This window comes from Neoarius graeffei, chromosome 2, assembly GCF_027579695.1.
Source record: "Neoarius graeffei isolate fNeoGra1 chromosome 2, fNeoGra1.pri, whole genome shotgun sequence".
NCBI lineage: Eukaryota > Metazoa > Chordata > Actinopteri > Siluriformes > Ariidae > Neoarius > Neoarius graeffei.
In genome coordinates this window covers 60,077,525-60,221,703 of record NC_083570.1, presented here as the reverse complement: position 1 = coordinate 60,221,703, position 144,179 = coordinate 60,077,525, and the positions used below count along the sequence as shown (strand labels likewise).

General features: G+C 44.8%; 1 protein-coding gene across 1 annotated transcript; it reads right to left on the bottom strand.

Moving 5' to 3' along the window:
• Positions 1-51,770: 51,770 nt before the first annotated feature.
• Positions 51,771-137,152, bottom strand: LOC132869688 (sodium- and chloride-dependent GABA transporter 2-like; the record flags this gene model as incomplete). Its single annotated transcript, XM_060902994.1, has 14 exons — positions 51,771-51,935; positions 52,039-52,209; positions 52,443-52,543; positions 56,956-57,058; positions 61,370-61,507; positions 61,943-62,055; positions 62,754-62,878; positions 78,411-78,514; positions 80,137-80,271; positions 80,477-80,609; positions 100,779-100,866; positions 101,009-101,149; positions 135,039-135,173; positions 136,942-137,152. Coding segments are annotated over 14 exons (1,863 nt in total), but the record flags the coding sequence as incomplete, so codon positions are not given.
• Positions 137,153-144,179: the final 7,027 nt, after the last annotated feature.

Sequence of the window (144,179 nt, the reverse complement as noted above, 5' to 3'; positions counted from 1 at the left end):
TGATCCGTGATACATTTAGGATAATGTTGGCAGGCACGTCTTCTAGTTTATGGCTTCTTAGTTTTATCCTTGAATGAAGCAAAATATTTGATACCCTACATCAGCGTAAGCAAATGACAATCTGTAGCCTACTTGTCTGGCTAAGTTAGCTTTCCCTCAGTGTTTGCTTTGAGAAACAAGCTTTCACAAGCAAATACATGACTGATATCATGCCGACTTTATGATTACATTTATGATTATCATGAATGTGTACTCTATGATGTGTACTCTATGAGCGCTCTGGAGCGAGTCACTTCCAAGATGGCCGCGCAGACCGCATGGTTACTATTTTTAGCATCATGTCGGCGCACTCTATAGCTCTACGTACCTTTATCTTATGTCATTTCTCAACACATGTTCTGACAGTTGGACTGTCTTTGGAGGAGTCGCCTTGTCCCAGGCGACTGCTGGATCCGGCATAGCTACTAGTAGACCCCTCCGGAATACTGTAGGCACTGCTGATGGTAGCAGCACACGTTTGTGCTGAACTGAACACCCAAGAGATTCTTTTAAGCTGGGAAGGGTGTCAAAACAATCCAAATCGAAGTGTTCAGAGCACAGGACGGATGTTGGTGAGGGCTCCCACTTGTCACGAGTGCGCCTGACTTGCTTCACCCACTTTGCATGCAGCTCGGGATCTCTGGGAAACTTGAATAAACTTACCCCATCCTTGTGGGTTTTGGAGCAAAAGCCGGCAACACAACGCAAAGGCATAATAACTATATATATATATATATATATATATATATATATATATATATATATATATATATATATATATATATATATATAATAATGTATAATAATAATACTAATAATGATAAACTGAACACCTCTCGCATCAACAACAAACTGGTAAGTTAGGAGGAAGATTCTTTCGCTGACGTCATATAGCCCCTCCTCCTCTTTCGTCTCCTGGGTGCTGCAGCCCCGTCAAATTTGCCCAAATAGCCGCGTTTTTTATCATAACTTGTAAAATAGGCGCCTTCGTGAATTAATATATGGATCATCAGGAATTACTTTTTATGTTATAAAACATCGCCAAAGATGTCAAAAACGTATCATCAGCCCTTTAAATAAGCAGCCTTCCCATTTACCCAGCTTCTGCGCATGCCACTGACAATACAGGGAAAGAAGTTTAATTTCCTGGTAGATTCAGGAGTTACCCATTCAGTCATTAAACAGGGAGAATTGCATTTACCATTTGAACTAAGTTCTCCATCAATTTGCACAATTGGGGCAACAGGCCATTCAGTCATAAAAATAAAGTTCTTAAAACATGTCATGTCAGGATGAAGATGGACAGGAGGTGGAGCACTCATTCCTGATCTCCTCTTCCTGCCCAGTTAATTTACTAGGGCGAGATTTAATGTGCAAGTTTGGCTTGGTTCTTAGGGTACTTTCACACCAACAGCAGTTGGTGCACACTAAACAGTCCATTCGAACCAAAAGCTCTTAGTTCGGTTCATTTTCATTGGTGTGAAAGCATCAGTCGCACTCGGGTGTGCACTAAATCAAGCGGACCGAGACCTCCAAAAAGGGGTGGTCTCGGTCCGCTTGATTCCGCACCAAATGTCAACCTCTGGTGTGGTCCCTCTGATGAGAATGTGAACCTGGACCAACTCAGGTCTAAATACGCATAATACGCACATTTTTTTCATTGAAAAGTGGGGTGTGTCTACACTGGATATAATGTACCGTAAAAGGCTGCCCACACTAAGAATAGTAACTATTTTAATAACTATATAAAGATAATGATGTGAGCATCTACACAATGTGATCATTATAACGTCCTGTAAACAGCGGCATCAGGCACACGTGCGTGCTCCAGCTCTGTCAGCATTCTGTCAGTGGGAAATTCATATTGCCCTGTATTAACCTACAGCATAACAGATTCTACAGTAAAAGCCAGCTGGCTTGTCAGGCTAACAGACTATAGCCTACCTTGTGGGTCTTTGGAAAGGTGCTTGTCTCATCATCAGCAGGACAGCATTGGTGAAAATAGCATGTCTCCTTTGCCTGAAATGACGTGCTATATGCCTTCAGCGAATCCAGTATATCCGAAGATTGTTCTCCAGCTGCAGCCGTGACTCATTCCGGAACTGGATATTTTGCCAGAAATGGGTAATCTTGACGATATAAAAAGCAAGGACCAGCGCAAGAAACAGTGTGTGAACGTGTCGCTCCATTGTGAAAGTCCAAATTGGCACTTATTTCCACCGGAAGATGACGAAACGTCATTCAGACCAATTTGGTTTATTTGCATGTGTGAACGCGGACCACACGCAGTCTGTATGCTACAATGTAACAATTTTACTGCCTGGTGTGGACCAAATAATTGAACTAGCAGTGTGAAAGCGCCCTTACATCATCCCCAGAGGGCATTACAGTGACAAATACCACTTTGGTGTGTGTATTACATGAACAAAAGCTCCCTGTTTATGTATGAGTGGAAGCTCTGTCCAGACACTTTAGCTAATGTAACTCAATACCTCGTGCAGCAAGTACATGACAGAGTTGTAGCACATGATGTTGACTATATGGAGCATACGGACCTTCACTGCATGGCCCACGTGCATGATGGAAAGGATGCTGCACATGATAGTGTATGGTTTATAGACACCTGCGAGTGGAGCTGGGCGATAAATCGATTTTATCGATTAATTCGAATTTACAGTTAAGGACGATGTGTTTTTATGAAAATCGGTTTTCTCTCAGTTTTAACATTTGCCACCGATGCTCCCCTCTGCGCATGTGCAGAACGGATCGGGCACTGACACCATAGACATATAAACATAGACGCCGCCTTCTGCGTAGAATCATACGTCATCCTCACCGCCATATTGGATGTGGCAAAGTGGAGATTCTTCAACCGTCTCTGGTATAGAGAACGTGCACGTGACATCATGAGGTCACGTGATATTTGTTTATCTGCCATCTTGGACGGCAAGGCCGCGCATAGAACTTAGACGAACCCGTTCTAATTACCAAGTGTGTGGGAGTAGATCTTTCGAGAATGGTTATATCTTGTTCAGCATTTGGTTGTACCAATAGACAGGGCCAAAAGGAGGGCCTGTCATTTTATAGATTTCCCGCAGACGAGGAGAGACGCACAAAATGGGTGTCCGCTGTGCGAAGAGAAAACTGGTACCCCAGTTCTACCAGCCGAATTTGTAGTGAACACTTCATATCAGGTAGGTGTAATCTTCTAATTCAATACTCCTAGTACATCTGTTAAGTTGATTTTCGGATTGAATGATAACTGCATACTTAGAAACTAGACAGAACAGTGTTTGTGGCCATCAGTCCGCTTGATCTCTAACGTTTAAAATGGCTATGCCTAACCCTACTACCCTGGCCTAGTCTATGACAATGTTTTATCTTTTTGGCTCATATATGCCTTTGAAAGGCCAATCCATAGTAGGGATGGTGAAAACTAAAAAAAATCTTGACCGACCACCGAGCCTCATTAGCTGGTTAAAGTCGGTTAACCTATGAGTTTAAACAGGGATGCAAACGGCGGATGCCGCCTTTTTCACGGCTGAATCATGCAGATCTGATTTTTTTTTTGGGGGGGGCGTTGGAGTGTCTGAATAATTTCATCAGAGTAAATTCTGTATTAAAATTACTAAATAAGCAAATGCTGTTACAGTCCATGAAACAGGAAGTATGAGAAGAAAACAGTAAATCAGAAAGCTGCACACGTTTTCGTGGAAGCTGCGCAAATGTGTGCAGCTTTCTGATTTACTGTTTTCTTCTCATACTTTAGAGTTTAGATTTTGAACATTCCTACGATAAAACGTCCTGCATAGTCTCTTTATGATAAACGTCTTAATGCCACTTACCCGTGAGGTTATCAAGTAGACCTTCTTCAGAACCTTCCAGAGGTATAGTTGGGATACCCATCCTGCAACAAAATATTTATAAGCTTCCAGGCTCTTGTAAGCTTTGAGGGCTTTGCCAGTGTAACACGATTCACGATTAACAAGAAAATTGTAAATGTCGTGGTAGGCCAGATCGGGCAAATCGCCGGCACAGCAGCTCCGAATTTCCCTGAACAAGGATTGCGGCAAGTTGTACGGCTCTGCAATCCCCAACCTGGAACACTTTTCCACGTAACGCTGCCTCACGTCACCTTCAAGATGCTGAACAAACTTAGACAAGTAATCGCGCGATGTAGATGGGGTATTTTCTGAGTTTTCTTGGGGATTACTCCCTGGATCCATTACGCTCATGCAAGGTAAACAATCCTGATGCCGTCCAATATGGCGGAGTACACACATGCGGGTCACGTGACTGCACATCCTCTATAGTGTCTAGACAGTAGCCGAGAATAAAGATGCCTCATTCATGTGCTGTGTTTAACTGTACCAACAGGTTTACCATCCAAACGAGATCACATGGGATTACCTTTCACAGGTGAGACTGGAAAAATACTTTTCATTGTATTTGGTCATTATAACGTAATTTTACGAATAGATTTTTCTGACTTTGTGGCTAATATGAAGTCTCGCGCATAATAGCCGCTCGGTGAAACCTGTCTCCAAAAAACGAAGTATTTCCTTCGTAACTACGCTGATTGTTGTTAGTTGCTTAGCTAACTTTTCACATACTATGTAGGTTTCCCAAAAAGAAAGACATGAAAAAGCAGTGGGAGACAGCTGTGCGACGGGAAGGGTTTTCTGCTACTCCATCATCCATGCTCTGCAGTGAACACTTCAGAACGGAGGATTTTGACAGAACAGGTCAGACAGTCAGGATCAGAGAGGGAGCTGTTCCTTCAGTCTTCAGTTTCCCAGCTCATCTCCACCGGGTAGGTGTATAGTTATAAGCAGTGAGAATTAGATAATACAGTGCCACACTATGATGAACGTTTTTGAATGTACAGTATGATGAATGTTTTTAACCTTTTTGAATGTGAAGGAATCAGTGATGTATTTTGTTTTGGTATGACGTTAGAACCTGGCCAAACTCAGTTTATTCATTCAGCTCACTTTATTCAACGAGAGTAGGTCTGTGTGGTCACTCAATAAATAAAACAGTAAATTTTTATTTTCATTCACTGTTTCCAGTTTTCCCACTATTTCCATCATTTATCATATTCAGTCTTGTAGGTTGGTTATTTTGGCCTCAGGTTTTGGTAGCTTGCTATGGTATGCTGACTGATTAGCTTACCTGAGCTATCTATCGCATATCTGTCGCTAGTTTGCAGTGTACAGGGTATTTCACACACTATTTATAACCATCACATTAAAAGTTATATATTTTCCCAAATATATGTGTGTGTGTCTTAATGGGTGAATAAAAGGCATTGAGTTAAATATTATTGTAGAAAGGGGCTTTATGAAGTTCAGTCCATTTACTTGCATTGGTTTACGGGGAAGATTTGCCACATCCAATATGGCGGACACTCTGACGTATCCCAGCAACGGGGCCACCAGCTCAATGCGGCGTCTATGTTTATATGTCTATGACTGACACTATAGCCCTCCTCCCACACGCTTGCCATAGACACACACAAACAGCATGACAGTGACTGGGGGAAAGCCACAACTTGTGCCCAAGAAAGGAGTAACTTCCTCCGTGATGTGGAACTGGTTCGGTTTTGCGGCGTCGGACGCAGACCAAACAAGTCCTCGTTGTAAGGCGTGTTTGAAAATGGTTGCTTCCAAAGGAAGCAGCACGCCGAATTTATTCCAACCCCTTAAACAGAAGCCTGCAGTGGAGCAGGAGAAGTGCTGCTCCCAGCGGAATGAACACAGCCGCAGCACGAGCACACCATCCACAGTATTGCCTCGGTCACAACCGGCCGTACGTGCTCCTACAGCCAGTCTACGTGCAAAAAACGCAAGAAACGCACGGAGGGCGCGCGTGTGACGTGCTGATTTTCGAGCCGTAGACTGGCCGCAGACCAGCCGCAGAGGTTCTTTGTCATGTCAAACAAACTCTACGGGCGCTTACGTTTTTTTCAGGTTGCAAGACAAACTTGCGGCCAACGTGCGTCTTTCTCCACGAACAAAAAAAAAAACGCAGCGATTTGGGTAAACGGCAAAAATCGCAAGGCCAAAAAATCGTACGTCCGGTTGTGACCTAGGCTTAAAGCAAGCAACCGTCCCGGACACATTTTCGAACTGTGTGCCAATAAGAACGGGGCATGGTGGAAGGCAATCACAGATGCTATCGCGATGTTTATTGCAAAAGACATGGTGCCCATACATACGGTGGAAAAGTCTGGATTTTTCCCCCTATTTTGTCAGTTTTATTGAAAAGGACACAATTTTATTTATTATTATTTATTTTTTTCACGGTCCAAATCCTGCGCTCTGACTGGCTGGTGAGCAGGTCTGTATCCTACGTTACGGACCCCGGTTACGGACCTCTGGTGAGTCGCTCGTTCACAACAACAAACATTTATCTTTTTTTTTTTACAAGATTTATTTATAAGATTATCAAAAAATCTTATACATTTTTGCCAGCATTTCTCAGGAGAATAGCGTTAATTTTACAGCATGGATAGTGATAACGACAGTGTTCACAGCGAAAGCGAGTTTTACTACCCTGAGGAAGAAGAAATAAAAGAAAACATTTCAGGAGAAAGCTAAAAACCTGTAATTTGCTAATGCCGAGCAAAAACATGGCTGAATCCTGAATGACTCCTATTTGTATAAATAGGGGACTACATAGGCAGCAAAATGTAGTTTTTTTTCCTGCCATGGAAGTGCACTTGTATACCAAGGGGAAAGCCATTTGCATTACAGCCGTGAATGAGGATTCAAAATGGCAGCTTGGCTCGGTTTTCCCTTTTGGGCGCTCTCGTTTTCTGTTAGAATTTGGTAAAGAAAAAAAATATTATTTACCAGCTTAAGGTCGGTCTGTATGGTGAAATACTGTGACCTCGGCCTTGAATACTGACCTCGGCCCAGAGGGCCTCGCTCAGTACTTTCAAGACCTCGGTCACGGTATTTCACCATACGGACCTCCCAGCTGGTAAATAATATTTTTTTTTTGAGGGGGCTTTTTTTTTTTAAAGTTTGAGGGTGCATTGTGTCAGTGCCAGTTTGAAACGAAGCTATGTTGGAGAAAGCTTTCTAAAAGTTACTGTATGTTCTCACTGTTTACAATGGCATGGTCTGCCATCTCATCTACAAGCTTGTTTTTTGGCTTCTTTTTGGTTTCTGGTTGCACTTTAACCCCAAAAGGGAAATTTAAGTGAAAACAAAATAAAGGTAAAACTTATTTTGAACCATTTCTTTGTCATCTGTAGTTTGATTTTTAGTAGGGGGAAAAATCAATTAAAATCGAAAATCGGATTTTTTGTGAAAAAAATCAAAGATTCTTTTTTTTTTAGGCCATATCACCCAGCTCTACCTGCGAGCGAGAATGTATTCGCCTTCAAGATTTATACTGGTCAAAAGAATATTGTGTGTGTTCTGTTGAATTACAGCGCTGCGCAGACATTTGTGCCTGGATTCAATCAGAGGGCACAACCAAATTCCCTAGGTGCTGCCAAAAGGAGCTGTTTGATGTCCCATCATCCACACCCCACATTTCTTTAGCCAAACCAAAGACAGTCCCATGGAAGGAGGTGGGACGTTGGCTTCGAGGGTGTGTGTGAGTAAGAAAGCCTCTGATTGGGTTAGTACAACGGATCTATCTGTATTTTATAATCCAGAAAAGGATGTCTTTATACAATCTCTCTCGATGCTAGTACATGTACAGCGCAGCATAGAGCTCTCCACGTGCTTAGTGGGTTTTTTTGCAAGCAGTTCAGGAAACATCTCCCAAGCCCAAGTCCATCCTAGGCTGGTAGAGATTCCACCAGAGCTCTGGGCCACAGGTAAACATGATGTGGGTTTAATAAAGCATGCTGAACCGGTTGTGATAACTCCCAAGTCAGATTTTAGACCTAGACAGACACAGTACCCACTAAAGCCAGAAGCCATAGAAGGCATTAGGCCTGCCTTTGAGTCTCTGTTGCAGGCAGGAGTAATTGTTCCTTGCCCGGACTCACCAGTGCGCACTCCTATATTTCCTGTAAAGAAAGTCAGAAAACCTCCCCAACCTGATGAGTGGTGTTTTGTACAAGACTTACAAGCAGTGAACGTAGCTGTCAGCCAGCGTGCACCAGATGTTCTGAACCCCTACACTATTCTAGGTCAAGTGCTACCTGATAGCAGATGGTTTTCAGTAGTGGACATAGCAAACACATTCTTCAGCATTCCAGTACACAAAGACAGTCAGTACTGGTTTGCATTTACATTTGATGGCAAACCTTACACCTTCACACGTTTGTGCCAAGGGTATTGTGAGTCACCCACCATTTATAAGCAAATGCGCCAACAGAGCCTGGACTCATTTGTATTCACTCCAGGCTCTGCCCTCCTGCAGTCTCCATGCTTCTGCGAGAACAGAAAACTTCACACTTGTCAACATAATGGTGGCTAAGATATAACACGGTGCTGCTTGGCATGCCGAACATAACAGTAAAATGTTGTGTTGTCCTTAATCCCGCTACTTTGCTCCCTACAGAGGAGGACAGTGAACCACATGACTGCGTGGCACTTACTAACCAATTATGTTCCCCTAGGTTGGACCTCAAGGATGAACCAGTTATGAATCCAGACATGATTCTGGATGTGGATGGGTCAACATCATGACACTCAGAAACAGGTAAAAATCAAGTGGGCTATGCTGTCGTTTCAGACAAAGAATTAATCACAGCGGGAGCATTACCTAGTCATTTGTCAGCTCAAGCGGCAGAGCTATATCCCTTGATAGAAGCATGTAAACATGCAACAGGTAAATCAGCCACTATCTACACAGACAGCAGATATGTCTTTGGTGTAGGACATGACTTTGGTACAATCTGGAAACATAGAAATTTCCTTACCAGCTCAGGCACATAAATAGCCCACCACAAGCTTGTTTCTGACCTGCTGGATGCTGTCCTACTCCCATCTGCTCTAGCTATATGCAAGTGTGATGCACATACTAACAAATCCGATCCAGTAATCACAAGCTGACACAGTGGCAAAACAGGCAGCCACAAGGACCCCAACTTCATTAATGCTTTCAGGAGAGGAAAAGGCTGTGTGGTGGAAAGAAGGGTGTAGTATTAAAGATGGGGTCTGGGCAAGCCCAGACGGTCGACCTTGTCTCCCCAAATACATGTTTCCATATTATGCTAAGCTGACACATGGGAAAGACCATGTGTCAAAAGGGGGAATGATAGCAGCAGTAACAAAGCATTGGTTCACTGAAGGATTCTCGAATTACTCTCAATTTTTGTCAAAAATGTCTTGTATGTGTGCAACACAATGTAGGAAGAGGGCTAAAATTAGAGCAGGCTGTATACCCAACCCCAAATAGCCCCTTTGACCATCTACAAATGGACTTCATTGAACTCTCACCTAGTGAGGGGAAAAGGTATCGCTTGGTGATGGTTGATATGTTCTCCAAATGGATAGAAGTTCTCTCATCTCATCTCATTATCTCTAGCCACTTTATCCTGTTCTACAGGGTTGCAGGCAAGCTGGAGCCTATCCCAGCTGACTATGGACGAAAGGCGGGGTACACCCTAGACAAGTCGCCAGGTCATCACAGGGCTGACACATAGACACAGACAACCATTCACACTCACATTCACACCTACGCTCAATTTAGAGTCACCAGTTAACCTAACCTGCATGTCTTTGGACTGTGGGGGAAACCGGAGCACCAGGAGGAAACCCACATGGAGAACATGCAAACTCCGCACAGAAAGGCCCTTGCCGGCCATGGGGCTCGAACCCAGACCTTCTTGCTGTGAGGCGACAGCGCTAACCATGACACCACTGTGCCGCCCCTGGATAGAAGTTTTCCCTACAGCAAAACAGAACTAGGACGCAGTGGCCAAGGCCCTCCTACGAGATATAATTCCCCGATGGGGCATTCCAAGGAAGATTTCCAGTGATAATGGCATGCCATTTATAAGCCAGGCATTAAAACAATTGGGTAACTATCTGGGAATAGACTTAAGACAACATTGTGCATACCACCCTGCTAGTGGAGGAGCAGTAGAAAGGGAGAATGGGACACTGAATAATAAACTGAGCAAATGCTGTGCTGAAACAGGATGAGGGTGGACAAAGGTCCTACCTATAGTATTAATGCAGGTGAGAATGAGAGAAAGACCAAAGCATGGTTTGAGCCCCTTTGAGATATTGTTTGGAAGACCCCCAAACACAGGGATAGGTCCCATTACACCAAGATACCCTGACATGACCTTATGTGATGATGTGATGTTGAATTACTGTGCAACCCTCTCTTCTGCTCTGAATAATATTCACAAACAGGTGAGATCAGCCTTACCAGTCCCAGCGCTGGGACCACTGCATGACCTGAAACCTGGTGACTGGGTGGTGATAAAGGGCTTCAGAAGGACGAAATGGAACAAGCTCAGGTGGACGGGACCATTCCAAGTGCTGCTCACCACACAGTCAGCTGTAAAGGTGGACAACAAAGCCACGTGGGTACATGCCAGACACTGCAGAAGAGTACCTGAACCAATGGACAAGCAGCACAAGGAGGCCCTTGTACAGGAAGGAGATTAAGACAGCATTCAAGAAGCCCTCAGGGGGCCTCGTCGCAGCGTGAGTGGACACTCTGCTATCAAGAGGCCCTTAGGGGGACCAACGAACATGAGCAATGACACATTGACACACAGCCACATGACAGACTGTGCATTCTAACACATTCTTCATTAAGTACCTACCGTAATTGTGAACCTCATATATGGTATAAGTAGTATTTGGTAGTTTGTCCAGTGACAGAGACTAATACACATATTATGGGAGCAGTGTCTGACACCACAGGTACTCCAGGTGGCAGACTTCTCAGCTGGAAAAATAAGATAGAAAGAGATCAAACTGTTAACTGGGTTCATGACATATTGACTGATAATACCAATCACATGGTGGTAGCTGAAAGAATACATTCTGACTACACATACACTAGTGTACGATACCTAGCTGATTTAGGTGATGGGACTAAGTGCCTTAGGCATAGAGACTCCTATAGAAAACACCCAACACCACGTAGTTTGTTAACTGACTATTGTCACAGACTGGACAGTAACTAGCAGGTGAACTCTGTATGAGAGTATTATAGATTTAATTTTGTGTTATCATTTACATGATAAAAGGGGGAATTATAAATTTTAGTCTCATACTGTTCTGTAATTTTCCTCTTTTCTGATCGTTGCCTCTTCAAGGACTAACCACAGAGCATTCTGCACCGAAACATGTTTATCATGCTCCTTACGTGCATGGCAGATGTGCGTAGCAGATGTGCATACAAGACAGTGATTAGACAAGATCCAATCAGCTTTAGAGCTGATTACACTCCTGGCGCGTGATCAGGGCATGTAATTGCAATGATGTAATGCAATAGATGTAATATCTCATTTTTATCTAGGAAAGAGTATATATAGATTTGAGAACAAAGGGACCATATGAAGGGTGTACTGAACCCTCATCACTTGTCCGTTTCTGCAGTAAACGTTCTTTCTCTTGCAAAAGGATGAACTGATGTTGGGGTTTGTAATTTTTCCACGACAGTCCATTATTTTTTTGGGAGTGTGCAATATGAATTCGCAGGTGGCCAATTCTTAAACATTGCACCTTTTAATTAAAAAACAGTACTATTTTGAATTTAATTAGTATTTGATATGGAAAACTAATTAATTTACATGAACATGAAAAACTTTGCACAGACGGTAAACTGAGCTTACGGACCCTGGATTTGTAAGGCAGCAACTTCATCTCATCTCATTATCTCTGGCCGCTTTATCCTGTTCTACAGGATATCTGGAGCCTATCCCAGCTGACTACGGGCAAAAGGCAGGGTACACCCTGGACAAGTCGCCAGGTCATCACAGGGCTGACACATAGACAACCATTCACACTCACACCTACGGTCAATTTAGAGTCACCAGTTAACCTAACCTGCATGTCTTTGGACTGTGGGGGAAACCAGAGCACCAGGAGGAAACCCACGTGGACACGGGGAGAACATGCAAACTCCGCACAGAAAGGCCCTTGCTGGCCACGGGGCTCGAACCCAGACTTTCTTGCTGTGAGGCGACAGCGCTAACCACTACACCACCGTGCCAAGGCAGCAACTTATTTAAAAAAAAAAAAAAGATAGATAAATAACTGTTTTATTCCAATAGCCATGTGCATATCTCATCTCATTATCTCTAGCCGCTTTATCCTGTTCTACAGGGTCGCAGGCAAGCTGGAGCCTATCCCAGCTGACTACAGGCAAAAGGCGGGGTACACCCTGGACGAGTCGCCAGGTCCTCACAGGGCTGACACATAGACACAGACAACCATTCACACTCACTTTCACACCTATGGTCAATTTAGAGTCACCAATTAGCCTAACCTGCATGTCTTTGGACTGTGGGGGAAACCGGAGCACCCGGAGGAAACCCACACGGACATGGGGAGAACATGCAAACTCCGCACAGAAAGGCCCTTGCCGGCCACGGGGCTCGAACCCAGACTTTATTGCTGTGAGGCGACAGCACTAACCACTACACCACCGTGCCAAGGCAGCAACCTATTTAAAAAATTACAGTGGTGCTTGAAAGTTTATGAACCCTTTAGAATTTTCTATATTTCTGCATAAATATGACCTAAAACATCATCGGATTTTCACACAAGTCCTAAAGGTAGATAAAGAGAACCCAGTTAAACAAATGAGACAAAAATATTATACTTGGTCATTTATTTATTGAGGAAAATGATCCAATATTACATATCTGTGAGTGGCAAAAGTATGTGAACCTCTAGGATTAGCACTTAATTTGAAGGTGAAATTAGAGTCAGGTGTTTTCAATCAATGGGATGACAATCAGGTGTGAGTGGGCACCCTGTTTTATTTAAAGAACAAGGATCTCTCAAAGTCTGATCTTCACAACACATGTTTGTGGAAGTGTATCATGGCACGAACAAAGGAGATTTCTGAGGACCTCAGAAAAAGTGTTGCTGATGCTCATCAGGCTGGAAAACATTACAAAACCATCTCTAAAGAGTTTGGACACCACCAATCCACAGACAGACAGACTGTGTACAAATAGAGGAAACTCAAGACCATTGTTACCCTCCCCAGGAGTGGGCGACCAACAAAGATCACTCCAAGAGCAAGGCGTGTAATAGTCGGCGAGGTCACAAAGGACCCCAGGGTAACTTCTAAGCAACTGAAGGCCTCTCTCACATTGGCTAATGTTAATGTTCATGAGTCCACCATCAGGAAAACACTGAACAACAATGGTGTGCATGGCAGGGCTGCAAGGAGAAAGCCATTGCTCTCCAAAAAGAACATTGCTGCTTGTCTATAGTCTGCTAAAGATCGTGTGGACAAGCCAGAAGGCTATTGGACAAATGTTTTGTGGACGGATGAGACCAAAATAGAACTTTTTGGTTTAAATGAGAAGCATTATGTTTGGAGAAAGGAAAACACTGCATTCCAGCATAAGAACCTTATCCCATCTGTGAAACATGGTGGTGGTAGTATCATGGTTTGGGCCTGTTTTGCTGCATCTGGGCCAGGATGGCTTGCCATCATTGATGGAACAATGAATTCTGAATTATATCAGCGAATTCTAAAGGAAAATGTCAGGACATCTGTCCATGAACTGAATCTCAAGAGAAGGTGGGCCATGCAGCAAGACAATGGCCCTAAGCACACAAGTCGTTCTACCAAAGAATAGTTAAAGAAGAATAAAGTTAATGTTTTGAAATGGCCAAGTCAAAGTCCTGACTTTAATCCAATCAAAATGTTGTGGAAGGACCTGAAGTGAGTAGTTCATGTGAGGAAACCCACCAACATCCCAGAGTTGAAGCTGTTCTGTATGGAGGAATGGGCTAAAATTCCTCCAAGCCGGTGTGCAGGAATGATCAACAGTTACTGCAAACATTTAGTTGCAGTTATCGCTGCACAAGGGGGTCACACCAGATACTGAAAGCAAAGGTTCACATACTTTTGCCACTCACAGATATGTAATATTGGATCATTTTCTTCAATAAATAAATGAGCAAGTATAATATTTCTGTCTCATTTGTTTAACTGGGTTCTCTTTCTCTACTTTTAGGACTTGTGTGAAAATCCGATGATGTTTTAGGTCATAATTATGCAGAAATATAGAAAATTCTAAAGGGTTCACAAACTTTCAAGCACCACTGTAAATAAAATAGATAGATAAATAAATAATTGTTTTATTCCAATAGCCATGTGCATATGATGCATGTTAAATCACACATCTACACATTGCGGGCGGCACGGTGGTGTAGTGGTTAGCGCTGTCGCCTCACAGCAAGAAGGTCCTGGGTTCGAGCCCCGGGGCCGGCGAGGGCCTTTCTGTGTGGAGTTTGCATGTTCTCCCCGTGTCCGCGTGGGTTTCCTCCGGGTGCTCCGGTTTCCCCCACAGTCCAAAGACATGCAGGTTAGGTTAACTGGTGACTCTAAATTGACCGTAGGTGTGAATGTGAGTGTGAATGGTTGTCTGTGTCTATGTGTCAGCCCTGTGATGACCTGGCGACTTGTCCAGGGTGTACCCCGCCTTTCGCCCGTAGTCAGTTGGGATAGGCTCCAGCTTGCCTGCGACCCTGTAGAAGGATAAAGCGGCTAGAGATAATGAGATGAGATGAGATCTACACATTGCAGAAGCAAATCAATTTTTTTTTTTAGCAAGCAGAAGAAAACCTTAAAAAATGCAAACAAAACTCAAGGTTATTTAAGAAAAGTTAAATTCCAGCTGGTGCAATGTGTAACTTGTAACTCACTGCTTGTTTAAGCCTATTTTACACTAAAAAGAGGGCAAAGTTATTGGTTCGTTTTCAAAGTTTGGATGAAGGACAATATAATGTACAGGTAACTGTATCCTGAATTATTTGTGAATCCATAAGATTAAGAAGAGGAAATGCAATTTTGTTTTGGCAGCTCAGAATAAGCAAAAAATATTTTCAGCCAAGTAATTCAGTGTTAGGTAGCCAGGCCCCAGTTACCCAAAATATCCTCAACATCACTGAAGGACAGCATATTTCTAACAGAAATTACAGTATGTTCAATTCCACTAGAAGTGAAATGTCTGAGAGACAATTTAAAGCTTCTGAGAAGTTCACAGAATTGTCCCATATATACAAGTTTATAGCTTCATCTGCTTTATTTTTTTAAACAATAAACAATGACAGACATTTCTGGCATAACTAAAATATCCTCCATGTCATGACTGAGGCTTATGATCAAAATATCTATCAGAATTAAGCTGCATTAAAACTGTAAGAACAGCAGTTCTTTCAGACATAGTGACTTTGAGTTGGAGGACTTTGAAGGTTGGATTGTTTAAGGTTGACTAACGTTGCCAGGGTTCCCACTGGCGCTCGTTACACTCGTCATTGATGAACAATCTCTCAGTGACGAAGAGAAAATTACTAGCAGTCGTCAGTGATGAAAGTATTTGTACAAGTCAGGGGTCGTCAACCTTTTTGCCATGTAGTGCCAATTAGAAATTTTCTTGTTAGTTAGTGTGCCATTCAAATAGGTCTTGTTAACTATGTGTAATTAGACGCCACACATTTAAGATGGATATGGATATTTAATGCATTGAGCAAATGTAAAACACCATTGCACTTGTTTTATGCCATTAACCTCACACACAAGGTTTAAGAACACCCCCCCCCCCCCCATTGGATAACAACATTGTAAGCAGCTTATACAAATTCACAAAATAACATCCAAAATCTTTCAGTAGGTAACAGGCCCAAGTTATTCACAATAAAGATGTAGCAGCCTAATGGAAATGGAACTGATGAATAATAAAACTACAGAAAAAAATTAAATAATGAGTGTCAGAGAACATTGACAAGTAGCCTACATAAAGTGTTTTAACAATAAACTGCAAATTTGAAGTAGCCTTGTTACAAAATAAATGTTTTGCCTATCAGTCAATGTGATCCCTGGCCCTGCTTCCCCTTCCTTAGCTCTGAGATGTGGGGATGGTAATTGGTCACTGAGTTGGACGCATGCTTCCGAATGGCCCGTTGTCAGATGACTTCGGGAGGGGCAAAGCACATTCTTCATGTGCGAAAATATCTGTTCACACGGATATGTTGATCCGGACACTGACAATAAAGCCAGTGCAATATTGCGAAGACAGTTTAACTTTTCGGGTAAAGATGCCCAGCAGGATTCATTGGCTTTAAACAGCAGAGCTCCTCTCTCACAGTCACACCACAATATCTTGCCATCACTGCCAAACGTGCCACATCATTCACATCTATGCTTTTGTCAAGCGCAATGCTAAATACCGCTGCATCTTTTATGCCAGTTGTTTGCTGCACCCTTATGTTTTCTGCCATTTCACCAATTCGTCGCTCAACAGTTCTGGCTGATACGGGCATGTCTTTTGTTCTTGATTTTATTGTCTCTTTATTTGGCAGCCCCTCAAAAAGACTATCCGAGCTGGAGAGAAAGGCCTCCTTAATGTATTCACTGTCTGTGAATGGCTTTCCATGATTAGCTATGCAGTGAGAAATTATATAGCTAGCTTCAGTGGCATTGTTTTTAGCTGAGGTAAAGACTGTTAAAGTGTGGGCTTGCTTCCCATATCCGCACACTGCGCGTGAGATTGATTCGTCCCTATCTGCCTGATCTTTGAAATTCTTTTCGTGCTTTGCCTCAAAATGACGTTTAACACTGGATGTTCGACACACAACAGTTTCAAAACACAACGTGCACACAGCACGGTCCCTCTGAGAAACGAACCCATATTCTTTGGTCCACGAGGAGAGGAAAGCCCGAACTGTCGGCTTCTTTGCCATCTTAGCACAACTGCTGCATCAAGTGGGCCCGTCTCGTGAGATATATGGGGAGGGGGAAGTGTTGCCAGACTGGGCGGGTTTAAGTGCATTTTGGCGAGTTTTGAACATATTTTGGGCTGGAAAACATCAGCAGTATCTGGCAACACTGGGAGGGAGGTGCTATATTGTTGTGTAGTCATGCTAAAAGAGCAGGCTCGCCATGCAACAGCCAATAACAGTTCAAGATGACGTTTGAACATTTTTAATGTGTTGAATAATTAGGTTTGTGTATCATCGTCAGCGTGCCACTGGAAATTCCTCGGCATGCCAGTTGTGGCACACGTGCCTAGGGTTGCCAACCCCTGGTATAAGTATTGTCACAAATCCCTCCGTTTGCTGAAATCTAACCACAGTGAAGAGACTGCGGGAAGCCAGAATGCAAACAATTAGCATGTGCTTGTGACCAATAAAAATCAACTACACATAATGACCAAATGAGCACCAAGCTTTTGACCAATCACCAGAGGTGGACAGTAACAAAGTACATTTACTTGAGGACTGCACTTAAGTACACTTTTTGAGTATCTGTACTTTACTTGAGTATTTTTTTGGAAACTTATCACTTTAACTTGGGCGGCACGGTGGTGTCGTGGTTAGCGCTGTCGCCTCACAGCAAGAAGGTCTGGGTTTGAGCCCCGTGGCCGGCGAGGGCCTTTCTGTGCGGAGTTTGCATGTTTTCCCCGTGTCCACGTGGGTTTCCTCCAGGTGCTCCGGTTTCCCCCACAGTCCAAAGACATGCAGGTTAGGTTAACTGGTGACTCTAAATTAACCCTAGGTGTGAATGATTGTCTGTGTCTATGTGCCAGCCCTGTGATGACCTGGCGACTTGTCCAGGGTGTACCCTGCCTTTCGCCCGTAGTCAGCTGGGATAGGCTCCAGCTTGCCTGCGACCCTGTAGAACAGGATAAAGCGGTGAGAGATAATGAGATGAGATGAGATGAGACATATGAAAGGCAAATATTGTACTTTTCACTCCACTACATTTCTTTCAAGTTACTTATTACTATGAAGTGGCTTTGAAAGTGGATTTTTTTTCTTTTTTTTTTTAACCATGCGCGCCTAAGATGGCGGTGCGCATGGTTGCAGCAGCTCACGGCTCTCCTTTTCAGTGCTCTTTTTTTTGTTTGTTTTTGTATTTCTTTCTTGCTTGTTTGTGCACCATCGGTTCCGCGAACATCCAGTACACCCGCCAGACACTTTTGGCCATCAGTGACCAACACCAGATATCTGTTTCGAGTGACTTTCACTACACGCATAACATCCCAGATGACATAGCAAGACCACCAGGCTCTCCGTGGATTGTTGTTGGGTCTAGGAGGCGGCGCAGATGGAGGAGGGAGAGGAAGCAGAAGTGGGGCCGCAGGTCCGGTGCTATGCTAAGGCTAAGAAAACAACCAAACAAGCCACCTCTCCCAAGCCTGTATCTCTCCAATGCCAGATCCCTGGTGCATAAAACGGATGACTTGGAATTACAACTTGCTGGAAATCGCTATGTTCATGACTGCTGTGTTTTAATTATTACCGAAACCTGGCTTCATCCAGAAATACCCGATGCTAGCTTGCAGCTAGCAGGTCGCACTCTGCTCCGCTGGGACAGGACTGAGGACTCCGGTAAGAGCAGAGGAGGGGGGCTCTGTATTTATGTGCATGATAATTGGTGTAACAACGGAACAATTATAGGCGAACACTGTTCTCCAGACCTCAAGTACATGTCTGTAAGATGCCGGCCTTTTTTTCTACCGAGAGAGCTAACTGTAGTGATTTTCACAGCTGTGTATATTCCACCTGACGCCTGTGTAAACACAGCGCTCTCTCTCTCCTGCTGAACACTGTAAACGAGCAGCAGCGAGCTCACCCTGACAGTGTTCACATAATCGCAGGAGACTTTAATAAGGCCAACTTGAAGACTATACTGCCGAAGTTTTACCAACATGTTAAGTGTTCTACTAGAAGGGAGAACACTCTGGATCATGTTTACTCCAACATCAAGCACGCGTACAGAGCCATACCCCTCCCCCACCTCGGCCAGTCAGACCAGCTTTCCCTCCTGCTCTCCCCAGCCTACACCCCCCCTCAGATGCAGAGCCAGGCCCACCACAAGGACTATCACAACCTGGCCTGACAACGCACTCTCCAAACTACAGGACTGCTTTAAACAGACAGACTGGGACTTATTTGAACACCAGGACCTGGAGACATTCACAGGAATGGTGCTGGACTATATCAAGTTCTGCATCGGGAATGTGACGGTGGATAAAAACATCTGGGTTTTCCCCAAACCAGAAACCCTAGATGACCAGCCAGGTCCGCTCACTCCTCAGGGCTCACGACACTGCCTTCAGGTCAGGTGACAGAGCTCTGTACAGAGCCACTCGAGCTGATCTGAAAAGAGGAATAAATAAAGCCAAGGTGGACCATAGGCTGTGTATAGAGCCCCACCTGTCCAGCAACAACACATGGGAGGTGTGGCAGGGCATACAAGACATCACAAACTTCAGAGTCTGTGATGCGTCAACAGGAGACTGGAGTGCACCACTGGCAGAGGAGCTAAATTGCTTCTTTGCTCACTTTGATACATCTCAGCAGCACTCATCTGCTCCAGCCCTGCCCCCACCACCACACAGTTCCTACACCACTCCATTCACTGTACAGGAGCACGATGTCAGATGGGTGCTCCTGGCAGTGGACCCCAAGAAAGATGTCTGTGAAGATTCTCAATCATCCAGGTCATAGTAAACTGTGGGTGGTAGAAATGGGCAACTGGACTTGCTTGAAGATTCTTGAAAACGTTGTACTTTTCAACTCTCACCACCCACTGGAACATAAATTGGGGGTCATTAGGACCTTGCACCACAGGGCTCAGAACATTCCTACAACATTAGAGGGAAAAGAGAGGGAGCAGAATCATATCAAGAAAGCACTTCAGAATTGTGGTTATCCCAACTGGGCTTTTCTGAAGAGCATAAAAAGGAACATAACTGACAAGGATGATAACAGGAACAAATGCAAGAACATTGTCATTCCCTACATTTCTGGTCTATCTGAGAAACTCAGGAGGATCTTCTACAAACACAACATTCTGGTACATTTCAGACCCAGTAACACCCTGAAGCAGAAACTGGTCCACCCTAAGGACAGAATACCCAGACACAAACAGGACAACGTAGTGTATGCAATTCAGTGCAGTGAGGATTGCACGGATTCGTATATTGGGGAGACAAAACAACCGCTATACAGGCGCTTGGCCCAACACAGGAGAGCCAGCTCCTCAGGCCAGGACTCGGCTGTCTACATTCATCTTAACAACAAAGGACACTCATTTTGGGATTGTAACGTGCGCATTTTAGCCGGAGAGGATCGTTGGTATGAGCGAGGAGTTGGGGAGGCCATTTTTCTCAACCTGGAACGGCCGTCGCTGAACAGAGGTGGGGGTCTAAGACATCATTTGTCAACCATCTACAAGGTGGTCTTGGACGCTCTTCCCAGACGGCTGGGTGTGCGCCGGGACCCAGCTGTTTTCGGTGGCTCGCAGGGGGACAGAGAGAGGCAGATTGCCATTGATCGCCCTAACGGGCAATCCTTTGGTGGCCCTGGTGGCTCGCCGTTCACACCCAGCATCCAGTGACCCACACCAACATGATGCCTCAATGACACTTTAGATGAGCTGGTCATCAGAATTCTGATTCTGATTCCGATCCAGGAGAGGATAAATATCTGATACTCCCTATTTGTCAGACAGAACTGAGGAAGCCTTTTGGACGAGAGGTGAAACGTTTTCAAGAATCTTCAAGCAAGTCCAGTTGCCCATTTCTACCACCCACAGACCCCAAGAAAGCTGCCAGCCCAGATGGTGTACCTGGTAAGGTGCTCAGAGCGTGCGCCCACCAGCTCGCCCCTACCTTCACCAGGATCTTCAACCTCTCCCTGGCTCAGGCAGTCATCCCGCCCTGCCTAAAATCTGCAACAATAATCCCAGTGCTGAAGAAGTCTCCCATCACCAGCCTGAATGATTACCATCCTGTGGCCCTCACCCCGGTAATCATGAAGTGCTTCGAGAGACTAGTTCTTCAGCACATCAAGGACCACCTCCCCCCAGACTTCAACCTCTACCAGTTCGCATATCGCACAAACAGATCCACAGAGAACGCCATCGCTGTAGCTCTCCACTCTGCACTAAACCACCTGGAGCAGCAGCAGAGCTACGTCTGCATACTCTTTGTGGATTACAGTTCAGCTTTTAACACAATAATCCCAGACATCCTTATCAGAAAACTGGACACTCTCGGCCTCCCCCTCTCACATGTGCCTGGTTAATGGACTTTCTCACCAACCGGCCCCAGACTGTGAGACTTGGCCCTCACTTCTCCTCCACCCGCACGTTGAGCACCAGCTCTCCACAGGGCTGTGTGCTGAGCCCTCTCCTGTACTTCCTCTACACCCACGACTGTAGTTCGACCCACAACAACAACCTCGTCATCAAGTTTGCTGATGACACCACAGTGGTCGGACTCATCTCAAAGGGCGATGAGGCAGCCTACAGAGAGGAGGTCCTGAAGTTGGCAGTCTGGTGTTCAGAGAATAACCTCGCTCTGAACACCAAGAAAACCAAAGAGCTCGTTGTTGGCTTCAGGAAGCACAGCACTGACCTAGCCCCCCTTTATATCAACGGTGAGTGTATGGAGAGGGCCCACACCTTCCGGTTTCTCGGCGTCCTCATCTCCGCCGACATCTCCTGGTCAGAGAACATTATGGCAGTCATTAAGAAGGCTCAGCAGCGGCTACACTTCCTGAGAGTCCTCAGGAAGCACAACCTAGACACCAGCCTGCTGCTGACCTTCTACCACTCATCCATCGAGAGCCTGCTGACATACTGTATCACAGTATGTTACGGCAGCTGCACTGCTGCAGACAGGGAGAGGCTCCAGAGAGTAGTAAAGGCAGCACAGAAGATCATCGGCTGCCCTCTCCCCTCCCTGATGGACATTTACACCTCCCGCTGCCTTAGCAGAGCTAAGAACATTATCAAGGACAGCTCCCACCCTGGCTTTGATCTGTTTGACCTGTTGCCCTCAGGGAGGCGCTACACGTGCATCAGGACAAAAACAAATAGATTCAAAAACAGCTTCTTTCCAAAAGCCATAACCACCCTGAACTCGAATATGCTCTGACTTAATAGTCTAACCCCCCTGTGCAATACTTCATAATGTGCAATACTTTATTTTATAATGTGACTCTCTTCGTGCAATAATTTACAATGTGCAATACTTTATAATATGACTCTCTCTGTGCAATACTTTATAATGTGCAATTCCTCACTCCATAATGTGAAACACAAGACATATGCCTCAGGACTGTGCACCTTACACCCTCACCTTTTTTTTTTTTCCTTTTTTTCTCTACACACTGTTTGCACTGTTATTGGAGTTGCTTTTAATCTCATTGTACATGGGTATAGTGACAATAAAGACATTCTATTCTATTCTATTCTAAAACATGATTGTTTTTTTCACAGGTGACACTGAGACAGTCTATCAGTAATAATTAGGATCACATCTCATCCATAGACTGTATAAAATCAAGATCATTGATTTCTCAGCAGCATTATTTAACACGATCAGATGATGGCAGAATGGAAGGAGGCAGTTCTTCTGGGGAATGCACGCACCCATGGCCCATGAACCCATGTTTCAGTTTTCTGAAAGAGTTAAAGATTTGTTTCGTTTGAAATGTTTGTTTTGTTTGCCGAAAATGAACCACATCACAGCCTACAAAAACTCGCCATCCAACCGGTGGGAGCATATTAGATTAGATAAGATTAAATTAGATTAGATTAGATAAAACTTTACTGATCCCTTTGGGCAGGTTCCCTCAGGGAAATTAAAATATTGAGGTATATAAATGTTTTGTTCCAAGAGAAAGCTTGCAATGAAGTTGTCTGTGCTTTTAGAGCTAGCGATAACATTGCAATAACTATGCAGTCTAGTTAGTCACATGACTTTCTATGGATTTGCCCACCAAGTTGCCGTAGCCTTGTCCGTGGCTAACGTTTACACATAGCTAGTTAACTTGGACACTGTTAGTCAGCATGTAAAAATGGAATTACGCTAACATGAATAACGTTAACTTATCTGAAGTCCTTTCAGAAATATGTTTTAGCATAATCTTGCCAAATAAACAATGTTGAAATCTTTCTTTTCTAGTAGCATTAGCAACCCAATATGATTTCGAGTTTGAAAAGCATTTGCAAGCATGTCAGGTGGATTTTCACTGACTAGCTAGCTTAACGTTAAACCACCATGATGGCACAGCATGCGTTCATTTTGTGAATTCACATTTCTGTCCTTGGTAGCGGCATTAGGTATTGTAAGCGTTGTGGCAATAATACAACAATACGTTGACAGAAAATGTACTTTTAATACTTAAGTATTTTTAAAAGAAAGTACTTAAGTACTTTAACTTAAGTAAAAATTTGACTGTACAACTTTCACTTGTATCGGAGTAACATTTGACCACTGGGATCTGTACTTTGACTTAAGTAATGGAGTCGGGTACTTTGTCCACCTCTGCCAATCACAGTGTCTTAATTGGCCTGGTGTGGTGGTGTAATTATCTCTGCATGAAAGGAACAATGGCGCAGTCTATGCTGATTAAGGTTTTTTTTTTAACTATAAAATTTAAAATATTGTATTTTTTTCTAGATATAGACTCCTACAGTATTGTACTGGTGCCAAAAACACTAAAGGACAGGCACAAAAAGCTCTCGAAGACTAATTTTGAATTCACGGATACTTTAGTACAGGATTAAATATTTGTTTATTTGTTATTACAGACAATGAATGAATGTTGTTGCTGTAGTGTGGCGGGTTAAACTTTCTAGAAGGGCCCTAAAGCCAGAAACAAACAAGTTTTTCAGTGTTTCACGTTTACATCCGTATACAAATTCCCCAGAAACACAGCACTGATCTACTTTAAGATCACATCAGGCAAAACCGCTCCAAGCACAGGACTGAACTGAAAGCCATGAAGGAGAATGACAGCTGTTGAGGTTTCTCAGGACTTCATGAAGGCTGAATGTTTTTCAGTATGAAACTGCAGTCATGTCATGAGCTGTTACCAGGTCACCAGACTGCTGAACTCCAAATCCAAACTTCTATCTACTTATAACTTGATAATTTCCTAATTCCACAGGTAACTTTATACTATTGCACTTTATAATATTTTTGCTGCTGCAGAATTTAATTTAATACACTTCATATTTAATTCCGTGCTTAGCCAATTGCAATGAAATTTCATTCGGTGCACACTTGTTGCATACTGAATGACAATAAAGGTTGTCTAAGTCTTTCACAGGAGGGAATTTCTTCTTGCATTCCATGGACAGAGAGCGCAGGTCGGTCTGCATGTTATCCAGCAATTTCCTCACTGCTTCTGGGCTCGTGGTCGTCGACATTTTCCCTTCTCTGTCTTTCAGGAAAACCGTAATGAAAAAGAGTGCAATTCCTAATTCCTAAAAATGGCCTAATTCTTCTCTGCCGTCACAAACTCTACGAGCCACCACACAAATGTCCATTGACACAAATTTTCTCACTCCCTCATATGTTGAGAATCGATGACATAATGGATATCCATTTATTTCTCTTCACCGAGAGCCCTTCATAGCAGCCAGAGCAGTCAGTATCATCATCTTGACGCAGCAACGTCCTCGGACTTAAAGATTGCTGCTTTATTTGCTAATTTCAGTCTCAAGTTTGATGTTTTCTGCTTTCTCCATGGGAAGACCGAGGCTTCCATTCCCACAATGCCTGTGTGAATACTGACACGTCATATTGACTTCCGTAAACAGAGACTGGAGTCTGAGGAGAAAAACTGCAGTGTCTCCTGGTGGCCACTAAATTATGGAAGCCAGTTTCTCACAATAATGAAGGAATCTCACAGTAATGAGACACTTCTCTCATAATTGTGTCTTAGAACCTCGTAAGTATGATTTTCAATCCCATAATAATGGCATCCTGTCTCATAATAATGAATTACAATTTCATAATTGTAATTCATTATTATGTTCACGATTATTTATGAAATTATAAAAATATTTTCTCTCCTACCCATGTCTCTCTCATAAACAGCTCTTTCTGTGTTTGAAGCTAAACAGGGTACTGAATTTAACTTTAGTCATGTGTTTAAAATATAATGGTTGTTATGCAATGCCAGGGCTTTCCCCAAAGCGCTGTCAGCATCGCACTGTCACTTGCATGCGCGCACACACACACACACACACACACACACACACACACACACACACACACAAAAAAAAAACAACAACAACAAAACCCTAAACAATGCATACTACTTTCAGCACCTAAAATATCTCCGATTCCCCTCTGAAAATGAGTAATAACTATAGAAATCACAAGATATTGTAATATATAGGTCTAGACGGGCAGCACAGTGGTGTACTGGTTAGCACTGTCTCCTCACAGCAAGAAGATTCTGGGTTTGAGCCCAGTGGCCGATGGGGGCCCTTTCTGTGTGAAGTTTGCATGTTCTCCCTGTGTCTGTGTGGGTTTCCTTTGGGTACTCTGGTTTCCCCCACAGTTCAAAGACATGCAGTTAGGTTAACATGGGGTGGCCTTGGGCTGAAGTGCCCTTGATCAAGGCACCTAACCCCCAACTGCTCCCCGGGCACTGTAGCATAGCTGTCCGCTGCTCTGGGTATGTGTGTGTGCATGTGTGTGTTCACTGCTTCAGATGCGTTAAATGCAGAGGACGAACTTCACTGTGCTTGAGTGTGCATGTGACAAAATAAAGGCTCTTCTTCTAATTATGACTTACTATCTCATAATGACTTGGTTGCTTATAAATATGACTTGCTTATAATTATGACAATGTGTCTCATAATTATGACTTAAGTTCCAATAATAATGACTTACTATCTCATTCGTATAAATACACAGGTGATTATAGAAAATTGCACACACTGATTGGTTGAGAGATTTGAACTATTTCTCAGTAATCACCTCGAGTGACTTGGCAAAATGGTGGCCAATTGCTTTATCACCATAAGTGAGGAAGAATTACAAATGATAGAAAATCCTGTTCTTAAAAGCACTAAAGATGCTACAAAGTTTAGTCTAAAACTATTCAAAAGGTAAGGTGGAATTGTGATTTATTTTATCTATTTCAAAACAAAGTATGTTCTGTGAGTCGGCATAGATAAGTGACAAGTCTGCACCGCGCATTTATTGCATTTGCATGCCACTTTTGTAGTTTGAAATAAATTATTTTTTGTTATATGATTTTTTTAAATAATCAATTGTGTATTTATACTAAAACAATTATCTGCCTCAGGCCTTGACTTTGTCTCGGTCATTATTCACTGATATTCACTTCAGTTTTAGTAAATAATGTTCTAATTGTCATTATTATGACATAAGTCATAGTTGACATAGTATCTCATAATTATGAGACATAAAGTCATAATTATGAGATATATTCTCAATATTATGGCATCCAGCCACTGGGGGTGCATAAGCGTACTCTTGGTGCCAGTCTCAAGCCCGGATAAATTGGAGAGGGTTGCGTCAGGAAGGGCATCCGGCATAAAACTGTGCCAAATCTAACATGCGGAATGAAAAGAAAAATACCATAGCGGATCGGTCGGGGCCTGGGTTAACAACGACCGCCTCTGGTACTGTTGGTCAACAGGGTGCTGGTGGAAAGTGTGCTACTGTTGCGCCAAAACGGAGAAGGAGAAAGAGAGGGGGGAGGCGTGTTAGGAGAGAGCATGAAAGATGGAAGGGAAGGAGCTTAGAATTGAGGGTAGGAACACTGAATGTGGTAACATTGACTGGCAGAGCGAGAGAGTTAGCAGGTATGATGGAAAGAAGGAAGTTGGACATTTTGTGTGTGCAGGAGATGAAGTGGAAAGGAAGCAAGGCCAAGAACATTGGAGATGGATGCAAGTTGTTTTATTATGGAGTCGATGGAAAGAGAAATGGTGTTGGTATTGTTTTGAGGGGAGAGTTGGTCAACAGTGTGATTGATGTGAAGAGGGTGTCAGATAGAGTGATAGGCATGAAGTTGGAGATTCAAGGAGTGGCAATCAATGTTGTGTGTGTGTATGCCCAGGTTGGATGTGAGAATGAAGAGAAAGAGTCTTTCTGGGAAAAGATGGATGAAGTGGTAGAAAGTATACCGAGGGAGGAGGGCATGCTGATAGGAGCAGATTTCAACGGACATGTTGGCGAGGGAAACAGAGGAGATGAGGACGTGATGGGCAGATATGGTGTAAGAGAGAGAAATGTGGAAGGGCAAATGGTGGTTGATTTTTCAAAGAGGATGAATTTGGCAATAGTCAATACATACTTTGAGAAGAAAGAGCAGCACAGGGTGACGTTGAAGAGTGGAGGAAGATATACACAGGTGGACTACATACTCTGCAGAAGGGGTAACCTGAAGGAGATTGGAGACTGTAAAGTGATGGCAGGGGAGAGTGTAGCTAAACAACATCAAGTGGTCATGTGCAGGATGAGCTTGAAAGTGAAAAAGAGGAAGCGTGAAATAGTGGAGCCAAAGATTAAGTGGTGTAAACTAAAAGAGGTTGAACATCAGAAGGAGTTGAGGGAAGAAATGAGACGAGCATTGAGTGGTCATGGAAGTCTGCTGGAAGATTGGAATACTACTGCTGTACTAGTAAGAGAGGCAGCAAGGAAGGTGCTAGGGTGGTTATCGGGAAGGAGGAAGGAAGACAAGGAGACATGGTGGTGGAACAAAGAAGTGCAGGAAATTATAAAAGAAGAGGCTAGCAAAGAAGAATTGGGCCAAGCAGAGAGACGAGGAAAGCAGGCGGTTATACAGAGAGACGAGACAGAAGGCAAAAGCAGATGCATACCAGGAGTTGTATGAAAGACTGGAGACCAAAGAAGGAGAGAAAGACCTGTACAGACTAGCTAGGTAGAGAAACAGGGAAGCGAGGGATGTACAGCATGTAAGAGTGATGAAAGATGTAAATGGAAATGTGCTGACAAACAAAGAGAGTGTATTAAGAAAGTGGAAAGAGTACTTTGAGGATTAATTAAATGAGGAGAATCCAAGAAAGAAAAGGTCAGATTCATTGGAGACAGCAAATCAAGAAGCAGAGTTGGTTAGTAAGGATGAGGTGAGGGCAGCCATGAAAAGAATGAAGACTGGGAAAGCAGTCAGACCAGATGGTCTCCCAATTGAGGCTTGGAGATGTTTGGGTGAGATGGCTGTGGAGTTCCTACCGAGATTGTTTAATAAGATCCTAGAGAATGAGAAAATGCCAAATGAATGGAGAAAGAGTGTGCTAGTCCCAATATACAAGAATAAGGGAGATGTACAGAGCTGCAGTAATTTCAGAGGGATAAACCTGATGAGCCACACCATGAAGTTATGAGAAAGGGTACTGGAGGCGAGATTGAAAAGAGAGGTAGCAATCTGTGAACAGCAGTATGGGTTTATGCAAAGGAAGAGCACATCAGTGTTAGGGTTTTGCTGGGATTCAAACCCAGGTCGCTGGTGTGATAATCCAGCAAACCCCCCACTAGGCCACCAGGGGGATGACTCAAGTGCAGAGGTGTGAGGCAAAAGTAGAGTATCAAAAACAGTTTATTAACAATATGTACAATCCAAGGGAAAAACAAAAAGAATAATCCAAAGCTCAGAAAATAAACAAAAATAAAATATCCCAAGGTTCAAAGTCCAAAATCCAAATAAGAAAAGAAGAGGCAAAAACTCAAACGCTCAGAAGATCCAAAGGTCAAAATAAAATCCACAAAGTCCAAAAGAAAGAAGCAAAAACCAAGAATACAAAGACACAGGCAAGGTACATGGGATAGAGGGAACTATCACTAACAGCATAGCATAAAGACTCCATGACTAGGGAACAAATAGAGGAGTATTTATACCAGGGCTTTGAACCGGTTCAAGGAACAAAAACCAGGAACTTTTTCTATTTCACATGGAACAGAAACGAAATGAGAAACTTTATTATTTTTTATGTTCCGGAACAGAAACGCTTATTAAAAATAATGGTAACCGGTTAATTCCGGTTTTTATTCCGTTCCTCAAAGTTTCCATAGCCTACAAATAAAAAAGCCATTCTTCTCCTTCGCAAGTTTCTATGACCCGCTGGGGTTCACTTCCTGTGTGACGTTCGCTGACTGAATGGAGAGAGCGGGAAGGTGGACTACTATCACGTCTCCATGTGATAATAAGTGAATTACTGAGTGTCTGAGCAAAGAAGAGCCTGAACGTTGCAACCTCCCTATTGGCTGTTTGTAAAAATGTATCAATTGTTGCCCTTCCCACGGGAATCATCGCGGGCTTGAGAGACGAGACCTGATGAGTTAGTTCGTTGGTAGCAGAACAAAATGTCTGGACACAAATCGGGTTTTCAGAAAAGGAAAGAAAATAAACGGAGGGTCGAAAATACAAAAAAGGAGGCAGAAAATGCAAAACGAGTTTTAAGGTAGGACAAATGGTTACTTTTTAAGGCAGCCCGCCGTGGCTGCAGGCTTTCAGTTGTCATTGAATGGTTACTTTTCTGAGGCAGCCCGCCGTGGCTGCCTGCAGGCTTATTTATTATAGCCCATTTAGTTAAAATAGTTAATATAAAATGTTTATAGTTATGTGATGGTTGTCCTGATTTAGACTGGTGGGTTTTTTTTTTGGGGGGGGGGGGGGGGGGGGGGGTTGCGCGATGTTGCACCCGGGTCCAGATTAGGGCAGAACCGGCCCTGGCTACATTTCAGGTGTAGTTTGTTTTATGTATGTATGTACTTGCATAGATGTGTACTTGGTCTTCCAATATGGTGCCTAACAAAATCTTGTGGTGCGGTGACGTCATGCGGTAGCCCTCTATAGGGCCTGACTAGCCTTTGGTAACACACTAAATGAATTATCTTTCATTTTTGGCACTTTTTCTGTTTGTGTAGATGGGAAGACATACTGAGAATCCAAATCACCAACATTTGAAATAATAATTGTTTTGAATTACTTCTTGCCTTATTTAATGAAGGTTGTAATAGAATTAGCCTACATTTGGCTTAAGCTGGATGAGACAGAGACATAACTTTATAGCCATTTGTTAAACCGCTGACAGGGAACGTAATTAACCGTTCCGGGAACGAAATTTTTTTGTTCTAACCGGTTCGGGAACGTCTATTTAATGGTGGAACCCAAAACCGGAAACGTTAAAATTCCGTTTCTGTTCGGAACGAACCAATAGGAAAAAAATTCTGGTTCAAAGCCCTGATTTATACACAAAATAAATTGAACACAGGTGACACTAATGAAGACAAAACGGGCAATAAAGACAAACACAAAACACAGGAACAGTGGTGGCCTCTAGAGGCCAAAACAAACATGACAAGAAAAGGAAATAACAACGGCCTCTAGAGGCCAAAACAGTCCCAGTCCTGACAGGACCCCCCCTCTAGGAGCGTCTCCTGACGTTCCCAGGGTGATCCGGATGGGCCGAATGGAAGTCCCGACAAAGTTCCTTATCAAGTATGTCCCAAGCTGGGACCCAGCAGCACTCCTCAGGGCCATAGCCCTCCCAGTCCACTAAATATTGGAGCCCACCGAGGACCCGGCGGGAGTCAAGCAGGCAATGCACAGTGAACACAGTCTGACCCTGGAAGATGCGGGGGGCGGGGGATTCCTAGGGGCAGGGGCATATGTGGACGACAATACGGGCCGCAACAGGGAAACATGGAAAGTGGGGTTGATTCTTAGTGTTCGTGGTAACTGGAGCTGGTAGGAGACAGGGTTCACCCTGCGCACAACTTTGAAGGGGCCAATGTAGCAAGGAGCAAGCTTGCAGTTCTCCACCCGTAGTGGAAGGTCCTTGGCGGACAGCCAAACCCGCTGCCCAGGGCAGAAAACATGGGCAGGCCTTCTATGGTGGTTGGCCTGAGTCTGGTTGGTTCTGGAAGTCTGGATGAGGGTCCTCCTGACCTTGCTCCAGGTCTTGCGACACCGTCTCACATACTGATTGACCGAGGGCACCCCAGCGTCCTCCTCCTGGTCCGGGAACAGGGGTGGCTGGAACCTGAATTGGCACTGGAACGGCGACAGCTTGGTGGCCGATGACTGCAGGGTGTTGTGGGCATACTCTGCCCATGGCAGCCAGGTGCTCCATGATGTCGGGTTATCCATAGCCAGGCCTCGCAGGGTGGTTTCCAGGTCCTGGTTGAGCCTCTCCATCTGGGTATTGGACTGGGAGTGGAACCCAGAGGAGAGGCTGGCAGTGGCTCTGATGAGCTTGCAAAACCCGTGCCACACTCGGGAGGAGAACTGGGGCCCCCGGTCTGATACGATGTCCTGTGGGAGACCAAAGACTCAGAAGACATGATTAAATATTAATTTAGCTGTTTCCAGAGCAGAAGGGAGTTTGCACAGTGGTATGAAGCGGCAGGCCTTCAAGAATCTGTCGACTATAACCAAAATGACAGTGTTACCTTGAGAGTCTGGCAGGCCTGTAATGAAGTCGACCGCCACATGGGACCAGGTATGCCGGGGAATAGGCAGAGGATGCAGGAGACCCTGGGGACGCTGTCGCAGGTTCTTGGTTCTGGTGCAGATCTCACAGGACAGGACGAATGACCTCACTTCCTTTTCCATGTTAGGCCACCAGAAGCATCTCTTCAAGAAGTCCAGGGTCCTCCGAGCTCCCGGGTGGGCGGTGAGAGGGGAAGAGTGACCCCACTGGAGAACCTTGGCCTGGGCTTGACGAGGGACGTACAGGAGGCCCGGTGGCCCCGTCCCAGGACCAGGGCCCTGGCGTTGAGCTTGTCGAACGGTCTCCTCAATACCCCAGCGGACAGGGGCCACAATCCAGGATACAGGGATAATAGGCCCAACTTCACTCTCCCTGTTGTTGGGCGAGAACAGCCTGGAGAACGTGTCCGGTTTGGTGTTCTTAGAGCCTGGGCGGTATGATAGGGTGAAATTAAACCGGCTGAAAAACAAGGCCCACCTAGCCTGTTGTGGGTTCAGCCTCTTGGCTTGTTGGAGGTACTCCAGGTTCTTGTGGTCCGTCCAAACCAGGAATGGATGTTGCGCTCCTTCCAGCCAGTGCCTCCACTCCTCAAGGGCCAGTTTCACCGCAAGCAGTTCTCGATCCCCCACATCGTACCGGGACTCCGCAGGGCTCAGGCGGTGGGAGAAGTATGCGCAGGGGTGCAACTTTCCTTCTGAATGTTGAGAGAGCACCATGCCGACACCACTGTCCGAGGCGTCCACCTCCACGATGAATGGTTGGGAGGTGTCCGGGAGGACCAGAATGGGTGCCGTGCAGAAGCGGTGCTTGAGGTCTTTAAACACCTTTTCCGCCTGAGGAGACCAGACATAAGATCCACCAGTCCCTTTGGTGAGATCTGACATGGGTGCTGCTATGGAACTGAAGTTCCTGATGAACTTGCGGTAAAAGTTAGCGAATCCTAAGAACCGCTGCACCTCCTTGACGAACTTGGGAGTGGGCCAGTCCCGGACGGCCAAGGTCTTGGCTGGGTCCATTTGGAGTTGTCCCGTCCATACAATAAATCCCAGGAAGGAGACCTTGGGGACATGAAACTCGTATTTCTGGGCCTTAGCAAACAGATTGTTCCATAGCAGCCTCTGGAGAACCTGGTGGACATGGTGGCGGTGCTCCTGCAAGGTCTTGGAAAATACCAAGATGTCGTCGAGGTAGACAAAGACGTACTGGCTAATCATGTCCCTCAAGACGTCATTGATTAGGGCCTGAAAAACAGCTGGTGCGTTGGTGAGTCCGAAGGGCATCACCTGGTACTCGTAGTGCCCTGACTGGGCATTAAAGGCAGTCTTCCACTCGACTCCCTGTCGGATACAGATGAGGTGGTATGCGTTCCGTGGGTCCAACTTGGTAAAGACGGTGGCGCCTTGGAGCAGGTCGAATGCTGTGGACATCAGCGGAAGGGGATAGCGGTTGCGCACAGTGATCTTGTTCAGGCCCCTGTAGTCAATACATGGTCGGAGCCCCCCATCCTTTTTGCCAACAAAGAAGAAGCCGGCACCAGCAGGTGAGGTGGAGGGTCGAATGAACCCAGAGACCAGGGTGTCCTTGAGGTATTCCTCCATGGCCTTGCGTTCTGGCTGAGAGAGGGAGAACAGTCTGCCACGAGGAGGGGTAGTCCCCGGGAGCAAGTTGATGGCACAGTCGTAGGCCCGGTGCGGAGGAAGAACGGCAGCCCTGCTTTTGCTAAATACCTCCTTCAAATCCCAGTACTCTGTGGGAACTTGAGATAGCTCGGTGAGATCAGGGGGCTCGGCAGGAGACACAGGAGAGCTAGAGAGCAGACAAGAGGCATGGCACGCAGGGCCCCATTTCACAACCTGGCTTGTTACCCAGTCTATGCGAGGGTTGTGGCGGGTAAGCCAAGGAAGGCCTAGAATCACTGGGAACTCTGGTGAATGAATAAGATGCAGGGATATCTCTTCCTTGTGACCTTGAGACTGGAGGAAGACTGGAGAAGTAACTTGGGTGACTCTTCCATCACCTAATGCTTGGCCATCGAGGGCAGACACAGACAGTGGGACTTCAAGAGGTGCAGTCAGGACATTGATACTTTGGGCAAAGTTGACATCCATAAAGTTTCCAGCCGCCCTGGAGTCTAACAAGGCTTGACAAGAGTGGACAGACTCGCCCCAGGAGATGGAGACCGGGATGTAGACTTCTTGGCCAGGAAGTTCAGGAGAGAGGGTAGGCCCCGTCACAACCCTCCCTCGGCTGGACGGGGCGGTCCTTTTCCCGAGAGCTCGGGACATGATGCTCGGAAGTGGCCAGGCTTGCCACAGTAGATGCAGCACTTGTCCCTCCTTCTGCGCTCCCTCTCAGCTGCGGAGAGACGAGTACGGCCAACTTGCATGGGCTCTGGACAGTCACTGGAGGAGGTAGACGGGCTCCATGTTAAGGCAGTGAGGCCGGGGAGACTCAGGACTTGGCGGCGTTCTCTAATCCTGTTGTCCAGATGAATAGCATGTGAGATCAGAGTTTCGAGGTCACTTGGGCATCCGATAGAGGCCAGGCCGTCTTTGATGGGGTCAGACAAACCATGGTGAAAGGCTGAAACCAGGGCAGCCTCGTTCCATCCGCTGACTGCTGCGAGCGTCCGGAACGATATGGCGTAGTCTGCGACGCTTCCTCCTTGCCGGATGGACATAAGCTTTCTGGCTGCATCTGTACTGATGTCCGCCTGGTCGAAGACCTGAAGCATCTCTTCAGTAAACAGTTCAAAATCAGAGCACTCGGGTCCCCGTCTCTGCCAGATGGCTGTTGCCCAAGCTCGTGCCTTACCAGCTAACAAGGTTATCACAAAGGCGATCTTGCGGTGATCTGTAGTGTAGGTGGGTAGGCTGGAGCTCAAAGGTGAGTTGGCACTGGGTAACTCCTGGCACTCACCGTGCTTGCCATCATACCTCTGTGGTGCAGGAAGGCTGGGTTCGCGAGGTGAAGGAGACAGTGTGGTGGGAGGCACTGGAGCAGGATCCGGATCAGGATGAGGGCAGAAGTGTCAGCTGTGCCAGGGTTTTCCCAATTTGCTGAAGCAGTACCTCATGGCGAGCAAGGGCCTCACGTTGGCTTGTGAGCATTCGTCCATGAGCATCCATGGTCGCTCCGAAGCGTGTCGGAGCTGCCATAATTCCCTGAAGGTTGGCCGGGTAGACAGTTGAAGCAGCCTCTGCTGAGTCAGTCATGACGGAATCTTTCTGTTAGGGTTTTGCTGGGATTCGAACCCGGGTCACTAGTGTGATAATCCAGCAAACCCCCACTAGGCCACCAGGGGGATGACTCAAGTGCAGAGGGGTGAGGCGAAAGTAGAGTATCAAAAACAGTTTATTAACAATATGTACAATCCAAGGGAAAAACAAAAAGAATAATCCAAAGCTCAGAAGATAAACAAAAATAAAATATCCCAAGGTTCAAAGTCCAAAATCCAAATAAGAAAAGAAGAGGCAAACACTCAAACGCTCAGAAGATCCAAAGGTCAAAATAAAATCCACAAAGTCCAAAAGAAAGAAGCAAAAACCAAGAATACAAAGAAACAGGCAAGGTACATGGGACAGAGGGAACTAGCACTAACAGCATAGCATAAAGACTCCGTGACTAGAGAACAAACAGAGGAGTATTTATACACAAAATAAATTGAACACAGGTGACACTAATGAAGACAAAACAGGCAATAAAGACAAACACAAAACACAGGAACAGTAGCGGCCTCTAGAGGCCAAAACAAACATGACAAGAAAAGGAAATAACAGCGGCCTCTAGAGGCCAAAACAGTCCCAGTCCTGACAATCAGATGCAATTTTTGCTTTAAGAATGTTAATGGAGAAGTACAGGGAAGGCCAGAGAAAGCTGCATTGTGTGTTTGTAGACCTGGAGAAGGCATAAGATAGAGTGCCGAGAGATGAGTTATGGTATTGTATGAGAAAATGTGGAGTGAATGAGAAGTATATCAAAGTGGTGCAAGACATGTATGAGAACAGTGCAACAGCAGTGAGGTGTGCAGTTGGAACGACTGAATGGTTCAAGGTGAAGGTGGGACTTCATCAAGGATCTGCTTTGAGTTCTTTCATGTTTGCCATAGTGATGGATAGCTTGACGGATGAAGTGAGGCAAGAGTAACCATGGAACATGATGTTTGTGGATGATATTGTGATATGTGGTGAAAGTAGAAAGGAGGTTGAGTTGGGTTTGGAGAGATGGAGGTATGCATTGGTACGAAGAGGAATGAAAGTGAGCAGTAGCAAAACAGAATACATGTGCATCAATGAAATGGGGATGAGAGTGTAGTGAAGATGCAAAGAGCACACATAAAGAAAGTTGGTGAATTCAAGTACCTGGGGTCAACTGTGCAGGAAAATGGTGGCTGTGATAGTGAGGTAAGAAAGCGAGTGCAGGCAGGGTGGAGCAGTTGGAGAAGGATTTCGGGAGTCATTTGTGATAGGAAAGTCCCAGCAAAAGTGAAAGGTAAGATGTATAAGACAGTAGTGAGACCAGCTATGACGTATGGAGTGGAGGCCATACCCTTAACGAAGAAACAGGAGGCAAAGTTGGAGGTGGCGGAGTTGAGGATGTTAAGGTTTGTGATGGGAGTGACAAGGTTGGACAGGATAAGGAATGAGCACATCAGAGGGACAGCACATGTGGAGAGCTTGGGGATTAAGCTAAGAGTGATGAGACTGAGATGGTATGGGCACATCCTGAGAAGAGATACAGAGTGTGTTGGAAGGAGAATGCTGAGGATGGAGCTGCCAGGCACATGAAAATGAGGAACGCCAAAGGGGAGATACATGGATGTGGTGAGAGAGGACATGAAAGTGGCAGGTGTGGTAGAGAAGGATGCGGAAGACAGGGAGCAATGGAGACAAAAGATCCGCTGCGGCGACCCCTAATCGGGAGCAGCCAAAAGAAGAAGAATAACGCTACGTTCACACTGCAAGGCTTAATGCTCAATTCCGATTTTTTTGTGAAATCCGATTTTTTTGTGAGGTCGTTCACATTAACAAATATATGCGACTTGTATGTGATCCTCAGTATGAACGAAAAGCGACCTAAAAGTGTTCCGCATGCGCACTGCAGGATACGACGACGTCACACGCAGTGAGCATGGCCAGTGTTTACGGAAGTAAAACCGCCCGGTTGCGGTATGACCCATCCAATCTAGCTTGAATAGCTGCATCCCCCAAATGGAAATCAGCTCCCTAACCTCTGCGTCCTTCCATTGAGAAGATTCAGAACCTTCACAGCCCGAAGCGTCCCTCGCATTGATGTCATGCGCAGGGGCGCAGATACGTTTTTTGAACTGGGAGGGACAAAAAACTGGGGGGGGGGACAAAGCTGCCAGCAAACCAACCCCAACCCCGATATGCCTGTCAAACTTGTTGTTAGTAACCATAGCAACCAAGCTCGAGCTCGCAACCTGTGCAGTCTGCGCAGCTCAACCAACCGAATATCAGTCTTTGTTTTGTTTTATGTGAGTTGTTGCAACTATATGTATACACTGCTGTGCACCTCAATAAACCGAATGGTAATTAGTCTTTTGATTTTTCCGTGAGGTTTGCCTTATGCAAAGAAAGACAGCATAGACGTTTTTTCCTCCCTATAAGTAGGGGGGACCGAACGAGGTGAATTTAAATATGACTCGTCCCACCCTCTATCTGCGCCCGTGATTATACGCCATGTTGTTGTAACTTTTTTGAGAGACGCGCCGCCTACTTCAGCGCAGAATAGTGACGTTTGTGGCTTGTTGATGACGTGTAAGTCGGATGAATGCGACCTGGCGGTTCAGACTGAAGTCGCATATGAAAAGAGCGGATAGGAATCGGAATTAGCACCACATATCCAAACGGCCTGGGTCGGATTTGAAAAAATCGGATCTGTGTCGTTCATATTGTCAATAAAAGATCGGATACAGGTCACATATGGGCGAAAAGATCGGATTTGAGTCACTTCAGCCTGCAGTGTGAACGTAGCCTAAGATTCTCATTGTTATGGCATATTCTCATCTCATTATCTCTAGCCACTTTATCCTGTTCTACGGGGTCGCAGGCAAGCTGGAGCCTATCCCAGCTGACTACAGGCGAAAGGCGGGGTATACCCTGGACAAGTTGCCAGGTTATCACAGGGCTGACACATAGACACAGACAACCATTCACACTCACACCTACGGTCAATTTAGAGTCACCAGTTAACTTAACTTGGGGGAAACCGGAGCACCTGGAGGAAACCCACGCAGACACGGGGAGAACATGCAAACTCTGCACAGAAAGGCCCTCGCCGGCTACGGGGCTCGAACCCAGACCTTCTTGCTGTGAGGCGACAGCGCTAACCACTACACCACCCATGGCATATTCTGTGCCCCTTTTTTTTTTTTTAAGTGTCGGAAATGGGCTTCCAGATTAAATAACAGTGTGAGCTGTGTCTGGATTATTAGTGAAATTGTCTGGAGCTGAAAAAATTACTTTGGTGGGGACTAGGCCTTTTTACCTGAAGATATTTCTGCTTATGTGCACTTCTTAGTCAACTTTCTCTACTGAATACACAAACCTCAACCAAAAGACCATTAAGAAAGCAATTTATATCCAATACACCAGGTCTTATCAAGCTTTTTGCAGACAAGGTCCACATTAACTGTAAAATAAATTCCCCTTCTATATAGATAAAGAACACAACCCAACTGTTCAAACATTCGGCTCATTATTATATGTGTACAATAATATTTCAGATATTTATTGGAGCCAAAGACATACATTCTCATGCCCAAAAATGTGTAGACACCTTACTATCACAACTCCACGTGACGTGGTTCTTCCCCAAACCTTTTCCACATAGTTGGAAACACAAAATTGTACAGGATTTCTTTTTATGCTATCGTATGACAATTTCCCTTCACTGGAACCAAGTGGCCCAAACGTGTTCTAGCATGACAATGCCCCCATGCACAAAGCAAGCTCCATGAAGACATGGTGTATTAAGGTTGGAGAGGAAGAATTTGAGTGTCCTAAACAGATCCCTGACCTCAATCCCACTGAAAATCTTTGGGATGAACTGGAACATTGACTTCACCCCAGACCTCCTCATCCAACATCAGTGCCTGACCTCACTAATGCTCTTGTGGCTGAATGAACACACATCCCCACAGTCACAGTCCAAAATGTAGTGGAAGGCCTTCACAGAAGAGTGGAGGTTTTTATAACAGCAAAGAGAGGACTAAATATGGAATAGGATGTGAAATAATATGGGTATGATGGTCATATAAGATATTTACATCTGAAGATTACATTGACAGAACACATTAGATCCAATTATTTATACATTGTTCAGTGATTTATACATTGTTCAGTGATTTCCATCACTGTAACGTAGTATACTCTGTGTGTGTGTGTTACCTTATTTTCCCCCTCACTTTCTTTCTTCATACATTTTGCAGTCAAGTTTATTTGTATAGAGCTTTTAACAATAAACATTGTCGCAAAGCAGCTTTACATAATTTGAACATCCTGTTTATTTATCTGTACATTCTCTACTCACTATAACCATCTCATTTGCACTAGCTGTACATAACTGCATTCATCTGTACATATTGCTTATCTGTACATACTGTATTTATCTGTATTTACTGCACTTCTGCTATTTGCACTTCTGATTAGATGCTAACTGCATTTCATTACCCTGTATTTATACTGAGTAATGACAAAGTTGAATCTAATCTAATCTAATTAAAATATGAGCTAATTTTATCCCTAATCTATCCCCAATGAGCATGCCTGTGGCGACAGTGGCAAGGAAAAACTCCCTCAGACGACATGAGGAAGAAACCACAAGAGGAACCAGACTCAAAAGGGAACTCATCCCTATCCGGGCAACAACAGACAACATGACTAACATTAACAGTCCTAACAAAGTCAGCTTTGTTGATGCTATAAACCCCCCACCAACGGAAACCTGAGCGCAAAACCGTTCAAGACAACCGTAGTCCTAAAATCAGCAAGTCAACTGCAGTCCCCAGCCACAAAAGCACCACTGCAAGAGTCCAGAGGCGTGACCCCCAACTGTCCACACGGGGCCGCCCTCCACAGGAGCGATGCGATGAGACTCCAACCAGACACAGGGCACCAGGATGGATCAGGCAGGTCCGAGGACCAGAAGAGGTCAGCATCTCGATCCCAGAACCAACATGTAACTCAGAGGGACAGATTTGGGGGGGGGAAGAGAGAAAACACAGGTTGTTAGGTACGCCCAAGGAACAGTATACATATTGCACTGAGTACAAGCAGGGACTCTGGCAACTAACTCTGACAGCATAACTAAAAGGGGAGAGCCAGAAGGTAACACAGGCATGAGGGAGCCCCGGGACATAAAGCAGCCAGCCACTACACCGTCAACAAACTCGAGTGAGCAAGCAAGTGGGGACTGACAGCTTCCATACATCCCAGTTTACCAAAACACTCTATGTCTGAGGACCCTCCAGATCTACACCTTTACCTCATAAACACCATTAACAAAAGGCTTGACTTAACAGATATGTTTTCAGCCTAGACTTAAACACTGAGACTGTGTCTGATACCCTAACACTACTTGGAAGACTGTTCCATAACTGTGGGGCTTTGTAAGAAAAGGCTCTGCCCCCTGATGTAGCCTTCACTATACGAGGTACCAGCAGATAGCCTGCATATTTTGATTTAAGTAGGTGTGGCTGGTCATAGAGGAGCAGAAGTTCACTCAGGTACTGTGGTGCGAGACCATTCAGTGCTTTAAAGGTCAATAGTAGTACCTTATAATCAAAACAAAATTTGATTGGGAGCCAGTGCAGTGTGGATAAGACAGGGGTGATGTGGTCATATTTTCTAGTTCTAGTAAGGACTCTTGCTGCTGCATTTTGAACTAACTGGAGCATGTTTATGCACTTATTGGAACATCCAGACAGTAAGGCATTACAATAATCCAACCTGGAGGTAACGAAAGTATGAACTAGTTTTTCTGCATCATGTAGTAACATTAAATTTCTTATCTTAGCAATATTTCTGAGATGAAAGAAAGCTATCCAGGTAATGTTATCAAAGTGAGTTTTGAATGAAAGACTGGGGTCAATAATCACTTCGAGGTCTTTTACTGCTGCACGTGAAGAAACAGAAAGGCCATCCAGAGTTACTGTGTAATCAGAAAACTTACTTCTAGCTGCATGTGGTCCTAGTACAAGTACTTCAGTCTTGTCAGAATTAAGCAGAAGGATGTTAATAAGCATCCAGTGTCTAATGTCCTTTACACATCCCTCAATTCTATTAAGCTGGTGTCTCTCATCAGGTTTTGCAGAAACATACAACTGTGTGTCATCAGCATAACAGTGGAAACTAATACAATGTTTACGAATAATATCACCCAGAGGTAACATATATAAAGAAAAAAAAAGCAATGGACCCAAGACAGAACCTTGTGGAACACCAAACTTTACCTCAGTACGTCTAGAAATATTACCATTTATATCAACATACTGATAGCAATCAGTTAAATAAGAGCTGAGCCAGGAGAGGGCCGTTCCCTTAACTCCCACAACATTTTCTAGTCTATCCAGAAGAATGGAATTTTTTTTTTTTTTTTAGTTTAGTTTAGTTTATTTAGTTTAGTTGAAACAGGGACCATGCACAAGAGTCACTGGTTACAAAAGTAAGAAGATGGCTTGCACCAGATTATAGCTAAAAAGCTAATTTCCATCTGCAGTCCCTAGGCAGGTAAAACAAATACAAACAAAATACGTGAGAATAAGAGCAGCCATAGGTGCACAAATGCATGTGCGCACACACACACACACACACACACACACACACACACACACACACACACAATCAGTTAAGAATTAAGACATAAGATATATAATTGCAGCATTACATAATATGATTAATGTTGACAAGACTGGTTGCTCAAAATCCATTTTTTCACGCTCCTTGAGAAGGCCTTGAAATCAACAATACTTTTTAAGTCATTGGGGAGACTATTCCAAGCTCTGGTAGCTCTAAAAGAGAAAGCTGATTGAGCAAAGGCAGAGCGCCGATTTGGGAGGCTACAATCTCCCCTACTGGTGGATCTTGTGGTTCTGCTCATCTGTTCAGAGCAGAGTTGAACAAATTTTCTCAGAGGTGGGGGTGCTGTATTATTAATGATTTTATGTATTAGACGCAGATCAGAGTACTGTATAAGGTTTTCAAGGCTAAGCATGTTATACTTGCCAAGTATGGCACAGTGATGGTACTGAAATGGTCTTTTGTCTAAGACCTTCAGAGCCTGCTTGTACAGTGAAGCAATGGATCTTAAGGCAGTCTTGTTGGCCTGAGACCAGCTTGATATACAGTAATGTAAGTGAGACATAATCATTGCATTGACGTACATCATAGCAGCATCAACACTTAGAGAGGTACGGATGTGTCTAAAATTAGCTATGCTATACCTTATAGTATTACCAAGCTTTTTAATATGTTTTTTAAAAGAAAGAGTAGAGTCTAAAATCACTCCCAAGTATTTGAATTCTTCAACGTTCTTTAACCTTGTTCCATCAACATATTTGGAATAATATTTTGTTTAGATCTATTATGAAAGAACATTGTAACAGTTTTGTCAGTGTTTAGTGTAAGACAAGATTTTTTTAACCACACTGAGACCTTCGTTAATGTTTGAGTCAATTTGTTTGCAACCTGTCCAGGATCTTTACCATATGTGAATAGGACAGTATCATCAGCATACATCAGTATCTCCACATCTTCACATACAGAAGGGAGATCATTGATGTATATACTAAACAAAAGCGGTCCCAAAATGGAACCTTGTGGAATCCCCATAGTGCAAGCTCTTAAGGAAGATATTTTATCCTTAATTCTAACACATTGTGTCCAATTCATTAAATATGACTCAATCCAGTTTAGTACACTTGGAGCCAGCTGAAAGCACCCTAACTTAGAAAGGAGTACTGAATGGTTGACAGTATCAAAAACCTTTCGAAGGTCTAAGAACACGGCACCCACCACTCCTCCCTTATCAAGATTAGCTTTGATGTGTTCTACAAAGTAGCAACATGCAGTGTCAGTAGAGTAGTTAGCTCTAAAGCCAAACTGCATGGGATGCATTAACCTTTTTATATCCAAGTGATTAATTAACTGCTCTGCCACTGTTTTTTCAATCACCTTTGAAATAGCTGGCAGAATACTAATGGGTCTATAATTGGTGACATCCTGTTTGTCACCTGCTTTAAAAATCGGTATTACTATAGCTGTTTTCAGCACATTAGGAAAATAATTTTCCTCCAAAGATCTATTTACAATGTGAGTTATGGGAGCAGTTAGGACATCCTTAAATTTCTTTAGGAGAAATGTGTCAAGACCCCATATATCTTTTGCTTTGGAATTAGATATTGTTGATAAAATTTGATTTATCTTGACTTCATCTACAGAAGTAAAATTCAAATAAAATGTATTAACTAGATTTTTAGATGGTTTATGGGCTGATATACTGCTGCCCAATTCTAAAACAGAGTTTATAAAATAATCATTAAAACTATCAATGATCAATGGTATCAAATGCTGCACTAAGGTCAAGCAACACAAGCAGCGAGACACAGCCCTGATCAGACGCCAACAGTAGGTCATTTACTACTTTAACCAAAGCTGTGTCTGTGCTATGATGAGATCCAAATCCTGACTGATACATTTCATGGATGTTATTCCTATGTAAATATGAGCATAACTGCTGTGCCACAGCTTTTTCAAGGATCTTGGAGATAAAAGGAAGGTTTGATATTGGACAGCTGACAGGGATCAAGATCAGGTTTTTTAATCAGGGGTTTGATAACTGCTAGTTTAAAGGATTTGGGTACATAGCCAATCGTAAGAGAATAATTTATTATTTTTAGAAGCGGTTCAATTACTTCAGGTATTATCTGTTTGAATAGACATGTAGGTAAGGGATCTAATACACAAGTTGAGGTTTTTGATGCAGAGATTAATGAAAGTAATTCAGTTTCTTTTAGGGGAGTAAAACATTCTAATTGCTGATCTGATACAGTTACATTGTTAACTACAGGGTCACTTACATTGTCTGACCTTAAATTAGTAGTTTGAATTTTTTGTCGGATATTCTCAATTTTGTCATTAAAAAAAATTCATGAAATCGTTGCTACTGCATACTACAGGTATGCATGTGTCTATAGTGGACTTATTCCTGGTTAATTTTGCTACAGTATTAAATAGGAATCTAGGATTATTCTTGTTATCTTCTATTAGAGATATGTTGATCTAGCAGCACTAAGAGCTTTTCTATACTTCAGGAAGCTCTCCTTCCACGCTAATTTGAACACTACCAATTTTATTTGATGCCATTTATGTTCCAATTTTCGAGTGGTCTGTTTTAATGTGCAAGTGTCATCATTATACCAGGGTGCTAATTTTGCATTATACTTTGAGGTGCCACACTTAAAAATAGCACAAGGAAACAAAGAAGAAAATTGCAAAACACTTCCAAGCTTCAGTTTCCTCAAGCTCTGCCTTTAATCCACAGTACATTATAGTCACAACATGGAGTCTGATAAGGAATTAAATTAATTTAATTGGGGTAATTTCAGGCTCTTTTACAGGAAATGGAATATACAAAATGAAAATGTGGTGTAAATGTAACCATTCCTGTAGATATTATCTACAGGTTGACGGATATGCTTCATCACATTTAAAAAAAAAATAATGAAATTGTAAAAGTATAAAACACAGAATATTGAATAAAGAGACAACCAATGAAACAGATTGTTGCATGTCCACACAAAAACCCAATATACTTAAAATTTCCTCTGAAAAATCAATCAATCAATCAATCAATCAATCAATCAATCAAAAAATATATATTTTCAGATGCCTGAAACTAGCAGAATGGCCTGCATAAATCTGCAGGAATTCAGGCATACAGTATGAACAATTGTTTGCTGAATTAAGTTGCTTATAAACCATTGTAAATGTATTAATAATAATAATAATAATAATAATAATAATAATAATAATAGGTACCCTATGGGTACATGTGACTACTGCTTATAAAATTGCTTTCTGATACCATGTCCATACAGTAAATATAGCATATATATTTACTCCATGAGGCAGTAGCCACAAAAATGAAACATAATTCAAAAATAAACAATTTAAAAATCACAGAAGTAAAATATACCAAGTGTCTGCACTTTACATCAGGAGTTCTCAACCTTTTCTGCTTCGAGGCCCACCTATTCATACTTGTAACGAGTCGGGGCCCATTAAAAAAGATCCCCAATTATTCTGGCTTATCTAAAGTGGTGCTTGAAAGTTTGTGAACCCTTTAGAATTTTCAATATTTCTATAAATAAAACAGGGTGCCCACTCACACCTGATTGTCATCCCACTGATTGAAAACACCTGACTAATATCATCTTCAAATTAACTGCTAATCCTAGAGGTTCACATACTTTTGCTACTCACAGATATGTAATATTGGATCATTTTCCTCAATAAATAAATGGCCAAGTATAATATTCTTGTCTCATTTGTTTAACTGGGTTCACTTTATCTACTTTTAGGACTTGTGTGAAAATCTGATGATGTTTTAGGTCATATTTATGCAGAAATAGAGAAAATTCTAAAGGTTTCACAAACTTTCAAGCACCACTGTATTCTATTAGAATCTAATAATCTATTGTAAAGTGTATTAATGGGATGCAACATCACTCCCTGTTGCAGATCGGAGCCCAGGAATTAAATAAATGCAATAAAAACAAGCTGTTTTTAATTGTAGGTATTGTATTTAAAACTGTGGGTGATAAGGGTGACTATTCCTCATGGCTCTGGTCACCTAACTCCTGGGTAACTACCTTCACGTGGTGCACCTGTCTTAGACAAAAAGTTACACCAGGGACCGAGTAAGGGATGGTATACTCCCTGGGTAGGTGAAGCTCGTTAGCCTTGGCCGGCGGTCCGCCTAGGGGAAGGAAAACCCTGATTTCAAACCTCCGCTGCCTTGCGGTTATACCCCTGTTTGGGAAAGGCTTCAGGAGAAAACCTCGAGGAAAATCAACAGACGGGGAGCAAACCCTGATTACAAATCAGGACCAGTCCCTGCTTGGGTTAGCCCACTGGTTTTTCTCTATTTGCCTCTCTGGTCCAGACCTGGTGATTTGTGCTTCATATGATTCCACTCCAAAATCTGCCCATTGAGGAATGCGGAGTACAGAAGAGGGCAGCCTACTCCACCCACCACATGGGGCCAGCAACCCAGCGTGGTGGATTTATACCCGCTATGGACCCAAATAAGCAACTTCAACATCGACATCCATGTCGCAAACCTGGACAGCACAACAGCAAGCATGACGGCCTGTGGGTCAAGCTTTGTGGACCCCATGGCCCTGATCAGCCTAGATTTGCATGCAAACCCTCCAACCAAGTCAAATTAGCTAGTTGGAACATCCGGACTATGTCTAATGAGACCACATCCAAACGCCAGGCCCCAGAGCGCAGGTCAGCTTTGGTATCCTCAGAGCTCCGGTGTTTTAACATCGATACTGCCTGCCTCAGTGAATGCCGAATCCATGGAGAAGGCAAGTTTGTAGAAGGCGACTATACCTTCCTCCACTCTGGAAGACCAGCTGGGCAGGCCAGGCTTGAAGGAGTTGCCATTGTGATCAAGAGCATCATCCGACCTCTTGTTATTAGCTGGAAGGGAATCAGTCCAAGAGTGATGAGCATGAGAATCAAACTAGATAAGTTCAGCGCAACAGTCATTAGTGTATATGCTCTGACCTTCAAAAGACCTCCAGAAGAGAAGGCTTTATTTTATGACCAACTGTCGGAAGTTCTAACCGCGACTCCCAGTTGTCATAGGATCTTCCTGCTTGGTGATTTCAACGCCCGTGTAGGGAAAGACTCGGATATCTCACCAAATATGATCGGCCAGCATGGCCTTGGTGATATGAACGAACAGGGTAACCTGCTTCTTGAACTGTGCACCCGTTTCAACCTTTGTATTACCAATACCTTATTCTCCCATGCAGACATCCATAAGGGAACCTAGCAACATCCAAGATCCAAGCGATGGCATTTAATTGACTACATTATTGTCAGACAACACCACAAAAGCGATGTTTTAGACTCAAGAGTTCGCCGTAGCGCTGACTGCTGGACGGGCCATAAGATGGTCTGTTCTCGGATGAATCTCCGTTTCCATTTATCATCTCAAAGGAGAAAGAGCACCTTACCTAAGAGGCTCAACATCAGTAAGATTGGGAACCCAGCTACTGCCGAACTGCTTGGGGAGACCATACGCCAAAACTTCTCAAACAACTGTTTTGAAAACCTGACCCTCAATCAGCATTGGGAACATCTTCGTGATGCACTTTTTATAAGTGCTAAGAATACTATCGGCCTTCAAAAATGCACCCATCGTGATTGGTTCAATGAGAATAACACCATCATTATGAACCTTCTTCACCGAAAGCACACTGCTTTTCAAGCCACTCTTGCTAACAACACACAAGAAAACCACGCACGTTATTGACTGGCCAGAAACAACTGCCAAAGAGAGCTCCGCTGCCTTCAAAACCGGTGGTGGCTGGACCGCGCAAAGGAACTCGAGCAGTATGCTGAACGACACAACTCAAGATCATTTTTTCAGTCGGTTAAGTTTGTGTACCAGCATCACCAAAGCGGCATCAGTCCTATCAATGATGATCAAGGAAACCACCTACTGGAAAAAGAGGCCATTTTGGGTTGTTGGAGGCAATACTTCAGCGAGCTTCTGAATCAACCAGGATCAGCATCTATCAGTGCCCTTGATGAACTACCACAGGAAGAGTTATTGAGCAATCTTGAACTACCTCAAACCATCAGGGAAGTCAAGTCAGCACTCGACCACCTTGCACACAATAAAGCTCCCGGCCCCGACTATATCCCTGCCGAGGTTCTTAAAGCTGGTGGCCCTCCCCTCATCTCGGAGCTTCGAAGCCTTCTCCTCTCTATTTGGCAGGAGGAAAGAGTGCCCCAAGATAGGAAAAATGGAAACATCATTACTATCTTCAAAAAGAAATGCCGTTTCAATTGAAACAACTACCAGGGGATCACACTCCTATCAGTCACTGGAAAATTGTTCACGCGTGTTATCTTGAATCGAATATGGCCTCGCGTAGAGAAATATATTCCCGAGGCACAATGCAGTTTCAGGGGTGGTCGTTCTACAAGTAACATGGTGTTTGCCCTCTGGCAGCTCTTGGAGAAGTGCAGGGAACAACACCAGCAACTGCACATTGTTTTCGTGGACTTAGTCAAAGCCTTCGATATGGTCAATCATCCCCTCATGTGGGCACTGCTGAAGAAAGTGGGGATACCGCAGAAAATCATCAACATTATACAAAGTTTTCATGACGGCATGGAAGCACAGGTACTCATAAGTGGAGAACTTACAGAACCATTTGAAGTAACTAACGGACTTCGTCAAGGATGCATCCTGGCACCGACGCTGTTTATTCTTCTCTTCTCATTCGTCCTTCGCCATGCTCACAAAACCATCCCAGAATTTGGCATTGACATCAAGTATAAGCTTGATGGCAGGCTATTCAATCTTCAGAGGCTCAAAGCTAAGTCGATGGTGACTACAAGGCTCAACAATTTCCTTTACGCTGATGATGCTGCCTTGGCCACAAATACACCTGAATCTCTACAAGAGGGTGTCACAGCATTACACGAGTCTTATAAGACCTGGGGCTTAACAATCAGTAAGCCAAAGACAGAGGTAATGCATGTATAGTTTGACGATCCTCCTGCTATCATGATAGACGATTCGGAGCTTAAACAGGCTCAGACCTTTACATACCTTGGGGGCAACTTGTCCGGAGACTCAAGTCTCGACTCAGAGATCCAACATTGCATCAGCCGAGGAGCAACTGCATTTAGGGCGCTAAGGACAAGATGCTTCAACAGAGAAGGTCTTACTTTGTCTACCAAGCTCATGGTGTATAGAGCTATAGTTCTACCATCTCTCCTTTACGGATCTGAGACGTGGCCAACCCTTGCACACCACATCCAGCATTTGGAGGTTTTTCACCAAAGATCGCTTCAGCAGATTCTGAAGGTAAAGTGGTGGCAACATATAACCAATGACAAGATCCTGAAACTCGCCAACTCTACCACCATTGAGACTCAGACCCGAAACAATAGACTCCGCTGGCTTGGCCATGTATCACGGATGGACGATTCTAGGATTCCAAAACAACTGCTCTTCGGTGAGCTGGCGCTTGGAAAGCGTGACCGAGGTTGCCCGCGCAAACGCTGGAAGGACTGTGCAAAAGAAGATCTCCGCTCCTTCGGCCTAGCAACTGACACATGGTTCCAAACTGCACAAGACCGCCTTGCATGGAGACGCGCCTTGTGTTCGGGCAGACAGCTCAGTGAGGAATGCCTCTCCTCTCAAGCTGCCGAGCGGCGCAAAAAGAGGCATGAAAGGGCTAAGGGTCCCCCATCATCATAATATGATGGGGACCATAAGTAAGTAAGTAAGTATTTAAAACTGTATGGATGTGCCAGAAGACAACATAAAACCATGCATGCAGAGCATTCTCAGTCAAAAGGGATTAATGATCCAAAAGTGGAGTCTGGTCCATTAACAGAAGAAATTATTGCCATGTTTGTGTACAGAAAACAAGCAAGTTATTAAAAGACAAAAGTACACTCAAAAGAAGTGGATATAGAAACCACCCAGTGGGATAGATCCTTACACACTAACAAAGAAGGATTTTTCCTATGAAAGAAAAACGTATGATCTAAATTTGACATTACTAGAATACATGTTGATCCTATTGTAGCCGTAACTAAATACAAAGACAATAGTTATGCATACTATTAATTAACTTAATGTGAAGATAATTAACAGAAAATCAACAGATTTAAGTTTTTTTTTAGATTGCATATATGTTTAGTGTTTTGTATTTGTAATTGTGTATATGTACATGCGCAACCCCACCAGCTCTGCTGATCAACTTATCATTTTTAAATAAAGTTATTCATTCATTCATTATGAGTTGGAAAATTATCCATCTGTTGAGTTCCCCGACATCTCAAACTACCTGGTGCTGCAGATATCTTTCTACACAGACACACAGATGAAAACCTGCCTCTATGAGGCAGTAGCCATAATAATAATAATAATAATAATAATAATAAATTGGGCTTAATCAAGGTTGAACTCTGATTTTCCAAGTATTCAACTGATTTTATTGAAGATTTTGGGCTTAGAATTAATAGTTTTATTAACCAGTAATTATTAATTAATGAATTAATAATTAATTTGTCTGGTTTGTTCAGTTTACAACTTTGCTCATGTACTACAATTGCATTACTGATTACAAGTACCACAACAGGTTTTATGTTCTAAAGTGGACTGTATTGTGCAAGTCTGTACTACTGGGAAGATTTTAGAAGATACAAATTGAAAATAAAATTATAGCTGGCCATCTGAGTAATTCCTACCCGTTCCAACACAATACTGTGAGTGAATTTCATTGTGTTTATAATCTCCATTTGAAATATCAAACCTTTGCTTTCTTCTGTCCTTTTTTACTTAGGGAACCCTGACTGTATCATGAATTCCAATTATAAAGGCACAAACAAGTTGTATAGTAGTGTCACATACAATCTGTGGGTGGTAAAAGAGAGCAACTGGACTTGCTTGAAGATTCTTGAAGATGTTTCACCTCTCATCTGAAAGGCTTCTTCAGTTCTGTCTGACTAATAGGGAGTATCAGGTATTTATCCTCTCATGGATGAGATGATGTACACATTAGACAAGACAGATGCCTTAGCATCGAGGTCTACCGGAAACCCCCACACACAGACCAGTACCTACTCTTCGACTCACACCACCCACTGGAACACAAATTGGGGGTCACTAGGACCTTGCAACACAGGGCTCAGAACATTCCTACAATGGTAGAGGGAAAAGAGAAGGAGCAGAATCACATCAAGAAAGCACTTCAGAACTGCGGGTATCCCAACTGGTCTTTCTTCAAGAGCAGAAAAAGGAACATAATGGACAAGGAGGATAACAGGAACAAACGCAAGAACATTGTCATTCCCTACATTTCTGGTCTCTCTGAGAAACTCAGGAGGATTTTCTACAAACACAACATTCCGGTACATTTCAGACCCAGTAACACCCTGAAGCAGAAACTGGTCCACCCTAAGGACAGAATAGCCAGACACAAACAGGACAACATAGTATATGCAATTCAGTGCAGTGAGGAATGCATGGACTCCTATATTGAGGAAACAAAACAACCGCTTCACAGGCGCATGGCTTAACACAGGAGAGCTAGTTCCTCAGGCCAGGACTCTGCTGTCTATCTTCAGCTTAACAACAAAGGACACTCATTTCAGGATTGCAACGTACGCATTCTAGCCAGAGAGGATCATTGGTATGAACGAGGAGTTAAAGACGCCATTTTTGTCAACCTGGAACGGCCATCACTGAACAGAGGTGGTGGTCTAAGACATCATTTATCAGCCACCTACAATGCAGTCTTTGGCACACTTCCCAGACAACTGAATGCACACCAAAACCCAGCTGTTTTCAGTGACTCACTGGAGGACAGAGAGAACCAACGATCCTTTGATCACCCCAACAACTCTCTAGGCCATTCACACCCAGCCCCCAGTGACCCACACTAACAGGATGACTCAACGACACCTTAGGATTGCTTTTCATCCATGAGAGGATAAATACCTGATACTCCCTATTAGTCAGACAGAACTGAAGAAGGATGAGAGGTGAAACGTCTTCAAGAATCTTCAAGCAAGTCCAGTTGCTCTCTTTTACCACCCACAGTTTACTACGACCTGGATGACTGAGAATCTTCAGACATGTCACATACAATAATAATAAAAAAATGCAGCCACATATTCCTAGATCTATGTTAATTTGACAAAAATATTGAAATCTGTAAAAAGCATCAAAAGTTTGATTATATATTATATTTAATACAAAATCTTGTGATTTTATGATACGATTTGTGTCTGATAATGGTTTATTTTACTACTAATTTTTGGAACAATCAGCCAGATGCCAAAATAAGATACATCAACCAAAAGAATGTGTAAAATATTGAATCACATTCATTCTTTGTTTATTACTGTTTGGTGCTATTTGGTGGTCATCAGTAGTGTGAAGTATTAATGTAGAGTTTCCAAAGACCACTTTCATAGAAACAAAGTCCTCCATAGTGTCTCATGCCATTAAGGAATTCAGCATTGCGATTCCTTCTCACTGACAGGAAAGTATCCATCCTTGGTAGATGCTATTCTCTGGGGAAGATCTTCCCCATCAGGAGCAAAGATAACCTGTAGCTTCTCCTGCTCCTTTTGTGTTATGGGCAGATCAGAGGATGGTGTGGTCAGCTTATGGAATCTCTAAGGACAGAAAGAAAGAAAGTAGTAGTAGTAGTAGTAGTAGTCGTCGAGGTAAAAACAAATTGTGGCATTGGTGTCTCACATGTTGCAATAGTGTTCTTACCTCTCTCACTGTTCCCTTGGCAGTGCCCATCTTATACACAATCCATAGAGGGATACAGACCATGGATGACAATGCCATAAGCCAGCCCAATGCTTCACCCCACCATGGATACACATACTTTTTGTTGTACTTTAGTGGAGTATACTTGATTAAAGAGAAAGCAAAGGTACCCTACAGGAACAAGTATATTAATGACATAAATCCAGATGGCTTAAATCTATGGTAAATTATGGTTAATAAAGAGTAGCTGATTGCAATGTATTGTATATTGTAATAAGCCTAGATAAATTTTGAATTATAAAATCTAGTTTTTAACATGATCATTAGCTAAATATAAATAAATAAATAAATTAATTAATTAATAGAAATCACAGACATATCAAGTACAAATTAAAGAAACTTACAAAACAGGTGACTGGAGTCAGGAACAACCAGCAATACTTAATGTAAGGTCCAGGTCGATAACCAATCATGTCCTCAATATTGTCATAAAAATGATCAGCACCTAAAACAATTTTTAGACGACAATATTAATAACGTGCCTTTATAATGATGAGACTAATATAAATAACATGGAAAATGTTACTTTTTTATTTGGGCTCTGTATTGTGCACAATTGAGGAGAGGCATGTTATAAAAACTAGACTTAAGTTGAAATATTAAAAGTGTTAAAAATAATAATAGTTTGCACATTATGGCTAGCAAAACATAAGGCCAAAAGCTTGATAAGTTTATGACCATGTGTCATTGTAAATACTTTTTGGGTGAAATTGTGAATTAGAAAATCAAGTTATTTGAGTAAAGGCAGTGAAGCTTTGTAAGTGTATTACAAAGAAATAGAAATATTTAAATATTTTGTGTTTGGATAAGTTATGAATGAGGTAACTATATATTAGGGCACATGCTGTAAACTTGAAAAACATCAAAAGTGAAGCCAAAATGTCTGAGGCCCTCTAGTGGCTGAAATGAATATTTTAACCACACCCATTCCCATATTAATGAATGGCAAACAGCACAAACTTGTTTTTAAAGTAACATCTCCACAAATTAGTGTTCTAACATTTTTACAAGTTCAGTTGACCTTAGTATCCCCCCCAAGCTTTGTCTTTACAACAAATGCATTTTATAGGAGTTATCTGGTAATAAATAAAAGGGTGTGTACTGATATTATAACTCGCAAATCAACGTGCGTGAACGAAGTGATGGCACAAACCAAAGCATCTAACACGAACTAAATTTTATAACAATCTATAATTTACTGTCTGAGCTTAGTTTACACTCAAAATATCTTGGTAAGGTTATCTGGTTACACCTCCATCCATCCATTATCTGTAATGGCTGATCCTGTGTAGGGTCGCAGGCAAGCTGGAGCCTATCCCAGCTGACTACGGGCAAGAGGCAGGGTACACCCTGGACAAGCCACCAGATCATCTCAGGGCTGACACAGAGACACACAACCATTCACACTCACAGTCAATTTAGAGCCACCAATTAGCCTAATCTGCATGTCTTTGGACTGCAAAGGAAACAGGAGCACCCGGAGGCAACCCACGTAGACATGGGGAGAACATGCAAACTCCACACAGAAAGGCCCCTGCTGGGCTTGAACCCAGGACCTTCTTGCTGTGAGGCAACAGTGCTAACCACTACACCACCGTGCTGCCCCAGTTGCACCTTCTCATCTCATCTCATTATCTCTAGCCGCTTTATCCTTCTACAGGGTCGCAGGCAAGCTGGAGCCTATCCCAGCTGACTACGAGCGAAAGGCGGGGTACACCCTGGACAAGTCGCCAGGTCATCACAGGGCTGACACATAGACACAGACAACCATTCACACTCACATTCACACCTACGGTCAATTTAGAGTCACCAGTTAACCTAACCTGCATGTCTTTGGACTGTGGGGGAAACCGGAGCACCCGGAGGAAACCCACGCGGACACGGGGAGAACATGCAAACTCCACACAGAAAGGCCCTCGCCGGCCCCGGGGCTCGAACCCAGGACCTTCTTGCTGTGAGGCGACAGCGCTAACCACTACACCACCGTGCCGCCCAGTTGCACCTTTTTCAACTAAATCTACTGATCTGAAAATCAGTAAAAAGGTGAAAATCCCTGGATGAGCAGAGACAAGAAGAGCACTTCTTTATTCAGATGGGTAACCTACTGACTGCATGTGTCAGCTAAAAGAAATTCATAGAGAACATGAGAACATGGAGAGCAACGAGCAGAAGGAACATTTTTTAATAGAAAAATTCTATGTCGATTGTAAATGTTAACTACTGTTTCCCAGGATATATTCATTTGGTACCTCACAACTGGTACACTTATGGCCCTTTTCCACTACCCTTTTTCAGCTCGCTTCAGCTCGCTTCAGCTCACTTCAGCCCGACACGGCTCGCGTTTCGACTACCTCAGAACAGCACGACTCAGCTCGCTTCAGCCCTGCTCAGCCCCCAAAACTCGCACGGTTTTGGAGTGGGGCTGAAGCGAGCCAAACCGAGCTGAGTGAGGCTAGGGGCGTGAGGAGACACTCCCCTGTGCACTGATTGGTGAGGAGGAGTGTCCTCACATGCCCACACATGCCCTGCGAGCACGCTGGGATCTGTAAACACCGTAAACCCGGAAGAAGAATAATTACGAATTACGAGAATTTCTGAAGCCTTATGCGCCTCGCCTCTTGCCAGTATCTGTTGGCGTTGTCGGTGACAACAAGCCACAGCACCAAGACCAGCAACACTAACGACTCCATGTTTATTGTTTACTATCCGGGTCGTGAGACTACCGCTAAGGTCACTGATGTCACTGTTTGCGCCGCCTAACGACATCACGTGACGTCCACCCACTTTCGCTAACTCCACCCAATGTGTCCACCCACTTCCAGCCAGCACGGTTCAGTGTGGTTGTAGTCGAAATGCAACTTCAACAGCCCCACTCAGCTCGACTCAGCCCAACTCAGCACGGCGGGGCTCAGCCCAACTCAGCCGCATTGGTAGTGGAAAAGCGGCATTAGATGCACTTGCACTGGCTTCAAGTCTCTAATGCACAGACTCTGGCCCCAATTTTTGCAAGCTGGTGGCTCCCAAAATGCACAATGGGAGTGAATGGTGCCATGTTGTCAACTCATGTATATAATCATTGGGCTGACTATAATTTTGCTCACAGTATGTTGTGTGTTCTACTGCAATAGGCTAATGTGTTTTACTGAATTTAAATTCATACATACAAATATCATTACTCAAGTAGTCAAAAATTGACTAATGTATAAGAGGGTGAGGTTTTCTACTGACAATTAAACGTGGATCCTGCTTAGTTAGAACAAAAACTGCAGCCAAACTTGTCCTTTGTGGATAAAATTGGACACCCCTGCTACACCTAAAAATACATCCAAGTGTACACCAATATCATCATCAAACAGAGCTAGACTCCAGTCTTCCTGAATGGGAATCAGGGAACCCTCTTGTATACTTTCCAAGTCCACCTTAATTTTTGCTCATGGGGTGTCATACTCCAGTACTGGTGGGTCACAGCTCTGCAAAGTTTAGCATTATTGCTCAGTTATTACACCTGAATCAGGTCTTAAGCTACCTCCATGGGCTGAATTCAGTGTGTATATAATTTCAGTAGAGCATTAGTTTGATACAGGCCGGCACGGTGGTGTAGTGGTTAGTGCTGTTGCCTCACAGCAAGAGGGTCCGGGTTTGAGCCCTGCGGCCGATGAGGGCCTTTCTGTGTGGAGTTTGCATGTTCTCCCCGTGTCTGCGTGGGTTTCCTCCGGTTTCCCCCACAGTCCAAAGACATGCAGGTTAGGCTAACTGGTGACTCTAAATTGGCCGTAGGTGTGAATGTGAGTGTGAATGGTTGTCTGTGTCTATGTGTTAGCCCTGTGATGACCTGGCGACTTGTCCAGGGTGTACCCCGCCTCTCGCCCATAGTCAGCTGGGATAGGCTCCAGCTTGCCTGCGACCCTGTAGAACAGGATAAAGCAGCTAGAGATAATGAGATGAGATTAGTTTGATACAGCTGTACTAGGTGTGTCTGAAAACTGGAAACTATTATGTATATCATGTGTGTTCATGTTGCTGAACATAATTATTAATTTTAAGAAAAATCCAAGCAGCCTTTATTTGTCACATGTACACTCAAGCACAGACTGAAGCACACAGTGAAATTTAACCTCTGCATTTAACCCATGTGAAGCAGTGAACAGACACATGCACACACAGGTGAGCAGTGAGCACACGCACATACTCAGAGCAGTGGGCAGCTATGCTACAGCACCACAGAGCAGTTGGGGTTTAGGTGCCTTACCCAAGGGCACCTCAGCCCAAACTCAGGCCATGGCTACCCCATGTTAACCTAACCTGCATGTCTCTGGACTGTGGAGGAAACTGGAGCACCTGGAGGAAACCCATACAGACATGGGGAGAACATGCAAACTCCACACAGAAAGGCCCTCATCGGCCACTAGGCTTGAACCCAGAACCTTCTTGCTGTGAGGCAACAGTGGCAAGAACTTTAGAAATTTTAAGAATTTTCTAAACTTTTAATGGTTAAGTCTATATGAAAAACCTAATATATCCAACATGGTATTGCTATTTATCAATCAGCATTGCGTACAACTGAGGAAAGTGAACACATTGAGAAACAATGCTGACGATTCTCACTTTATATTTTCATATTGTTCCGGTCATCCAATTAATACATTTATAATGAACAAGTAGTATGATAGATCCCATTCCATAGCACTGATATCTCTTTCGGTGGGATACACTTAAATAATATACACCAAGAATGTACCAGCAATCCTCTTTAGACTGTTATCAGTAATTCTTACGGTGGCCTAGTATTTTAACATGAAAGATGTTCAGAAAATGCAAAGAAAATGAAAAAAGAAACATTTATGAACAAATTCTCACCATAAATCCAGGCAATGCAAAAACTCTCAAAAGCGCCAACAAAGAGGAGACACATCCCACTGGCTGCATAGTAGTCAAACAGCTGGAAGACATACATTCCACCCTATAAATGAAAGGGGGGGGGGGGGGGTTGACATTTTCTCTTTTTTTCCCTCTCCTTTTTATTTAAGATTTGACATCTTCGCTACCAGTCCACCTCTGGCTGAACTAGCGTGTCCTTTTTATATGCCAGAGTATTATAATGTCATGTTATACAGTGTCTTGCAAAAGTATTTATCGCCCTTGGTGTTTGTCCTGTTTTGTTGCATTACAAGCTGGAATTAAAATGGATTTTGGGGGGATTAGCACCATTTCATTTGCATAACATGCCCACCACTTTAAAAGTGAAAACTGTTGTTTTATTGTGACACAAATAATAATTAAGATGAAAAAACTGAAATCTGGAGTGTGCATAGGTATTCATCCCCTTTTGTATGAACCCCCTAAATAAGACCTGGTCCAAACAATTCATTTCATAAGGTCACATAATTAGTTGATTAAGATCCACCTGTGTGCAATCAAAGTGTCACATGATGTCTGTATAAATCAACCTGTTCTGGAAGGAACCTGACTCTACAACACTGCTAAGCAAGCAACATGAAAACCAAGGAGCATTCCAAACAGATCAGAGACAAAGTTGTGGAGAAGTATGGATCAGGGTTGGGTGATAAAACATATCCCAAACTTTGAATATCCCACGGAGCACCATTAAATCCATGACAGCAAAATAGAAAGAATATGGCATCACTAAAAACCTGACAAGAGAAGGCCACCCACCAAAACTCACAGACCGGGCAAGGAGGGCATTAATCAGAGATGCAACAAAAGCACCAAAGATAACACTGAAGGAGCTGCAAAGATACACAGTGGAGATGGGAGTATCTGTCCATAAGACCACTTTAAGCCATGTGGTACATTGCACAGAGCGGGGTTTTATGGAAGAGTGGCCAGAAAAAAGTAATCTCTTAAGAAAACACGTTTAGAGTTTGCCCAACAGCATGTGGCAAACTCCCCAAACACATGGAAGAAGATTCTCTGGTCAAATTAGACTAAAATTGAACTTTTTGGCCATCATGGGAAATGCCATGTGTGGCACAAACCCAACACTCTGAGAACACCATTCCTACAGTGAAGCATGGTGGTGGCAGCACCATGCTGTGGGGATATTTTTCATCTGCAGGGACAGGAAAGCTGGTCAGGACTGAAGGAAAGCTGGATGGCACTAAATACAGGGCAATTCTGGAGGAAAACCTGTTTGAGTTGACCAGAGCTTTGAGACCGGGATGAAGGTTCACATTCCAGCAGGACAATGACCCTAAACACACTGCTCAAGCTACACTGGAATGGTTTAAAGGGAAACATTTAAATGTCTTGGAATGGCCAGACCTCAATCCAATTGAGAATCTGTGGCATCACTTGAAGATTGCTGTACACCAACGCAACCCATCTAACTTGAAGGAGTTGGAGCAGTTTTACCTTGAGGAATGGGCAAAAATTCCAGTGGCTAGGTATGCTAAACTAATAGATGTATATCCCAAGAGACTTGTAGCTGTAATTGCAGCAAAAGGTGGCTCTACATAGTAGACTTAGACTACCTTTATTGTCATTCAGTATGCAACAAGTGTATCACATCACACATCACATTATCTCTAGCCGCTTTATCCCTCTACAGGGTCGCAGGCAAGCTGGAGCCCATCCCAGCTGACTACGGGCGAAAGGCGGGGTACACCCTGGACAAGTCGCCAGGTCATCACAGGGCTGACACATAGACACAGACAACCATTCACACTCACATTCACACCTACGGTCAATTTAGAGTCACCAGTTAACCTAACCTGCATGTCTTTGGACTGTGGGGGAAACCAGAGCACCCAGAGGAAACCCACGCGGACACGGGGAGAACATGCAAACTCCGCACAGAAAGGCCCTCGCCGGCCCCGGGGCTCAAACCCAGGACCTTCTTGCTGTGAGGCGACAGCGCTAACCACTACACCACCGTGCCGCCCGCAACAAGTGTATACCAAACAAAATTTCATTGCAATTTGACTCAGCACAGAATTAAATATGAAGTGTATTAAATTAAATTATGCAGCAGCAAAAATATTATAAAGTGCAATAGTATAAAGTGACCTGTGGAATTAGGAATGTTCAAGTTATAAATAAAAGTTTAGTTTTGGTCTGGAGTTCAGCAGTCTGGTGACCTGGGGGAAAAAGTTGTTACAGAACCTGGTGGTCCTGCACCTAATGCTGCGGAACCTCTTTCCAGAGGCCAGAGGTGAGAACAGTCCATAATGAGGGTGTGAGGGGTCACTGATGATGTTTCTGGCTCGAGACATGCAATGCCTTGGTGCAATGTCTTGAATGGAGGGAAGAGAAGTTCCAATGATTTTCTCTGCTGTCCTCACCACTCTCCTCACATTCTTCCAGTCAGAGGCACTGCAGCCTCCACACCACACAGAGATGCAGCTGGATAGAATGCTCTCTATGGTGCTTCCGTAGAATGTAGTGAGGATGGGCGGGGGCAGGTGGGCTGTCCTCATCCTACACAGGAAGTGCATATGTTGCTGTGCCTTCTTGACCAGTGATGCAGTGTTCACAGACCAGGTGAAGTTGTCTGTGATATGCACCCCCAGGAACTTGGTGCTATTGACCACCTCCACAGCCGCGTTGTTGATGAGAAGTGGAGCGTGGCTGGGTTGGTTTTTCCTGAAGTCAACAATGATCTCTCTAGTTTTGTCCATGTTCAGGATCAGGTTATTTTCCCTGCACCAGCCCACCAGCTGCTCCAGCTCCTCTCTATAGGCCAGGTCGTTATCGTCCCTGATGAGGCCCACCACTGTTGTGTCATCCGCAAACTTCACAGTGTGGTTGCTGGTATCCCTGGGGACACAGGCGTGTGTCATCAGAGTGGACAGCAAAGGGCTCAGGACACAGCCCTGAAGGGACTCTGTGCTGAGGGTGATGACACTGGAGGTGTTCTGTCTGACCCGCACTGACTGTGGTCTTTCAGTGAGGAAGTCCAGCAGCCAGTTGCACAGGGGGGTGCTGAAGCCCAGGGGACCCAGTTTGTTCACCAGATGCTGTGGAATGATAGTATAAAATGCTGAACTGAAGTCCAGGAACAGCATCTGCACAAGGCTCAGGTGAAGAGCGGAGGAGATGGTGTCTTCAGTGGAGCGGTTTGGCTGGTAGGCAAACTGGAAGGGGTTGAATGTGGGAGGGAGCCTGGAGGTGATGTACTCCTTTACCAGCCTCTCAAAGCACTTCATCATAATGGGAGTGAGTGCGACAGGCCAGTAGTCATTGAGTGATGTGATATGAGGGGTTTTTTTGGCACTGGGATGATGGTGGCAGTCTTGAAACATGATGGGACTTTGGCTTGATCCAGTGAGGTGTTGAAGATGCCCGTTAGAACATGAGCCAGCTGGTCTGCACATTCCCTGAGCACCCGACCAGGAATATTATCGGGGCCCAGGGCCTTTTGTGTGTTGACTCTCCTCAGAGTCCTCCACTGTATCAAGACAGAGTGCCTTTTCATCTTGATGGGGAACAGCTTTCACTTCAGGAGTGTTATTTAGTGCCTCAAACCTCCCAAAGAAGTTATTGAGTTCATTTTGGAAGTCTGCATCATCACCACACTCAGGAGGGGCTATCCTGTAATTTGTGATAGCCCATATGCCTTTCCACATATCCCTGGTGTTGGTGGCATTATGGAAAAAGTCCTGGATTTTTTGACTGTGAGCATGCTAGTATGGACTTTTTTTTTTTTGGGGGGGGGGGGTGGTGAATATCTATGCACACTTCAGATTTATGGTTTTTTTTTTCATCTTCATTATTGTTTGTGTCACAATAAAGCAACAATTTTCACCTTTAAAGTTGTAGGCATGTTGTATAAATCAAATGATGCTAACTTGAAGATTGCTGTACACCAATGCAACCCATCTAACTTGAAGGAGTTGGAGCAGTTTTGCCTTGAGGAGTGGGCAAAAATTCCAGTGGCTAGGTATGCTAAGCTAATAGAGACATACCCCAAGAGACTTGCAGCTGTAATTACAGCAAAAGGTGGCTCGACAAAGTATGGACTTTGGGGGGGGGTGAATACCTATGCACACTCCAGATTTCTGTTTTTTCATCTTCATTATTGTTTGTGTCACAATAAAGCAACAATTTTCACCTTTAAAGCTGTAGGCATGTTGTGTAAATCAAATGATGCTAACCCCCAAAAATCCATTTTAATTCCAGTTTGTAATGCGACAAAACAGGACAAACATGAAGGGGGATGAATACCTTTGCAAGACAATTTACATGGTATATATGGTTCAGTGCAATTGTTTAAGTTGTCTAGCCACTAAATATGCACTGTATAGTGTCCTACCTCTGTCAGCATGATCAATCCTATGAGAAAGGAAAACAAGGCGATGGCAAAGATGAGAAGTTCTCGACGTTTTTCACGACGGAACACTGATGGGTACATGTCAATTATTGCTGTCACCACAGTCTCTAAACCGACAAACTGAGAGATCAAATTAAGAGCAAAATTAAGTAGATCAGTGACGAATGATTTAGGAAAATGTTCTACGAGTAATGCTTCATGTAATGGAAGATAGCATGACAATTGGATAAAAAAAGGTAAAACTCATAACCATCAAAAAGGTCCAGAAGTGCAATAACTGTTTGAAGAAAGGCTGTATAGCAAGTTAAGGTCTCTATATAAAGTGCTACATTCCTGAACAGGTTAATATCATTTTTGATAATAGTTTATAACTTATTGATAACTATATGGATGCTTTTATGTTATTTAGCAAATATTCAATAACTTATTTTGGGTTTTCATGATTAATGTTGACTACTGCTGAAAGTCATTATTAAGGGAGAAGTAATTATAGCAATAGAGCATACACAACTCATTACTTTTCACATTCAATAACTGATTGCATTCATATTTTACCTCACTGTCCAGGCCAAGCAGCACAATCATAATGAAGAAGAAACATGCCCACAGAGGAGAGAAAGGCATCATGGAAACAGCACGTGGATAAGCAATAAAAGCCAATCCAGGGCCTGGAAAATAAATAAACAGTTTTTACACAAACTAACACATCACGGACCGTTATCATGAATATCACAGATAACTAACACACACACACATACACGAGCATTCTTATGTAATGTATGGGTCATGACACTGAGTGAATGAGTTTAATTGTCTATTACATATTTTGCCGGGCGGCATGGTGGTATAGTGGTTAGCGCTGCTGCCTCACAGCAAGAAGGTCCGGGTTCGAGCCCCATGGCTGGCGAGGGCCTTTCTGTGTGGAGTTTGCATGTTCTCCCCGTGTCCACGTGGGTTTCCTCCGGGTGCTCCGGTTTCCCCCAGAGTCCAAAGACATGCAGGTTAAGTTAACTGGTGGCTCTAAATTGACCGTAGGTGTGAATGTGAGTGTGAATGGTTGTCTGTGTCTATGTGTCAGCCCTGTGATGACCTGGCGACTTGTCCAGGGTGTACCCCGCCTTTCGCCCGTAGTCAGCTGGGATAGGCTCCAGCTTGCCTGCAACCCTGTAGAACAGGATAAAGCGGCTAGAGATAATGAGATGAGACATATTTTGCCAATTATGCACTTTTTTTTAGGTTATATATGCTGACTCAGCATTCACAGTGTTCACACTGCATGCACTACATTTTGAGCATATCATTTTTCAGACCTTGTTTATATTAAAAGGTCCCAAATAAAGATCATTATTTGAAAGGCAATACATACCTGATTCTGCTACCTCTGAAATCGGGACATTCTGCTCAACAGACATGAAACCCAGGATAGAAAATATAGCAAATCCAGCTACAAAACTTGTACCACTGTTCAGTAAGCATAAACATATGCAATCTCTGTGGGTAAAAAAAAAAAAAAAAAGACAAGTAAACTTACAAGGACTGAATGATGGCTATATGCAAAAATGGCACAGTTGCTTTAAAATACAAATTAAGTCCAAATTGTTTGAAACTGGTCTCATTGACTTGAATTGAATGCAGAACAACATACTTTTTACAGAATTAAAATATGTTTACCTGGGCTTGAGATATGACAAATTAAAGATTGGGGGGAAAAAAGGCTTAATTTTTAGCAAACTGCCATAATAATCCATTTTAGGATAATATGGTCCAGAATGGGCCTCATTAACGAATGAGATCAAATGTTTTTTTTCTTTATAACTTTTTAGTATATTTACATGGAAATTTGCAGGCACATAGATGGTTGTAAACTGAAAACAAAATTTGAAAAAATTACAAAAAAAAAACCCCAACAATTATGCAAATTAGTATTTAAATTTGTATTAATTATGCTAATTAGAAAAAAAAACATTAAATTGGTACACTCCCTTCCTCACAGTTTCACCAAATGGCTTTATTTGTGCAATATAAAGCTGATTTTAGCTCTCATTTATACATCACAAAGAAGCAGAAATCAATGTTAATTATAAAATACAGTAGTGCTTGAAAGTTTGTGAACCCTTTAGAATTTTCTACATTTCTGCATAAATATGACCTGAAACATCATTAGAGTTTCATACAAGTCCTAAAAGTAGATAAAGAGAACCCAGTTAAACAAATGAGACAAAAATATTATCTTTGGTCATTTATTTATTGAGGAAAATGATCCAATATTACATATCTGTGAGTGGCAAAAATATGTGAACCTTTGCTTTCAGTATCTGGTGTGAGCCCCTTGTGCAGCAATAACTGCAACTAAACGTTTCCGGTAACTGTTGATCAGTCCTGCACAAAGGCTTGGTGGAATTTTAGCCCATTCCTCCATACAGAACAGCTTCAACTCTGGGATGTTGGTGGGTTTCCTAACATGAACTGCTCACTTCAGGTCCTTCCACAACATTTCGATTGGATTAAGGTCAGGACTTTGACTTGGCCATTCCAAAACATTCTTTAACCATTCTTCTTTAACCATTCTTTGGTAGAACGACTTGTGTGCTTAGGGTCGTTGTCTTGCTGCATGACCCACCTTCTCTTGAGATTCAGGCCCTGTCCACACCGCAACGGATTCAGGTGACTCCGATACAATTGCTTATCGTTTAGGCCTGGCATCCACACGGCACCGGCATTTTGGGTGCCCAAAACACAATCTTTTTGAGAACGGGTTCCAGAGTGGAAAGATCTGGCAACGTTGCCATTGTGAAGTCGTCTGGATGAGTAGAACGGATTTGTTTACGATGACGTCACAACCACATGACTGTGAGTGCTTCACGCCGGGTAGAAGTGTAACGAACTCGATGCGAGTTGTCAACAAATCCTATAACTTGGTTCATGAAACGCGCTTGCAAAATATTTTCACTGTGAATATTTATTGTGTAATGGTGCAAAGTGAGAGAGAGAGAGAGAGAGAGAGAGAGAGAGACTCTGCCCTTAGGGCAGAGTCAATCCCGCCAGCAAAAATAGGGAAAAAAAGGAGCGATCTCATCTCTTCAGATATTGGTTTAAGTCCTACAATACATTCCTCAAAAAGGGCGTAGAAGAGCAAATTAATCCATCAACGTGTAGCATTCAATTTATTCCGGACCATTAAAGACGCCGCCTTCTGCGTAGAATCATACATCATCCTCGCCGCCATATTGGATAGGTCAAAGCGGAGAATAAAGATTCATGTGCTGCGTTTAACTGTACCAACAGGTTTACCGTCCAAACGAGATCACATGGGATTACCTTTCACAGGTGAGAAACAACAAATGAATCCATCAATGTGTAGCATTCAATTTATTCCGGACCATTAAAGACGCCGCCTTCCGCGTAGAATCATACGTCATCCTCGCCGCCATATTGGATAGGTCAAAGCGGAGAATAAAGATTAGCTGCATTTAACTGTACCAACAGGTTTGCCGTCCAAACGAGATCACATGGGATTACCTTTCACAGGTGAGACTGGAAAAATACTTTTCATTGTATTTGGTCATTATAATGTAATTTTACGAACAGATTTTCCTGACTTTGTGGCTAATATGAAGTCTCGCGCATAATAGTTTATGCGCATGCGTCATTACTTCTTCTATTGTTCTGGTGTCTCCGAAGGGACCGTCTTACAGCGCCCCTAGAGGTGTGGCATGTGTATTGCATCGTTTTCAGCAAGCGTTGCGTTGCCATATGGACCTGATATTTTACTGATCGTTGCCCATTTGGACGCGATATATTTTTAAATAACATCTCGTTGCCGTTGTCGTGTCGATGTAGCCTTAGTTCATGGACAGATGTCCTGACATTTTCCTTTAGAATTCACTGGTATAATTCAGAATTCATTGTTCCATCAATGATGGCAAGCCGTCCTGGCCCAGATGCAGCAAAACAGGCCCAAACCATGATACTACCACCACCATGTTTCACAGATGGGATAAGCTTCTTATGCTGGAATGCAGTGTTTTCCTTTCTCCAAACATAACGCTTCTCATTTAAACCAAAAAGTTCTATTTTGGTCTCATCCATCCACAAAACATTTTCCAATAGCCTTCTGGCTTGTCTACATGATCTTTAGCAAACTGCAGACGAGCAGCAATGTTCTTTTCGGAGAGCAGTGACTTTCTCCTTGCAACCCTGCCATGCACACCATTGTTGTTCAGTGTTCTCCTGATGGTGGACTCATGAACATTAACGTTAGCCAATGTGAAAGAAAGCCTTCAGTTGCTTAGAAGTTACCCTGGGGTCCTTTGTGACCTCGCCGACTCTTAGGCTACATCCACACAACAACGGCAACGAGATTTTTTTTTTAGCGGGTAAAAAAAAAAAATATATCACGTCCACATGGGCAATGGATCAGTAAAATACCAGGTACATATAGCAACACAACGCTTGCTGAAAATGATGCAATACACATGCCACACCTCTACGTGCGCTGTAAGACGGTCCTATCGGAGACACCAGAACAATAGAAGAAGAAGTAGGACGCATGCGCATGTAACGGGTTTATTTTTTTCCACTTGCCATTGTGTGTAGTGGTGGGGAAATTCTGCGCTGGCCCTTTAAGAGCGCAGGTAGTTATGGGAACGAGGCGCTGGCCTCTTTCAGTTAGTTTTGGAAATGTAAGCGCCAATGCCACTGGACGTTTGCAGCCCAGCCTCAGCAGTGTATTTGTGTCTCATTTCTTCAGAATAAAAAGACTGGTGAACAACACAACGCAACATCTGTTACACGCATAAACCCCTTCTTCTACCCGGCGTGAAGCACTCACAGGAACAAACACACAACAACAAGAAGATGGCTGCGACTACGCGAGGAAATCGTGCCTTCTGTGTGTATAAATTAGTTTTATTAGTGTGCATAGTTTTATATAACTTAATTTTCTTATTGTGTGTGAACATTTTGAAAAGCATTTTTATATAATTTATATAACTTTTTATATTGTGTGTGAACATTTTGAAAAGCAGTCTTATCCAATAAAAAAAAAAGAAATTCAAGAAATGGTTCAGTTACTTGTTTATTTAAAAGAAAAGCTGTATACAAAAGTGAATGCAATGCAGTGGTTCATACAAAACAGTCTGTTGAAGGGTCTTCTGACCCTTTTCCCCTCTGCCTCCATTATAGTCAGGTAACTGTTGCTTTGTGTAGAAGGCTGTACTTTCTGTTCATCAAAGCAGGTGTAAATTGTCTGTCTGGCAGGTCAGTCAGGTTAATGTGTAAACAATTTCAATTTCTGTTGTTACGAATGATGCGTGCGAGAGTGCTGCTTGTTCTAGTCATGTGGTTGTGACGTCATCGTAAACAATTCCGTTCTACTCATCCAGACGACTTCGCAACGGTGCCGTTTTTTTTCCAGATTTTCCAGATTTTTCCACTCTGAAACCCGTTCTCAAAAAATATCGTTTTGGGGCACCCAAAATGCCGGTGCCGTGTGGACGCCAGGCCGAAACAATAAAAAATTTTATCAGATTCACCTGAATCCATTGCCGTGTGGACAGGGCCTTACATGCCTTGCTCTTGGATCTTTGTTGGTCGACCACTCCTGGGGAGGGTAACAATGGTCTTGAATTTCCTCTATTTGTACACAATCTGACTGACTGTGGATTGGTGGAGTCCAAACTCTTCAGAGAAGCTTTTGTAACCTTTTCCAGCCTGATGAGCATCAACAATGCTTTTTTTGAGGTCCTCAGAAATCCCCTTTGTTCGTGCCATGATACACTTCCACAAACGTATTGTGAAGATCAGACTTTGATAGAGCCCTGTTCTTTAAATAAAACAGGGTGCCCACTCACACCTGATTGTCATCCCATTGATTGAAAACACCTAATTCTAATTTCGCCTTCAAATTAACTGCTAATCGTAGAGGTTCACATACTTTTGCCACTCACAAATATGTAATGTTGGATCATTTTCCTCAATAAATAAATGTCCAAGTATAATATTTTTGTCTTATTTGTTTAACTGGGTTCTCTTTATCTACTTTTAGGACTTGTGTGAAAATCTGATGATGTTTTAGGTCATATTTAATCAGAAATATAGAAAATTCTAAAGGGTTCACAAACTTTCAAGCACCACTGTATGCATAAATACCGGTAAGCATTGCATGTCATTCACATCTACCATTTTCTATCAAAATAAAAGGAGTAGTAAAAAATACTTCTAATATCCTCTTTGTACTCTGTAGGCCTTTGTATTTCGAAGTAGGGCCTACTCATGTTTATATGAAATAATATCAATTATTATTTCGATTAATATTCACAGCTTTCAAGGCGAACCTTGAAAAAACTGATTCACATCCAATGAACAATTCCAGTTCATTGAACTGAAATTGACACTCGCATTTCTGACTTCCGGTTTTTTTAAACATCATTCCAACCACTAAGATCTCAGTAGTTTTCATCAAAACAACTACAGTTATATTCTAAAATAGTTATTTATTTACATGAATCAATTTGATTTGCTAAAAAAAGTAGGTCAAGCTATGAAAACTCACTTCAAAGGCTCCCATGAATAACAACATCAAAACTAGCTGATGGAAAATTTCGCCGAATACTTCATCAGAAACAGTGAGAGCTACAGAACATCCCTGTAAGTGTTATCTGATTGATATTCACGAGTAATCCAGTCGGAAACCGATCAGAAGCAAGAGAGCCTGACCACTTTCCCGTGACCCAAAAAAGCACCAGCAGTTTCCCGACGTCACGTGAGCAGAGTGCGCACTCTGTTGTTCCAATTTCAACCTGCAGTTACTTCCAAAGTACAACAGATCTTAATGAGATAAATTTCTTTGGAAAGCAGAGATATCATTAAAAAGCTCATCATTCACATTAAAAAATATTCAAGAGTTAAGCAATGACATATTTGGAAACTGTCAGGTACGAAGTAGGTGGCTGTATGTGCAGAAGTATATTTATTTACAAAGGTGAAGATATATACAAGAGTGTAAGGGGTCATCCATAATTTTCATCATTATCATGAGTCTACAAAGAGTAGACTTTTGAGCAAACCCCCCCCGCAAAAGTGTACATTAGCTGACAAAAAAAAAAAAGGATGGATCTACGTGGAATAGGAATTCAAAATAAAACCATGTCTTGTATTATTTTTTATTAAAATCGGATGACAGGACAATACAAAGATTCACAAGAGAAGAAAAGAAGACACAAGATGGGTCCAGAAGTTTTCATAGAAAGCAGGCGATTCATTTTTCAGTCCCCCCAGGATTTTGCGGGCCTTTTTTGTGATTGTTGCGGGCTAAAATGTCTTATGTTGCGGGGGTTTTTAGGTTTTTGTTGCGATTACATTGCGGGAGGAAGTGAAAGTTGCGAGAAATTGTTGCGATTTTCTCTTTTTGTGATTAAAATTGAGTGACATGTTAAATATTAAGTTATTACTGAAAAAAATATTGATTAAAAAAAAACAAAAGACACGGAGAAATAGTCCTATAAACAACTTTACCAATATAAAAGATTACCAGGACTACAAAAATGCAGAAAAATAGGCTTTACTTATCCAAATGCACCTGTTGGTTCAAAAGTTAAAGTGCAGAGAACCTCACAGCACAACATGAAGTTACCTTAAAATATAATATAAATGCCTCAGCTTTCATGTAAGAAAAAAAACCTATTAATACTAGTACTGTGTGCAGGCAGTCTCTCCTGAAGACTAAATTAAACAATAATTATAAACTAATAAAATAAATGGCTCAGGCTTCATCGAAGAAAAAAAACAGTTTGAACAGAATCTCACAGTATGATGCTGAAGCTGCCTAAACAATGGAAAATAAAATACCATTTTGGCAAAAATGTTGGCATCCATTAATTTCTTGTATTAAGTAAAAAAAATAAAGTGCACACAGCCCTTCACTGTAAACATAACACACTTTCAGCAACAGAATTTAAGCCTATATAAACACTGACTCCCACATGCTGCTTCTCTTGAATGCATAGATAGTTTTCACATGACGTCACAGAGTCGGGGATTCCCTAGTGGCGGCCATCTTGCGGGTCAAGCTTACCGTACGGGTCACTGAGCACACATTGTAACGCATGAGTACAAAGTCTTCAAAAGAACCCAAGCAGGCTATTTAAAGCTAGCAATGGTGCACACCTGTTGTATTCACGGCTGTCGTAATAGGTCAAATGATGAAGTCAAGCGGAGCTTTTATGGAATTCCCACTGTACGGGAGCACGAAGGCAAGCAACTCAGCATACAAAGGAGAAATCTATGGCTTGCGAGAATCAACCGCAAGGATTATCAGCCTTCCAAACACAGCAAAGTCTGCTCCGATCATTTTATAAGTGGTAAGTTGTTTAAATAAACAATCAATTGTGTTTAAGTTTGTTTTTGGAAACCAAAACATCGTGTGAACAATCTCTGGAGAATGCCTAACTGGAACCGCTGAGTGTACATTTACATTGTAATGTACACTTAATATCGCTCGTTTGTCACGTTTCTATTTGAAACTTGTCACTTCACTCATGCAAGGGTCATTTTTGAAAAACATTTTAGGTCTATTCTGTATGATTTGATTTGTGTTTGGAATGCAAACAGCGCGCCTTTTGGCGGATGCTGCCTGAATCGCGAAGATCCGATTTTTTTTTTTTTAGGGGGGGCGTTGGAGTGTCTGATTATAATTTCAAAGTAAATTCTGTATTAAAATTACTAAATAAGCAAATCCGTTACAGTCCATGAAACAGGAAGTATAAGGATGAGAAAAAACCAGTTTAAATTGGAAAGCTGCGCACATTTGCGCAGCCCGAGCGGTGTGCAGGACTGCGCAAATGTGCGCAGCTTTCCGATTTAAACTGTTTTTTTCCTCATCCTTATACTTCCTGTTTCATGGACTGTAACAGATTTGCTTATTTAGTAATTTTAATACAGAATTTACTTTGAAATAATAATCAGACACTCCAACGCCCCCCCTAAAAAAAAAATCGGATCTGTGCGATTCAGGCGGCATCCGCCAAAAAGCGCGCTGTGAATATATAAAAGTTGTATATATCAGACAGCCTTTAAAGTTTGATGAAGTCAGTTTCAGGCTTTGGAGCAGGCTTTGGCAGTTTCAGGCTTTGGCAGCCCTGCATAGTCACTTGAAAATGCATCTTTGTCCACTTCGTAGGGGTCAGTTCCCCCAAACAAGGCCAGTTTGGCTGCATACCATTGTCGTGAGATGTCGTCTAATGTATCTATATACTTCTGTTTGCTTGATTTTGCCGACATTGATCTTTATTTTAGAAAACTGACTATATAACTTCATAAATTCGTCCGAGATAACGTAGCTGGTAGTGGCGATGGTCCGTTTTGTTTGCCCCGCAAGATGGTGGCTGGGGGGCATTCCCTGGAATGCCGTGACGTCAGTGAAACTATCTATACACGGAAGTAAGCAGTGTTGCCAGATACTGCTAATGTTTTCCAGCCCAAAATATGTTCAAAACCCGCCAAAATGCACTTGAAACCCCCCAACTGGGCGGGAAACCGCCCAATCTGGCAACACTGGAAGTGTAGTTTGTCGACGTCACCTCAAGACGATGCCAACGATTGGTCAAATTTGTGGGAAAGTTGCGGTGATTGGATACAATTGCAATACCGCCCTGAATTCGCGGGGATTGGTTGAATTTGCGTTGAAGTTGCAAATCACAACATCGCGAAATCCTGGAGGGTCTGATTTTTGAAAATTAGGAACTGTCTTTTTAAGGGGAGCTGTTGCCTTTTGGCTTTGAAACGTTCGTTTTTGATTCTTTCCAAGCAGCCTGTCCTGCCCTAACTGCCTCCTGTCGCTTCTCAGATGAATGCAGGAAACAATAAATGTTTAAAAACTGCTCGTACTCATTTGAAGGAGTCTTGTGAATAGCGGTATTTCTGCTATCCACAAATTTGTAAATGCGGTCAAAATCCGGGTCAGCCATTGTTGTTGTATTGAAGAAAGAAAGCGTGTAGAGCTAGCTGGCAACACCGATGTGGCACGAAATTTTTAACATGGCGGCCGCCGATTCGCACATTGACGGATCATCATTTTTTCATTTTTAAAAAGTGTATGCCTGGTCATTAACCCCCCTCCCCCTGCGTACGGTTTGTATGCTCATGATAATGATGAAAATTATGGATGACCCCTAAATAGACACAGGCAAACAATCTAAATCGGCAGGCTAAATCCAAATCATGAAACAAGCAAAGGGTTGGGCAAGGTGCAAATGGGATATCAGAGGCAGAGCAAAAACAGGAATGAGGAACAACAATCAGGAAACCAAGAAATCAAACTCGGGTAGAAAGGCTCGGTAATGCGTCCTGACGTAATGTAAAACTTCACACTGATACTGCATCTGAACAGTCCTAATGTAGGTGCACATATAGCTCCTTAAAAGTTATCAGGTTTTGTCGTTAATGGTGCATGTGCTAGAGTACGCTAGACGCACACGCAGCTCAGGGCACAGGACTGGCAGAACCACTCCCAAAAGAGCTCCCTCCGGGAGCAAAAATCCATCCTTTGAGGCTCCGGTGGGGGCTCAGGTTCAGGCTCAGGACAAAACTTGGATTCCTGACTTGCACTGGTCTCAGGCTCTGGAGATGGTTTGGGCTTGAGCTCTGGAGATGACACTGACTCTGGACTGGAATTGGCTTGAGCTCTGTACTAGACTTGAGCTCGAGCTATGGGGATGACTCTGGCTCTGGACTGGACTTGGGCTCTGGGCAAGAATCATGCTCAGACTCTGGATTTGACTTGGGTCCTGGACTACTCTGGCTCTGGCACCAACTCTAACATTGGCACTGGAGCTGGCTCTGGTTCAGGCATGAGTTCTGATGCAGACTCTGGTTCAGGCATTGATTCAGGTGCTGGCTCTGGCTGAGAAACCAGCTCTTGAAAGGCAGCCTCTAGGAAGGGCTCTGGAACAGCGGCCTCCTCTGCTGTTGCTGCAGTGGCCACTGGAGGGAGCTCTGGAGCAACAGCCTCTTCTACTGCCGCTGCATCGGCCATAGGCATGATTGCTGCCCCCCAAAAAACTTCATGGGATTCCTCCTTTTATAAAGATTCAAAAATAAACTGGAGCATGGCCAAGAAAGTCCGTGAACTCCTCAGGCACAGGTGCTCTCCTCAGACCAGCTCCTCCACCCATCAGCGAACTTGTGCAGCTGTCCATGTGAGGAGGAAGCTCACCCAGATCGGTTCTGGAGGCTTGGGTTCTACAAAGTCCTTGTAGAACAGATTACACTGCATGCTGAATCCCCTAGGGTGATATATTCCATAGTACATTGCCGGGAGGCCAATTCCAAAATGCTGCCAGAAATACAAGGTGAGGGGCCGAGATACAGGAACCCGGTAGGTGCGTGATATGGCAAACTGGATCACTTCTGCTACATCTATTGTTTGGCGAAGTAGACTGTCAGGTACGAGGTAGGTGGATGTACAGTGATGCTTGAAAGTTTGTGAACCCTTTAGAATTTTCTATATTTCTGATTAAATATGACCTAAAACATCATCAGATTTTCACACAAGTCCTTAAAGTAGGTAAAGGGAACCCAGTTAAACAAAGGAGACAAAAATAATATACTTGGTCATTTATTTATTGAGGAAAATTATCCAATATTACATATCTGTGAGTAGCAAAAGTATGTGAACCTCTACGATTAGCAGTTAATTTGAAGGTGAAATTAGAGTCAGGTGTTTTCAATCAATGGGATGACAATCAAGTGTGAGTGGGCACCCTGTTTTATTTAAAGAACAGGGATCAATCAAAGTCTGATCTTCACAACACGTTTGTGGAAGTGTATCATGGCATGAACAAAGGAGATTTCTGAGGACCTCTGAAAAAATGTTGATGCTCATCAGGCTGGAAAAGGTTACAAAACCATCTCAAAAGAGCTTGGACTCCACCTATCCACAGTCAAACAGACTGTGTACAAATGGAGGAAATTCACGACCATTGTTACCCTCCCCAGGAGTGGTCGACCAACAAAGATCACTCCAAGAGCAAGGCGTGTAATAGTCAGCGAGGTCACAAAGGACCCCAGGGTAACATTTAAGCAACTGAAGGCCTCTCTCACATTGGCTAATGTTAATGTTCATGAGTCCACCATCAGGAGAACACTGAACAACAATGGTGTGCATGACAGGGTTACAAGGAGAAAACCACTGCTCTCCAAAAAGAACATTGCTGCTCATCTGCAGTTTGCTAAAGATCAAGTGGAAAAGCCAGAAGGCTATTGGAAAATTGTTTTGTGGACACATGAGACCAAAATAGAACTTTTTGCTTTAAATGTGAGGCGTTATGTTTGGAGAAAGGAAAACACAGCATTTCAGCATAAGAATCTTATCCTATCTGTGAAACATGGTGGTGGTAGTATCATGGTTTGGGCCTGTTTTGCTGCATCTGGGCCAGGACGGCTTGCCATCATTGATGGAACAATGAATTCTGAATTATACCAGCAAATTCTAAAGAAAAATGTCAGGACATCTGTCCATGAACTGAATCTCAAGAGAAGGTGGGTCATGCAGCAAGACAATGACCCTAAGCACACAAGTCGTTCTACCAAAGAATGGTTAAAGAAGAATAAAGTGAATGTTTTGGAATGGCCAAGTCAAAGTCCTGACCTTAATCCAATCGAAATGTTGTGGAAGGACCTGAAGTGAGCAGTTCATGTGAGGAAACCCACCAACATCCCAGAGTTGAAGCCGTTCTGTACAGAGTAATGGGCTAAAATTCCTCCAAGCCGGTGTGCAGGACTGATCAACAGTTACCGGAAATGTTTAACTGCAATTATTGCTGCACAAGGGGGTCACACCAGATACTGAAGGCAAAGGTTCACATACTTTTGTCACTCACATATGTAATATTGGTACATTTTCCTCAATAAATAAATGACCAAGTATAATATCTTTGTCTCATTTGTTTAACTGGGTTCTCTTTATCTACTTTTAGGACTTGTGTGAAAATCTGATGATGTTTTAGGTCAGGGGTCATCAAACTACGGCCCGCGGGCCAACTACGGCCCGCCACCCCCCTTTGACCGGCCCCCCAGCCCCTCTGCCCCCCACCACTTGAACCGGCCCTATGGAGGTAATCCCCAGAAGTGGTCATGGCCTATTTTTTTTAAATTGCTTTTTGGCAAATAACAACATGTCTGCATCTTGTATTTTGTTGATTTTATCAATTAAAATTGATATTTAGTTATAAAATGAACTATTCATATTTTCCGAATTTTCATCATATGCTCGTGATCAAGCAGTGACAGGCAGCACATGTGCAGAGAACTGTCAGTGTTCAGGACAGCAAAATGGCTAGTGGTCAGCGAAAAGCTGACAGAGAGTGCAGAGTTTTTAAAGAACTGTGGACCACCGATTATTTTTTCGTTCAGTGTAAGGACCGTGCAGTTTGTCTTGTATGTAAAGAAAGTGTGTCGGTTTTCAAAGAATATAATCTGTCGTCACTACAAAACCTGCCACAAAGAGTATGCTAGTTTGCGAGGGCAAACAAGAGAAGACAGGATTCAGAGGATGAAATGCGGACTGGCTGCACAACAGAATGTATTCCTTCGCCAAACCCAGATCAACCAGGCTGCTGTCCGAGCTAGCTATAAGGTAGCTCATCTACTACGGTAGCTACCCATGGAAAGCCGTTTACTGATGGGGACTTTGTTAAAGTATGCATGCTTGCTGTGGCCGAGGAGGTGTGTCCCGACAAGAAGGATGCGCTCAACGCGGAGAGTCTCTCTGCACCTACTATGACCAGGCGAACCGAAGATTTGGGGGACAACGTGTATGACCAGCTGAATGAGAAAGCATCAGAATTCGAGTTTTTTGCTTTGGCCATGGATGAGAGCAATGACGTGCAGGACATAGCACAACTGCTGTGATCTATTGCTCACATTATAATTTCACTGTTTTTTTTAATGTATTTATTTTATAGGCCTATTTATTTGACCTTTATTAAGTGCTGCACACAATTATTATTATTAATAATAACAGGCCTACCTACAATTTATAATTTTCCACTCACCTTTGCCAGTGTCAATCACCTCAACTAGGCAGATGTTTCTTACCTTGACAGCTTTGATGTTATTTTTATTAGAAAATAAATAAATGGAATATCTGTGGTATTTCAAATTAAAACAAAGTGTGAAGACTCAATTACTATTTTTGCAAACCACTAGTAAAGATAAACAAATATGTGCCAGGAATCAAGTGTTGATATAGTAGTGGGGATATAGTAGTGGGGATGGCTGTGCCAGGCTAGTAATCTCTACTACACAATGAGGCCTGCTGGTGGTCATATTTGTCTGGGTCATACAATTCTATGTTATATAGCTGACCCGACCCGACCCTGGCCCCCCATCACAGTCAGGAACGACAATGTGGCCCCCAGAGAAAAAAAAAAAAAGTTTGGTGACCCCTGTTTTAGGTCATATTTATGCAGAAATATAGAAAATTCTAAAGGGTTCACAAACTTTCAAGCACCACTGTATGTGCAGAAGTATATTTATTTCCAATGGTGAAGATATATACAAGACTGAAAACAGACACAGGCAAACAATCTAAATCGGCAGGCTAAATCCAAATCGAGAAACAAGCAAAGGGTCAGGCGGGGTGCAAATGGGATATCAGAGGCAGAGCGAAAACGGGAATGAGGAACAGGAACAACAATCAGGAAACCAGGAACTCAAACTCGGGTAGAAAAGCTTGGTAATGCATACTGACGCATACTTGCCAACCCTCCTGATTTCGGCAGGAGGTTCCCGATTTTAGCCTCCGCCTCCCGCCTCCTGATTGTACTTGTTAAAAACTGGATAAATCTCCCAGTTTTGGGAAATCCCTACCACCAAGTTAAAAATACTCCCAATTATGTCCAATCAGAATCGTATGAGAAACACTGCTGATGTCAACTGATTTTTAACCAATCAATGAACAGAACGACAGTCACTTCCGTAATGTAGGGTTCACCCAGGGTGTCTGACATTTTTACAAGCAGTCATTCATCATGGCCACTAAACCAAATACCAAACGGTAAAAATATGAATGCAAATACCAGGTTGCATGGGAGAATGAATTTCCATGGATAAGCAAATGTTCGACCAGCCAGACCAACACATTTTGCAAGGTAAGACTACAAAGCGATTCATTTATCCCAATTATTCAATTGCGATTCCATTATCCCAATCTGATGGTGGGGTAAAAGCAGGTAAATTACATATTCTTCAAAACTACAATAGGTCATTCACCCTTTTACGTAAATTCTTAATGTTGTCTTATTTTTTTAATTAAAAATAGTTGATCATTTGTACGTGTACGTAACAAGTACGATGAGACATTGAAATTAACTTAAGATTTATATTATGTTTTGTATTTTTTTTTGTAGTAAAAAGTATAATTAAATTGCATATACTGGGCGGCACGGTGGTGTAGTGGTTAGCGCTGTCACCTCACAGCAAGAAGGTCCGGGTTCGAGCCCCGTGGCCGGCGAGGGCCTTTCTGTGTGGAGTTTGCATGTTCTCCCCGTGTCCGCGTGGGTTTCCTCCGGGTGCTCCGGTTTCCCCCACAGTCCAAAGACATGCAGGTTAGGTTAACTGGTGACTCTAAATTGACCGTAGGTGTGAATGTGAGTGTGAATGGTTGTCTGTGTCTATGTGTCAGCCCTGTGATGACCTGGCGACTTGTCCAGGGTGTACCCCGCCTTTCGCCTGTAGTCAGCTGGGATAGGCTCCAGCTTGCCTGCGACCCTGTAGAAGGATAAAGCGGCTAGAGATAATGAGATGAGATGAGATGAAATTGCATATACAGTAGGATCTGCACCTCTGTATAAACGAAATATATTTATCATATTGAAATGTTTTTAACTCTTGATAATTTCTTTTGCAGTTAAATCAGAATATAATGGACATTTGAGTGTGAAATTAAACTAGTCTTCTATACCATTTCAGAAACAAACTGTACAACTTCTAAAGTGTTTAGTGAAATTTTGCATGACAGAATTTGTTTGATGAGTGTATTTGAATAGTGTGGTAGTGTCTTTGTGCTATTTTGAATTTATGTTTGAAAGTTTTAAGTGAAAGTTTACAAGTGAAATTATAAACATTCTTCTAAAGTATCACTTGTGTTATTTTCTGTGGGTCTCTGTATGTATACGATATTCAGGCATGAGATTTTTCAGCTAAAAATCTGATTTAAGACTTCCCTTTCATTGTTATGATATTAAAATTCAAGACAAGAGTATTATTTCAGATTTTTCACTCTGAGCTATCTCATGCCTGATACATGAATCCCATAACCTATAGCAATTGATAGAACAATATCAACAATTCAAAACCCTTTAATTGTATACATTTCAAATGGTTTGCAATTAATTGGGATCCACTGTTTTTATCGTTTCAATCACGCATCATACCCTCATCCAATTGAAAATGTCATTCATGCACTTTTCTCCCCCATGAGAATTTTGAAAAGTTGGCAAGTATGCTGACGTAGCATAAAACTTTGTACTGATACTGCATCTGAACAGTTTTTATGTAGGTGCACATATAGCTCCTTCATTACGTTCAGGTGCATGTCGTTAATGGCGCGTGTGCTAGAGTCCATTAGACGTGCGTGCAGCTCAGGGTGCACCTTTAGGTGCACGTGCCACAGCGTGCAGGACTGACAGAAATTTAGATGAGTGTCTGCATGCACAATTTTCACAGCATGGCCAGCGAGCGCCTGCTATGCCTACTTCTAACAGTTTTGGATATGCAATAAAAGTTATTTTTAAACATCCCATTTCGATTTTATTAACTTGATAATACTTGACTACCTTCTTGGCCTGATACTTCCTACTTTGTATACGTCCACAGATTTAGCTGTGTATATTTGTACAGTATATATTTCAATATAATTCCCAATACATTTCCACCCCTTTGTAGGTATGTTTCGGTACAATATACAACACGCCTAACATATTTTATGTTGGATTGAATTAGCTTACTTTTTCAATCATCTCACCTGTAGCAGTTGTTGTTGTATTTGTTGTAACTGCCCAATGTTGTTAAAGCGCCCAGACAGACAGCATAAGAGAAGAAGACTTGCGTTCCTGCATCCATCCATACCTCGGAAAGTTCAGAGGAATGAGAACTCAAGTAACCTAGAATTTACTACTCCTAAATGTAATTCAAGACACTTCACTGTGAAAAACATATGAAGTAACATCATTAATAGTAACCAAAAAGGCCAAATTACTAAACTGGTAAGATAGAACTAAAATTTCTTGCACTGGTTTAAACTTTTCACAGAACAATCAACATTAGATAAACTTACTGAGGCTATTAAAAACAGAAGCTAATTATATCTGAATGACAATCACCCTAGTTTTATTACATTACACTACTGCATGCCTACTTCCAGTAACTCATATTTTCCTGTAATATGTTCCGTAGTTTGCTGCATTTTTGTTTCCCTTATTGTGCTCAACCACTTTTATCTTTAACCATTTCATGGAAAAAGATGTGTTACATTCCTCAGGGTTTTTTTTTTTTTCACTTTTGCACCTCATTTTACAGACAAGTCAACTTCATTGCCACTTTGCCCAGTAAAACCAATTGCACTGTCTTACCATCTCACATAATATCAGTCTGTCACTGACAACCATTGAGTTAGTGGGTAAATTCAGGGTCAGTTAGAAACCCACATGTATTGCTTTAGTGAGCTCAACCCCATTTACACTTGATTGTTTTATTCATGTTGAGTATCAGGATCATACTTTATGGATACGGATTATAGATATCATACAATATGCAGGTTCATTTGATCATTTAAACTTTAGAAAGTCTGAGATCGCATGCAAAATTGCAATGTTTAATGTTGCAGGTCATTCTTGCATAACACGTAAAAATGAGGAACAAACACGGGAAGGTGGAGGTTGAATATTTTAAGCTGATTTTCATACAACATAGAGCACAACAATCAGATTTTAATCTGGAAATGGATTGACAACAAATGTAAATATATGTGGTTAAAATGTATTCATGACAGTCTAAACTTGACCATTATTCAGACTATAGATTATATTCAAGTTAATTATATATAAATTATATATTAATATATATTATTATAATTATATATAAAATCAATGAAATGTCAACATACTGTATGTAAGCAAATTTAATTTCTAAAAAAATACCACAATGACGACACAGCAAATATTTAAGCAGATAAAACAAACAATGAACTGGTATGTTCTTTTACCCTTTTGAACACTTTGTTGTTTGTCTTCCCATGGGGAACCCTCATTTTCTAACAGATGGGGAAACTGGAGCAGAGGTCAAATTGCACAGCAGGACACTCCAGAGAGATGAAACAATGTTTTCATGCAGGGTGACCAGCTTTAGGGTACAATAAACACCTGACCATTCCTCTCCAGCATACAAGTGAAAGAAAAAAAGACTACGAGATGTAGTCTTTTTCCCTGAGAAGGTCTTAGAAGAACTCTGCTTCATTTGTGGTTAAGGAGCAAAAACCAGTCCATAATCAGACAAAAGAAGTGACAGGTACACTTCAATTAAGTGCCTTTTTGTGAGCTGAGCCTTTTCTTATTATAATGTTCTGACTGTAGCAGCTTTGTAGAATATAAGTAGAAATGAGGTTTGTTTTTTTAAACACGAAAACAACATAGTAGGACACATCTGATGGACAGCAGATTTAAAAATCATGTTATATTAGTGAAGGTGAATACCTGTGTGTCTGCCAGACGTCCCACGTCAGGGTAAAGATAGAAGTAGATGCCTTGTGATGCCCCTGGCAAAGTAATCCCTCTAATGAGCAGAATCAGCAGCATAACATACGGGAAGATCGCAGTGAAGTAAACAACCTGAAAAGTCACAGTTAAATAGTAGCACGAAAGCTCATCTTCATGTTCATGACCTGGTATGAATTTCCCATTGTCTTAACTCACTGGTTCACCCCCCCCCCCCCTTAATAGCAACACAACAATATAGGGAAAGATTCCCTTTTCAACAATATGGATAAGATTTCCTTTTTTGTACAGATATTCAACCCCATCATCTTCAGTTTACCTTGCCAGTTGACTTGACACCCTTCCAAATGCAGAAATAGCAAATGATCCAGGCAAGAAGCAGGCAGAGGGCCATGTCCCAGTGCAACTCTCCAATCTCATCGATACCTGAGGAAATCCGCAAGACTCTTCTCCTGAACATGCACAACAGGGAAATTGTAAAGTTCAAATGGGGTAGAGTTTGCATGAAAAGCCTTTTTTTTTTTGGAAAAGCCAATTTATGAGAAAGTATACTCAAGAGCTCTTAAAGAGGTCAAACCTGTTTGGAAACTGCAACATGCAATTAATGAGGCCAGTAAAAGCAAACAAGTAGCCCTAATTAACTATTTAGGACTTTCCCCAGAAAAATATGCCAAAGCGCGTGCTACTGATGCCGGGCCTAGAGGGCCCCGAAGGTTGCTAGGGGGGTCCGGGGGCATGCTCCTCTGGAAAAGTTTGACATTAGAGACTTCAAATGGTGCATTTTGGTGGCATCTAGGGCTGATTTAGGCACAATTCAACATTATTAAATTTGCTGTTTCTTACATTGTCAAATATGCAAGGAGCAAAATTAGATTTGAAATGAAAACACTTCATAGCATGCCTCATCATTTTCCAGTACTAGGATGCCAGGAACAGAATTAAGGTCAAATCATGCAACACCGTCGTCTAGCGACTAGTGCCTAGAACATGGCGAGGGTATGGTTGCAAATGGCAGTCAGTGTATGCAGCGAAACCCTTTATTTTCACTTCGGGATTGAGTACCAGGATAGTCTAGACGAGTGCTATTCAATCAGTTAATAATGAGTGCTAGTTTATGAAAAGTATCCCAAATGACAAGCCTGGGAAATATCACTTGAAATATGAGTAATCACATTAACACCTACAAATACAGTAAAGTACCACATAGGAGTTCTTTTATAAATAAATAAATAAATAAATACAGTGGTGCTTGAAAGTTTGTGAACCCTTTAGAATGTTCAATATTTCTGCTAATATGACCTAAAACATCATCAGATTTTCACACAAGTCCTAAAAGTAGATAAAGAGAACCCAGTTAAACAAATAAGACAAATATGTTATACTTGGTCATTTATTTATTGAGGAAAATGATCCAATATTACATATCTGTGAGTGGCAAAAGTATGTGAACCTTTGCTTACAGTATCTAGTGTGACCCCCTTGTACAGCAATAACTGCAACTAAATGTTTCCGGCAACTGTTGATCAGTCCTGCACACCAGCTTGGAGGAATTTTAGCCCATTCCTCCGTACAGAACAGCTTCAACTCTGGGATGTTGGTGGGTTTCCTCACATAAACTGCTTGCTTCAAGTCCTTCCACAACATTTCGATTGGATTAAGGTCAGGACTTTGACTTGGCCATTCCAAAACATTCACTTTATTCTTATTTAACTATTCTTTGGTAGAACGACTTGTGTGCTTAGGGTCGTTGTCTTGCTGCATGACCCACCTTCTCTTGAGATTCAGTTCATGGACAGATGTCCTGACATTTTCCTTTAGAATTTGCTGGTATAATTCAGAATTCATTGTTCCATCAATGACGCCAAGCCATCCTGGCCCAGATGCAGCAAAACAGGCCCAAACCATGATACTACCACCACCATGTTTCACAGATGGGATCAGGTTCTAATGCTAGAATGTAGTGCTTTCCTTTCTCCAAATATAACACTTCTCATTTAAACCAAAATGTTCTATTTTGGTCTTATCTGTCCACAAAACATTTTTCCAATAGCCTTTTGGCTTGTCCACGTGATCTTCAGCAAACTGAAGATGAGCAGCAAGGTTCTTTTTGGAGAGCAGTGGTTTTCTCCTTGTAACCCTGCCATGCACACCATTGTTGTTCAGTGTTCTCCTGATGGTGGACTCATGAACATTAACATTAATGTGAAAGAGGCCTTCAGTTGCTTAGAAGTTACCCTGGGGTCCTTTGTGACCTCGCCGACTATTACACGCCTTGCTCTTGGAGTGATCTTTGTTGGTCAACCACTCCTGGGGAGGGTAACAATGGTCTTGAATTTCCTCCATTTGTACGCAATCTGTCTGACTGTGGATTGGTGGAGTCCAAACTCTCTAGAGATGGTTTTATAACCTATTTCAGCCTGATGTGCATCAACAACACTTTTTCTGAGGTCCTCAGAAATCTCCTTTGTTCATGCCATGACACACTTCCACAAATGTGTTGTGAAGACCAGACTTTGATCAATCCCTGTTCTTTAAATAAAACAGGGTTCCCACTCACACCTGATTTGATAACCCATTGATTGAAAACACCTAATTTCACCTTCAAATTAACAGCTAATCCTAGAGGTTCACATACTTTTGCCACTCACAGATACGTATGTAATATTGGATCATTTTCCTCAAATAAATGACCAAGTATAATAATTTTGTCAAGTCAAGTTTATTTGTACAGCGCTTTTAACAATAAACATTGTCGCAAAACAGCTTTACAGAATTTGAACGACTTAAAACATGAGCTAATTTTATCCCTAATCTATCCCCAATGAGCAAGCCTGTGGCGACGGTGGCAAGGAAAAACTCCCTCAGACGACATGAGGAAGAAACCTCGAGAGGAACCAGACTCAAAAGGGAACCCATCCTCATTTGGGCAATAACAGACAGCATGACTATAACATTAACAATTTTAACATGAAGACAGTTTCGTTGATGTTATAACTCTTCATTGATGGAAACTTGAGTGCAAAACTGTTCATGATAACTGCAGTCCTAAAGTTAGCAAGTCAACTGTAGTCCTCAGCCATAAAAGCATTACTGTAAGAGTCCAGAGCATCCTCCAGGTATAACCCTCAACTGTCCTCATGGGGCCGTCCTTCACAGGAGCGATGCAATAAAACTCCGACCAGACACAGGGCACCAGGATGGATCAAGCAGGTCTGAGGGGCAGAAGAGGCCAGCATCTCAATCCCAGGACCAACATGTAACTCAGAGGGACAGACTGGGGGGCGGGGGAAGAGAGAGAGAAAGAAGACACATGTTGTTAGGTATGCCCTAAAAATGACAAGTACTAAATGTGTGTGGCAGGCTCGCAGAGACGAGAGTCTTGACATCAGGCATAACACACAACAATGGCATGTTAATATGGTTAAAAAAAAAAAATCATGACCTGCTCTGGCTGGATGCTTGATTGGGTGATGGGAGCACACTCCTCAGCAATGATGAGATGCAGATGGGACCCTTAGGGCTGGCCAAGACAATTCAGCTACATTTGGCCCTTTTCCACTACCCTTTTTCAGTTCACTTCAGCTCGCTTCAGCTCACTTCAGCCCGACACGGCTCGCGTTTCGACTACCTTAGAGCAGTACGACTCAGCTCGCTTCAGCCCTGCTTAGCACCCAAAACTCGCACGGTTTTGGAGTAGGGCTGAAGCGAGCCAAACCGAGCCGAGTGGGGCTAGGGGCGTGAGCAGACACTCCCCTGTGCACTGATTGGTGAGGAGGAGTGTCCTCACATGCCCACACACGCCCCGCGAGCACGCTGGGATCTGTAAACACCGTAAACCCGGAAGAAGAATTACGAATTACGAGAATTTCTGAAGCCTTATGCGCCTCGCCTCATCTATACGCTCCTGCCAGTATCTGCTGGCGTTGTCGGTGACAACAAGCTACAGCACCAAGACCAGCAACACTAACGACTCCATGTTTATTGTTTACTATCCGGGTTGTGAGACTACCGCTTAAAAGATCACTGATGTCACTGTTTGCGCCGCCTAACGACATCACGTGACGTCCACCCACTTTCGCTAACTCCACCCAATGTGTCCACCCACTTCCAGCCAGCACGGTTCAGCGCGGTTGTAGTCGAAATGCAACTCCAACAGCCCCACTCAGCTCGACTCAGCACGGCACGGCTCAGCCCAACTCAGCTGCGTTGGTAGTGGAAAAGCGGCAATTGTCTCATTTGTTTAACTGGGTTCCTTTTTTATCTACTTTTAGGACTTGTGTGTAAATCTAATGATGTTTTAGATTGTCTTTGTGCAGAAATATCGACAATTCTAAAGGGTTCGCAAACTTTCAAGCACCTCTGTGTGTATATTAGTATTTTGTCACTGCATAACAATATCAGTGCACTGTATTGTTTTAAGACAAAGGCCCAAGTCTTTCTACATTGAAATGGTATGTTAGAAAATCAATCCAGGTGAGCCATATCACATTTAGAATTTCGCTCATTTCACTAAGACTTAATTGCACACAACTGTACCAAAAAACAAAACAAAAAAACCCCCACAACAACAAGAGCAAAAAGACAAGTGCATAGTATGGAATGACCCAGAGGAAAACATTACTTTTTACAACAGTCTTGTCTTTGTCTTACTGACAAACAAGATCTTCGTGAATTCTGATCTGTTTCTCCTAAAGTCCCTTTAGGAGCAAATTAATAGCAGAAAAGTATTTTAAGATCTTAAACTGAACTTAAATTGGACTTAATTGGGCTTTGACAGTGTTGGTAACTCGCCAGCGCCCCCTATAACGATCCCACAATTCCTTGCGCGCTCCACCCGGATGTGACGTAAAGTGGAACTGCTTTAACTGTATCGAGAGCGCCTCGATTCGTCCTCTCATGTTCTGACTACTGGAGTGGTCGGACGGACTGTAGGCACGCTCGCCTACAGTGTTGAGACTAACCGCTATTGTCTGAGAACAGCCTGTTCAAATTAGTTTCGGCCGAACTTTTGAACGACCCGCTAAGTTTCAGCGATATAGTGGTTTTGATTCTAAACCTTTGCAAAGTTTAACTACAGTTAAGTAGTTTTCCACGCTAAGAGGCATTTGCGGACAGCTTCGCTCCTCTCAGCCTTTTCCTCGTCGACGCATCACCGGAGGTTTCTCCTGAAGCACCGTGGGCCAGCTAGGCCTTCATCTCCCTGCTTCGTTAGCCGCGGTTGGACGCAACGCGCCGCTAACCTCCTCTCCTCGGACTGCGACCCTCAGCGCGGACATCGGAGAAAGAACTTCCATCGCATTGAGTAGGCACTTGGGCAAATTTTTAATTTGTAGCTTATTCAGATGGTTGTTAGGGTCATGTTTAAGCTTTGAGCTATTTAGCATACCCGCTCAGACACGGAAGGTGTTTGTTTTTATTGTTTGTTTGTTTGTTTTTATTGTTTGTTTTGGTTCTGTTTTTTTCTTTGAACTTGTTAGACAGGGTATCTTGCATGATATCTTTCCTTAACTCCATTGCTAGCTTCCCTATCTGATTAGCAGCGCAGCGACAAGTTTGTTATTTTAAGCTCCGAGGCTAGACCGCTACAAGGCCTAGTTCTCTCCATCCAACACCTATTACACACACATATACACACTCTCTCACTCTCTCTCTCTCTCTCTCTCTCTCTCGCGTTGAGTTCTTTGCCTAGATAGTCTGTTGGAAATTGTTGTTAAGTGCAGTGTTTGGATCCAGCTGTAGCGTGGTCAGATTCTCCTTAGCAACTTATTGCTAGCTACCTCAGGGTGATACGCTAGCTCGTAGGCTTGTGTTCTCGACTAGGCCTGCAGGCGCCATTTTTCCGACGCCATTTTGATACCTTCCTCATTGAGTTACCTGTGATACGACACCTAGGCACTGACCGCCATTTTGTTTAAGCATTGCCAGAGTGGCTAGTCATTAGCATCTGCCCACAGATACCTACACAAAGCACACATTAGCCACAGAGCTAATCCTTTGTTCTATTTAGCTAACATTCCTTTGTTTTAGCTAACATTCCTTTGTTTTAGCTAACGACAAGCTAGGTCACACACACACACACACACACACGCATCGGCTTGCCCTAGCCTCACACACACGCACACACAAGGGATTCTTTTCTTTTTCCTTCTATCTCTTTCTCTCTCTTTCCCTCAAATTTATAGTCCAGGTGTAATTGTTCCATTGTTTTGTCTTGTTATTACCTTTGCCGACATTGAATGTATTTTGAGATTATTATTATTAGTGAGTAGTAGACAAATAAAAGCTAATAAAATTGAATTGCATTTTACTTGTTCCTGTTGTTTATTCACAAGGTCAACTATTTAGAACTCCTTTTTCCTTCAGAATTTAGCTTTTGTATACAACTGGGTTTCCCATCTAATACAGAGCTACCATTAATCTTGAATGTAACCATTCACGGTGAGTATTAAGATTAATAATTTAAGATTTTATGAGACTGATCTTTATTTATAAATTGATTAATTTAATTATCAATTATTACATAATTTATAATTTAATTAATCCCAATTCAACCTACATTAAAGTGGTGCCCCGTGTGAGGAATAGTTTAATGACCTTGTGAATTTCTCAACAATAACTTGTAAACTGCTGTATACCCAAAATCAACTGCCAAGGTATAACACAGATGACTTTAATGGTGAATCATTAACAGTGTGTTAAACACAGAACTGAAATTCAGCTGCCAACCACAGTTAGCTGATAAACTGGTTTAATTGATTAGTACATTAGAGTAATATCTAATTCAAGTACTTAATTAATATTATTAATAATAATAATCATTATTGTTAACTAATATTATTAATTGAGCTAATTAATACAAGTGAAACATTAGTGAAACAAAGTAGCTAAGAAACCACATCAATTATTTAGCAACTTGGATTAAATTAAATTCTAACCTAATCAACACCTAGTATTAATTTCCTTTAAGTTAATTAATACATTTCGAACAAAATGTCGCGTTCCCCATCAAGGGAGTCAGAAGGGCCCCTCCTCTCTCTCTTCGACGTTGTAGGTGATTTAGGCCAAGTCCCGGAGGATAGGAGAAATTACTTCTGTGATCTGGACCAAAAGGCTCGCTTTGATGAGATACACATAGCCGTTAGGGAACTTAAGGAGCGTACTATGACTCTCCCAGAAGGGCTACCCAAATTGTTCATGATCTACTATAAGGAAATGGAACATGTGTGTATGACCCTCGAACAAGAGAAAAGAACACTAAAACGACAACTGGCCGAAGCTCAAAGGAGAGCAGAAAGCGCGGAGAGTAGCCTCGTGGGCCTGAGAGCCACACAAGATGAACTAAAGCGCGAAATAGAATACCTCAGAGAAGAAGTGACGCAAGCACGTCGCTCAGATGAGGGATCGGCCAAACCCTCCCAAGAACAGAGTTCCGCTCTGGAGGAGGAAGAACCTGAGCTTAGAACGGTAGATCAGACACCGCACTCAAGCTCAACTCGCGTGAAAGTCGCGCGATCGCCACCTCGTGGCGCTGGGAGTTTTTACTTTACTCCCCACTACACCCCCTCGCGCTTCAATATCGCTGCAGCCTCTAGCCCGCAGAAAACGCCGCGCTACATACCCTCAGACTCCTCTGATGGTGAGGCCGCCTACAAGCCGAAACGCAGACATAGGCGATATGAGAGCAGCTCAAATAGCGAAGACAGCGAGGACCCCTACGGGTCAAAATCAAAACGCCTCGTCGCAGAACGCAAAACTAGGATCCGCCAAATCGACGTCCTTGCGAAAGACATAGAGCGTTTTGAGCCGGAAAATCATAGACACCGAAGCGTTAATGATTATTTCCGGGAAATCGAGCGTAGCCTCCTGGACCTGCCAGAGGCTACGTCGCATGAAAAGGCCAGACTAGTCTGGAAAACTTTAGGTAGTGGCGTACGAGCATTCGTTGAGACCTTACCGCAGTCAGTCCTCGACAACTACAAGAAAATACGTAAGTACTTGAAAGAGGAATACTCGTTGTACGAGGACGAGACTGCTGCGACGATGGGTACCATTCTGATCAGACAGAAACGAAGCGAACACCCTCGCGAGTACTACCGTCGGCTCCGTGCAGCGTACTTTCAGGGCAGAAGCGAGCCCGGGCTAGAGGAAGATCGCAACTTCAAGTCCCTCTTCCTCCATAACCTTCACCCGTGCATCCGTAACCAAGTAACACTCGCGTGTCGCCAGCGCCCCCATACTATGAGAGAAATGCGTCGCACCGCACAACTAACGTGGGAGACGTTCGTCCGACCCACAGACCGCCACGAGGACGATCCCAGAGTCCTCAGCCTATATGAGCAGGAAGGTCAGTCCTTAGGCCTAGAAGGGGGTGAAGCCCCAAACCGCGGGCCCCCTTGGGCGAACCCAAACCCCGGCCACCAGACGTCGAGTCAACCCAAAGGTAACTGGAAAGTTCGACAAGCTGGAGCCAAGGGGGAACAGGGCCCCAACGCCCACGGGCAAGGTAACCGCAAACCTGGCAGTCACGGCCCTAAATCTCAGAATAGCGGACAGTCAAGGCCCCATCGCAACTCCTCTCGAAGGGAGCGGAGTCCTAAGCTAGCTACCGCTAAACAAGCCAACCAAGAGCCGCTTGGGATGGCAGAACTGAGGGCTGAATTAGCACGAGTTAAACAACTGCTGAGCAATAAGAACAGGAAGGGTAAGCCGAGCAAGGACAGGGACGAACCGTCAGCATGACTAGGCCGGGACCCATCCCCACCACCACCGCGTGTCTACCTCGTGGGGTGGGGAAAGGACCCCTGCCCAATAGGCAGCGATGAGTTGAAACCACCCCCTCCGTTAGTGAAGCCTGACCCGCAGGATGCACCCCTGACGCAGTTTCTTGGAGATTTGGTTAGGAAAGGCAACGCCAAGCGTATCTATACCCCAGTGGTGGTAGAAGGCAACGTTTCCCTCCAAGCTCTCTTGGATACCGGGTCAGAAATCACCCTGATGTGTTCCAAAGTCTTCGCAGAGGTTTCTGATGCGCGGCGCGCGCAAGGTAGACCCATTAGAACCGAACGTTGTGACGTCAACTTGGTTAGCTTCACCCAGAATCAAGCCCCAGTAACAACCATTGCATGGTTAGAACTCACATTCCAGGGCATGTCCATCACTCACCCCACTTACATCTGCTCTGTTGGTGTAGAACCGTTCCTCATTGGCCAAGACCTACTAGATAGGCTAGCGCCCCTCATTGACTGTCGTCGTGGGCAACTGTGGGCCCAGGTCGCGTCCCCACAGACCCCAGATCCTCGTCGTCACGATCGAGCCTGTTGCGATGAAGTTAGCGTGGAGGCTACTCCACCGATAGCTGAGTCAGGGCAGGTCCCCGAGAACCTCGAGACCACTCCGCTCCACCCTGAGCCGAGTCAAGACGCACCAAACTCAACCGACACTCTTCTCAACCGCAACGCGCTTGATGGCCACCCGTCTTTCCTTTGCTTTCTTGGCGAATCTGCCCCAACCAGGTACTACCCCTGGATATCTGGCAACATTACTGTCAACGGCGTCACGGCACCGGGCGTCAGGTTAGCGCTTTGGTCAGAGAAGTCAGCCATCAGCCAAACGTGGTTCGACATAGTGCGTCAGAGCACTCCTTCCCCTGTCTTTGTGCAGAAGAGCCACCGGCTACTGTCAGCCGAACAACCCCAGAGCCCCATCAAAGCCACGGGCGTCTGCGCCGTGTCGCTCGCCATCGGTCAGAGAGAATTCCTTCATTTCTTGAGTGTCGTCCCCGGACTTCCTGACCCACTGGTCATTGGGGCAGACATCTTGGTCAGACTGGGAGCCCAACTGGACCTAGTCAACCGGGTCATCTGGACCCAAGCCGACGCTGCTAAGCACCCGTTCCAAGCTGACCCGGAACAAATGCGGTCAGGACAAACGATTCCCCAAGCCTGCCATGTCGCTAGCGAATTTGACGTTGTCATTCCCGCTAGGACTGCTGGTTCCCCTCTTAAGCTGGTCATCATGAAAGACCAACAGTTTCGTAGCTCCCAGGCGTTCTTCCAGCCTCTCAGATTCTTCATGGAGCTCGATTTAGCCGTGTGTGGGACTCCGCTGCTTGAAGTGAGTCATCGTTCCGCTTACCTCCTGGTTCAAAACTCCATGCGGGACGCCATCACGATCCCCGCCTGTCGGCCTTTAGGCCTTCTGATAGACCAGGCATTCCATGACTTTGAACTCACCATTCCAGTCATCGGTGAGCTGCGAACGCCGGACACTCATTCCGATCCAGTGGAACCTCCCTGGATCACTCTTCCTTTCCACATGATCCGCGTCGAACCTCACGACATGCTTCGCGACGAGCGCATAGTCATGACCAAAACTGACACCCCGAAACACATGCTGGTGTACGCTCTTGCCACGCAATCGAGCAACGACACCCCTGCAACTGAGGTCGTCGATTCAGCTCTAGGTGAACCGTACCCAGGCTTCGAACGAGAAGTTCAACAACAGCTGGTGAAAGCTGACAGCCTGACCACGGACGCCCAGAGACGACAGCTCCGTGAACTGTTCTACGACTTCAAGGCGATCTGGGCGCGAGATTCTAATGACTGCGGAGTCACAGACATCCACACCGTCCGAATCCCAACAGATCCGAACGCTCCACCGACGTTCGTGCGGCAATACAAAATCCCGTTAGCCGCATACGACTCAATACAAGAAACACTGGACACTCTGCTGGAAAAGCAGATCATTCGCGAGTGTAACTCGACTTACAACTCCCCCTTGTGGCCGGTGCTGAAACCGAACGGCAAGTGGCGTCTCACCATTGACTATAGGCAGCTGAACAAGCAAGTGCCCTTGTCAAGATGGCCCATGATCCATCTGGATCAAGAACTTGCCAAGGTGAAGGGTGCAAAGTTCTTCTCCACCGCCGACGTGGCGAGTGGATTCTGGACCATGCGCGTGGATCCAGCTGACCAACACAAGCTGGCCTTTTCCTTTGGGAACCGCCAGCTAACTTTCAACCGATGTCCGTTCGGCTACGCGAACTCCCCCGCTGAATTCAACATCTTCTTGCATAAGGCAATGAGCGATGCCGCAGCTCGTGGCAACTTGATCTATGTCGATGACATCCTCATTAGGTCACAGACTTTTGATGCACACCTCGAAGAGATACGCCATGTTCTGTCTCAGCTGTCCAGAGCAGGAGCGAAGCTCTCTGTCACCAAAGGGCAGTGGTGTCGCACCAAAGTTGAATACGTTGGACTGTGCGTCGGGCCAGATGGCATTGAACCCCAGTCAGGGAGGGTGCGGGCTATCCAAGATATCAAAGCCCCATCCAACGTATCCGAACTCAGGAGCTTCTTAGGGGTCTGCAACTACTCCCGACAGTTCATCGAGGACTACGCGGAGATAGCACGACCGCTCACCGAGCTCCTCCGAAAGGATAAACCCTTCCAGTGGAGTGACCCTCAAGAACTCGCGTTCAAGAGCATGAAGCAGAAGCTCTGCTCCGCTCCCTGCCTCGCGTATCCCGACAAAGACAAACCGTTCTTCTTGGAGGCTAGTTTCTCCACCCACTGCCTGAGCGCTGCACTGTCACAGCAGCATGACAAAGATCGCCGTGTCGTAGCATACGCCAGTCGGCCCCTCAGTGCTGTGGAGTTTAAATTTTCAGACTGCGAAAAAGCCCTGCTGGCCACGGTCTGGGCCGTTGAACACTTTCGCAGTTACATTGGTGGCCAGAAGGTGGTGATAGAGACCAATCATCAACCGGTCTCGTTCTTGAACAGCCAGAGGCTGAGAGAGGGAAGAGTTTCGAACAGTCGCATCGCAGCTTGGATGATGGCACTACAGGGCTACGACGTCGAGGTGAAGTACGCCCAGAACCACAAGATGGTGCTTGGCCGAGGGCTGGCGGAATGCCAGCATTGCGACTGCGAGAATAGTCCAGATCAAACCGAACTAACAACCGTACCTGCTCTCCCCTCCGACCACCACTACTATGACGAGAACGTCTGCAAAGACCTCCCCACCGCTTACATAGATGGATGCTCATTCCATCATGAACGCAAAGTGCAAGCCGGTGTCGGTATCGTATGGGCGAACGGCCCTATACAAGGGAAATACCAACACCGACTCGGGGCTAAGACTAGCCAATATGCGGAGGTAGCAGCCGTGCTCATCGTCCTGCAACAAGCTGCCCGTGAGAACATCAAGCGGTTAGTCCTCTGCTCTGATTCAAATTATGCCAGGCATAGCTTCGTCTCACACTTTCCCTTGTGGAAGGTGAAGGACATGAAAAACGCAAGGGGCAAGGAAGTGAAACACTCCGAACTCTTCCTAGCATGCGATCGACTCGTAACTGAACAGGGAATGTGCGTCTACTGGAAGAAGGTGAAGGGACATTCTCAAGTCCCAGGACCTGACAAAGTCGGTAACGATGAGGCAGATGGCCTCGCCAAAGCGGGAGCCGTAGACGGCCCCCTTTGGGAATTCCAGCCGTCATGGCTTCCCGAGACGCCACGCCATAACGTAACCGCGATTACTCGCCGACAGGCTAGAGCAGGTCAAACTGACGCAGTACCCCAAGCAGGAACAGTGCAACTCGGCCGACTGCCCCAGGATGCCGACCTGGTGTCTATGCAGGAAAGGGATCCCGTGATCCACCAAATCCGTAAGTTCCTTGCGGACCCCGTGGCGTCCCCAATTTCCCCACAAGAGTTGCAACAGTCCCGAGACTTAAATCACCTTCACAATCTCAAAAACGGCTTAAAACTTGAGAAAGGACTCCTGGTGTACACACCACGCAACCAGGGACCTCCCCGGTGGGTCGTGCCCACAGATCATAGGGGGGTCATGTTGCAGTACGCTCACGACAGCCCGTGCGGGGGCCATAGGAACGCTCAGGCGACCTACCAGACACTCCAACAGATTGTCTATTGGCCCTTCATGATTCAGGACGTTACTGAGTATGTCAAAGGGTGCTTGATTTGCTGCCAATTCCGACCAGCCCAACCGTTGAACCGCGCCCCACTGCAAAGCAAAGGCATCTCATTCCCCTGGTCTAATCTCCAGATAGACTGGGTTGGACCAGTGCCGAAATCGGCTCGAGGTAATAAGTACCTCCTGACCGTCACTTGCGCGTTCACGAAGTGGGTGGAATGCTTGCCCGCCCCAAACGAAACCGCAGAGACCACCGCTCTCCTTCTTATGAACCATGTGTTCAGCCGTTGGGGCTTGCCCCTATCCATTGATTCCGACCGAGGTACTCATTTCACCGCAGAGGTCATGAGAGTGTTGTGGGAGATGCTCGGAGTCGAGGCAAAATTCCACATCGCGTATCATCCTCAGTCTTCCGGTCAGGTCGAACGCGCCAACCAAACCATCGTGAGCATGCTTCGCAAGTATGTGAGTCACCATGGCAAAGATTGGGACATCAAACTCCCTCTGGTGCTGATGGCCATTCGGTCCACTCCTCACCGCACCACCGGAGTCACCCCGTTCGAAATGATGACTGGCCGTGAAATGGTTCTTCCCTTACACCTCCTCTACCGACCAGAGGACCTAAGCGTTGCCACTGCGTACACCGCACACCAGTACGTCACCGACTTGCAACGCCACTTGCAGGCCACATTTGCGTGGGCCCAGGAACACCTCGAAAAGAGTGCGAAAGGACAGAAAGCTTACTACGACAGAAAGGCGACACACCGTGAGTACGAAGTAGGCGACAGAGTCCTATACTTCAATTTCACCAAACCGGTAGGAGTAGCTAGAAAATTCTTACCCCGTTGGTCCGGTCCTTTCGAAATCGTCGGTAAACTGTCCCCCGTCGCCTACCGCATCAAAACTTCGAAGCCCAGCCAGGCGCCTTCGTATAGATGGGTCCATAGCAACCAAATAAAGCTTTTTGAGCAGTCCACACTCCATAGGGGGGTGGACAAACAATAAGTTATAGCCTGCCCAACTTAGTTGCATGCCTCTCAATCCATAAGCGTGCATCTATAAGTAACCACCCTTGTTACCACTCAAATCGGAATAACAAACTCCTGTATGTTGCAGAAATCCAGGGTAGACTACTAACTCAACAGGAGGAGCTGCAGGGCCTAGGCAAAACCCTGCAGGGAACCATACTAACCGTTAACATGTATTCTACATTAATCAAGAACACAGTACATGCCGTAGACAGGCTAGCAGCAATCATGAGAAGCGAAGTCAAGTATGTCCGAGTAATCCGAGACCTAATGCAGGACCTGATGAGAGAAGTAAGTAGCTCTCTCAGCACCCTGAGTGGAGGTAAAATCCCACCATATTTGATACCCCTCAGCATGGTTGACAGCATACTCCGATCTACTACCACGACTAACGTTTACTCATCACAGATTCATCTGGCTTATAGTCTTGGCAGTGCTATCCCCATTTTTGTGAACCCTCAAAACCTAGAAATAGGCTTCATCCTCAATCTCCCTGTTATTGAACGGCAAAACATATACAGAATCAAATCTGTCCTTAATGTAGGTTTCTGGAACAACGACGTACACGTACGTTTGCAGACACCTTCCACCATAGCCTATCACGATGACAACCCCTCTATCTACCTCGTCCCTAACTTAGACATGGGCACCTCTACCAAAGATATCCACTGGGTCTGCCCCAGCAATCCCTTTATCCGAGACACCACAGACCGTCTCTGTGGATTGACAAAAGTCCCCGATCAGAAGTGTGCAGGCAAATTGTCTATTAAAGATGAAGGAATAGGAACTAGAGTAGAAAGAGCTGGTAATCGGTGGCTAATCAACACTCCCCAAACTGAGATTCTGGTATCATATGATCAACATAACACTGCCACTAGAATGAAGATCCCTAACGAAACCTCTCTCCTAAGTGTCCCACTAGGAGCCACTGTTCACGTGGGTGACATCACCCTCCATCACCTTAGCGCTGACCAGTATGAGACCGAGATAGAAATGCCCGATGCCTTCCCAGGTCACGAACTTGAGATAAACTCCACCCTCCAAGCACAACTACTGCTGGAAGGGACCAAAACCGTGCAATTCGATCTTAAGCCCACTGGCATCGCTACCACTTTCTTGAATAACCGCGCAAACCCTTCGTCCGATCAAGGATCTTTAATAAGCCGAATTGCGCTGGGATTTCTAGCTAGCGGTTGGGTTATCACAGTCTTCATAGCCATCACTCTACATAGGTACATACTGACACTACACCGCAAACTGGACAAAACGATCTACGCACCTGAGAAATTAGATCGTGGCATTGTCCGATTCTCCATCAGGCCTAAGGCCTCCACTAACTTTCTTGAAGAGTAGGCTTGCTAACACGCTAACTAACCCCTCTTTTCCATTTTCCTTTATGGAGTTTTGATTATTTTTGTTTGCTGTGTGAAATATTGTATGTAGAAGGTAGTTAAGTAGCCATAGTGTAATTGTTTTCATGTCCAAGTGCCTATGCTTTCATGCCCAAGTGCCTATGCATCTTATGGACTGTAAGAAATGAATTGAACTGTTGAACTGTGTCTGAAAGACTTTTCACAGAAAGGACCCTTGGAACTACCTCATTGTGGAACTACCTCTTTGTGGAACTACCTCATTGTGGATTACTAGGGACCGTGGGTCGCAGACTAAACACCATGTGCCCATAGGGTATCACTCCTTTCAGCGCCTATGGCCAAGGGGGGGATGTTGGTAACTCGCCAGCGCCCCCTATAACGATCCCACAATTCCTTGCGCGCTCCACCCGGATGTGACGTAAAGTGGAACTGCTTTAACTGTATCGAGAGCGCCTCGATTCGTCCTCTCATGTTCTGACTACTGGAGTGGTCGGACGGACTGTAGGCACGCTCGCCTACAGTGTTGAGACTAACCGCTATTGTCTGAGAACAGCCTGTTCAAATTAGTTTCGGCCGAACTTTTGAACGACCCGCTAAGTTTCAGCGATATAGTGGTTTTGATTCTAAACCTTTGCAAAGTTTAACTACAGTTAAGTAGTTTTCCACGCTAAGAGGCATTTGCGGACAGCTTCGCTCCTCTCAGCCTTTTCCTCGTCGACGCATCACCGGAGGTTTCTCCTGAAGCACCGTGGGCCAGCTAGGCCTTCATCTCCCTGCTTCGTTAGCCGCGGTTGGACGCAACGCGCCGCTAACCTCCTCTCCTCGGACTGCGACCCTCAGCGCGGACATCGGAGAAAGAACTTCCATCGCATTGAGTAGGCACTTGGGCAAATTTTTAATTTGTAGCTTATTCAGATGGTTGTTAGGGTCATGTTTAAGCTTTGAGCTATTTAGCATACCCGCTCAGACACGGAAGGTGTTTGTTTTTATTGTTTGTTTGTTTGTTTTTATTGTTTGTTTTGGTTCTGTTTTTTTCTTTGAACTTGTTAGACAGGGTATCTTGCATGATATCTTTCCTTAACTCCATTGCTAGCTTCCCTATCTGATTAGCAGCGCAGCGACAAGTTTGTTATTTTAAGCTCCGAGGCTAGACCGCTACAAGGCCTAGTTCTCTCCATCCAACACCTATTACACACACATATACACACTCTCTCTCTCACTCTCTCTCTCTCTCTCTCTCTCTCTCTCGCGTTGAGTTCTTTGCCTAGATAGTCTGTTGGAAATTGTTGTTAAGTGCAGTGTTTGGATCCAGCTGTAGCGTGGTCAGATTCTCCTTAGCAACTTATTGCTAGCTACCTCAGGGTGATACGCTAGCTCGTAGGCTTGTGTTCTCGACTAGGCCTGCAGGCGCCATTTTTCCGACGCCATTTTGATACCTTCCTCATTGAGTTACCTGTGATACGACACCTAGGCACTGACCGCCATTTTGTTTAAGCATTGCCAGAGTGGCTAGTCATTAGCATCTGCCCACAGATACCTACACAAAGCACACATTAGCCACAGAGCTAATCCTTTGTTCTATTTAGCTAACATTCCTTTGTTTTAGCTAACATTCCTTTGTTTTAGCTAACGACAAGCTAGGTCACACACACACACACACACACGCATCGGCTTGCCCTAGCCTCACACACACGCACACACAAGGGATTCTTTTCTTTTTCCTTCTATCTCTTTCTCTCTCTTTCCCTCAAATTTATAGTCCAGGTGTAATTGTTCCATTGTTTTGTCTTGTTATTACCTTTGCCGACATTGAATGTATTTTGAGATTATTATTATTAGTGAGTAGTAGACAAATAAAAGCTAATAAAATTGAATTGCATTTTACTTGTTCCTGTTGTTTATTCACAAGGTCAACTATTTAGAACTCTTTTTTCCTTCAGAATTTAGCTTTTGTATACAACTGGGTTTCCCATCTAATACAGAGCTACCATTAATCTTGAATGTAACCATTCACGGTGAGTATTAAGATTAATAATTTAAGATTTTATGAGACTGATCTTTATTTATAAATTGATTAATTTAATTATCAATTATTACATAATTTATAATTTAATTAATCCCAATTCAACCTACAACAGGCAGCACAGCGGTGTAGTGGTTAGCACTGTCTCCTCACAGCAGGAAGGTTCTGGGTTCGAGCCCAATGGCCGACAGGGGCTTTTTGTGTGGAGTTTGCATGTTCTCCCCATGTCTGTGTGGGTTTCCTTTGGGTGCTCTGGTTTCCCCCACATTCCAAAGACATGCAGGTTAGGCTAATTGGTGGCTCTAAATTGACCGTAGGTGTGAATGTGAATGGTTGCTTGTCGGTGTTTCAGCCCTGAGATGATCTGGTGACTTGTCCAGGGTGTACCCCGCCTCTCTCCCATAGTCAGCTGGGATAGGCTCCAGCTTGCCCGCGATCCTGCACAGGATAAGCAGCTATGGATAGATGGATGAATGGATGGATGGGCTTTGAAAATAGACTATTTCTCATTCATTCATTATCTCTAGCCGCTTTATCCTTCTACAGGGTCGCAGGCAAGCTGGAGCCTATCCCAGCTGACTACGGGCGAAAGGCGGGGTACACCCTGGACAAGTCGCCAGGTCATCACAGGGCTGACATAGACTATTTCTTTGGAGTTTAAATTAAGAAGTAATGTTACGAGGTATTGGCCAGATCTTCCTGAATTCTGACTTGTTTCTCCTAAAACCCCTTTAGGTGAGAAGGAGAGAGCGAGAGATCAATGTCAGAGTTTACTTGTTTCTGAAAGACAAAGATAAGACTGTTTGTAAGAAGCAATGTTTCTCTCTGGGGAATTATATGACAACATATCAATGCAGTGTTTTATCAAGGCAAAGTACAGGTAGTCGTCAACTTGCAACCTATGCAACTTACGACCGATCAACTTTACGACCGTCTGGTTATGACTGGCAAGTGTTTCCCAGCTGAGCTAGCTGAGCGTACAACAGTTTCTGCCCCAGCTCCTGGCCCCGCCCAGCATCCAGCCTCTTGCCGTGTACAGCAGTTTCCCCCAGCTCCTGGTTTATGAAACGAGCAAATCCTCCCGCCAGCCCGAGCGCTGCAACTGCTGATGACGTAGACGACCCACAGGCAAGCACCAGTGATGCCAGCGATCACTATGTTTTGTATTTTGCTATGTTTTACATTTGTATTTTGGTATGTTTCAAACTAAAATGTTTTCTATTTTTCACACCTGTATTTCGTATTTTTTGTTTTGCACATATTAAACGAATTGTACTGTACGCAGTGTAGTATGCAGTGTTTGACTTAAATCAAATAATGAGCCAAGGTAATGAAATAAGAAAATGTTGATAAAATAAGACTTTAAGATGATTACAATATCATTACACATCACAATATACTTACGTTCATTTAACATAGGCCAGCTTATGATCAGATCAGTTTATGACCAGTCAGTCGTAACCAAACGCAGTCGTAAGTCAACGACTACCTGTAATTCTATTGAAATTGTCATGCTCCGCCCCGGACATCCACTCCGGAGATTACGGATCTCTCACGCCAGCGCCAATCCGGATCCGGGGTGGGAATTCCACCTCACCTGTATTCACTTCCTGGTTTTCACCACTGCCGATAAATATGCCGTTCTCAGACTCTGACTTCGCCAGAACGTCTCATTTGCTACTCTAACCATTTCTGTGCCTTTTTGCATCTCATGGTTTTTGCTCTAGCTGTTTTTCTGGGTTATGTTTTTTTGCACTAGCGTTTTTGCCCTTACCTGTCTCGTGTTTTTGTCAAGTTTTTTCTTTTTTTTCCGAACTATTTTTGCCATTTGTTTTTTGTCCTGTTTGTTTACCTTTTTGCCACGCCCTTTTTCCCTGGATTAAATCACCTTATTTATTGGATAACTGTCTGTATTCTGCTTTTGGATCCTATCTCACCACACCTCCACCACCCCTAACAGAAACTGCATCAGACATTTCAAAAATCAGCTAACATTTGCCATCTAATGAGAGAAATGAAATTTTTTTCGATATAGCAAGAGCAGTGAAGTCAGGTATATACGTGGTCAGCACAATACGCATACAGTAGTGCAGATTCTGGGCAGTGAGGGATGCACGATTGTTAGTTTTAATGGTGTTCATGTGTGAGAATGATGATTCGCATGTGTAAGTACTGCAAACATTGCGAGAATAAAAAGAGCAAGACTCTTTGAATGAGGGAATTTCTCGTGGCTGATGTCATAAGTCCAAAATTTTTAAGAGCCTGTCAGCTGCAATGAGTGTCGCAGGTCATCTGATGACTGAATGTCAGTGCATTCGAGTTGTAAAGACGCTTGATTGAATGACATTATCCATCTATCTATAGCCACTTATCCTGTGCGGGGATCGCGGGCAAGCTGGAGCCTATCCCAGCTGACTATGGGAGAGAGTCGGGGTACACCCTAGACAAGTCACCAGATCATCGCAGGGCTGAAACACAGAGACAAGCAACCATTCACATTCACACCTATGGTCAATCTAGAGCCACCAATTAGCCTAACCTGCATGTCTTTGAACTGTAGGGGGAAACCGGAGCACCCAGAAGAAACCCACGCAGACACGGGGAGAACATGCAAACTCCACACAGAAAGGTCCCCCATCGGCCACGGAGCTCAAACCCAGAACCTTCTTGACTGTTTTCCAGGCATTTTTTAAACGAGATGTTCGGTGGTGTAGTGGTTAGTGCTGTCGCCTCACAGCAAGAATGTCCGGGTTTGAGCCCTGTGGCCGGCGAGGGCCTTTCTGTGTGGAGTTTGCATGTTCTCCCCGTGTCCGCGTAGGTTTCCTCCGGGTGCTCCGGTTTCCCCCCCCACAGTCCAAAGACATGCAGGTTAGGTTAACTGGTGGCTCTAAATTGACCGTAGGTGTGAATGTGAGTGTGAATGGTTGTCTGTGTCTGTGTGTCAGCCCTGTGATGACCTGGTGACTTGTCCAGGGTGTACCCTGCCTTTTGACCATAGTCAGCTGGGATAGGCTCCAGCTTGCCTGCGACCCTGTAGAACAGGATAAAGCGGCTAGAGATAATGAGATGAGATGAGGTTGCTGCCTTATAAATCCAGGGTCTGTAAGCTCAGTTTACTGTCTGAGATGAGATGAGATATTTTAAACACATGACTAAAGTTAAACTCAGTACCCTGTTTAGCCTCACAGAAAGAGCTATTTATGAGAAAGACATGGGTAGGAGGGAAAATATTTAAGTTCAAAATACTCATATACTTACTCCCAAAATTCAATGACTGGGGAAGTTGAATTCTCCAGATGACTTGGGTCTAAAGAATCATTTCTTTGCTGAAATACCATGCAAGCATCTAAACAATGTAATTTGCTATTAATAACAAGCTGAGGAAGATGCAATGTTAAAAGTTCATTTGAATTACTTGATTTTTGCATACAGTGGTATGTGAGTACAAGTTAAATAAGGCATGATGAATAAATTTGAAATCAACAAACCTGTGTTCCAGGTGTTGTTGCAGGAGGACCATGGCAGGTCCCAAGAGAAGGAGAAGGCCAGATAAAAGATTGCCCAGGCCAAAACGATTATGTAATAGGAAATCAACAAGACTGTTATGACTTGGGTAGCATAACCAATGCCTGTAGTTAAAAAAAAAAAAAAAAAGAGAACATAGTATTAGGTATGTATTTAGCAATTTGTATAGCCTAGATTTATAACCCCAATTCCAAAAAAGTTGGGATGCTGTGTAAAATGTATATTAAAACAGTATGATCAAAAGTTTCAGAGGATCCAGAGAAATCCTTCATGTAAGAGGCAAGGCCAAAAATCAACACTGAATGTCCATGACCTTCGATCCCTCAGGTGGTTCTGCATTAAAAACTGATATGATTGTATAAAGGATATTATGACATGGGCTTGGGAATACTTCTGAAAACTGTTGTTGGTAAACAAAGTAAAAGCCAAATATCAACAACATCCAGAAAGACCACAGAATTCTCTAGGCTTGAGCTTATTTGAGATGGACTGACAAATGGCAAAGTGTGCTGTGGTCTGACAAGTCCACATTTTGCACTGCTTTTGGAAATCATGTACATTGTATACTCCAGGCTAAAGGGAAAAGGGCCATCCAGATTGTTACCAGCACAAAGTTCAAAAGGCAGCACCTGTGGTGGTATGGAGTTTTAGTGCCCATGGCATGGGTAACTTGAATCGAGTGTCGACTATGAATGGAAAGGATTCAGACAGAACTAGCAGGTAACGTGATAAGTTACACCTGTGTCTAATTACTGGCTGTCTATTAACGTACATCTCTGTGTGTCTTGCAGATGGCCAGTAAGGAGAGAGAGTTGAGTTCCCCATCATGTGTGGTGTCTGTATGTGTCTTAAGTAAATCACTGAAACATGAAACTGAAAAAATTAAGTACACCTTGAACTTTCGCACCTGTTTCCATGTTCCTCCTTGCCCAATTCAAAGAGAACCTTTACACTGGTTCTGAAACCCAGGATCGAGGAACAGAATGCCGCCATGGACACCAAACCATTCAGAGAGCTCCTCCAGACACTCGGCAATGGCCTCCAGTGCTAGCACTAAGAACTCATTGCACTGTCCGTAGAGCAGAGGCAGCACTTCTGGGCTCTGCTTGAGGCCCAGGTGGAGGTAATCCAGAGCTTCGTCCAATCAGTGGTTGCTCCAGCAGTCACTCCTGCAGCCAGTGCTTCTGTTCAGCTGGTCAAGATGGGGCCACAGGATGACCCCAAAGCCTTCACTGAGCTGTTCAAGTGTGTCACAGAGGTGAGCTCATGGCCAAACTTACAGCGGGTGGCTCGCCTATTGCCGCTCCTGTCAGGTGAAGCCTAGTTCGTGGCTCTGCAGCTCCTGGCCACCAGCATGCTGGAGTACCCTGACCTGAAAGGGGCTATAATGCAGTGGGTTAGCCATGGCCCAGAAGTGTATCACCAATGCTTCTACTCCCTGGCATATAGCAAAGCCAGCTGTCCGCTTGTATTCGCGCAACAGATCTGGGATGCCTACCAGCAGTGGCTGCTGGCATGCGAGTGCGACATCAAGGCTATCATCAATTGAGTGACACTGGAGCAGTTCGTTGCCCAACTGCTGAGTGAAATCTTGATCTGGATCCAGTGTCACCAAGCAGCATTGCTGGAGATGGTCCAATTGGCAAAGGACCACTTGATGGTGTTTCTGGGAGCAGGTGGTCCTGCAGCTTCTCTCTCTCTCTCTCTCTCTCTCTCTCTCACTTTCTCTCCCTTCCTCTCCTCTCCCCTCCTTTACCCCAGCCCCGTGGAAATGGGGGCCAATTCCCCCAATACCCACTCTCTGCACTTGTGTCTCTTCTCATGTTTCCTCACCCCTTTCTCCTCCCATGTCTATGCTGCTGCTAACCTCACCTCTCTCTCCACAGGTGAACTCATCCATGCCCACCAAAATGTGGAGAAAGCCCGGGCAGGTCTGCTGGCACAGCAGGAAGGCAGGGATTTCTTGGGATGAACACACAGTAAAAATCATAGTGTCAATTTTACTCTTTAAGAGTTGAATTTAACTCTCTGTCAGATAACATTTGGTCCCACTCAAAATCAGTGTAAAATTTACTCTATAGCCAGTGTAAGATTTTTAGAGTTAATTTTACTCTATTTTGTGTCAAAATTAACAATGAGGTGTGTAAAAATATTTAACACTATAGATAGTGTAAGATTTTCAGAGTTAATCTGACTCTATATTGTATTTTCGTGGGGAATCATCACCCTGCAGAGTAGATTTTGTCGTTGTGTGCAAGTGGGAATTAACTCTCACTTTTGACACTACCATTTAGACGATTTTACTCTGCATAGTGTTATAACTACTCCATCCAGAGGAAAATAGGTTTACACTGCAATAATGACACTCCATTTTTTACTGTGCACTTCCACAAAGGGGCAGGGATTCTGATTCACATTCCTGATGCGCTGCGGGCTTATTGAACAGGAAAATACAGAGTCTGTGTATTCAAGGGGGTACATGTTAAGCTTTGGTGGATTCTGACTAATCAGACTTCCATGCATCAAAGCCTGATTCAATGTAGTCCCCTGGAAAATGCACAGTGGGTGATGGTGAGATGTGTACATGGGGATGTTCACAAATATCCGCTAATGCCTATCACTATTCATTTCCAGGGAGAAAAGCAGTGTGGAACTAGCAGTTACCCTGAGCCTCACCCATCCACTTATTCTGGGAACAGATTGGCAGGGGTTTATAGTGTTAATAAAACAGAAGTGGATGGGTCCTGCATTAATATGTCATGGGGGAATCCCACCACAATGTTAGCTGGGGAGGTGGTCCCAGGGCCACCTGCATCAGCCCCGTGTCATAATGAAACAGAGGGTGGCGAGGGCCCTGCCTCTCCTCTCTTTCTGGGGAATCCATCTGGGCATTTCCCACTGGAGCAATTGCATGACAAGTCTCTGAGGCATGCTTTTGACCAAGTGAAAGCAATTGATGGCCAGAAACTCTAGCCTAATGTTGCACTTTCCCTTCTGTATTTTTCCATTATTAAGGACAGGCTACATCAAGTGATGTAAGACACTTAGACTCAGGAAGAGATGACACAGTTGTTGGTCCCAAAGAGCCATAGTGAATTTTTATTCCATGTGACTCATCATAATCCCATGGCTGGGCATCTAGGTCAGGACAAAATACTAAGTTGTCTCATGGCTTGTTTCTATTGGCCAGGGATTCATGCTGATGTCCTCAGGTGGTGTGAGGCTTGTCACGAATGCCAGCTGGTAAATCCAGCAGCCATGCCAAAAGTGCCATTGTGCCCATTACCATTAATTATGATCCCTTTCGAAAGAACTGGCATGGATCTCGTCAGGCCATTAGCTTGATCTGCACGCGGGTATCGCTTTGTGTTAGTCATAGTGGTTTATGCAACACAGAACATGGAAGCAGTGCCTCTTTGCAATATCTCTGCATGTAGTGTTGCAGAGGCACTCTTCTGCATTATCTCCCGAGTCAGGATTCTGAAAGAAATCCAGACTGATCAAGGCACTACTTTTATGCCATGCACACTACATGAATTGTATGAATTATTGGGGACTAAATCGATTCATATTAGTGTTTATCATCCGCAAATGGATGGGCTGGTCAAACAATTTAACCAAACACTTAAAAACATGATTTGTAAGTTTGTTCATAGGGATGCTAGAAGCTGGGATAGGTGGCTAGACCCTCTGTTTATAGTGCGCGAGGTCCCAGAAGCCTCCACCGGGCTTTCCCTGTTTAAATTGCTGTATGGGTGCAAGCCCCATGGTGTCTTAAACTTCATTAAAGAAAATTGGGAGGAGGGACCTTCTCAAAACAAAAATGAAATTCAGTACGTTCTTGACAAAACTCCATGCACTGAGTCATAACCCAAGAGAATTTGCTACAGGTGCAAGAACATCAATTCCACCTATACAACAGAGGGACATGGCTAAGGAAATTTGCACGAGCAGATAAAGTACTCATTTTACTGCCCAAGTCGAGCTCAAAATTACTTGCTTGTACTTACTATGAGATCAGGCATCCAGATAGAGGAGACACATGTCAAATTTACCACCTCAGTCTCCTATAACCATGGAGAGATGAGTTCCGGAGAGGGCAGAGAGCTGGGACCGGAGGCAAGTCCAAAAATGTGGCCTAATTCAACTAGGTGCCTTGTGGAGATCACCTGTCATCAGGGGTGGAGCTAAGCACACCTTGGCCCCACCCTGGCCACCCCAGGGCCGGACAATAAAATTTATAAAACCGATATGTCCCACGCAGGGGCGATTTTCTCAGAGACAACAAGGGAAGCCGAACTTCCCCTAAAATTCTCTCCCCAAACTGCGGCGTCTACGATGTTAAATTCTCATTAAAACAATAACTTGCATAACATATGCCCAAGATTGTATTTACGTTCATAACTATCCCTATGTCATCCTGTAACTTATTTGAGTGATGTCTGACGAACTTGCAGTTCGCTACGAGAATCACCTTTGCTGCCAGGCTGTAACCTTTCTTATTTCAATGGGCTCTATGGACTGGCAGCCGGGTATCCGTTGCAGTCTACGAGACGGCTCTGAACAGCCAATTTCGGCTAGTTGTTATTGGTTAAAATCGACAAAATCGTCACTTCCAGGGAAGCCGGGTATCTCTGGGGGTAAACGGGACATTGGGAGGGCCAAGAAGCCGGGCTGATAAAGGATTATTGGAGGTGGTGTTTGAAAGACATGAGGAGGGCGGTCGCTGTACTTCGGCGAGGAACACGGTAGGTATGATCAGTCAGTCCCTAGCGGATGTCGAGAAAGTGTAGTCGTGTGCCAAAGTGCTGTCCGAATTTCTTTTCATATAAACGTTTCTTTTCATTGATGTCTCTGTACATTACTCTGTAAATAAATGTGAATATTACTCGTTGTGCTCCATTAATTTTCATCCATTCTATCAGTTTGATCATTCGTGAATTCACTAGTTTATTTCATTTGTAGTTCAATCAACGTGGTTGTAGGCTAGCTTGAGCCTTATTGGAATCTGCAGTGCTAGCTGCTAACAGCTGGTATCTATCTGCTATAATGGCAAACGTCGTGGACATGCTTTTGTCAAAACGTTTTGGCACTCTGCCATATGAGGAGAAAGTGAGAATTAAAGAGCAAGGCAGACCAAAGCCCAAGCTGTTAGGACTAGGACTGTTTTGGCCTCTAGAGGCCGCTGTTATTTCCTTTTCATGTCGTGTTTATTTTGGCCTCTAGAGGCCGCCACTGTTCCTGTGTTTTGTGTTTGTGTTAATTGCCTAATTATCTTCACCTGTGTCCTTAATTAGTTTGTCTATTTATACCCCTGAGTTCAGTCCTCTTGTCACGGAGTCTTTGTGCTGTTATGTTTATCTCCAGTTTCCTTTGTACTGTGTTTTTTGATCTTCTTAGCTTTTGAATTTTTGCACTTTGCTTTTCTTTTGGATTATCCTCTTTGGTTTTTTTTTGTCTTTTGTTTTGCCCTGTATATAGTGTATATAGTTTAAATAAACCTTTTGATTCTTTTTCTACTTCCGCCTCACGCCTCTGCATTTGAGTCATCCCCCTGGTGGCCTAGTGGGGGTTTGCTGGATTATCACACCAACGAACCAGGTTCGAATCCCAGCAAAACCCTAACAGAAAGACTCCGTCATGACCGACTCAGCAGAGGCTGCTTCAACTGTCTACCCGGCCAACCTTCAGGGAATTATGGCAGCTTTGACACGCTTCGGAGCGACCATGGACGCTCATGGACGTACGCTCACCAGCCAACGTGAGGCCCTCGCTCGCCACGAGGAACTGCTTCAGCAAATTGGGAAAACCCTGGCACAGCTGACATCTCTGCCTGCATCTCCTGCTCCTGATCCAGCTCCCACTCCTGCTCCAGTGCCTCCTGCCATGCTGCCTTCTTCACCTCGCGAACCCAGCCTTCCTGCACCACAGAGGTATGACGGCAAGCACAGTGAGTGCCGAGAGTTCCTTACCCAGTGTCAACTCACCTTTGAGCTTCAGCCTACCACCTACACTACGGATCGCCGCAAGATTGCCTTTGTGATCACCTTATTAGCTGGTAAGGCGCGAGCCTGGGCTACTGCTATCTGGCAAAGACAGGAACCTGAGTGCTTTGATTTCCAGCTGTTTTCTGAAGAGATGCTTCGGGTCTTCGATCAGGCAGACATCAGTACCGACGCAGCCCGAAAGCTCATGTCCATCCGGCAAGGAGGAAGCGTCGCAGATTACGCCATCTCATTCCGAACACTCGCAGCAGTAAGTGGATGGAACGAGACTGCCCTGGTGTCAGCCTTCCACCATGGTCTGTCTGACCCCATCAAGGACGGTCTGGCCTCTATTGGATGCCCAAGTGACCTCGAAACCCTCATCTCACATGCTATTCGTCTGGACAACAGGATGAGAGAACGCCACCAAGCCTTGAGCCCCCCCAGCCTCCCTACCTCTACCTGGAGACCGTCTACCTCCTTCAGTGACTGTCCAGAACCCATGCAAGTGGGTCGTACTCGCCTCTCCGCATCTGAGAGGGAGCGCAGAAGGAGGGACAAGTGCTGCATCTACTGTGGCAAGCCTGGTCACTTCCGAGCATCATGTCCCGAACTCTTGGGAAAAGGACCGCCCCGTCCAGCCGAGGGAGGGTTGTGACGGGGCCTACCCTCTCTCCCGGACTCCCTGGCCAAGGAATCTACATCCCGGTCTCCATCTCCTGGGGTGAGTCTGTCCACTCTTGTCAAGCTTTGATAGACTCAGGGGCGGCTGGGAACTTTATGGATATTCACTTCGCCCAAAGCATCAATATACCTACTGCACCTCTTGAAGTCCCTCTGTCTGTGTCTGCCCTCGATGGCCAAGCGTTAGGTGATGGAAGAGTCACTCAAGTTACTTCTCCAGTCTTCCTCCAGTCTCAAGGTCACAAGGAAGAAATATCCCTGCACCTGATTCCTTCACCTGAGTTCCCAGTTATTCTAGGCCTTCCTTGGCTTACTCGCCACAACCCTCACATAGACTGGGTAACAAGCCAGGTTGTGGAATGGGGCCCTGCATGCCATGCCTCTTGTCTGCTCTCTAGCTATCCTGTGTCTCCTGCCGAGCCCCCTGATCTCACCGAGTTATCTCAAGTTCCCACAGAGTACTGGGATCTCAAGGAGGTATTCAGCAAGAGCAGGGCCGCCGTTCTTCCTCCGCACCGGGCCTATGACTGTGCCATTGACTTGCTCCCTGGGACTACCCCTCCTCGAGGCAGACTGTTTTCCCTCTCTCAGCCAGAACGCAAGGCTATGGAGGAATACCTCAAAGACGCCCTGGTCTCTGGGTTTATTCGACCCTCCACTTCACCTGCTGGAGCCGGCTTCTTCTTTGTCGGCAAGAAGGATGGGGGGCTCCGACCATGTATTGATTACAGGGGCCTGAATAAGATCACTGTGCGCAACCGATATCCCCTTCCGCTGATGTCCACAGCTTTCGACCTGCTCCAAGGCGCCACCGTCTTCACCAAGTTGGACCTACGGAACGCATACCACCTCATCCGTATCCGACAGGGAGACGAGTGGAAGACTGCCTTTAACACCCCGTCTGGGCACTACGAATACCAGGTGATGCCCTTCGGACTCACCAACGCACCAGCTGTTTTTCAGGCCCTAATCAACGACGTCTTAAGGGACATGATTAACCTATACGTTTTTGTCTACCTCGACGACATCCTTATCTTTTCCAAGACCGTGCAGGAGCACCGCCACCATGTCAGCCAGGTTCTCCAGAGGCTGCTACAGAACAATCTGTTCGCCAAGGCCCAGAAATGCGAATTTCATGTTCCCGAGGTCTCCTTTCTGGGATTTATTGTACGGACAGGCCAACTCCAAATGGACCCTGCCAAGACCCTGGCCGTCCGGGATTGGCCTACTCCCAAGTCCGTTAAGGAGGTTCAGCGGTTCTTAGGATTCGCTAACTTCTACCGCAAGTTCATCAGGAACTTCAGTTCTGTGGCAGCACCCATGTCTGACCTCACCAAAGGGACAGGTGGATCTTATGGCTGGTCTCCTCAGGCAGAAAAGGCGTTCAAAGACCTCAAGGACCGCTTCTGCACGGCACCCATTCTGGTTCTCCCGGACACCTCCCAACCATTCATCGTGGAGGTGGACGCCTCGGACAGTGGTGTCGGCGCGGTGCTCTCTCAACGTTCGGAAGGAAAGCTGCACCCCTGCGCTTACTTCTCCCACCGCCTGAGTCCTGCTGAGTCCCGGTACGATGTGGGGGATCGAGAACTGCTAGCGGTCAAACTGGCCCTTGAGGAGTGGAGGCACTGGCTGGAGGGAGCACAACATCCATTCCTGGTTTGGACTGACCACAAGAACCTGGAGTACCTCCAGCAAGCCAAGAGACTGAACCCTCAACAGGCTAGGTGGGCCCTGTTTTTCAGTCGGTTTGACTTCACCCTCTCATACCGCCCCGGCTCCAAGAACACCAAACCTGACGCACTGTCCAGACTGTTCTCTGCCACTAACAGGGAGAATGAAGTCGGGCCTATTATCCCTGTGTCCCGGATTGTGGCCCCTGTCCGCTGGGGTATTGAGGAGGCTGTCCGACGAGCCCAACGCCAGGACCCCGGTCCTGGGACGGGGCCACCAGGCCTCTTGTACGTCCCACATCAAGCCCGGGCCAAGGTTCTCCAGTGGGGTCACTCTTCCCCTCTCACCGCCCACCCGGGAGCTCGGAGGACCCTGGACTTCCTGAAAAGACGCTTCTGGTGGCCTAACATGGAGAAGGAAGTAAGGTCATTTGTCCTGTCCTGTGAGGTTTGCACCAGAACCAAGAACCCACGACAGCGTCCCCAGGGTCTCCTGCATCCTCTGACCATTCCCCGGCGTCCCTGGTCCCACGTGGCAGTCGACTTTATCACGGGTCTCCCTGAGTCACAAGGTAACACGGTCATTTTGGTCTTAGTTGACAGATTCTCCAAGGCCTGCCGCTTCATACCACTGTGCAAACTCCCCTCTGCTCTTGAAACTGCGAAACTTTTGTTTAATCATGTCTTCCGAGTCTTTGATCTTCCACAGGACATCGTCTCAGACCGAGGGCCCCAGTTCTCCTCCCGAGTGTGGCACGGGTTCTGCAAGGTCATCGGAGCCACTGCCAGCCTCTCCTCTGGGTTTCACCCACAGTCCAATGGTCAGACGGAGAGGCTCAACCAGGACCTGGAAACCACCCTGCGAGGCCTGGCTATGGATAACCCGACATCGTGGAGCACCTGGCTGCCATGGGCGGAGTACGCCCACAACACCCTGCAGTCATCGGCCACCAAGCTGTCGCCATTCCAGTGCCAATTCGGGTTCCAGCCACCTCTGTTCCCGGACCAGGAGGAGGACGCGGGGGTGCCCTCGGTCAACCAATATGTGAGACGGTGTCGCAAGACCTGGAGCAAGGTCAGGAAGACCCTCATACAGACCTCCAGAACCAACCAGACTCAGGCCAACCGCCATAGAAGACCTGCACACGCTTTCCGCCCTGGGCAGCGTGTTTGGCTGTCCACTAAGGACCTTCCACTGCGGGTGGAGAACCGCAAGCTTGCTCCTCGCTACATTGGCCCCTTCAAGGTGGTGCGCAGGGTGAACCCTGTCTCCTACCGGCTCCAGTTGCCCCGGACTCTGAGGATCAACCCCACTTTCCATGTTTCCCTGTTACGGCCCGTACTGACGTCTACGTATGCCCCTGCCCCTAGGAACCCCCCACCCCCCCGCATCTTCCAGGGGCAGACTGTGTTCATTGTGAATCACCTGCTTGACTCCCGCCGGGTCCGCGGCGGGTTGCAATATCTGGTGGACTGGGAGGGCTATGGTCCTGAGGAGCGCTGCTGGGTTCCTGCTCGGGATGTCCTTGATAAAGAACTATGTCGGGACTTCCATTCGGCCCATCCGGATTGCCCTGGGAACGTCAGGAGACGCTCCTAGAGGGGGGGGTCCTGTTAGGACTAGGACTGTTTTGGCCTCTAGAGGCCGCTGTTATTTCCTTTTCATGTCGTGTTTATTTTGGCCTCTAGAGGCCGCCACTGTTCCTGTGTTTTGTGTTTGTGTTAATTGCCTAATTATCTTCACCTGTGTCCTTAATTAGTTTGTCTATTTATACCCCTGAGTTCAGTCCTCTTGTCACGGAGTCTTTGTGCTGTTATGTTTATCTCCAGTTTCCTTTGTACTGTGTTTTTTGATCTTCTTAGCTTTTGAATTTTTGCACTTTGCTTTTCTTTTGGATTATCCTCTTTGGTTTTTTTTTGTCTTTTGTTTTGCCCTGTATATAGTGTATATAGTTTAAATAAACCTTTTGATTCTTTTTCTACTTCCGCCTCACGCCTCTGCATTTGAGTCATCCCCCTGGTGGCCTAGTGGGGGTTTGCTGGATTATCACACCAACGAACCAGGTTCGAATCCCAGCAAAACCCTAACACAAGCTTAATCTCATTCAAAAATCAGCAGGTCATAACAGGTCTTTTCAGGTGTCTTAGTATGAAAATGTGAACTGGTTGACTGGGTCTCCTGTGACTAATAAAATGTACTGTTGGCCATGTCTTTTGATGAAGCCTTCTCAGGGAAATTTAGTTTGGTCAAAAGATGGGTTTGGGGACCTGGTGAATTTCAAAAGGGCTTGCAAAAGCCATGAAACGAGCAATGAGGTTATACCTGGGTATAATATTCAAGGTTCTGTGTGTTGCATAGCCTACAGTACCTGGTTATGAATTTCCAGACTGTGTTGCAGATGATGTTCAAGGATGTGTTGCACAGCTGGGTGTTGTGTTAAAGACTCTGTGTTGCATATCAGGGTATGATGTTCAAGGCTCTTCATTGAATAGCCAGTGATTTTTGGATGTTTGATATTTTTGATTAAGGATATGAGGCACTAGCCTGGCAAGCCAGACTATAACATGAAATGTACAAGCAAAAATACTTTCTGCCACTAGGTGGAGTTGTCTAGTTCACTATCCTAATGGGGCATACCTTTCTGTTCTTGTCCTGTTTGGTAACCGATCCAAACCAAACAGTGATGGAAGAGCAGAGAACAGACTGAATGATGGCAGAGTAGAATTGTGTGAGCAGCTCCTTAGACAGGTTGAGCTTCCTGAGCTGTTGCAGAAAGTACAACCTCTGCTGGGCCTTTTTGATGATGGTGACTGTGCTGGTCTCCCACTTCAGGTCACAGGAGATTGTGGAACCCAGAAACCTGAAGGTTTCAACAGCAGTCACGATGTTGTTGGTGATGGTGATGGGCGGCAGGGGGGGGCTCCTCCTAAAGTCCACTGTCATCTCCACAGTTTTGAGCATGTTCAGCTCTAGATTGTTCTGACCGCACCAACAGACCAGCCATTCAACCTCCCGTCTGTATGCAGACCCATCACTGTCTCGGATGAGACCGATGACTGTTGTGTTGTCTGCAAATTTCAGGAGTTTAACAGATGGGTCTCTTGAGGTGCAGTCGTTGGTGTAAAGGGAGAAGAGCAGTGGGGAGAGCACACACCCCTGGGGGGGCGCCAGTGCTGATAGTCCGGGCGCTGGATGTGATGCTCCCCAGCCTCACCTGCTGCTTCCTGTCAGTCAGGAAATTTATAATCCACTGACAGGTAGAGGAGGGCACAGTGAGCTGGGTGAGCTTGGTGTGAAGGATATCTGGAACAATGGTGTTGAACGTCGAACTGAAATCCGTGAACAGGATCCTGGCGTACGTCCCTGCAGAGTCAAGGTGTTGCAGGATGTAGTGCAGTCCCATATTGATTGCATCATCCGCTGACCTGTTTGCCCAGTAGGCAAACTGCAGGGGGTCCAGCAGGGGGTCTGTGATGTCCTTCAGGTGTGACAATACCAGTCTCTCAAAGGACTTCATGACTACAGATGTGAGGGCTACAGGCCTGTAGTCATTCAGTCCTGCAATGGTGGTTTTCTTGGGAACCGGGATTATTGTGGAGCGTTTGAAGCATGAGGGGACTTCACACAGCTCCAGGGATCTATTGAAGATCTGGGTGAAGATAGGGGCCAGCTGATCAGCACAGACCTTCAGACAGGAGAGTGACACACCATCTGGGCCGGTTGCCTTCCTGACCTTTTGTCTGCGAAAAAGCTGACAAACATCCTCTTTACAGATCTTGAGTGCTGGTGTGGGGTCAGAGGCAAGAGGAGGCAGAATAGCAGGGGCTGTAAATGAGTCTTTAATGTTTGGGGGGGGAGAGGTGTGAATGTGTCAAATCTGGATCTGGATGCAGCAGGTAAAAACCTAAACAATACAAAATGCACAGTTTCAGGTCTAAAAAAGAAACTAGAAGCATTTTAAAACAGTTATTGGTCTTCCCACTCACCACAGTAATCATAAATGGCAGTATTAAACATCACACTCAATGATCAGATGTAAAACACAACATAAGCAATAAAATGCATTCATAGTAAATAAGCATTTATGAGCACTTATAAATAGCAATCCATAACTCATGATAAACAACCAAACATAATATGCATACATCAAGCCATAAGTTATTATTACCATCAACATTAATAGACACTAATACTACCATTAAATATACCAATGTTAACATATCACTACTACTAATAATACTATATAATCAACATTAAAAAAAAATCTCACTTACAACTTTCAGCCCATACAAATTCACACATCTCATACTCAAACAATTAATCAAACTAACTCAAAATCTACATTTAACAAACAAATGTAACAATCAAAGCGCGAACACACAAACAAAGCAATTAACACAGAGCAGCACGCTTTTAACCCACATGTTAATTCTGCACTTTGATAAACGTTACAAATCACCAGCAAACCGCACATTAAGGAGCAAAGGAAAAAAAATTTCAAACATAGTGTCTAAGGCAAGTGACAAAACACATGATATAAAAGGTACAAGAAAACGCTTACCCGATGGCTGCACACCTGGTCAAACATAGCGAGTATTGAGGTTTCTCACCCACGTGACCAAGTCATGTGAGGCTGCCATTTTGGACGTCACGGCTCGAATCAGTTTGAATGCGAGGAAGGCGACAAACGAAAAACATAAAAGAAAAAGGAATGAGATGCAGAAAACACCTTCACTATCCAGCGACGTAGAGCATTTACAGGGCGAGCAGAGGGAGAGGTATTTGCAAAAATTGAGGTTAGCAGGCTTAGAGAACGACATTTACCTGCTTCCACCAGGCTTGTTCACTGATGTACGGAAGTACACGAAGCCCTCGTCTTTACCTGACTTCGGCCCACATGATCTGTATACCTATGTCGTTAAAAACCCATCGCCATACACAGGTATTGATCTGAAAGCGTATAAGAGTTTGGATGCCTACAAATATTTTGTGTCAGGCTGGGTAACATGCCTACATCAGCGGGTCGTCCCTGGAGCCGGTGGTCGCCATCTTATTACAGCTAAGGTTTGTTCACATTTTCATTTACTTTTGGTCCTCAGGATAAACAAAATGTTATTAAATGTCATTGAAATAACTTCTTAGTCTGTTGAGACATGGCCCGTTATAAATTTGCTGTTACCAGGCAATGACCAAGAACTGTATTATTAGGGTCGGTGTAGTTGTAGCAGTGTACTAACAACTAGCTGTTAGCACTAGCTAATGTCAACAACATCATAGCTGGTACGTTACTGTAGCAATGTTTACGTTCAGTCATTTGGATGACTGTTAAAACCTTTCAGTCTCAAGTTTTTCCTTTACTGTATTTACTAGTTTACTGTAATTATGATTATGTAAATAGCTGCCGGAGCGCGCTGCTTAATTTGAGGGGGAGCAAGCCGGAGCGTGCTCTGGAACCTCGGCCGGAGCACTCTGGGAGCAAGCCGGAGCGCGCTGCTTAATTTGAGGGGGAGCAAGCCGGAGCGTGCTCCGGAACCTCGGCCGGAGCACTCCGGGAGCAAGCCGGAGCGCGCTGCTTAATTTGAGGGGGAGCAAGCCGGAGCGTGCTCCGGAACCTCGGCCGGAGCACTCCGGGAGCAAGCCGGAGCGCGCTGCTTAATTTGAGGGGGAGCAATGCCGCTATTTCATTGGCTGCAACAGAGCGATGGTCATCAGTGGTGCCAGTCAGGTAGCCTCACGCGAAAGCAGAGGTCCATGTGCTGTGGTGCTGAAGGCGGCAACGCATCTGGCTCGTAATGGCCCGAAACTGTATAAATTTGTCATTCTGAATTTGACCACTGTTCTACTTTATAAGCTTAAGAGACAACAATGCCATTGCCACCAAAAAAGAAACAGGACTTTGGCAGCGGGGGCGTGGTCAAGCGCCGGTCTGTGACAGGAGGGTGGAGCCGGGGAAGGTGAGTGGCAGAATCGCTACACCTGATGGTAATTAACCTATGGTTGTGTGTGTTTTCCCAGTAAGCGCTCCCTATTTAAGGAGGCAGAGAGAGAGGAGAGGAAGCGCAACCCGGGACCAGACGAAGTGTGTGTGTGTGTGTGTGTGTGTGTGTATATATATATGGGATTACTTAGACTGAAAAGTTGTGAAAATAAAATAGCCTTATCTGCCTCAAAGCGTTGTCCTGCCGTCCTCTGTGCTCCATCCACACTCGATACGCGCTACAGTGGTGCTGAAACCCGGGATTAAGGTGGAGCACCAACACAGCAGCCCCATGGAATCCTCCCCGTTCGCGGACTTGGTCCACGCCCTCGCCACGGCTCAGCAGAGCCAGCACCAGGCACTTGTCATGCTCCGAAAGGAGCAGGAGCGCCGCTTCGAAGCCCTGGTGCTGGCCCAGCAGGAAGATAGAGTTTCCTCGCGTCGGCGGGGTCCACCAGCGCCCCGGCCGCGGGCCCGTCTCCCCTCACTTTGACCAAGATGGGCCCGCAGGACAACCCCGAGGCTTTCATCACATTGTTCGAGCAGGTCGCCGAAGCCTCGGGGTGGCCGATGGAGCAGCGCGCGGCGTGCCTCCTCCCCCTCCTGACGGGAGAGGCGCAGCTGGCCGCACTACAGCTCCCCGCCGACCGCAGGCTGGCCTACACCGACCTTCGCCGGGCTGTCCTCCAGCGCGTGGGGCGCATGCTGGAGCAGCAGCGCCAGCGCTTCTGCGCGCTGCGGATAGAGGAAGTCGGCAGCCCGTTCGCGTTCGGCCAGCAGCTCCGGGACGCCTGCTGGCGGTGGCTGAGGGCCGAAGATCGCGACGCCGAGGGAATCATCGACCAGGTGGCACTGGAACAGTTCCTCGCCCGCTTACCAGCCGGAACCGCGGAGTGGGTCCAGTGCCACCGCCCGGCGTCGCTGGATCAGGCCGTGGGACTGGCGGAGGATCATCTGGCGGCTGTTCCGGCGGCAGGACAGCGGATGACATCATCTTCTCTGTCCTCTCTCTCCCCCCCCCCCTCCTCCCGTGTCCCGCCCTCGCCCCATTCCCCCACCGCGGAGGCGGGGGCCGGCTCCACCCCAGCCGGCCCGCCGCACCCGTGGTGCCCTCCCGTTTCTCCCTTCTGTGTCTGTCTCTCCCCCCCCTCCCTCAGGTGAGTGAGCCCCAGAACACAGCTGCAGAGGGAAGGCCCGGGCCGGTTTGCTGGCGCTGCGGGGAACCAGGCCACCTGCAGCAACAGTGTGCAGTGATGGAAGTGGGGGCGGTGGTGCGGATCCCCGACGCGCCAGAGGCTGCCCTCGATCGGGCTGGAGCGTATCGCATACCGGTAAGTGTACAAGGGGCTACATATCAGGCGTTGGTGGATTCAGGTTGCAATCGGACCTCGATCCTCCAAAGCCTGGTGCAAGACGAGGCATTGGGGGGAGCACAAGGGGTGAAGGTGTTGTGTGTGCACGGGGATATTCACAGCTACCCGTTGGTGTCGGTCCACATACATTTCAGAGGGGAAAAATCGATAGTGAAGGCGGCGGTTAATCCTTGCCTTACCCACTCTTTGATCTTGGGGACTGATTGGCCGGGATTTCGGGGTTTAATGGCACGCCTAGTAAAGAGTGGGTCCTGCCGGTTGACAGGGGAAGGTCCCGGTATCGCTTTGGCTGGAGCTGCGGTCGCAGAGCCGTCTACGTCATCTCCGCGACAGAGTAAGGAGCCACCGGCCCCTCCTCTTTCTATTGGGGAATCCCTCGCGGATTTCCCACTGGAACAATCACGAGACGAGACTCTGCGACACGCGTTTGTCTAAGTGAGAGTAATCGATGGTCAGACGCTCCAGCCGAACGCCACCCCGTCCTTCCCCTATTTTTCCATTTTGAAGGATAGGTTATACCGAGTGACGCAGGACACTCAGACGAAAGAGCAAGTCACCCAATTGTTAATTCCAAAGAGCCGCCGGGAATTGGTATTCCAGGCGGCTCACTTTAATCCCATGGCTGGACACCTCGGGCAGGATAAGACACTCGCCCGGATAATGGCCCGATTCTATTGGCCAGGGATTCACGGTGACGTCCGCAAGTGGTGTACGGCGTGCCACGAATGCCAGTTAGTAAATCCAGCGGCCATTCCAAAAGCGCCCTTGCGCCCCCTACCATTAATCAAGACCCTGTTCGAAAGAATTGGGATGGATCTTGTCGGGCCATTAGATCGGTCAACACGAGGGTACCGCTTTATATTGGTTCTGGTGGACTATGCAACGCGATACCCGGAAGCGGTGCCTCTTCGCAATATCTCAGCACGCAGTATTGCAGAGGCCCTCTTCCACATCATCTCCCGGGTTGGAATCCCGAAAGAGATTCTGACTGACCAAGGCACCTCGTTTATGTCACGAACACTGAGCGAACTGTATGGGCTACTGGGTATTAAGCCGATCCGCACCAGCGTTTATCACCCACAGACGGACGGTTTAGTTGAACGGTTCAATCGCACCCTCAAGAATATTATCAAAAAATTCGTAAGTGAGGACGCACGTAACTGGGATAAGTGGCTCGAACCCTTGTTGTTTGCAGTGCGAGAGGTCCCCCAAGCCTCCACAGGGTTCTCCCCGTTTGAATTATTATATGGGCGTAAGCCGCGCGGCATCTTAGATGTACTGCGGGAAAATTGGGAGGAGGGACCTTCACAGAGCAAAAATGAAATTCAGTACGTTATGGATCTGCGCGCAAAACTCCACACGCTCACCCACCTAACTCAGGAAAATTTGCGGCAGGCCCAGGAACGGCAAGCCCGCCTGTACAACAAGGGCACGCGCCTTAGAGAGTTCACTCCGGGAGATAAGGTACTCGTCCTGTTGCCCACGTCGAGCTCCAAATTAATCGCCAAGTGGCAAGGACCCTTTGAGGTCACACGGCGAGTCGGGGACGTCGACTATGAGGTTAGGCGAACGGACAGGGAGGGGGCACTACAGATCTACCACCTCAATCTGCTGAAACTCTGGAACGAGGAGGTCCCCGTGGCGTTGGTGTCGGTAGTTCCGGAGAAGGCGGAGCTGGGGCCGGAGGTCCAAAAAGGGTCATTGGCATCACGTACCTCTCCGGTCCCCTGTGGAGACCACCTCTCCCCGACCCAATACATGGAGGTCGCCCAGTTGCAGGCCGAGTTTTCGGATGTGTTCTCGCCCCTGCCCGGTAGCACTAACCTCATAGAACACCACATAGAGACGCCCCCGGGGGTGGTAGTGCGGAGCCGTCCTTATAGATTACCCGAACACAAAAAATAGGTGGTTCGGGAAGAACTTCAGGCCATGCTCGAAATGGGCATCGTCGAGGAGTCCCACAGTGACTGGAGCAGCCCGGTGGTCTTGGTTCCCAAGGCCGACGGCCCGGTCCGGTTCTGTGTGGACTATAGAAAAATCAACGCGGTGTCTAAATTCGACGCGTACCCAATGCCTCGTATTGATGAGCTGCTCGATCGACTAGGCATGGTTCGCTTTTACTCGACACTGGATTTGACGAAGGGATATTGGCAGATCCCCTTGACTCCATTATCCCGGGAAAAAACGGCCTTTTCCACACCGTTCGGCTTACACCAGTTCGTCACACTTCCGTTTGGGCTGTTTGGGGCGCCCGCTACGTTTCAGCGGCTGATGGACCGGGTCCTCCGGCCCCACGCCACCTATGCGGCCGCTTACCTAGACGATATCATCATTTATAGTAATGATTGGCAGCGGCACCTACAACATCTGAGGGCCGTCCTTAGGTCGCTGAGGCGGGCGGGACTCACTGCCAACCCGAAGAAGTGTGCGATTGGGCGGGTGGCAGTACGGTATCTGGGCTTCCACTTGGGCAACGGGCAGGTGCATCCCCAAATTAATAAGACAGCAGCGATTGCGGCCTGCCCAAGGCCCAAGACCAAAAAGGGGGTGAGACAGTTCCTGGGGCTGGCTGGCTACTATCGTAGGTTTATACCTAATTATTCGGACGTCACCAGCCCGCTGACTGACCTCACTAAAAAGGGGGTGCCAGATCCGGTCCAGTGGACGGAGCAGTGCCAGCGGGCTTTCTCTGAGGTAAAGGCTGCACTGTGTGGGGGGCCACTTTTACACTCCCCTGACTTCTCTCTCCCTTTTTTGTTGCAGACCGATGCGTCGGACAGAGGGCTGGGGGCCGTTTTGTCCCAGCAGGTGGAGGGGGAGGACCGCCCGGTCCTATACATCAGCCGGAAGCTGTCAGTGCGTGAGGGGCGCTACGGCACAATTGAGAAAGAGTGCCTGGCGATCAAGTGGGCGGTCCTCACCCTCCGTTACTACCTGCTGGGGCGCTCTTTCACCCTCTGTTCGGACCACGCGCCCCTCCAGTGGCTCCACCGCATGAAGGATGCCAACGCGCGGATCACCCGTTGGTATCTGGCACTCCAACCCTTCAACTTCAAGGTGGTCCACAGGTCGGGGGCGCAGATGGTCGTGGCGGACTTCCTCTCCCGTCAAGGGGGGGGGGGGGGGGGGGGAGTCGGCTGCGGGCTGGACGGGCGCCCGGCCTGAGTCGGGCGGTAGGGGTATGTGGCAGCGGGGGCGTGGTCAAGCGCCGGTCTGTGACAGGAGGGTGGAGCCGGGGAAGGTGAGTGGCAGAATCGCTACACCTGACGGTAATTAACCTGTGGTTGTGTGTGTTTTCCCAGTAACCGCTCCCTATTTAAGGAGGCAGAGAGAGAGGAGAGGAAGCGCAACCCGGGACCAGACGAAGTGTGTGTGTGTGTGTGTGTGTGTGTGTGTGTATATATGGGATTACTTAGACTGAAAAGTTGTGAAAATAAAATAGCCTTATCTGCCTCAAAGCATTGTCCTGCCATCCTCTGTGCTCTACCCACACTCGATACGCGCTACAGGGACATTAGAAGTTATTTCACCACCGCGACAGTAAGTATAGTGTGCCCAGAAGTTTGATATTTAGCTCTGTCACGCAACACAATTATTGCAGCGTTCAGTGAAGGCTTAGCTAAGTGTTATATTTCCTCCTCCCCTCCCGTGTCTTTTTGGAGTGCTAGTTTTAACTGCCTGTAGTAGCCAACAGAATAAAACCCTGGCAGATACATGCAATAAACACAAGAAGTCATGGAAAGTCATGGAAAGATGCTGATAGCTCCCGTTTTAATTAGTTAGTTAGTGCTAGTGTAGCCTGGTGGCTATAAAGCTTGCCAGTTGTCGCTAATTAATGAAAACTCTGTGCATGAAATTAGACAACAGAAGACAGATGCAAGCCTTGTGCAGGTTAAGAATCTGTGCTTTTGTCACTATAGTTTTCTTTTTGTCCAGTTTGAACTCAGTCATAGCATAATTTCTTTTCACCTGAGCTAAATACTCTTTCTAGCCACAGAGGTGCTCGGAGAGCTTGAGTGTTTGAACAAATCCCTGCAGAATCATTCCCAAACAATTGCCAGCATGCAGACTGCAGTTCTATATGTAAGCTCAACTATTCAGGAGAAAAGGACTGAGGAAAAGTTTGCAGAATTGTTTGAGAAGGCAGTGCAGATGGTGGATACTTTAGGGATTGAGGCTATTGAAATTCCTCACCAAAGAAAACCCCTAGGAGATATATTGGTCAGGCTAGTCATCATCAGCCAAAGACAGCAGAGTTCTGCAGGATTGAGTTTTTCAAGGTCTTGGACTGTTTGGATATGCAGTTCAAAGACAGATTCAACCAACCTGATCTGGAGAAATTCAAACAGGTTGAGGATGTGCTCCTCACCGGTAGGCTTAATGACACTATTGGAGAGTATCCAGAGATTGACAGGGGGAGTCTGAGGATTCAGCTTCCCATGTTTCTCAACAAGCATGCACTGAAATCAAGTGGAGAAGCTGCAGATATCCTGAGAGGGATGCCCAGTGAAGTATGTGGCCTGTTTGATGAGGTGGAGAAACTTGTTAGGCTGTTGTTAGTTATCCCTGTGGCATCAGCGGAAGCTGAAAGAAGCATCAGTGCTTTGAAAAGGCTAAAAACCTGGCTGAGGGCGACAATGACCCAGCAGCGCCTTAACAACGTCAGCGTATGCCATGTGCATCAAACAGCACTTGACCTCATTGATTTGAAAGAAATTGGGCAGCAGTTTGTGTCTGCTAATGACAGACGGAGGCATGTGTTTGGTGTATTTAAATAACATTACAGACATATTCATACCCCTGTAAAAATCTGCAGATTACACTGCATTTAGATGGGTGTAAAAGTTCTAAGCATTTGTTTACATATTTAGTTTTGCCAGTTGATAAACACAGATGCACATAAGCATGCAACAAACACTGCAATAATACAGAGATTTTTATTTATTTATTTTTATATAGTGCAAGATATTATTTATTTGTTCTTTTCTGGATATTCTTCTCTTAAATGCACAATATCCCAATAATGTAGAGATTGCATCACTTACCTGAAGTGCAAGAAGTTATTTCTTTGTTCTTATCTGGATTTGTGTTTGCTGTATAATACAGAAGATCCCAATAATCTCATCTCATCTCATTATCTCTAGCCGCTTTATCCTTCTACAGGGTCACAGGCAAGCTGGAGCCTATCCCAGCTGACTACAGGCGAAAGGCGGGGTACACCCTGGACAAGTCGCCAGGTCATCACAGGGCTGACACAGACACAGACAACCATTCACACTCACATTCACACCTACGGTCAATTTAGAGTCACCAGTTAACCTAACCTGCATGTCTTTGGACTGTGGGGGAAACCGGAGCACCTGGAGGAAACCCACGCAGACACGGGGAGAACATGCAAACTCCGCACAGAAAGGCCCTCGCTGGCCACGGGGCTCGAACCCGGACCTTCTTGCTGTGAGGCGACAGTGCTAACCACTACACCACCATGCCGCCCATGATCCCAATAATAGTTCTTTATTTTGATCTTACCTGGAATGTTTTTCTCTTAACTGCATAAGAGGACAAAATGCAAAATGTATGCTGAATTTGGAAAAGGAATAAGTAAAGTGCTCTTGAACTGTTCCGCTGAGTATGAGTGTGGTTGTGTACACGTGATGTATGATCAAGTTATGGGTGGATGGGGGGGGGGGGGGAGTAAGTTGTAATGTCCCTACCAAAGCTTAGACCAAACCTACGCCCTTGGCCTACGGCTCCACGGGGTGTAGCTCCTGTAGAATCTGATTTGGCCAAGTCTCACATACTGTTCAAAGAGTATGACCGCAGCCTCTCAAAGACGCGGAGAAAGGGGCTCATCCCAGGTGTCTTTGGAAAGATGGTCTTTTCCTGCCTCCTGAAAGGACTCTCTTACGAGCATCACTCCTCGTTGCTTGATAGGTGATGCCAGGCCGATAGGGTCATAAAACCCTGCAATCTGACTCAGCAACATTCGTCGGGTGAGGGGGTCCGGGGTGTTGCCTCTGACCTCATCCCCTTGTAGATCCAGCCCAGTTCTCATTTTCCCTCGCCTCTTTGAAAAGTTCACTGATGTCATCAGACGAAATTTATCGGTTTCAGGCTCATAACCCAGTCCAAGTGCCTTATTTTCTTCATCCCGCATCTGGTTGGGGAGTATAAGGGTCTTGGGCTCTGTTGACCTGACATTACTGGAGTCAGTGAGATCCTCATCCCTCCCACTTTGACCGGTCAGGACCCAGGGCTTGAGGGAGAAGCCACCTGCCTTTAGGATCTTTTCCACTCCTTTAATCATCCTAATTAAAGCTTGGCGGTCGTCATGTGATGTCAATATATCATCGACATAACAGTCCTCTGTCAGGATCCGGCATTCTACAATCATGGACGCAAACTGAGGCAGGTTTGCAGTCTCCCTCATGGCTACCTGAGCAATACATCTGGCAGGTTTGTCGCCAATATTGACCCTGACAACAACAAATTCACTGATTTCTTCAGTGGGGTCATCCCTCCAGAGGAATCGATGGAGGTGTACTTCCTCATCCTTTAGCCACACTGAGTTGTACATTTTCTTTACATCTCCAAGAGCTGCATATAATCAACTCCTGAATCTCAGGAGGACACCCTGGATTGGATTGAGTACATCAGGGCCTTTGTGGAGGAGGTTGTTCAGGCTCATCCCTTTAAACTCCTGGCTATTGTTCCAGACTATCCTCACTGGCATCGAGCTAGAGTGGGGATTTGGGGCAACCAGATGGCTAATATACCAAACTGGCCCCTTCCAATCCTCAATCTGCTGGCTAGTGGGTTTGATGGCCACTCCTCTTGAAATCATTTCACGGACCTGCTCACTATACTCAGCTTTCCACACAGGTTCTCTTGCCAGCCGAGCCTCAGTGTTCCGGAAGGTTGCTTCCACTGCTTGGCGATTGTTTGGCAGAATTGCTGGATTGGCCTTCCATGGGTATGCCGCATCCCAGTGTGGAGCATCACTGTGTTTATCCACCAGTACATACGAAAGGCAGTCCTTTATTTTCTCCAGGTCCCTTTCCTCCCCAAGGGTCATCTCCTGGCCACCCGGTGGACACTTGCCACACTTACAGCTCCCGCATTTAGGGTCACATGCTGCACCAATACTATCCCACTTGAACCATTCAAGGACTTCTTTATTTGTAGAAATGGTGTTACTGAGGGTCACTGTCTGTGCCAAGTCCTTGTTCAAATTTCTGACATTCACACAGATCTCCTTATAGAACCTTGAAGATGTCCTCATGGTTCGTGCGAAGTGGGTTTCAGATTGGAGCAGTGTCAAGTCAACGGCCTCAAAAAGGTTGGGGTGAATACCACCAACGGTTTTACCCAGTGGTCCATCCCAAAGGACAAGATTCCCCTCCCTTTTTAACAGCTGTGGGACCAGGCAACCTTCCCTGTGGCTTATGAGAAGGTCGATGGTTTCAGGGCGGGCCAGCTCTGCTATGGCAACATCCGGAAAGATCTTCTGGAGTTGTTGCGGTGTGACAGAATGACTGACTTCAGCGATACTTTCCAGACCATAGCAGAACAATTTATGGTCCACCACTGTGCCTTTGGTGGTTTTCACTCTCAGCCGCAGGGAATATCTCCTTGTAGTAACCATTTTAGTCATCCCTCCTACACCATGGACAATTAGCTTGACGCTGTCACCTATCAATCCAAGCCGCTGGGCAGCGCTATGGGTGACATAATTAGTGTCCAAGGCAAGATCTATCAAAGTGCCAATCAGCTGGCCAGAGTTGGATGTTGCTTCCAGCAACATCATTATGACTGGGTACTCAGGACCACCTCTATCAGTGCAGGTACTCGAGGCCTTGTTGGAAAAAAAAAAAAAAAAAAACTTTCCTGAACTCATCCCTAAGATCCGGAGTGACCTTTGCCAGAAGCTCCTCCTGCTTACTGGTCAGTCCGAGGCCTTTCTTATTCCCCCTCTGCTCCTCACTGCTGGTAGACTTGGGGCACAGGAGATAAATGGTGGGGTTCTTCATTACAGCAGTCAGCCTTGGTACACAGGAACCTTTTATTGCACTGACTATTTTTTAGATGGAAGCCCAGACATTGACTGCACATCCCATGTGTCTTTATATGGGCCTTTCTCCTCTGGACATCCATCTCCCTGAAGGATTTGCAGGCAAAGAGTCTGCCAGCATGTGTTCCATCAGAGCAAGCACTGCATAAGCCCAACTGTGGCAGAGACCCTTTTTGGCCTGAAGTAGCTTTAGAGAATGCCTTCTTGACTGGTCTGCCTCCTGCAGAGCTTTTCACTGATGAGTTCCTCTCCTCAAGGCCCTCATCTAACTGTTCCAGCTCCTCCAATATTGCCTCCTGCTTTTGTAGGAAAAGCAGCAGACAGTCAAAAAAAAAAAAAAGTTGTGCGGATTGAAGCAATTCACCGGCTCGGCCTTATACTCAATCCACTTCTCCTTTAAAGAGCTAGGTAGCTTTCTTTCCAATGACTGTGCTACCAGACGGTTCTTCAGGACATCCTCTTCTCCCAGGATTACAAGATTGCTAAGGGCCTGCTCCACAGCCTGGATCAATTCAACTGCCTTCCTGGGGTTATTTCCCTTCACAGGGGGTAGACCTTCTATCTCTTTTGCTATTTTCAGAACAATCCTTGCCCTGTTCCCAAAAGCGGTTGTCTAGGTGTTTGAACATCTCATCTGTTGTAGCACAGCTGGACAAGACCAGGTCTTTCTTCACCTTGTCACTTAGGCTTGCCTAAAGATGGAATCGTGTGACACCAGCAGTCCTCAGTGGATTCCCTAGCTGCTCTAACTCTGCCCACTCAGCCTTCCACTGATAATAATCGGTCATATCTCCAGAGAAGACAGGCAGCCGTGTTCTTTCAAGACTGATCTGAGGCTTCAGGCCAGCAGGCATGGCAGGTGGAGGTGAGGCATTTGAAGTATTAGGTACGTGGGATGTTGGCTGCTTAGCATCAGCTCCTATGGACTCTTTCTTAGTCTTACGGTGTCTGGACTTTTGCCAACTTTGCTCCCAGTCATGTAGCCGATTTCCCAGTTTATACAGCTGATGTTTGTAAACTATAATTTTACCAGACACAAGCCGCTCCCACTCAAGCACCTTTTGCTCAAGTGTGCAGATCCTTTCCAGCAGACACTCTCTCAAGGCTTGATATTCTGCCTCTGGCAAGTTTTGTACAGCAGTGCTCTCAACTTCTGCACACTTCTCCTCTGCACCATCGACGAACAGCTGGATGTCAGCGTTGGCATACTTGGTCTACAATATATCCCTGGCAAGCTGGATCACTTCAGTATATGTAGTGAGGCACTTGGTGGTTTTCTCCTTTGCCTGTGCTACCTCTTCTTCCATGTCATCTATTTCTACCAGGGCATCAATGTACTCCAAACCGAAGTCATGCACCCTATCAAAATCTGCACAGAGTGCTCGAATTTCGTCAATCAGTGCTCCTTTTTCCAAGAGGTCAACTGTAAGGGACAATCTGTTAGCTCTTTTGCTAAACAAAGCTTGTGCTGATGACCGTTTTCCTTTTAGGGCCACAGTTTCAGCAGACTCCATCTTCTTTTCGTCACACTGAAAGCACAATTTCAACGAAGGCCTATTTGGCTTCTTCCTCCTCCAGGCACTTCTTCACTGATCAGTGTGACAGGATGGGTAGGCTTGGCGGCATGCATCGGGTTTTTACTGTTCCGTTATCCCACGGAAAGGGCGACCAAGGTGTGCACAGGAATTACTCAGCTCAATTTCCGCTTTTCTTTGTTTTATTCAATCTCTGCATTTAGTTGTAGTAGCATTAACAATGGTTGCAGCTGTAATAATTACAAAAATGGATGCAGCAGCAGTTACTGTAGCAGTAATGATTACAAGAGTGGATGCAGCAGTGCAAGAATGGATGCAGCAGCAGTTATTGTAGCAGTAATGATTACAAGAGTGGATGCAGCAGGTAAAAACCTAAACAATACAAACTGCACAGTTTCAGGTCTAAAATAAAAACTAGAAGCATTTTAAAACAGTTATTGGTCTTCCCACTCACCACAGTAAATCATAAATGGCACTATTAAACATCACACTCAATGATCAGATGTAAAACACAACATAAGCAATAAAATGCATTCATAGTAAATGAGCATTTATAAATAGCAATACATAACTCATGATAAACAACCAAACATAAAACATACATCAAGCCATAAGTTATTATTACCATCAACAGTAATAGACACTAATACTACCATTAAATATACCAATGTTAACATATCACTACTAATAATAATAATACTATATAATCCACATTAAAAAAAAATCTCATTTACAACTTTCAGCCCATACAAATTCACACATCTCATACTCAAACAATTAATCAAACTAACTCAAAATCTACACTTAACAAACAAATGTAACAATCAAAGCGCACACACAAACAAAGCAATTAACACAGAGCAGCACGCTTTTAACCCACATGTTAATTCTGCACTTTGATAAACATTACAAATCACCAGCAAATCAAACAGATAGCATTTGCCAGCAAACCGCACATTAAGGAGCAAAGGAAAAAACATTTCAAACATAGCGTCTAAGGCAAGTGACAAAACACACGATATAAAAAGTACAAGAAAACGCTTACCTGATGGCTACACACCTGGTCAAACGTAGCGAGTATAGAGCAAAGGCTCCCATCTCTTAACAAACAAAGAAGCAGGTCACATGAGCCTGCAATGCTCGCTTTTTATTAAAGGGAACGACACCATTCACTCTATACTATGCCAGGTCGCTAGATAAGCATCTGATAATACAAAATCAGGCCAAAAACGAAACCACAAAACACAACACACGGTGTGGAGGACACTCTGCAGAAGATGGATGAGGAGGATGAACAGGACAGCGGCTGAGCTGATGTTCAGAGCTTAAACAGTGAAACTGCTCATAAGATTTCATGGGTCTGCTGCCATTGTTCCAGATGGCACTGGCCCATCGAATGGCTTTAGCCATTAGAAAGGAGAGGAATTTAGCAACCTTGTGCTCATCAGACATGTTCGGCAAGGCAGAGAAGTACGGTACATGGAGCATTGGAGGAGGAAACCTTTACATGCGAGCGGATCTCCAGCGAACATCTCTGGAGCAGGACGTTGTAGCGCTGGGCTTGGAGATGGTTCGGAGCACAGTAGGAGGGCCTGCGACATCACAGTTGCTAGTTAAGACATCCTTGTGTTGAGGTCGGCTAGCATTTGCTGATGTTGCTTTAACCAAGATGGCGGCACGCATGGTTACAGCGGCTTACGGCTCTCCTTTTCAGTGCTCTTTTTTGTTGTTGTATTTTTTTCTTGCTTGTTTGTGCACCATCGGTTCTGCAAACATCCAGTACACCCGCCAGACACTTTTGGACATCAGAGAACAATACCAGATATCTGTTTCGAGCGATTTTCACTACACCCATAACATCCCAGACGACATAGCGAGACCGCCGGGCTCTCCATGGATTGTTATCGGGTCTAGGAGGCGGTGCAGACGGAGGAGGGAGAGGAAGCAGAAGCAGGGCCGGTATTATGCTAAGAAAACAACCACACAAGCCACCTCTACCGAGCCTGTATCTTTCCAATGCCAGATCCCTGGTGCATAAAACGGACGACTTGGAATTATAACTCGCTGGAAATCGCTATGTTCGTGACTGCTGTATTTTGATTATCACCGAAACCTGGCTTCACCCGGGAATTTCTGACGCTAGCTTGCAGCTAGCAGGTTGCACTCTGCTCCGCTGGGACAGGACTGAGGACTCTGGTAAGAGCAGAGGAGGGGGGCTCTGTATTTATGTGCATGATAACTGGTGTAACAACAGAACAATTATAGACAAACACTGTTCCCCAGACCTCGAATACATCTCTGTAAGATGCCGGCTAACTGTAGTGATTGTCATGGCTGTGTATATTCCACCTGATGCCAGTGTAAACAGAGCGCTTTCTCTCCTGCTGAACACCATAAACAAACAGCAGTGAGCCCACCCCGACGGTGTTGACATAATTGCGGGAGATTTTAATAAGGCCAACTTGAAGACTGTACTGCTGAAGTTCTATCAACATGTCAAGTGTTCTACTAGAGGGGAGAACACTTTGGATCATGTTTACTCCAACATCAGGCACACATACAGAGCCATACCCCTCCCCCACCTTGGCCAATCAGACCATCTTTCCCTCCTGCTCTCCCCAGCCTACACCCCCTCAGACGCAGAGCCAGACCCACCATAAGGAATGTTACAACCTGGCCTGACAATGCACTCTCCAAACTACAAGACTGCTTCAATCAGACAGACTGGGACTTATTTGAACACCAAGAGCTGGAGATATTCACAGGAACGGTACTGGACTATATCAAGTTCTGCATCGGGAATGTGACAGTGGACAAAAACATCCGGGTTTTCCCAAACCAGAAACCCTGGATGACCATCCAGGTCCACTCACTCCTCAGGGCTCGCGACGCTGCCTTCAGGTCAGGTGACAGAGCTCTGTACAGAGCTGCTCGAGCTGACCTGAAAAGAGGAATTAAAAAAGCCAAGGTGGACCATAGGATAAGTATAGACTCCCACCTGTCCAGCAACAAGACACGGGAGGTGTGTCGGGGTATACAAGACATCACAAACTTTAGAGGCTGTGATGTGTCAACAGAAGACCTGAGTGCGCCGCTGGCAGAGGAGCTAAATTGCTTCTTTGCTCGCTTTGAAACATCCCAGCAGCACTCATCTGCTCCAGCCCTGTCCCCACCCGGTTCCTGCACCACTCCATTCACTGTACAGGAGCATGATGTCAGACAGATACTCCTGGCAGTGAACCCCAAGAAAGCTACCGGCCCAGACGGAGTACCTGGCAAGGTTCTCAGAGCGTGCGCCCATCAGCTCACCCTCACCTTCACCAGGATCTTCAACCTCTCCCTGGCTCAGGCAGTCATCCCGCCCTGCCTAAAATCAGCAACAATAATCCCAGTGCCGAAGAAGTCTCCCATCACCAGCCTGAATGATTACCGTCCTGTGGCCCTCACCCCAGTGATCATGAAGTGCTTCGAGAGACTAGTTCTTCAGCACATCAAGGACTACCTCCCCCCAGACTTCGACCCCCACCAGTTCGCATATCGTGCAGACAGCTCCACAGAGGACGCCATTGCCGTAGCTCTCCACTCTGCACTGTACCATCTGGAGCAGCGCCAGAGCTACGTCCAGATGCTCTTTGTGGATTATAGTTCAGCCTTTAACACAATAAACACGGACATTCTCATCAGAAAACTGGACACTCTTGGCCTCCCCCGTCTCACATGTGCCTGGGTAAAGGACTTTCTCACCAACCGGCCCCAGACTGTGAGACTTGGCCCCCACTTCTCCTCCACCCGCACGTTGAGCACCGGCTCTCCACAGGGCTGTGTGCTGAGCCCCCTCCTGTACTGCCTCTACACCCACGACTGCAGTTCAACCCACAACAACAACCTCATCGTCAAGTTTGCTGACGACACCACTGTGGCCGGACTCATCTTGAATGGAGACGAGGCAGCCTACAGAGAGGAGGTCCTGAAGTTGGCAGCCTGGTGTTCAGAGAATAACCTTGCTCTGAACACCAAGAAAACCAAAGAGATTATTGTTGACTTCAGGAAGCACAGCACTAACCTAGCCCCCTTTTATATCAACGGTGAGTGTGTGGAGAGGGTCCACACCTTCCGGTTTCTCAGCGTTCTCATCTCCGCCGACATCTCCTGGACAGAGAACATCACGGCAGTCATCAAGAAGGCTCAGCAGCAGTTACACTTCCTGAGAGTCCTCAGGAAGTACAACTTAGACTCCAACCTGCTGCTGACCTTCTACCGCTCATCCATTGAGAGCCTGCTGACGTACTGTATCACAGTATGGTACGGCAGCTGCACTGCTGTAGACAGGGAGAGGCTCCAGAGAGTAGTAAAGGCAGCACTCTCCCCTCCCTGATGTACATTTACACCTCACGCTGCCTCAGCAGAGCTAGGAACATTATCAAGGACAGCTCCCACCCTGGCTTTGATCTGTTTGACCTGTTGCCCTCAGGGAGGCGCTACAGGTGCATCAAGACAAAAACAGATAGATAGATTCAAAAACAGCTTCTTTCCAAAAGCCATAACCATCCTGAACTCAAATATGCACTGACTTTTTATCGTCTAACTCTCACTGTGCAATACTTATAATGTGCAATACCCGGACTCTCCATGTGCAATACTATAATGTGCAATACTTTATAATGTGAAATACCCGGACTCTGTCTGTGCAGTACTATTATGTGAAATACTCATAAATGTGCCATACCTGGACTCTCCCTGTGCAATACTTAGAATGTGCAATACCCGGACTCTCTCTGTGCAATACTTATAATATGCAATACCCCACTCGATAATGTGGAACACAACACTGTACATAGCACTCCTTTTTTTTTCTTTTTTTCTCCCCCTTCCTTCTCTTTTTTATTGCATATTTTATGCTGTTTGCACTGTGATTGGAGTTGCTTTTAATCTCATTGTACATGTGTATAGTGACAATAAAGGCATTCTATTCTATGTTCTCCTAGTAAGCGTCCTTGAGCATTGAGAGCTGTCTGCTTCTCCTCTTCCACTACATCTATGTTGGCGAAGTATCCGGTCATGGTTCAGGCACTTATGAATGTATGCGCAAAAGAGGAGCGTCCAGCAAACAGTGAACAAGCCAAAACGTGAGACGAGAATCAGAGTTGAGGGACTAGTGATGGTCGGGCGAATGACAAACAGGAGAAGACAAAAGAGTAAACATGAAAGAGGGAAGCAAAGGTCAGAAAAATGAGAAATCAGTCAGAAGAAACAAGGCTTGGTATGAACTGAGGATAGCAGAACAATACTTCGCAATGAAGTGGTGTGAGGTTTAAATAGGCAGAGGGACGAATTAGAGTGATGAGTGACAGCTGTGGTTAATAGTCAGGAGACAGAGGGATCTGAGAGTTCTGGGAAGTGTAGTTCAAGGAGTCCATGTTTATAGTTTGGACAATATCAGCAGGTTTACTGACACTTAGTTTTTAGTAGCAATGCTTACACCAGTATTTCTGGCATGTGTTATAAATTACAGCAAATTATAAGATTTGTTATTAAATATTAAACCACAGTGTTGCTAAATTCTCAGTTATGTTTGGTTAGAGGGCGGCACGGTGGTGTAGTGGTTAGCGCTGTCGCCTCACAGCAAGAAGGTCCTGGGTTCGAGCCCCGGGGCCGGCGAGGGCCTTTCTGTGTGGAGTTTGCATGTTCTCCCCGTGTCCGCGTGGGTTTCCTCCGGGTGCTCCGGTTTCCCCCACAGTCCAAAGACATGCAGGTTAGGTTAACTGCTGACTCTAAATTGACCGTAGGTGTGAATGTGAGTGTGAATGGTTGTCTGTGTCTATGTGTCAGCCCTGTGATGACCTGGCGACTTGTCCAGGGTGTACCCCGCCTTTCGCCCGTAGTCAGCTGGGATAGGCTCCAGCTTGCCTGCGACCCTGTAGAAGGATAAAGCGGCTAGAGATAATGAGATGAGATGAGATGTTTGGTTAGAAGGTGTTGATTAATTTTCTATCATAGCAAGACTTTGTGCTGGCTGTAATTCAGATCAAAAGTTTATATTAAACCAGAGACATTATAAGGGAGGAGAAACCACTGAAAGAATCCTGAATGGAAATCTCTGGCACAAGTCGCGAGTAGCAAACTTGCACATGTGGAGTAAGTCAAAGAATTGTGGGGAACAGGGCTTTTTTTCTTTTTCTGTGGGGGGAAAACCTTTTTAAACTGTGTTTTGGAGTGAAGTCACCAAAGTTTTCAGATTTGATTTGTTATTCCATACGTGCAGTTTGTTTTTTTTTGTCCTGGTGGCCATTGAAAGTGCAGTTATGGCTATAACCCTATTCATTTACATAGGGGCCTGATCTTGTTAGCCTGAAATAACTACACTGGTATGTTACAAAGATGGCTGCCAAGTGGTGAGACTTGCCTACAAGGACTTTGTTAAAGCACTCCACATATGTAAACTAAGGCTAATAATAAACATTAGACATTTTTCTATGTGAAATAATCATTGATATCGTGACATTTTCTGTAAGGAGACATTTATGTAACAGTTATGGAAGACGTCTCAGGTCTCAGTGGTTTGTAAAGGTCCGTAAGTTTAAAGTTAACAAATGGTAATCTGCAGAGAGGCAGTGCGATGAAATGGAACAGAACAGGAGAGGAGCTGGAAAATAAAGTGGGTTATTGAGTTTAGTACCTTGTCTCATTAATATCTCATCTCATCTCGTTTTCATCCACTTATCCAGGGCCAGGTCGCAGAGGCAGCAGTCTGAGCATGGAAGCCCAAACTTCCCTCTCCCCAGACACCTTGGCCAGCTCCTCAGGAAGAACACTGAGGCATTCCCAGGCCAGCCGAGAGACACAGTCCCTCCAGCGTGTCCTGGGTCTTCCCTGGGGCCTCCTCCCAGGGGGACATGCCTGGAACACCTCCCCAGGGAGGCGTCCAGGAGGTATCCGAAAGAGATGCCTGAGCCACCTCAGCTGATTCCTCTCAATGTGGAGGAGCAGCGGCTCTACTCCAAGCTCCTCGCGAGTGACTGTGCTTCTCACCCTATCTCTAAGGGAGCGCCCAGCCACCCTGCGAAGGAAACTCATTTCAGCCGCTTGTATCCGCGATCTTGTTCTTTTGGTCATTACCCAAAGCTCATGACCATAGGTGAGAGTTGGAATGTAGATTGACCGGTAAATCAAGAACTTCGCCTTTTGGCTCAGCTCCTTCACCACGACGGACCGGTAAAGCGACCGCATCACTGCAGAGGCTGGCTCAGCTCCTTCTTCACCACGACGGACCGGTAAAATGACCGCATCACTGCAGAGGCTGCATCGATCCGCCTGTTGATCTCATGCTCCATCCTTCCCTCACTCGTGAACAAGATCCCGAGATACTTAAACTCCTTCACTTGAGGCAGGACTTCTCCACCAACCTGGAGAGGGCAAGCCACCCTTTTCCGGTCGAGAACCACGGCCTCGGACTTGGAGGTGCTGATTCCCATCCCAGCCACTTCACATTCAACTACAAACCGCCCCAGTGCATGCTGAAGGTCCTGGTTTGAAGAAGCCAACAGGACAACATCATCCGCAAAAAGCAGAGATGAAATCCTGTGGTTCCCAAACAGGATTGCCTCTGGCCCCTGGCTGTGCCTAGAAATTCTGTCCATAAAAATTATGAACAGAACTGGTGACAAAGGGCAGCCCTGCCGGAGTCCAACATGCACTGGGAACAGGTCTGTCTTACTGCCGGCAATGCGAACCAGACTCCTGCTCTGTTCGTGCAGGGACCGGACAGCCCTTAGCAAAGAGCCCTGAACCCCATACTCCTGAAGCACCCCCCACAGGATACCACAAGAGACATGGTTGAATGCCTTCTCCAGATCCACAAAGCACTGTGGACTGGTTGGGCAAACTCCCATGAACCCTCGAGCACCCTATGAAGGGTATAGAGGTGGTCCAGTGTTCCACGACCAGGAGGAAAACCACATTGTTCCTCCTGGATCCAAGGGTCGACTATTGCCCGAATTCTCCTCTCCAGTACCCTGGAGTAAACCTTCCCGGGGAGGCTGAGAAGTGTGATTCTCCTATAATTGGAGCACACTCTCCGGCCCCCTTTCTTAAAAAGAGGGACCACCACCCCGGTCTGCCACTCCAGAGGCACTGTCCCCAACCGCCACGAGATGTTGCAGAGGCGTGTCAGCCAAGACAGCCCCGCAACATCCAGAGACTTGAGATACTCAGGGCGGATCTCATCCACCCCCGGTGCCTTGCCACTGAGGAGCTTGCAAACCACCTCAGTGACTTCGGCTTGGGTAATGGACAAGTCCACCTCTGAGTCGTCAGCCTCCGCTTCCTCAATGGAAGACGTGACTGTGGGATTGAGGAGATCCTCGAAGTATTCCTTCCACCACCCGACAATATCCCCAGTTGAGGTCAACAGCTCCCCACCTGCACTGTAAACAGTGTTGGCAGAGTACTGCTTCCCCCTCCTGAGGCGCCGGTCTCATTAATATGACCAGGCCAAAAACACAGGTTATGTTGTCTTAAGGAGGTGCTTTAGATAAATAATTTTACTAGTCAGCAAGCTGTGACTCAACCTATCATCTGATACTCAGCCCTACATTTATTAACAGAGCATCACCCAACATCAGATTTACTTCATGAATCTAAAACACAAAAAAGGGATTAATGCACCATGATATGTCTTTCTATATGTTGTTCCAACCTTCAAACAGTGGGCTGATTTTCCTCCAGCTGGTAACTCCTCCCTCACTGGTGTACTGACCCAGTGCTGTCTCAAGAAAGAACAGAGGGATTCCACAAGTGGCGAGAAAGATTAGGTAAGGGATGAAGAAAGCACCTGTATGGTACATAGACAGAAGAAAAATGAACACTGAGCCAGAGAAATTAACAGAAGCACATGGTAACACACTGCATTATATAGGAATTATTACAGCAGAGAGGGAATACCAAGACCTTGTTCATCATTGTTTTATGCAGATATATGGAACTAATATTTTCCCATATGTCTGTCTTCCGTGGACACATGCCACTGACTTATCAAACAAACATCTGTGACTAACTGAGAAAACTGTGTTTTCAAGAACTCAACAGATCAAGAGGTCAATTTTTGCAGCCACCTGGCAAACATAAACACAACTCAGATTCTCAGTCAAGTTAGAAAAATGTTGATGGATCCTCAACATATTAGATGAATATAAAAAGTAACCGTGAGAAATACTTTACCTTTAATTATGACAACATTAATTTATAATAATAGTCAGATTTAGGTGGTTATTTGGAGAAATAGATATTCCAAAGGAAAAAGGAACATGATACCCTAATCAGTGTCTTGAAAAAAAGATCAAGATCTTATTCATTTCATTTTTTATTTGTAAAAAGAGAGAATATCATAAAGCATATTTACAGAAATGCAGATTTAAATGTAGATCCCTAATGAGCAAGCCAAAATCAATGGTGCCAGGGAACATTTCCCTTTGCAAATGAAAAGTATAACTATAATATAGGTTCTGGAAATTTTGGACTGATGATAAATTACATTTACTGGTTAAAGTAATAATGGGTAGTAAAAGTCAGTAGGAGGGCATTCCACTGGGTCATTAAACTGGGCTAGTTTTTATTGCTAAGCTGGGAATTAGCTAATGACATTTAGTTCAAAACCCATCATTCGACAAATTTATTCCAATTAACACACAGCATTCTTTCAACACAGGGAAGTTAAAGCAACATATACAGTACAAGCTTGCAACATCTGCTTGGTCTTAGTTTTACAAGCGACAACATTGCATTTTTTAAAACAGCAGAGAGTACTTCTTGAACATTCAAATGCATTGCTAAACCAATCCCTTCGCTGAAGCAAAAAAATGTTAAGCAAATAGAATGGTCACACTAATGGAAATACTTCTTTGTTCAAAAAAAAAACCAAACAAAAAACAAGCCGATCATACACAAATATATATGGCTGAAAAAGAATGGAGTGGATGTAGGGAAAAGTTTGTGAAGTTTTTTTTTCATTTTTACAATCATTACTGAACCACTTTTTAAATTATGTGCAATATTGTTAACATTCATATTTACATCCTGTATGTGGTCACTGGGGCGGTACGGTAATGTAGTGGTTAGCACTGTCGTCTCACAGCAAGAAGATCTTGGGTTCGAGCCCAGCGGCCGACAAGGGCATTTCTGTGTGGAGTTTGCATGCTCTCCCTGTCTGCGTGGGTTTCCTCCGGGTGCTCCGGTTTCCCCCACAGTCCAAAGGCATGCAGGTTAGGTTAAGTGATGGCTCTAAATTGACCGTAGATGTGAATGTGAGTGTGAATGGTTGTCTGTGTCTAGGTGTCAGCCCTGCGATGACCTGGTGACTTGTCCAGGGTGTACCCTGCCTCTCGCCCATAGTCAGCTAGGATAGGCTCCAGCTTGCCTGTGACCCTGTAAGACAGGATAAGCGGCTATAGATAATGGATGGATGGATGGATGTGGTCACTGTTATTGTAATGTTGAGCTCAGTAATTAAATTCTTAAAAGGCATAAAAACTTCAGTCTAGTACAAAACAAATGAAAACAACCATGGGCAAATGTACTTTACTCAATCTACTTTTTTGGCTTACCTCCTCCATTTTTATAACAGAGGTAAGGGAAGCGCCACACATTGCCTAGTCCAATAATTCCTCCAGCAACAGAGAGAATAAACTCCACTTTGTTGCTCCACTGGCCTCTGTCCTTCAGCTTCTCATCAGTGTTTGGCACAATGTCCCGTGGTCGAGTCAAACCATTGGATGGATCCATTTTGCACCTGATATTCTTTTCTCCTGGGACAAAGCACAGACATTACATAGAAAAGACAAAACAGAAAAGCAAAAGAGATGTTTGACTACCATAGTTTTTGGGGTTAAGGGATTAAGATAAATATCTGTCCTGATTCAGATCTTGAATAGCCATCATGCCATACAAAATTAGTAAGATTCTTTAATATTATATATTCTTGGGTGCACAAAAGACAATTATATGCAAAATACTGGTATTTTTGTCATCTTTGGAACTTGTGATTTGGTGCTCTGCACACCTCAGAACAAAAGTGGGATCATTGAGCAACATAAGATAGTACAAGGTGATAAGGATTCTGGTGAAAAAAGTAATTCTAATAAGAACCAAGTGCAACACAAAAGTCAACGTAATTATTTGCTCATTTGGTTAACAATGTGCAGTAATTACAATAGTTTGTATACTGTAGGTCCTTAGTGGACCATAGATAATCATGCTTGATCCAGTTCAAAATGGGGCAGAAGTTGAGAAACGCTGACACATATCATTCTTGTCTACAACCAATGGGTCCTCCATCTTTATAGGATATACTTACAATGCTTGTAAGGTTCAGTAACAAAGTAACTAAATGTGTACAGCAACAACATACAACCTACTCAACTGTGAGTTTTTTTTGTCTGTTTGTTATAATTGTAGATCATTTGGCAAAATGACGATCCTATTTGTTCATGATGAACCACCGTATATGGTGGCGAGGCTAAACAGCATACTGAAGGACTTTGTCTCATTAGGTTGTATAAGATAGATAGAGAAATAAATCAGTAAAAATAAATAAATAAAAAAAGAAAAGAGAGAAAAGAAAAACTTGCTGAACATTAAGCTCACCTGTTATATTCTTGATTAATAAAGCAGCAATTTGTTCCAAGTCAGTGTTATTCTCACACACACACATTTGTTTCACTATCCTTGTGAGGACCTTCCATTGACTATTATTGCAGTTAATTAATGCTGTGCCTGCACCAAAACCCATCCCTAACCTCTTTTATTTATTTATTTATTTACATCCATCCTGGCCCGTAGCCAGGGGGGATCGGAGGGTTCGTTCGATCCCCCCCGCCGCGACACCGCCCCCCGGACACACACGCCCCTCAAGATTACTCAAGATTTATTCATTTGTTCATGTCCGATGAATATACATTGATTCACATTTAAATTTACAATCTCAAATCCAGACTAATCAAAAAAGAAAAGTAGACTAAGTGAGGACAAGTTAGAAAAACGGGTTAATTTCTCCTATGTTTATGTTTACACGTTTTGTTCAGACTGCTTTACACCCCAATCCAGTCGGTGGCGGTAATGCCCCCATTAGACCCCTTTCACTGACGTCACCCGTAACCGGAAGTAAACAAACCCTGCGCCATATTGGAAGACCAACAAACTCGTGATTAGGGGGAAATAACGGCAGCGCGCGGTATGTGAACCCACGAGGCACTTGGTTCATCATAAACCTACAATGGTAAACTTCTGTGCTGTGTTAGGGTTCTAACAAAGCTGATGGGAAAGGTGAAAAGAAGTCTTTCTACAGAATACCAGCTGTGATTGAGACACAAGCAAACCAAGGAGCTTTCTGCCAGGAGACAGAGAGAGGATTTAGCTGCTTTATGCAGAGCGGATCTGAATACTTCAAGTCTATTTTGTTACTGGTAAGTCACTAGGCTAGAGTGTTGTAGAACATTTTTTTAAATGTTTACTGAATAAAAACATCCTTAATTTTATCAAATATACTCTACTCTATATTTCATTTCTTTCTTTTGTTTTAATTTTCCTCCATCCCTCTTTGGATTTTAAATATAGTTTTTCCCCATGTCCAAATAATTCAAAGATATATAAATAAAAACAGATAAGTAGTAAATTAAAAATAAATTATGAAATAAAAAAAATCCACTCTCCCTTGCCCCGAGTCTTATCATATGGGTCAAACCCATCAATCACAGCCAGTTTCTCCACATACTGTGCTCTTTCTGCAGCTGGTAATGTACTCACATAACCCGAATTATCATCCATCGTGTCACTTTACTCTCGCTCGTACTTTGTTTTATATTGTGAGTATGTATGTATGTATGCATGTACTTGGTCTTCCAATATGGCGCCCTAGCACAATCTCGCGGGACGGTGACGTCACGCAGTAGCCCTCTATAAAAGAAGATAAAGACAGAAAACGCAAGAAATCTGCTGCTACTTTGTCCCAAAATATTGGCGCCATGTTCCAAACAAGGGCCAAAATGGGTAAGGTGCTGAGTGCAGGACTTTGTTTTTCTTTTGTCTACAACAGTAGTGGTAGATCGATCTGTCAGAGTGATCAGTGGGGGGGGTAGCGTCAGCCCGTCCGTCAGTCTATGTGTGTCAGTGACACGCGCACACAGAGATGAGTTAGGTGGCTCGATGGCTAGGTACTAGTAGCGTCGGACCTGGGGCTGCTTTTATTTTTTTTTCAGCTTGGGAAATCTGTGGTGTGGTGTGAAGACAGTAAAATGCGAGACTTTAAGAGCACGTGTTTTTCAGTCATCATGGTAACATGGCATCATGGTAACATGACACCCTGTCATGGTAACATGACGCCCTGTCAGTGGTTTGGCATTTGGATCAGAGTGAAAAGAAATGTGTGCACTAGCTGAAAAATGAAAATGTTCAGACCAGTGTGTGTGAAAACACCCACTGTTGCTGCATTTGGGCAATTTTAAATTAATTGTCCTTATAGGGCTGTGCGATATTATTTCAATCTCAGGATTACTTGAAACATTTATCTCAATTAGAAATTATTGTTGTTTTTTATGCTAAAGCATGGGCAGATCAGGAGTGTTCTGATGCCATAAACAACAACTGAAGTGAGCAACAGAGACAGACAACAACAGACAGACAATGAAGGAGAGCAACAACAGACAGACAGAGGAGGGGAGAGCAACAACAGACAGACAGAGGAGGGGAGAGCAACAACAGACAACTAAGGTGAGCAACAGAGACAGACAATGAAGTCACAGCACAGTTGTAGGAAGATAACAATAATAAGTTAGACAACAGAGAACTTATCACGAATAAAAAATGTCTAAATTAGAAGATTTGAAGTGTGCTTGTGTATTTGGGGGGTACGGGAGTAGGGGGCCAGATGAAGTCCACTTTTGGGGAAAAAAGATCCCCCCCCCACAATGCTGGCTACGGGCCTGATCCATCCATTATCTGTAGCCGCTTATCCTGCTCTACAGGGTCGCAGGCAAGCTGGACCCTATCCCAGCTGACTATGGGCAAGAGGTGGGGTATACCCTGGACAAGTTGCCAGGTTATCGCAAGGCTGACACAGAGACAAACAACCATTCACACTCACATTCACACCTATGGTCAATTTAGAGCCCCCAATTAACCTAACCTGCATGTCTTTGGACTGTGGGGGAAACCGGAGCACCCGGAGGAAACCCACGTAGACACGGAGAACATGCAAACTCCACACAGAAAGGTCCTTGCTGGCTACTGGGCTTGAACCCAGAACCTTCTTGCTGTGAGGCGACAGTGCTAACCACTACACCACCGTTATTTATTTACATTTTTGTTTAAAAAAAACAAAAATACCCCAGCAATTTCCTTGTGGGGACCATCCGAATGTCCCCAAAAGGTCAAAATTGTCAGATTTTACAATTTGGTCCTCGGACATTTGGTCCTCAGTAGGATATAAAAACACACACACACAAACACACTAGGGTTGGGCGGTATCCAAATTTTGATACCTTTAAACTGTCTCTGTGTTTTCCCGGGGTATACGGTATTACCGAGAAAAAAATATTTTGTTTCGGCCTACTGTGTAACGTGCGCCTATACCGGCGGACCTTGTCCAGACCTGTGCCTATGCCTCAAATGTACTATTTAAAAGCAGCATAGCGAATTATGTGCATTGTGGTATGGATTAAGCAGCAAAGCGAATTTTGTGCATTGATGAATGGATTAAGAGATATTTCAAAGCATCATGCAACTCTTCCTTCATCTTGAAAATAGCATTCAACTGTCGTTTACACGTCTGCGTTGAAACGCCGTTTGCAGCACTATTTCACCTACTCCATCAAAAAAAGTACACGATGAGCAGGATCATACCCTTTCAAGCATGGGAAATAAAAAAAGAATCAACCAACACCCAAGTCCGTTTAGACTGCGCGATAAACCATATTCTTCAGCGCAAATGAGGCGAACCTAATTCAAATGCGTGATAGCTGCACAAGGCAAAATCATATGGGCCCACGTCATGCCATGGCGGGGAAATTAATAATCAAATGGCCTTACCTTGCTTAAAACGTTGTCTTGATCACATAACTCCTTACAATTATTCCACTTAAATCCATACGGTTTAACACACCCAACAAAGATAGCAAGCGCATTGCTAATTCCCACCAGAAACCGAACAGTTTACGCTATGATGTTTTCTTCCGTTTCTTCAGTAGATGACATTTCAAACGTTTATTACCCACATCCCAAATGTCATACGTTATATTATTTTACCTTGTTGTTACTCATGTAACCTACTCAAAACACAACTCATTGGAGAGATCTCGTGGAAGTGGAGTACCCCAGGCTATGGTGTGCCTTAGGGGACATATTAGATTTTTTTTGATTTTGCGCGGTCATTTACATTATTGCTGGCTCTTCCTTTTCGTTTGGTTTGAAACCAAAATACTGCCACACTGCCGATGTTGTATTTTTTTTTTGCCACTAACTCGTTATCTTGACTTGCCATCTTTCAACCGCGGGCTCAGTCTCTTGCGAAGCTTTCTGTCAGACTCCCAATGTCACGCAGGGTTGCCATGGTAACGACATAAACAACCCTGCACGCGATGAGAACTACTTTAGGAAATTGATAGAATTAGTGAAAATACGATCACACAGTTATTCGGGATGATCTTCAATTTATTATTTTATATTATGACCTCATGTACTCCATATTTATTTAGATATTATATATTTTTTTAAAATGTCGGTAATGAGACCGATACCGTTGGTACTTTTGGATACCTCGGGATACCTTCTTACCGTAATACCGCCCAACCCTAAAACACACACATACACACTGAAGAGACAGTTTCTACATGGTGCCAGAATATGGCATGGACAACCTGATGTTTATTCTGAACTGTGCTAGCTAGTTGCGGATATGCTATCTGGATATAATGGTGGAGGAATTTCACAGACCTGATCCTGTTATTTTTGATGAAAATTTCACTGAAAATTGGCAAATTTTTGAGCAGGAGTATGATATTTTTATCGCCACAGCACACTACAATAAGCCTACAATAAGACTAGAGCTTATATTCTCCAACACTCCAGCACCTGAAGCCATTGAACGGGAGCATTCATTTGTCTACGCAGTGGAAATGGAGCAGATGGAGTGATAATTGCCCAGGTAGATGGATCCAGGAAGGATCCAGAATGCCTGAAGAAGTAGTACTGTGAAATCTGCTATCTCAAAAGCAGCAAAATGATGGAAAGACACAAGTTCCATTTGAGAAACCAGAATCATCAGTGATGGGTCAAGGCAAAAAGTTGCAATTTTGGAGATTTGAGTGATGAGCTCATCTGCAAGCAGATCACGTGTGGCATCACTCATGACTTTAAAAAAAAAAATCTTTGTTGAGAGACAGCAAGTTAACACTTGCCAAAGCCATTTCAATCTGCCGCATTCATGAGATGACAGAGGAAAGTAGCAAGATGCTGGTCACACAAGCCACGAGTGTTAATGCATTAAGGCCAGTTTCAAACAGACAGCAACAGGAAAGACTCCAGTCATTTTCTCAGACCATCACAAATTGCAGTAATTGTGGAAGTAATCATGCAGCTAAATGAGAAAAGTCTCCAGCCTTTGGACAATGTTGTCAGAATTGCAAAAAAACCTAAACCACTACAAAAGTTGCTGGAAGTCAACTTTTGTCCCATGGGGCCAAAGTAGTTCAAACAGGAAAAACTCTCAAACAGTCTGTGCATGAAGTGGTAGTGGATCAGTCCACAACATGTGAAGATGAAACGTTTTATGGCAATGGTGTCGAAGTTGACAGTTGTGTTGACTGTGTCAATTTTCAGGCCAGTGGGAAGGATGAAGGATTTGTTACAATGTACATAAATGGCAAGCCCACTAAAGTGAAAGTTGACAAAGAAGCATAATGTAATTTAATGTCACTGGAGACTTTCAATTAAGTGACTAATGGTGAACAATTTATAAAGCAGAAGAAATCCACAAAGTGAAGTGTTTTTTAGCACTCTATGGAACATCTATTTGTGGGTTATCCATACTCATTGTTGAGCACATCATCAGAGATTGTGGACTAGTGGAGCACATCATCAGAGATTGTGGACTAGTGGAACATGATGCTAACTTGAAGAGAGTGCTCGAACATGCAAGAGAGGTCAACCTCAGGTTAAATCCAAACAAGTGCAGATTTTGCCTGGACCAAGTCGGCTGTGTAGGCCACATCTTCACAAACGAAAGCCTAAAAGCTGCCCCCTCTAAAACCACAGCAATCACTGATATGCCAGTCCCTTCAGACATCACTGCATTACAGCATTTCCTTGGCATGGTTAATTACATTGGCAAGTACACCCCAAACCTCAGTGACTTTGCAACACCACCGAAGAAACTGACCCACAAGAAGACTGCATGGTTTTGGTTCCAGCAGCATCAAGAGGAATTCAACTGGCTCAAGTCATGTCTGTCCAGCACACCAGTTTTGTACGATACTACAGTGTAAGGGAGCCAGTCATGCTCGCCTGTGATGCGTCATGCTACTAACGAGGAGCTACATGCATGCAAAATTGCAGACCATTAGTGTTTGCATTGCAAGGCATTACAGACACACAATATGCTCAAATAGAGGAGGAGCTTCTTGCTGTTACATTTGCTTGCACAAAATTCAAGGACTACGTATACAGAAAGCCCACAATCTTGGAAACTGACCACCACCCTATGGTAACTACCCTGAAGAAATCCCTTCACACTGCCCCTGCCCGTCTCCAGAGAATGTTGCTCCAGCTGCAGAGCTATGACATCAGCTTGTTG